We start from the raw sequence: 115,565 nt of genomic DNA, 5'->3' as shown, positions 1-115,565 counted from the left end.
ATGCACAAGATCAAAGGGTTTGTTAACTCAATACAGTCTTTGCTGTTGTCAGAGAAAAATGTGTGGACGTGTAATAATTCTGACTAACATCCTTATTGGAACTGTAAAAGAAACGAAGGGCAAAGCTCACCTTTAAGCAGTTTGGCAATGTCACGCCTTCAAATCCCTCTGAAAACACCAGTCCCGTATAAATTTATCTTTGCCAATTTTTACTGATTTATTTAATACTTAAATCTTAAAACATGCAATGCTAGGCACTAAAACGATGACATCATTTCCCCTTTGACAAATGAACAAAGATATTCTCTACTCTTGCTCTCCGAAAATATCTAATAAGGCAAACGCAAATGAGTATTGTATAATACTAGAAAGGATATGAAGAATCATTTTAAAGAATGCACAACACTGCTTATTGATAAATGCTTATTACACCTTGGTATATAATAGCATCAATAAAAGGCTTAATATGTTCCTGGGTCTTTCAAGTACATTTTCTTGGTACATTAATTATTAAGTATTTAAACTGGCTAACCTATTTATATATTTATTATTAAAGATTTAATAAATTATCCTCGAGGTTTCCTTTGTGTCAGTGCGTCAAGGCAGTCTGAGTGGCCCCATGCTGGCACCCTGTGTCTTTAAGGACCCATGTAAAGAGGGCGTGTTCAAGCGCACTACCGCAGCAGGCGTTGTAGTGAGTTCATGCGCTTCAGAGTAGCAGCAGCGTTTGTAAGGATGTTGTGACAGCAGCTGTAATATTTCTCTAAAAAAAACCGCCACACTCACGGGTCCATGATCCGCGTTGTTTGGAGCAGAAAGAACTAATCTGAGCGCCTCACAGCTTGTTTCGTTTGATGAATGCACCCCCATTGTTGGTCTGCTGGGGGCCTAAAAGTGGAGCAGCACCCGGCTTTTATGAATGGGGATGCTCGGTAAGCGTGTGTACTTTAATATTTGTACTTGCACTTAACATAAAACTGATCTTCTGGGTTGTGTGTGCACTTCAAGGACGCGTTTTAAACCGACATTTTATCGGCCCGTTCACCTGTGCGCACGGGGCTGCTCATGCTTCTAGTCCGCTGGCCTATTATTGTTCTCCTGCTATTGACCCACCCAGAATCAGCGCTTTATTGTATATGATCGAATCTCGCTGATCGGCAGTGAGCGCAAGAGTGAATCAAATGCTGCTGAATTAGCGCTTATTTCTTTGTGTGTCTGTTGTCGAAAGAAACGAGCCATTTTGTCCTCTCAGAAACAAATTGAGTTTGTGTTTTTTGTTTGTTAGTTTATTTGGGGATGTTTTCAGGTTTAAGCGGATACACCATGTTTCCTTTTGTTTTAACCCCTGACTTTACTACAAACGACAACTCCCATAGGCCTGACTTTTAGAACACATGATAAACTTCAAAAATTCTCATAATTAGGCCAGTAACGTGTTTGATGGCTGTGCGTATTGGGGGTCCTTCATATTTTCTTAAAACACTTTGACTTGCTTCTGGGAACTAATTCTAGAGTGAGTGGAAGGTGATAGAAGGGCGTGATTTGGCACATTTCCTCGAAGTTGGAGGTGGCTTTGACTTGATCAGATAAGGCTGGGAAAGAAAGATACGTTATACAGTTTCTGCCTCCTTGGAGTGCACATTCACTTTGTCCAGGTCTTTGTACAGTTTTCCTGGTAAGGCTGGCACTTGATGAGGTCACTGACTGGTAGTGTGAGGTAATGGGCCTCAGGTCAGCGGGCTATCTCTCCATCACCCTGCACTGATAAGAACTTACAGCAATTGTCTGAAGAGGTGATGTTATCAGAGGTCTGTGCTTGTGAGGACGTTACGGTGGCTTTTAGGAAATTTGACCTGCCTTTTTCAAAATGTGCAAGGGCCTTTTATGAGATGTGAGGTTGTCTTGAAGTGGTGTGATGGATTCAGGTTGATGACACTACAAGCATGCAAGCATAGTTGACCAGATTTACATGTTTTAGGCTTTCTTTAGCCTATTTACTTTGTATTTTATACAAAGTGACAGGATTTTAAACCAGCCCGCACAAGCACCACAAGCACAAGTTTCTTCTTCTTCTTCTTTTAAATTACAAAGTTGGTGTCTAATTGCCTGCAGGAGGTGGTTAGTGCCCGAAGGTGAAAGTTATCCTTCCCTCTTGTGTTGTTGGACACTGTGCCAAGCACCCTGTTATTATGCAAGGCACAGTGTAGACAGGATTTGTTGGCTCGTATCCTGGGAAGAGCAACCTGCTAATAAGTTTGTTTACAAGAGCAAGCAAAGTTGCTCACTTTTAATGTGGATATTCCAAAATACATCTGCGGTAATGCTGAAGGGAAACTCAGTTATTTGTGGCTACTGGCTAAATAGTCCTGCACCCATGTTTGCAGTTTGTGTGCTCATTTGAGGCTGTGTGTGTCCTGTCCAGCCCCTTCACATTCCAGGAAATACCAGTATAAACTGTTTTTTTTTGTGTTTTCTTTTCTTTTCCCAGAATTCCTCTGAGGATGGTAGTAGGGAATATCTGGGTTACTTTGGAGAAGAGCCTTGGATTTGAACTTGTCTTTCAACACTTACACAGTAAAGATGTATTTTAGCCAGTTTGGCTTCTGACATATGGCAACTGTCATTAGTTTTCTGCCACTTACCTTTTTATTACCTTGTCCAAATATCAAATACTGAGAGTTTATCATATGACAGTGTGTGAATGCTGTGTCTGTTTGGGGTTTTTTGCCTTTTGTTTGGCTGCATTGTGTTCTTGGCCTATCCTGCATGCTGCTTTGTTGCACTGTATGCTGGGGCCTGTTAGCAAGAGGTAAATGTTTGTTCTGTTTCCTTGTTACTGGATGCACGTATTGCATGGAGTTGATGTCATTGTACCAAAAGACAATGACAGGGACTTCTGTTTAAACTCCAAATGCTTTCAGAGATGTCCTCTTTCACTCTATTTGATTTGTTGTTTAGCATTTGTGTGACATTCATTGTCCATTACAATTGTGCCATAGATACACAAGCATATTTATTTTATTTAAAATAAGAAATAAAAAAAAATAAACCGAGTTCGTCCATGTCCCACCAGCCTGTGCTTTCCTTTGCTTGTCTGACCTCATAGTTATGGCACTGCAGCACTTTCAAACAGGAGTCTCCAAATCCTATTGCTTTTCTGATTTCTAAAATGTTTTCTGGTTTTCTTTCCATCAAGGAGAACAGATTTCTTCCCAAATGGTTCAAAATAGAACCTCATTCATCTTCTGCAGCTCTTAAAACACCAACCACACAGACAGCTGGGCCTGAGGCCAGAGCTGTCAACAGCTGTTGTGACTCAGCTACCTGGTGTTGTAAAGATCCGGTTGTGATCGTTTTCGAAAACGATTAAAGTCACCTGGACCTGACGCTCTCCATGTACTGATACATATTGCATTTGGAGTCTGCTTTTACACACACAATGTCCTACAGGCTTATTAAAACAGGGTGTCGATGGAGATATGAGCTGTTTGTTTGACTAGCTTGTCTGTAACACAGTATTATGGAGAAAAGCCTTGTTTACGTTATGAGTGATCAGGAAGGGCAGGCTGAGAAGATTTCCGGAGGGATGGGAGGGTTTACTGCCTAATTTTCTCCCTGCCCTTCCTGTGGATGTACCCTCCAACACGTGTCTTCATTAAACGGCTCCATCATGTGCAGCTATGTATGTCCAGCCTGTCCTTTTGGGAAGTTCTTGGCTAATTGCTTGTTTTGAAGAGACTGGTTTTCAGTGATGTGTCTCAGTGGTAATTAAGTTATGCTTTTGCAACTGTGTGCATCCACATTTTAAGAATGCTCAAATGTCTTCGTGCATACAGAAGGGGACAGTTGTTAATGACTTCAGACTGGTCGTTGATCTTGCAGATCCAGCTGGAACAGGATGGAAAAAGTTGGAAAGGTATTAGCTTAATGTTAAGTGTCTGTGAAGGTTCTCAGCCTGTCCTTTTGGGATGTTCTTGGCTTAATGTTAAGTGGTTACCTCTGGCATGCTCACTCGTTGATATTGCCAGCGTGAACCTGCTTTCCGTCAATTCCCTGTAATTATTCCGAGACACTCTAAATGCATGTTGTGCCTCCCACCCTCTGTTTGTATTTAGATAGCATGCCCAGTACACAAATGACGTTGGTGTCCAGCCATATTGGCTCCATTTTCAGTAGCGTAATAACTTTTTATTCTGATCAGAGATGATAGCAGAGCTGGGATGGATAACATTGTTTGTCTATAAAAAGGCATTGTAGATCCATGAAAATAATGTTTATCAGCCTTGTTTAACCCAAAGAATACTTTTCATTCTTGAAGCGCAATGCAGCATTATTGTTTGCCATCCACTGATTGTGCCTGTAATAGAAGCTGTCAGTTTGATCACAGCAGAGGACGGAGAGAAAGAGATGGTGTGTCATGTCTGGAGGCTGTGTTGGCTGTAAATGTAAAAGAGACAAGTCATCCCCTCTTGGGTATCTGAGTTCAGCTGGTGCACGTCGAGCACGCCTGTTTTCTGCCACAAACCCTTTCAGTGACTGCCGAGGTGTCACCTTCTGTCCTGGTCTTCATCACTTTTCTTCCTTCCAGCTGGATGATTTGCTTTACTTGTAAATAGCTCAAACTTGAATAGTCTGCATGGTGAATACAGTGGCATTTTCAATTTTAAAGTGTTGCTTCGTGAATGTTGGTAGAGTTCCACGCTAGCCGCTTTCACCTCTTATGTTGAGAAAACGCCTACTAGCTTTGTCGTAAAATGAACAAATGTGTGTAAATAAGCAAAAACAAAACAGTTGTGCAGGAAACCGGCACACACTGGTGTCTGTCATGCAAACAGACCTAAGCCACAAGTCTGCAACCTAGCTAGCACATTCCCCACATGTCAAATATGAATATTTGTGGTAGAGCGTAACCCACTTCAGGCTAGTTTTAGTGATCATGGATTGTATATTGATCTGTCACCTCACTATATATCCTGATATTTCAAGAAAATTTGTGAGGATATTTATGATGATAAAGAAAAAAAGTATACATATAAATAAAAGATGTTTTCCATCCAATATTTTTCAATGGCACTACTGTCACACTTCCTAATTTTCAATCGAAACAAGGTGCCAGCAATGACAGCATCATTAGCATGCAACAGTCATGACACAGCATAAATTAAATATAAGCTAAACTTCTAAGTAAAAGTATAAAATAGCTGCTTAAAACTTTAGTATAACAAAACCTAAAGTCCATTGACCCAGAGCCTGCATAATATTGTCACATGAAAAAAAAAAAAAAAAATGAATAGATATTTTCTACCTCTTGCTAAAAGCCCTGCTTTTCCATCATGTTACCGCATAATTTAATCCATCCAAGTAATTTCCATTCATCATTTGCTCTTCCTGTCATACGGCGCGCAACCAGCGAGTGCTAGCGATGCTTGATTGATTAGTTTGTTTATTTTTGCACATCGCCAGCTACTAGTATCTCCTCCTCCTGTGCCGTCCTAGTCTGTAACTCGTTTGTTGTTTCCACCTTTAGCAGGAAGAGTTTTCTCACATATTTTGCAAAGTGCTGCACTTTGCTGGAGGTTTTTGAGGTCGTTCTCTTTTTAGGTAACAAAATGTCATCGATTTGTAGCTCTTGTTCCCAAACGTGCTTCTCCTTGTTGTGCACATTAGGAAACGTAAACATATGATATTGCACTATATGACACTTTTATTTTATTTTTTACATGTCATGACGAAGGTCTTTATCAATACAAAACAAAAGCTGTAAAACTTGTGAAAATACAATTAAGTCCAAAATCTATGCATTTATTCAGTTTGCAAAGCCTTCCAGTGGGCGGATTGTTGGGCGGATTCTGGCCCGTGAGCTTTGTTCGGTTTACACGATGGTTTATCAATGCAATGTTATATTTTTAACACTCTTAAAAGTTCTTGTCAGTTTGTTCTTGCTGCTTCTCTCAAATATTCCCCTCACTGTCTATCTAAGGATAGAAACGGATTTGGTACTCAGCAACATGAATACCAATTCCAAAACCTACAGGCACTTTTATTAGCAGGAAGGCTCTAAAAACCTCTTGTTCTTTGATCCCTACAGAACGGTGTGCCCCACTGGGTGAGGTGTGACACTAACACAGCATATCTCCTAACAGCAGCTTGTGAGGTATTTGTGGTCACAGAAAAAAGAACAAAAAACCCCCCAGAAACAATTTTTTCTTCTGGTCCCTGTGTTATTTTTCAGACGAATTGAATGGTTGAGATGTTTTGTTAAACTCTCTGTGATTATTTATGTCTCTACATTCATCATTTTCTGGAAAATGGGTTGTCTTGGGGTGTGCGATTTCCTGATTTGACTGCATGTCCATTTGGGGCTGTCGTGCACTGAAGTTTCCCGGCGTGCTTGGTGATGTGCCCAATTGTCCTGTTTTGTTCAGCCATTGGTGTTTTTCTTTAAATATATAAACAAACAAACAAAACATATCAGGGCTTATTTAGTGTGATCGTGTCTGTTCTGAAATGTTTTAGCTTCCGTGCTATATAGGATCTGCATGGTGAAATGGGTGGCAGGGTGTAAACGTACCAAAGATACCCTCTCGGTCAACACGTCTGAAGCTGCAACACCACAAGCGAATGGCACGTCTAGTTGATTGCCCCAAATGGGCGATTTAAGCAACGGCTAAATTTGGCTTTAGCGTAAGAAAAAGGGCTTTATTTGTAATTTCTCATTAGAGCAGTGTGTTTTCTCATTGCTGTATTTATCTCAGAGGGCATCATCAGCTTGATGTCTGTTGTCCCCCGTTTGTTTGATTGAGAGATAATGTGATTTCCACTGTTTGTCCTTTGGCTGCTCCTTCCTAAATGAGATATTCAGGCCCACTAACTGAGCTGCATGGCAGATACCTATCTACTGGAGGCCATTTGTCTGCGTAATTAGTAGAGTATGTGTGTGAGAGTCTGTGCTAGCCTGTTACTGAGCAACTGTGTACCTCTTGGTGGTGTCGCACTTAAACATTTGGGAATAAATTAGGGTTTTCACAAGCAATCAGAATGTTTACAGATTGCTTGATAATTGGAGTATTTTTCAAGCAGAGCAGTTTTCACCCCTTTTTTTTTTTTTTTTTTTTAAATTTCCACACAGATTTAGGGTGCATCATGTGGCTTTTCCTCCCCCTAATGTCAGTTCACCCTCTGGTCATTCGATTGTCCGTCCAGGTCAGTGACTTCAAATGATGTGCACAGCGAGTCTGAACCCCTCCCGTCTTCCAGACAGCAGAATGCACAGAGCACAAAGAAGGCGCATCAATACTTAGTTCCGGAAATGGCCCATAAGTCATGGTTGAGACTCGGTTTATGTGTCTGCAAGTGATCTCTTGTGTTTCGGTATTGATTGGCTTGGTGCGAGAATATTGACAAGAAGTGAGAAGTTATGCTCGTCTAAGGTTTGCTGTAAAAAAACTTACTGAATGCGGGTTAATTATCTCAGTGAATTTTGACTCGTAGGTTAAACTCGTAGCTATTTTTCTTTCCCCACTTCCTCCAGTGTGGCATTTGTTTATAGCTGTAAGAAATGACTGCAGGTTTAGTGAGGTTACTGTTTCATTTAGCGCGCTCCTTTTTGACCTCTTTAGTAGAAGTAAAACAGCAGATTTTTTTCTTTTCTTTTGCTCTTTTTTTCCTGACTGAGAGATTTCCTTTTTTTTTTTTTTTTTCCCCTCCAGGTTTAGAACTACTCCATAGCCTAAATACATCTGGCAAAATGGGTTATAATACCGCTTATAAAAAAGAACAACATGAGATGACTGAAGAAGTGGAGTAGCACTCACAACTGTTTGGAAACATTCCAATGTACTCGTGGTTACTGCAGTATGTGTGCGTGCATGTACTGCTGCTTTTACCGAGCAGCTCACAAACACCACATCAAGGCAGGTCAGTCAACCTCATAATCTATACACATCAGTTTAGACAGCTCTAGCTTTCAAGAAGCTGTACTGTCAAACTGAAAAAATGCAGATGTGCTTCATTTGCTGTTCATCCCCGTTCCTGTCCCGCATTTTAGTGGGCTCTGTTGCAGTTAGATCATGAGTGTTGTGAAAGTTTGTTTATAAAGTCAATCCTCCCCCCTTCACCCCTGGTGCTGCGATCCAGCGGTTCCCACGCTAACTGCTGCCTTCTCAGGCCCTTTTCCACTCTCCATCTATATCTGCCACTCCCCCACCCCCTACTCGTGCGTGCATGCACTTCCGCAAATATGACAAAGCCATAAATGTAGAAGGTCTTGGGTTGGATGTAAATGTGGAACTGCAGCGGTTTTTGTTTTTTGTTTTTTCTGGTACGATGTGGTTTGGAGCTGACAATGAGAAGTCTGTCTGGTGGTCTATAGCAAGTTTCTGTATCCATATCCCTGCGATGGGCACCATAGAGCTTTTCAGCTTGATCCTGGCCTAGAGGGTGATATAGAGGAGTGGGAGGGAGGTTTTCACCATCTCCGCTTTTTTGATCCAGTAGTTGTTTTGTTTTGTTTTTTTTCTTTCCTGTGTTTGTGCCACCCAGGAGCAACTATTCAGGAAAGAAAAGGCTGTTATTTTGGCTGGGTGTGAATATTTGGCCTTCCCTGAAACAAATCAGAACAGGCAGCTACAAAAATAAACACATTTCAGCAAAAAGTGACTTTGTTTATATATCTTGTTGAAATCATTTGGAGTTCATGGAACGTTTTGTCATCACAACTCGGCCTCTGGTTTATCGAGCTTGCTTGCTTTATTTATTTATTTATTTATTTATTTATTTTTTTGTTGTTGTTTTTTTTTCTACAGCACCGGAATATTTCTGAGTTTTAATCGATTTCCATTTTGGCCAATAGAAGGTAATAACACAAGGTGAGTGAGCACAGGCTATGGCTGACAGAAGGCCATACGTTGCATTTGAAGCCTGGAGCCACCCGTAGCCTCTGACAGGAAACGCTGTCGCTTGCACGAGGGAGGGTGTTTCTATGGAAACCGAAGCAGGTGAAGGCATTAACAGGAAGCGGAGAAGAGACTCAGCTGGCAAAGACAGGGGGTGGAGACCGAAGAATGAGGTCAATGCATGCAAAAGCCTGCCACTTTAAACAGCTAAAATCTCTTCCAGCATAAACAGAAGTGACTTAAATATGTTTTAAAGGGCTTTCTTACAAGAAAGCTAAAGTCAAGGTTAAGTGTTCCTCTTCCTGTCTTAGGTTAAGTAAACAAAGAAAACGGCACTATGAGCAAGCTAGAGAGACGCACGCTCAAGCCGGCGAGGTAAACCTTTTCTTCAGGCATGCTTATGCACAACCACAGAGATTTTCCATCCACAAGTCAGCTGTGCATGTGTTTTTGATGTCTTTGTGTGGAAACCGCTTGCACTTCACTTTGTGGGCCACCATGAGAGTGCTCTTTTCATGTGTATTTTATATAATTGGACTGATGGTTAATGAGACACCCTGCTCCTGCCCTCCAGTGCATCACCTGAGGAAACAGCGGTGTCTGGCTGGCTGCCTGTGGCGGGGTTTCCTCTGTCTGAGCTCTCAGTAACGTAGAAACACAATTTTGTCAGCTGTCATAAACCTCCGGGGGCTTAAACACCACTGCCTAAGATGGGGAATACATTGTGATTTCTTTGTTGCAATAATCCAGCTCTATAGTTAGATGACTGGGGTATCATTGTTTTTGATGCATGTATAATTGTCCTTTTGTCAGTAGAAGATAGTTTTCGGTCTTGCAGTGAAGTATACTTTGCAAAAAAAAAAAGAAATCTGTGGCAGCTCTCAGTTATCTTGCCTTGATTCATGTTGGTCTGTGGTTGGTGTTTTCCTCTAAGTTATAGCGCTGTTTAAGTAAAATCCTGTGGTGGTCTACTTTTTTTGGGGGGTTTTTTCTGCAGCGTATTTTAGAGTTCATCTCACAGAGTTTGCTCGTCATTATAGACTCAATAATTGATAGCTTCAGCTCTTGCAATTAGTGGCAACATTTGGAATTCCTTCATGTTTTTTTTTTTTTTTTTTTTTCTTAGAATTAAAGGGCTGAATGTTGACTTTCTTGGCAACATAATTTAAAATCTATACTTTAGCTGGACCATATAGATTCTTTCTTTTTGCTTTCTGCTGGTTTTGAGTCAAGTTACAATTTATTGTTTGAAATCAATTTGTGTGAGTGGACACACTTTGAAGTTTTTTTTTGTTTTGTTTTTTTGACTAAACAAACAATTTTGATTCGATTATGTCTGTTTCTAACTTATTGTGTGTTTTTCCAGGTTCCCTGGCTGATTGGATTTAAGGACCATCAATATTCATTCCAAGATTTCAAAGAAGGACTTTCCCAAAGATTCAGGTGATCTTTTTGCCACCCAGCTACCTCTTAGTGCACAACAATACCCCTGATCAGCCACCATGCCGATCTTAAAACAGCTAGTGTCGTCCTCCTCCCAGACAAAGCGTCGCTCCCGTTTGGACCTGACCAGGGAGATGATCAGTGCTCCCCTGGGTGACTTTCGCCACACCATGCATGTAGGCCGCAGCGGTGATGCTTTTGGTGACACCTCCTTTCTCAGCACACGCTCAGGGGAACCCCCTCCCGAGTCCACATCCTTTCCTCGCTCTCCTCGGCCTGGACTCCTGTCACGCACCTTTAGGAGCAGCAAGCGCTCTCAGTCGGTGAACCGAGTGGACCAACAGAAAGATAGCGCCCTGGTGGTCCCCGGAGGATCACCCACCTATGTAAAAAATGCCATGTCCCTTCCCTTTCTCAATGATGAAGACGGAGGCGACAGCATGGTGGCAAAGAGTTTGTCTTCAAGTCCGCTGAAGCTCCACAGCGACTTGGATGGGAGAGGTGCAGTTGCAGCTACTCGCGCTTTAGAGCTGGAAGAGCAAAGTTTTGGTGAGCTGACTGAGCTCCCAGAGAGCTCAATTCAGTACGGAGGTGGAATGAAGCATGCAGTGTCGGTTATGTCTTTCCACGTTGACCTGGGTCCGTCCATGCTGGGTGAAATCCTGGGTGTGATGGAGAAGGAGGATGATGATCTTGGCTACGAGGAGGGCAAGAGCAGCGAGGGCTGCACCTCGCCACTGCTTGGCGCCCATGGTGAGGAAGAGGTTTATGTAGAGGGTGAAAAAGATGAGGAGCATGTGGAGGCAAATGAAGAAGCAGAAGAGCTGCAGCACCAGGCATCTATGCATCTAGCCAGCTCTGTTGATCTGAGGCAGGAGGACGGAGGGCCTTACACTCCAGAGTACACTCCTGAGATACGCCCCAAACACTTGCAGCACCTAGACAGCTGCTCCATGTCCAGTTCTGGGTCTGCTGCTCTGGATGAGAAACCCAGCAGCCTGATCTTTGCAGGAGATACAGATAGCGCCACCTTCAGTGCCCCACCAGAGGAGGAGAGCAACTTTTCCTCTTTCTTGGAGGATGAAGATGATGAGATTCATGTATGAGAGTCTGGTGGAAGAAAAAAAAATAAGAATAAGCTGTGGAAGTGGTTTATGCGCAACTGGCAAGTCCTTTGACAGTGTGGATTTGCAGTTAAATGGGAAGACGATACTGTAGTCAGGAACTGTGCGAATGGCCCTTTGAAGAAGATGGAGGGTTCCTCCTTTAAAGGGCTACAAAGAAAGAGTGACTGCTCCTTTAGGATGTGCCCAAACTCTGTCTGTCAGAGAGCCTTACCCTCCACTCCCTTTCTGTCAATCTGTGACTCCCTTTTGAACACCGAGGGAACTGACATGGAAGGGAACACACTTTCTGAATATGGAACATTCCAGAAGTAAGCAGGGAGTAGTGGTTAGAAAGGAACTTTTGTAGGAAAAACACTTTCCACAAGTAAAACTCAGTTCAGCCTTTCTCTTTCCCTCTCTCTCCCCTCTCGCTTGATGTGTCACATGTGCTTTTTTCATTCGGTTCGCCTCTTTTCTTCACTCTGGCTGTGGGACGTCATGAGGCCTGAGCTAAACAGAAGGCCTCTGTCACAACAGGATCACTGGTGGGTGTCTTGTCACAATAAAGGGAGCTGTGGTTGTCACTGGTGTGTGAGGCCCTGCACTGAGCCTCTTTCATCTGAAGATATTATAGCAGTACCATAGATCTATCAGATTTCTTTCTCCCTTAGTATAACTTATGTATCTCAGGGTCTTTGTGACACTGTTTAAAGGGTACAATTTCCTGCTGTAAAGCTGGACCTCAAAGCCAACACCAAATTGTCTCCTTCACATAGACTCTGTGAATTGTAGAAAAGGAAGTAGAGCTAACGGAGATGCATTGGGCTGAACTAAATAGAAAGCAAGGTGTTACTACAGCAAACTGGAGGTGTGAGGAGTAGTGTAGCCCACTCTTAGTTGTCTTTTATATCTTTTCTGATGCAGTTTTCCTGATAATCTCCATTAATTAACACAAAGTGACTTTCCTTTAGTCGTGTCAAGTTCGAGTTGAAACCGAATAACCACTTCCTTCCTTTTTTTCGTTACATCCGAGCAACTGCAGCGGTGCAAGTGATCTGTGTAGAAGATTTTCATTACTCAAGGGGACTACCTATATGTGTAAACTATTTTCACCACTACGTACGAGTAGGGCTTTAGTGTATATGTGACGGATGAATTACGTGTACCAGGAGGCACAAGTAAATCAGACACTACTAGTATTTGGTGTTAAATACCTGCTGTTTTCTCTACGTTTGTTAGAAAGAAATCTTTACTGTGTTTGTTATGTCTGGAGAGTGGATTTAAAAAAAAATTAAAAATAAAAATAAACGTGGGGGGGAAGAAAAGAGACAGCCAGCAATGGATGCAAGAGCATTAAGAAAAGATTGCTATTTTTGTGCAAGTTGCATAGTCGTTGCAGCTCGACTGCCTTTCTTGCATCATTAAAAGCCATGGCCAGAAAGTATTGAGGCTTAGTTGGGCTGATTGACTTCACTGCCTTAACTGAAACTGACAGATGTGCCAAATTATGATTTTTTTTTTTTCTTCTTCTTTTCTCTCTCTTTGCTTTTGGGAGAGTCTGCCACTTACATTTCACTTCCTTCTCTCTACCAGTATTCACTGTGTAAGTTTCAGCATGCAAATTAAGATAAGTGCTATAAGGTGTGATGTCCTGAAACTGAAGAGGTTGCATAACTGGATGTATATCACTCATGCACTACAAAATACACGCAAGTAAATCCAACTGTTAATTGGGTGCGAATGAGAAGTTGTTTGTGTTTTCTGTGTGATATTACACCATATTTTTGTCCCCACTGTATATTTACAGCCTCTTTTCTGTACTGCTCAAAATAACCTATATTTTTCAATAAAAGCTTGAATACTTTCACTGTTTCATATTTGATTGTTTGTTTTTATGTGAGTACATCAAAAAGCAGCGTGTGTTAAGTGCTATCCACTCAGCAGCATTAACAAAGGAATTCCTTGAGTGCCTCATGTTTCCTGCCATTCACCATCTCTCCAAGCAGAGGAAGGAAGGAAGCAATTCAGACCTTATTGGCCTTAGTTGTACACTTTTCTTATATATACAATAAAAAAAGAGTTTTGAGTAAAGCAGTGCATGTGGAGGAGAAAAGCATCTTAACTTAAAGGCTTAGTTTAAAAAATGTTTTGGTTAGTTTTTTTTAAAGATCGTGCAGGTGTGAGAGGGGTGAAAGATGGATTCAGGGGGGAAAGTTTATCACCGAGGAGTGCTGCATTGACAAATAGCGAAGACGGGCAATTTCTCTTACCTTGGTGATTGGAGGATGGATGAGCTTTTTACTCACCTGAGACCGGGATCCTGCTCATCATCGCTGACTCAAAGCTGCTCTGTCACTTTTGATTTTAAAGGCAGTGCTTTGGCTTTTCCTGCCCTGGTGAGCCCCCTCGCAGCACGGGCAAAGTCCGGCGCGCTGTTTTGTTAACGCTCGCTGCAGACTGTTCAAGGTCTTATCCTGCATCCCTCTGCATTAAAACTGCATTCAGAAAGCAGCGCTCTGCTTCTCTTTGGTGTCTCATTTCGATTCTACTCTTTCATCTCCACTTCAGGGAATGTTTAATCTCTTTCCACTTTGAGTTTTTCATAGTCACATTATGCCAGTGTCCAATCTGCCAGAGGGCTAGAAAAAGTCATTATTCTTACACTTGTGGTAAAGCAGCCCATTTATATTGATTGTTGTGGTCAATACAAACCAGTAGTGGTATTGATCCTTCTTTTCTCTGCCTTTATAAAGTCATTATTCTTCTCTCAGATTGTTAGGATTTTTCTTTGAGAGAGACTAAATCTTCCCTGTGCACCACTTTGGCATTTGATTCTGAAAATCTCAATTTGAATTACTTCATATAACTGGGTTATATAAATGGGTGACAGTAAAGGGAAAATCGCATTGGAATGAAGTTTAGGGGTCACCAAGAACTACCTGAGTGTACCTTGCCACTGATTCCCCAAGACCCTGGAACTCTACTGGATGTTGACGGATAATCGCTCATTTGACGTTTTCATGATGATGATAGTGACTCTATCTAGAGTCATTTCCAAAAAAGGAGTTGCAGCACACACCATCACATATGTTTAGCATAATTTTGATACTCATTGAGCCAGTAAGTAACTCTTTTATGGCTCGTGGATCAGAGCCTTTTTTTTTTAAAGCTTAAAATAGACAAATCACATTGGGATATAAATGTTCCATCATAGGTTAAAGGTGGATCTTTTTGAAGAGACCATTCTCTCACAGTGGACAGATGCACCTAAATGATGACAGGTTTAGGTCCGCACAGTATAATGGAGCCCCAGTTTCCCTTACTGTATGGGTCAAGGGCTCAGGTTTTTTTCCTTTAATTTGTTTCCCATCTGTTTTATTATTACGATACAGCTGCCTGCTGTAAGCCGAAAAGCTGTTATTTACTGCCATCTAATGGTTGTTCGAAACTCATGCAAAAATGGGTGTGTCAGGACAAGGGCTGGTTTGACTTTGAGGGTTGTAAATACCTGTGTGGCACTGTAAACCCAAGAACGTATTAGCTGATGTTGCTCTTGTTTTTAAAAATGCATTCAGAAACCAAAGTCCAAAAGGAAAACATTCAAATGAGTTTTCTTGTGGGTAATCTTTTGGACGTGAGCACAATTGTTTGTCCCACACTGGAGACTGCTGATTTGTTCAGGGGGCTCAAGCCACCTCCCTCCCCCATAGAAAATCATTGTAATTTGAGTCTTGCCTTGCAGCTGTTACCCTCTCTCAAGCGCCCATTATGCAGCTTTTCATCTGCTTCGGAGGCTGTCAAATGTCATTTCCCCTTCGCTTTCAACTTTCTTTGAAAGCTGTATTTTCTTACTTGGGCCACCAATGGGAGGCGCTCATTGCCTTTAGGTTTATTAGGTTAGGAGCCTCGGCCTGGACCCACAGCCCTTTTCCGCCAAATTCCATCAGCAGACTTGCAACTCTTCCAGGAGGCTGAAGGCATGCTGAAATCTGGAAAGTATTAAACAACCTGCTGGTGAAGGGGATTGAGGAAGGGAAGGTGGGGGGTGGCTAAAGGAGTAAGAGAGAGGGGAATCAAAAAAAAAATGGGGAGGTGGGGGAAAATAGGAACAGAATAAAAAATTGCTCATATACCGTCCTTTGCCTGTCTCTGCTACATTCCCCTCCCCCCAAAAAATCCAGACCACTCCCCAAGAAGCTACATATGCAACATTTTTTTTCATATCTGCAGCAGTATTTCGCAATTCCTTTTTTTTTTTTTTTAAATGGGTCATAAACAAACAGCCGTTTCTCCAGTATAGCTGTACTGTGGTGTGTGTGTGTGTGTGTGTGTGTGTGAGAGAGTGTGTGTGGAGATGTTTGCTGGAACACAAGTGGAAGGCTAGTGCCAGGGCTGAAAAGCCCCAACTGTGTGTTTGTGGTTGGTAGCGAGAATGAAAAAAAAAAAAACTGGATGCTATCCAGACATCCTTTCCCATGCTTTGATACGAACATCTGTGAGCAAATATATACACAATGTACAGAAGGGTGTGCTAAACTCTGCTGAGAAGATCTGCTTTTAAAAAAATGTATAGAATCGCAATCTTATTTATTATCATAAATACTTTTTTTTTTTTTTTAAGCTGAGTTGTCCCTTCAGGAGAGCGAGATGGAGCACTAGGGATATTGGCATTAACAGGAGCTGCTAACATAAACACTCCAGTACCCAGTACTGACCTCTTGACCTCTAAAACCTGGCTCTCCACGACCAGCAGCAGGAGACCACACACACGTGCTGGGGGGAGGAGTACAGAGGATGCAAAAAGTCTCTGGTGTTCTTGCTGTAAAGAGCTTCACATGCCTTAACTGAGGACTGTGAAAAATTAAACCATACTCCAGACATCTGTGTGGCTTTCCCACTCATGGATTTTTGCAGGTTTTTCAGAATGTAGGTATGGCTTCCCCATATGGAAAGGTTATTTGAAAGGAAGCTGCTTCTGTCTCTTTCGTTCTCCTCCTGTTGTTGTGCAATGAGCAGTTTCCGTTATAAATGTGGAGACTTTGTCACAGCCTCCTTGGACTGGGCTCAAATCTTCATGGTAAAAATGTGGTTTTTCCCCTTTAGTCGAACCACGTTTGCTGAAATCACTGTAGACGTAGCTCACTTGTTCACTATGTTTTATAACTGTTATAGCAATCAGTTGACAATCAAATAACTGGAACAATTTAACACAAGGATACGTGGTTAAATTTTTATTCTGCATCCAACATGTAGTACTTAAACTTCAACATGGAGGACTAATTTTTGCCATCAGGATGAAAAAAAAATATGATTCAACCCTTCATTTTCCATGCTTTGCTTCTGTCTGTGTGGTACTGCCTTCACCCCATCTCATTCTGCTGCAGAGCACAGGTCCTGCAGCCGAGTGTGTCCCCAGGAGGTCTGGCCTAGTCTGCACTCATGCACCCATGACCACAATAGATAGAGCTGGAGGCTCTGCTGATCTCTACACTTATTTCTGCCAGAGGCCGCTTTCCTTCCAATGCCAGTCATCTACAGCTGGTTGAAACTGGAGGAAGGCGAGCACTCTGTATACCTCGGCTCCTGCACTCCTCCGGACACCCACACATTCGGTCTCTGTCAAATGTAAAGCTTTTGCACATAAAGTTTTGGACAGTTATTGGCAAAACAACACACATTTGCAATTCATCAGCTTCTTTAAATGTAAAGTTAATAGATTTAAATATATACATGTATATATACTGGGAACCTACGACTGATAAAACAAGCCTTCAGGTGTTGATCACACAGTGAGACTTGGCGCCATTTCTACTGAGGCACTGTGTCTACACAATGCACCCCTTGTTTGGTAGCGACAGAATGTCCACAGTGGGGCAAAAACTGACCTGGAAATTGAACACAAAGGGTCACTTCCTGTTGTCCAACTTTAAACTTTGACCTTCCGGCCCTTCTTTTTTCTCCTGACAATATGAGTAATAATTGTCCAGCTTTCACAGCGAGGGCAGAGAGAGCTGAAGGGCCGACAGAGATTGATGCCTGACGCTAATCTGGAAATAAATGGATCCTTTCATGCACCACATTTCATTCATTAAACATCTCTTCTATTCAACAATCTAAAGTTATTTTGAATATTTATTAGCCTGCATAAAGCACATTTATAAGCATCTAAGTAATTCCAGTCCGTCACATCAATCTCTGTACTTCAAAATTAAAGTCTGCATGAGCAGATTTTGATGTTTAATGTTTTTTTTTCTCCCTTTTCGGCCAATGAAGTGGAAAAAAAATATGCAGCTCAATAGCTGTGGTATTGCTTCAAAAAATGTTTGATTTCCCAGCTAAGATGAAAGATATTTAAACTAATTCTCATTCACATCACTCGGTCGGATGGATGGGGATGTGTTCAGGCTTCTGTAGTTAGAAAACACAGAGCCCACTGTTCATTTCATACTGCTCTTACTAATATCAGCACTGGCAGGGGCAACCAGACAGACTTTCCATTACAGTCACAGCAATCACCTTCCTGTTTTCATGCGACTTTATACGCAAGCTCTACTTTTGCTTGTGGAAATACTGCCGCAACCTAAAGCCTCATTCGCTTTCCTCAAATCTCAGCAGCATTATAAATCAAGGCGTGCCTGGAGATAGAAAACAACACTAGGGTGAAGAATCCCAGAGCTCCATGTGTAGAGATGATTTTTAAAACACACTGTACTGGGTGTTGGTCCTCCATTTAACAACTTCGTCATCCAGTTTATGCACTACTCCCTTTGGCCATGGTCCCCTCAGGATTGAGCTGGAGAGGAGAGGGGGAAAACTTCAACAGATGCTGGATCTTTTTATCGTCTTACTGGCCAGGATTTAACTCTCCTCCTCCAAGTTCACATGGCCAATCAGAGCTGACAGCCCATAAACAGATGTATTGTGTGTACTAGTGTGTTCTCTGTTGGGTTGGGTTGACTTGAGTTTTTTTTTTTATTTTTTATGATTTGATCATTGAATTAGGCTTGGGTTACTTTTTACTTTGGTAAAGCAATTAAAGATGTGACTTTGAATTCAAAACAGGCATCATACTGACTCAGGAAGAGGATGTTATCTGAGTTCAGCATCCCGGAATAATGTGCATCATCTCTTGCACGCATTCAATTCACACATATACAATTTCTGCCTTATGCTGAATTACAGAAGTCACACAAAAACCTTAAGCAGCAGTGGCAAACATCCGCTACGATCCTACGGGCATTCATGCTATAAATGTAAATGCTGGATAAAAACCACTGTGCAATTATTTGATCTTTTAAACAACCTTAACATTCTCACATCTGTCATGAGACTTTTTTTCTTTATTTTTCTGGGAAGATTTAGCCTTGAAATTTAAATCGGCAGTGTTTATTTTAAACATAAACACTCAGCGTGACGCTTTGCATGTGATGTAGAGGCGTGTCTGGCTCTCAGCTCAAAAGATCCAGCTGAGCATGAGGCCATCTCCTAAAATTCCTGTATCAAACAACTGCCTTCTGGCAGAGTAGCTAGCATGGTAAAGCCTGGTTTAAGCTCCCTCCGCCCTCTCCATCTGTAGCTGTTTACTTTGATTGGCACCGCTCTGCAGTGCTCAAAGGAAGTTGTTCAGGATTCATCTCAAGCGAAACACTGGCTTTCGCACACCGCCATCCCAGGAAAAATCTCGTGTTGACAGCAAACGCATCAATCTTTATGTGAGTGGGACTTGTATATCTCTGTGTATTTAGGAATGGAAGAATGCTTATGTGGGTGTTTGACCGACTTGGTGAGCTATATGGATGAGAGTCATAAAGCGAATCAGAGCAGGGTGGATCAGATAGGGAGGGAATGGATCATTAATCTCTCCCCCACTCCTTTAAAAAAAAAAAATATATATATATATATAAATATATATTTATGTATTCTCTTGGTGCATGATCCAGCTGTGTTGCAGCTTTAGGCCAGCAAGGAAGTGTTGGAGCAGGATACAGGGTGGAGGCAGGGTGAGGTCACACTGTTGTTGGACCTAGGCTGGACGGATGTCTGTGGGGAAAGAGGAGACACTTGGCTCAGTGTTGCAACTGTTTTCGATCGCACTGTTAATTGAACCGTTCATCAGAAATACTCAGACTCTTTCACACAGTACTCCACACAGAGCTGCCATTTTGAACACTATCAAACACTGACCCTCTCTTTCACATGTGGAGCCATGTACACACACATGTGCGTAGTGAAAGTGAGTCACCCACAGAGGCCCAGGCGTATTTAGAGACCGCTATGTGAGCGCCTGGCCCTGCATGCTTGGAATGCCTTGGGTGTGACCAGAGTGGCCATGTGTGTTTGCGTGTATGTGTTTGTGTATGTGTAGTAACGTTGCTCCAGCTGCCTGTCGTCTCCAGCTTGTCCCATCGGTTCTCACTTAAGGAGCAGAGCCAGCCAGACAGTGACTCAAGCAGACACACACACGCACACAGAGGATGAATTAGTCAATGGAAAGAGCTGTACACATTGTTTGGAATTTCCTGGTCACCAGAAATTTTGCTTGAAAACGATCCATGGGTCATTTTTAAACTTTCACTGATCTTCTCACATTGAACTTCACTGAAGTTGTATTCATTAATGAAAATGAAGGATATTTAACTGTAATTACTGGAAGTGATCGTGCGAGCGGAACAGTTTTCCAGTTTTCCATGAAGTTTCAAGTTATGCATTGCACAACGGTGATCCTCAGAGGTTGGCTAGCACTGCCTACTCCCTCCTCCCACAACCATGTGTGTAGTTTTTACAGACTTGAGATCTACAAACCTAACCATGACCTCAGAGAATTAAATATTCTCAGTGGAAAACCCCCGTATCCCCAAAGTGGCATTTCGGGCTTGTCAGCTGCATTGTATGTGTAGTTTTTCCATGTGTGAGTGTAAGAAAGAGCAAAAAGAGCGAGAGAAAAAAGAGATTTTGTTTGCAACTTCAAATACAGAACTATTTTCCACGAGCCTGCATCTCTCTGCTGTTGTTTATATAGTGAACATATGTTTGTACTTGTGGTATTTGTACAGCACACAAGTTATTAAAAAGACTGTCTTGCAGGAGCAGAGCTTATTTAACAAGGCTGAAGCTGCATTGTGGGCTCAGTGTAATGGGAGCCCAGGTAATTGTTTTGAAAGGGTAACTTTATAATGGAAAAATATAAAAACAAGCCCTGGCTTCAATTAAGCCTTTTCACCCCATCCCCCACAACCCCGAAAAAGTGAGGAGTTCCGTCCAAGCTGCCATGTATATTTTCTTCTCTGCCGTTCACCATTTGCCTGCTCCGTATAACCAAGTATGGGATTTAATGTAATTTTTCCGGCTGCACATTCGGAACCACAGTTTTGGGGTCATGGAAACTGCCCGAGTTTGCATTTTCAGTCATTCATTTCCATTTTTTATTGATTAAAATAAATGTTTTTTTAAAAATGGAAAGCTGAATCACTTTTCTTCACAGCTCTGCATCATTTTTCTTGACCACACCCTACTTTTAGTCTTTAAAGGGTAAAATTCATTTCTTAGAGGAACTCGAAAGAACAGATGTTTTGAAACTCTCAAATGGGTGTGGGGGGGGGATAAGCTATGGTCTCATCTGGAATGCGTAAAGCACAACAATACATCCCACAGAGTGGGCGGGAACTGTTATGACTTAAATCCTCCCAGAGCAGTATAGGATGATGGTGTAGGCTGTATAGATCAAGATGTTCTTTCTGACTTTCTTCACATATTTGCAAGGCATACAGAGTTCAGGGAGAGGACATTATTTTTCTTTAAAGTAATCTTGTGGTTTCATTAAAACCTCATTAAAGGTTTGGCATATTGTGAATCTGTGTGTTGGCCATCAAAATAGTCCTGGAGAACAACACAGGGGCTATCCCGTGGATAGCCTGTAAGCTTTTCATGTCACATATTAATTCAATATTATGTTATGGTCTAAACTACTCACCACTAGTAAAACTATACTTTCAATTTCCAGCATAGATTGAATTGGTTGTGGAAAAACAGCACTGAAAATATCGATCCTACAGGGAGCCTATGTGGCAGCATAGGCTCAGGGCTGCTTTGAGATTATTGTAAGTTCCCAATACTCACCAAAGTCAAATTCAATATCTTGTACCCTGTTAAGATTTGGTCACAATTTCATTTCTTCCAACTTGTGGCCCCAAAGTAATAATTTTCCCACGCATAAACCAATATAGCAGTTTTATTTGATGTTAGAAAGATACAATAATCAGTAAACGACATAAACGCCTTCTTGATGTACTATTATAAAACAATTTATTATTATTGGCACAATTCACTCAAAGCTACAAATGTGAGCCTTCTGGTTAAAATGATAGGATTTGTCCATCCGGGACTTTAATTCAGAGAAAAATGACTAAAATACGTTTACATAAAATGACAGATGAACTGACCAGCAGACTGAGCGTTATCCTGGTAGCAAGTTCAAAGTGAGGCATATTGGGGTCAGGGAAGAAGTGAAAAAAATGCTAGACTGGCTGTGAGTTTGTTGATGTTTTTAAGTATGTGGATTGTATGTTTGTAGAACATGCTGATGCACTGAGGTGTCTGCCAGAGTTTATCAGGCCATCCTCACCTCCTCATTCACTCAACCACTGAGAGGAGCTGTCAGTGGGTTTGGCGCAGATATTCTATGAGTGGCTGCTCTGGGCTGCCGCCCAGACTGATGCAGACAGATGAACACACACATACACCATCTCCGCTTCAAGCCAGGCTTTACAGCAAGGCCACAGTTTCCTTTGGCCAGGCCACAGTCTCTAGGCTACCCAACACATATGTATGGGTATCACCGCATTCGCTAACATTCGATCAGACAGACTACTCTCTAAACCGAGACTGAACTGAGCACCATGTGCATTGTGGATTCCACTATCAAGTTTGGTTTCATGTTTCAGCAGGCATGACTCATAGCTTAGGCAGTGAATCTGATCTGGAGAGATACCTGTTTAACAGCATGCTGAGGATTGTATTCTTGAATTTTTTTCTTTTTCCTCATTTCTTCCACACAAGTTGATAGCTTGGCCTTTGTTAACTGTCCTATAAAGAGCTCTGCTGTTTTGTGTAAAGAATTCATTAAAAGTCACGGCCAAGAGTAAGGGTGTGTGAAACCTGTCTGATGAACTATGTAAACACATCTTCCTTCAGAAGTAAATGAACTCTAGTTTCTACACTGGTATATCACGGCATTTGACCTCAGAAGCAGTTCTGTGGATAATTCCTACAAAGCTGCAACAAATAGTGAGATAATAGCCAGTTAGATGCAACTTCTTCCAGGAAAACCCGATTTACAAAAGCTTCAAAAGTGCTGGCAGCATTTCAGGAAAGAAAATATTTCCTTCTAAGCACCTTTATTCTCATAAAATCTCAGTTGGCAGCTTGTGAAAGAAATGCTGCAATGTTAGCTGTCAAAGAAGGACAGCTACAGTTTCGAAAAGATAACACAGCAACTGGAATGAGTAAACTTCTGATAGCAAGTACACAGGAATTAGTTTCTTCTCTGAGAGTTGTAGTGGATTCTAGCTACAGATCTGCAGATCTCAGAGCAGTTGGATCATATGATCACGACTGCTTATTGCAACATATTTGATTGTAATTAAAAAAAATAGCAATAGAGCATGTCTGACGCAACTTAAATTCTTATCCACAGATATCAGAGCTGTGAGAACCGAGTAGAAAGGAGAGCAAAGCAATTCAAATTGAATTCTTTCATAGTTTTTATTGCTTCATTCTAAACCCCCGGAGGCCAGTCGCACTCTGATTCCAAGCAACAGTCTGTGTTACAGTCTTGCCTGTTGGGATGTGTGTCCTGATGACATCGACTCCAACAGGAAGCCAGGGGCTAATGATTACCACATGTTTAGGATCACTAGGGTGCCACAATATGGATTTTGTCATGCCGTATGTCTCTCATTTATTTGGTTGTTGATTCTTGATAGGGAAGGACAGAGCCTTTTCTAAAGGGAAGGAAACAACAGCCCTAATCACTTTTAAACATGGCCTGTTTTATCTGATTTAACACCCGGCCAATGGATCTCTTCAGCTCAGTTATGGGTCTTCCTGGAGTTTTGAAATTTAAAACAAAAGAGACGACAAGGGGTGTGTATTATAGAGCCTGGCCATATTTTCAACGTGCGTATTTAGGATCATTGTCAACATGCATTCTGCTGTTGGTGTCACTGGGTGTCAACACATTACCATGCAAACCTTTAACACAGGTCAACTTGTCGTTCCGTTTCAGCTCTTTCTGTCTATGGGATGTCATTTGATAGTCACTCAGCGGTGTAAAACATAAACAGCGAACACAGGGTAAGACCAGTTCAGCCCTGAGGGTTAAGAAACACAAGAAAGTGTCATGAACATCCTGGAAAACATAAACAGCATCTGTAAGAGGAATGTCACTGTCAGCGGATTCACATAGTATCATATGTTTGGAAATGAATCTCGATTAAAGCAGGCAACAGAACGAGCAGTGAAAATGAACAAAACGTTCTGTGAATAGTGCAGAAAAGCATCCAATGATTTCCAGCTGTGATGAGCCAAAGATGTGATTTTTTTTTTCCTTTTTCTTTTCCTCAACGTCCCATAGGTGGAGAGGCTTCCTTCATTCCTTCATATTCCCACATGTAAAATTATTAGCTGTCCCACTAATGTGTCCTCAAGGCAGCCAATTCATGGTCACATCCAAAACCAAACCCTAATCCCCAGTTGTGTCACTGTTCCTTCACTCATATGTTTCCTGTTGGAGATGAAGCAGCCCCAAAAGCCCCCTGGCCACTCCTGCAGGTGGAGACCAGTGCTGTAAAACTGGGTTGGGCTTGAGCTGAGGCTGAGTCATTTTTATCACAAAATAGCAAACTGTTCCAGTTAATCCAGCTCATCACAAGTCTAAACTTGAGTCTCAATATGTCTGCTTTGAGAATATAAGAACGAAAATGAAAGTAACATCATGAAAGAAAACGCAGAATGTGCTCACCTAGCTCTGAGATTAACACTGGATCCAGAAAATGGTAGGTAGGTAGGTAGGTAGGTAGTAGGTAGGTAGGTAGGGGAAATTGTTAAATACATGCAGATAAAGATGTCAGCAGCAATGCAAATAAAGTCATTCATACTGGGGATGCTGCATGTTGTGGTGAGGTTACTTTAATCTTGTATTAAAACTAAATACAAACCAAACAGTAGAGTCATTGTGACGCCTTTGTGGTTTGGTTTCAGGTCAGCTGTTTTGCCTGAAGTGAGTAGGTCTCACAAATAAGTGAGGTTTATTTAAGAGAATAAATCTGAGCATGCGCAGTAAATGGCCAAAAACCTTGCAATTTTGACATTTTAAACAGCCATCTAACATATCTCACTTTTAGTGAAAGTCTTAATTAAAAGGGTGTGCCAGTTTTAAACTCAGCTACGGCCGAGCCGCAATAACCTCGCACTGTTGTCGCTGGTTTTGAGCTGCTTCTGCCTGTTTGCTTTGTAATCACTCTCTACAAAAGGACGAGCCTTGTGTTTTGTTTTGGTTCTTTTTTGGGGTGGTGGGGGGTGGGGGGGGGGGGGGGGTGATGGCTTTGGGTTTGCTATCAGCCATGTAACAGAGATCACAACTCAACAGGGTTACAGTTGAGTCATCACTGAGCGAACCAAGTAATCAGTCAAAGCGAGCAGCAGTAGCTTTTACAGCATTCCAGAGTATGTGAGGATTTTTTCTTCTTCTGTTGTAGTCCAAGTGTGTGTTTCACACTAAAATATTCATCACTAAAACATCAAACAGCCACATAAAAATTTCATTAGAAAACCAATTTTTGTCCGTTTTTATAAATATGATTAAAAATCCGACAGCTTCATTAATGAAATGTTTATTGCATTCTTATTAGAGGTTATTAAATCAAAAGTAAAGGGTGGGGCACATTAAGGCTCACTGCAATAATGCTTCATTTGCTAAGGAATGCATCACCTATACTGCATTAGGAGATTTCACAACAGCAGCAGCAACAATCTAACTTTATAATTCATGTCCTATTATTGTTTGAAGTTTTCTCTATTTTTAGTCAGATCCAGCGTTATCCTTCCTGCTCTGTATCCTCTTTATAAGTAACAAAACTGCATTGCCTGTGAATTCTCCCTGACCACAGACTAGTGTTACACCAGTGAGATTTGTAAGCTTCTCTCACACCTGCTCCAGCTGCACTGCCAGGTTCATCTTTTCCTCCTGCTTCTCCTGCTGCTGGCAAAGCCTGCCCCCACTGACCACTGCACCAATTACATCTTCATAAACAGTGGCACGTCCATCCAGTGGTCTGGGCGGTTGTCAAAGAGCTGTCTCTTTTTTTTTTCTTTTCTTTTTTGCCTCTCCAGCTCTGCCAGGACACACAGTGCTGCCTCACTGGGCATCCCACAGGGAGGCTGTACAGCAGCCCACAGTTCATCCCTTTGCGTGTTTACAAACACAGACCACAGGAATCCACCTGATGGGCCAAGAACAGCAAGGGAGAGGAAAGAGGGCAGGCACGCGCTGTGTTCTCTGACTGCAGCAGGTGATGACTATCACGTTTGGACTGTGATGGTTTCAAAGCAGCAGTGTGCGCTTGTTCTTTTATCGCTGTTTTCACTGCCATTCTTAATTTGGGTTTACAGCTCTGTCACTGTGAGGAAATGGCACGAGACCGCAGTGTAATGAGCGATACAGAACTCTGACGGGCTTTGATCTGCAATCTTAGTAACCCATCGATGGACCTCGAGTCAAGCCGTTCCATCAGTGTAGCATGACCAAAACACTGCACTGTTTTAATTCCCTTTGGCACTGGACAAACCCCCCTGTTTCTTCATAGACTTGGAGAGACAACACATGAGGCTCAGTTCACACAAACACACACACACAGGCATTCTGGGCCCCCAGAGCACCTCGCTGGTTCACGTGCAAACACACACATACACACACGTGTACACGTGTGTTTTATGACGATCAATGAGTTTTGTTTGCAATCAAATGCAACAAAGTCAAGAATCATGACTGTCATTGTACAAATAAGAAAATGAATGAGCACTGTGGATGTAATGAATGACTCATTAGATCATAAACCAACTCTACATAGTTTTATATCAGCAGGTTATGTTAATGTTTTGGAAAGTGTGGAATTCTGTTTGTGTGTCTGTGGAAGTCTTTAGGTTTGCTCAGCAGTGCCACAGGTTATACTACAGTCCTGTAGATTTCACTTTCGTTGATGGGCCTCCACGGGAGGAAAGAGAAAGAGAGAGACAGAGGGGGAAAAGAAAGGAGTAGGCCTCTGGTGACGTGCAGGGCCTGCAGGGCGGTGTTCAGGCGGAGAAAGACAGACTGGGGTGTGTGAGCTACATCTGGAATAGTATCTAGAGAGAGTCGCGAAGCAGAAGCAAGGTGATACTTTCCCAGCTCTTCTCTTCAGCTCGATCCGTTAAACGGAGAAAAAACTCCAACAACTTTTGATTGGCCTTTTTTTTGTAAGTGGGATTAATATATTTGTTTTTTCCATGCTCTTGTTATAGTCAGTGATCTCATTTTTCCCCCATTGAGTTTTACCCTCATACAGCAGGACTCGACCATGGATTTTACTTTTATGACGCAAAACCCGTTAAACCGTTTGAAGCTGTGACTTTGCCTGAGAGTCTCGCTCGTCTCTCCCAGTTTTAAAGTTAGGTGCTTTGTACTTGACATTACCAAACAGGGAAAGTTGTGGCTCGCGCATGGCGGTACTTTTCTGGAATGTTTTTCATAGAGATGGGTTGAGTTTGTTTTCCAGCAGCCTGCTCCCGATTAGTCGAGAAACCGTCTCCCTTACTCACACAGACAGCTGATTCATGGTCAGGTTTTTAGCCAACGACTTTTTTTATGCAAACCCGTATTGCTTTCATCAGTTAGTTACGTCGTTTGGATATTTAAATAGATCGAAAGTTCAATACTTTGATTCACTTTGACAAAAATAGATTAATTTGTGCAGCTCGACGTTAAACTCGACATTAATTATTAACTTCGGGAAATAGTCAATGGTCCTCCCTTCTTCGCCCTGTGTTTGAATGTAAGGGAATACTTTCACATTGAGGTAAACATTGCGGTCGATGCATAAGTGAGGTAATGCCGCCCTCTGGCGTGGAGATAGGCTAGTGAACACACCTAGAAGAGAGTTGGTGTAATGGCAAATTCACGTGAAATGTCTTCTCTTTTCTGCAGACCTACTTGAAAAAAAATGCTGCTCATCCTGCTTGGAGTGCTTATCTTGCACGTAATCATTCTCATTCTCCTCATCGTGTCGACAGCTGCCAGTGTAAGTTCTGTGAGACCTTTTGTCAACTTTTAAATTGCGAAAAATACAGAATGGAGCATGAGGATGTGTTCTGAATAGACAAGGAGTTGTTTCAGTGATTGATTACTTTGTAATATTGCTACTGGACGTACAGCAGTAACAGGTTAAATGGTTCCGTGTTGTTGTGTTTATCAGGCCTGGTCTGTAGCTGACAACAGTGGCAAAGATCTATGGTACAAATGCTCAACAAACAATGGAGGTTACCATTGCCAACCATCCAGCAATGAAGGTTTGTTCATGTTTATAGAAAAACAAACAAAATGCAGCGTGCTTTGTTACTGAAAAGTGATGCACAAGTTAAATTTCATGCTATTCATCTCTTCTGTCTGCCTCCTAGACTGGATCCAAGCAGTGCAAGCTCTCATGATCCTGTCAGTGCTCTTCTGCTTCTTCTCCCTCATTGCGTTTTTATATCAGCTGTTCAGACTAGTTAAGGGCGGACGCTTCTTCTTCACTGCCATCTTCCAGATCTTAGCAAGTGAGTATGACTTCATCACATGCTGACAGTCACACCCTGAGAAGAAATGGGTGGAGTGGTGAGATCATCTACATTCATGCCAATTTCCTTCAGATTCCCCTCAACTCTCTTCTCATCTTTCCTAGGTGTGTTTGTGATGTGCGGGGCAATCATCTACACTGTGATGTGTCCAGATGATGGCACCCATACAAACTTCGGGTATGCGTATGTGCTGGCTTGGGTGGCTTTCCCTATGTGTCTCATGAGTGGCCTAATTTATATTGTCCTGAGGAAGAAAGAATGAAAGAATCAGGGGAGGAGAAATAAGGAAGGGTAGTTAGGAGGCCCTTTACTACAACAGCGCACTGTGCTTACTACCCACAGACCATAGACTGACATCCCAACAAAAGTGCATGTGTCACCAACACAAATTAATTTGTTTTTGTTGCTGTATTCAGTATCCATTATTTCTCTGAAAACATCACATCAGTTTTTTTTTCTTTCAACACCACAGCTGTGTTATCAGTGTGTGTTTGGAAATGCATTGGTGACATATTGATTTTTGATGCATGCTGGCACTTGATTTCAACAAATCCATCATCGGTGATGAGATGAATAACATTGCATTGCTTCAGTACAAAGATGTACATAGTGTCTGTGGTTTTTAGACATATTTATAACATTTTTTCATACATTGTGTACATAATGTTGTCAAGTTAACATTGTCATGCTCAATTATGTGATAGAGTTTGTGTCTTTCACAAGTCATGCAGCTGTGCCAAAGAGATGTCGCTTCAAAAGCCAGAATATCAAGCTTCTTATTTTTTTTAACATTGTTTTTATGTCTTAACTGTCAGATGCTTTGATCCATGTGCCTTACTTAATCTGTTTAATTCTTGAAGGAAGTAAGAAAACCCTCAAAATTGAAAATAAGTGTTAATACTCATGAAGTTTTGTTTCCTGACTTATCATTGTACTTGATATACCAAATAAAAATGTTTTGCATTTTGTAACCTAGTTTTAAAAATGGTGCTTTTTTTCTTTTCTTTTTTTTATTATTATGCTTGAACTGTATAGCCTACTTTGTGTTGCAAGTGTGTCATGTCCTGTGATTAATTTGCTTTTGTACAAACTCGAGTTTGCCTTTTTTTTTGTCAATATTCTAAATAAACCTTTTGAAAATAAATCTGCTTGTCGCTGAAAGGTTTAATCATGTGCACGCTTCACAGAAGTCCGTAGGATGGGCTATCTGCACTCTTTTAGTAGTATAGGGAATAGGAAATGGCACTATTGTGTCTTTACACCATATTTTTGTACCTCTTGGTGGCGCTATGACACACAAAACACGTAAATGCCTGCGAATAAGAGTTTTCACCATAGCCACAAACTACCGTGATAAATACTTTCACTATGTAAGCATGGTGCTACATTATATTTACATGGTGTGTGGCAAGAATGGTGCAGATTAAACGATCATGTAAATCAAAGGTTTTGAAAAGTTAGGAGTCTCTCTCTTGTTCATTCATAGAGTTGGAAGTAAACTCTATGGAGGTAAACTGCTGATCTGCAGTTTTTCATGTAGCTTTCATTTAATTTCCATTGATTGTCAAGTATGGGTGAAATGAGAACAAGCAATTTTATGAATGCAAATAGCTCCACCTGGCTACATTTCGAGGACGTGCTTATCAAATTCTGGAAACTTGGCACCATATGCAGACATTATTTCAGCAAAACAGCATAAATCAAAGATCCCACTAAAACGCGGTTAAGGAAAGAATGTCTCAACAGCATCTCTGAGGATAAACCAAAATAAAAAAAGGGGGAAAATACAAGAAAAATGTAATAGTGCAAAGTGCCTCAGAAAAAGACATTGATCTGTTTAGAATTTGCTTAGACAGTTTCTCCCCAGCATCATTTCTATTTAATGTGACATATTGAAAGCATACTAGTAGATTTACATATGCTATATCTTTTTTTAAAAATTCAATTTGGCTAAGAATAAGTTTAAGATTCTTTTTACTTATTAACATGATTTGACCATGTCAAATGATCAGTTATGATTTTATTTACTTTTGTTTGTTTGGGCAACACATTGCTTTATGATTAGTATTTTATTGTAGTCCTTATGAGCTGATAAGATAACATTACACTCTGATGATACTGAGGCACATAAAACAATTAAACAGCAATATATTTTTTGCTAATGATAAACAATTGTAATAAAGATTTTATTACTGATCAGTGATTCTGTTGTAGATTATTAAATACATACAGAGTTAATCTCATGAATGGATGTATTTTACCCCCAAGCCCACATTTTTTCCCTAAACCTTTTTTTTTTTTTTTAAATGACATCAGAAACAGCAGTATGCGACATTACGTGATGGCAGAGCTTCAGTTCATCCTTTGTCATTTTTTTTTTTTTTTTCCCCTAAACCTAACCAAATAGCATTGCTTACTACATTAATTTAACGGTCTGAGTGCCATTTATTGATAAGCCAAAATATTAACAAATTATGTGATTGATCATCATTTTTATTGCTTTTTTCGTCTTCTTTCACCTGGTTGCTTCAAGGGGTCGCCACACTAACTGCCTGCCTCTGTCTCACCTTGTCTTTACTATCCACTGCATGTCTCCCCTCACTTTTTTATAAATCTTTTCTGTGGTCTTCCTCTGTTCCTGGTGTCTGACAGCTCCATCTTTAGCATCCTTTGTCCGATATAGCCACCATCTCAGCCTTGCCTCTCTAATTTTGTCTCAACATTTGTTTTTAAATTGTATGCTAACACAAAACTAAAGAGTACCAAAGCTTAATGAATCATTTTACCATAAAAACAAGTCTGAAGGAGCAAAAATAAAGGACCCAACAAACAAAGTGTGTTGCAGTCACCACCTAGTGGAATCATAAGCAGTGGTCAGAACATTTTTCTTTTTCCATGATCATTAATTGTCTGGGTGCTTAACTGCTTTGTGTAAAATAACACAAAAAAGTTGACTGTCTCAAGGGTGGTCAGAATTTTCCCAGGTTTTGTAAGATTGATCAGATTAAAAAAATACCACTACTTCTAAATAAATCTTGACATATTTAATGATTTTTGCTGGTGGAACTCAGTTATTTCATATCAGCGTATAATGCAAAAGTGCACTTAGACATGCATTGTCCATAGTTAGCAATAGAGCTGTGTATGACAGAACCTGTCACAAATGTAACATGGTCAAAAAAAGAGAAAGCTGTCAGCAGACAATGATGCCATGCCACTAGGTGGTGACTGCAACACACTTTTGTTGTCCATTAGGTCATGGGTGTTAAATGTGCAGAGGGTAAAAAGTGTCTCAGTGAACTCATAAATAGCTTCTTCTTCATCATCATCTAATAAGATTCACAGCCATTTCTGCTGTGAGGACACAGTAAGTGTAAATATGTGGAAATTCAAATCTTTTTTTTCTATTCAAAGTTGTAACATATGGAGCTTTTGTGCTTTTGTAGCTTCACTGTGACATACTGTTGAAATTGCAAGTGTTGAGAGAACTCAGGGTGTTAATTGTCTGCTTTGCAAATGAGCGGTTCAATACACACATTTGGAACATTTTCAGTACATATATTTTCCAACAAATGGCAGACGATGAATTTGGAGGTGTTGGACTACAAAGAGTTTAATGTCCCTGGTGTAGGATAATCCAGATTTATTTTTACGGCTTTCAGAAAATAACAAAGCTGTAGCTGGAAGTTCGTACATTGTTTTATACATACGGCGTAGGTTATATTACTGGCTTTTCGAATCATGAAGAAGACACTCTGTTTCCTGTTTAAAGCATATGTACTGGGGTAATATGACGCTAATCTTCTCTCGTGCTTGCTCTCAGAAGTTGCCACCGCAGTGTATTGAGACAGGCTCCTGTCTTTGATCTAGAAGAGTCTGTAGATATCTTGCACTTCACATCAGTTTATGGGTGAAAGCTCTAAATTGCATAAAACTACAGTGTGCAGATGGTGTTTATACAAAATGATTGCTGAACTTCCTGACAGCCACTTTCCCCCCGACTAATGTGGTTGATCGTCGCTGTCTATTTGTCTTTTTTTTTTTCCATCAGCATTTACAGGAGAAGTGACACTTTATGTCATGTTACTTCTGACATGAATCACAACATCTCCAGTCTCCAGACGTTTTCAAAGATAACTTCGGTAACCGAGAAAGATAAATGCAAAGCTGCTTTCAAGACATCAATTTGCAGTTATCATGAATTCATTACCCAGCACTATCTCTGCAGACACTTGTATGCACGTGTGCTCCTTCAGTAATAAATGCAGGTCAATTCACAACACACAAAACGTGTCACGTTCAACACACAATGCATGCGTTTTATACCAAGACTTATTATGCTTACAGAATGTGTAAAAACATCTAGACGGAAGATTGAAAACTTCTTCTCAGGTTTTTGGGTTAAAAGAGCTCTTCCAACTTCATCGGGACACAAAAGAGAGCTCAGTTAATGTTACTCTGGTAAAGGTCCCTGGGCATACAGATAACATATTGAGGATGTCAAGAAAACTCTGGAGGCCTATAATGGCCTCACTGCTCCATTTGAAACGTAGTTAACCTTAAGGGTTATTTATCACTGTTAGGGTCACTGGGGGCACTTAGTATTTACTGCAGGACATGGAGGATAGAGGAGAGGGGATTGAGAGGAAGCAACCCTTATCACTATACACTGGGTAATGTGGTTGAGGTATACATACATCAAAATTGTTTAACTGGTTGATAAAGACCAGGATGCTTCACTCTTCACTCTTTTTAGCGTTAAACTGTTTAACAGCAGCCAAGGACCTTTACATGTTGGCAGCCAAATGTTTTCTTGGTATCCCAGGAACACATCAGAATAATTTCCCTAAGTCTTTAGTTGGGAATTTCTCTGGAAAGGCAGTAATAGTCGTGAAGCAGAACATACAATGGGCCTCAGCCAGCTGATGGGTCCCCGAATGGGACATGTGTGGACTTCAGAAGAAGCTGCAGCCCGCCTTTCTTCTTTCTCTTTAGATTTTCTGCCATTTTATCCAAAGTATTTGTCCCCCGTAACAAACCCTGGAGCCTTCAGATGTAGTTAAACGATAGAGAAAATGGCCAAACCCTGTTTATTCAAAGCTGATTTCATCACGCCTATAAATCTCTGAGAAATCAAAGCCCATCTTAAACCCGCCCCTCAACTCCCCCATTGTCTTGCTAATTCACATTAGAGCGCGGCTGGCTGCCCACTTTGACAGCGGCCCTGACAGTCTGGGCAAAGTTGTAGATGTGGAACCTGAAATTCCCCTTTGGCCCATGACCTCTGACGCTACATCCTGCAACAAGACCCTCAAAATGCACAGCAATCTCCCAGCCATGTCTGTCCTTGGATGCATGAAGATACAATGAATAAAGATGAAAATAATAGTTTTCTGATTTCTTTACACTGTGCATCCAGAAAATATTCACAGGGCTTTAACTGTTCCACATTGTGCCATGTGCCATGTTACAGCCATATTCCAAAATAGATTTCCCCCCTCAAAGTTCTATCAAAGTTCTATATACAATCCCTTTAATTAAAAAGTGAAAGAAGTTTGCTTGAAATTCTGTCAAATTTATTAAAAATAAAAAACAAAAATATAATATGTACACAAGTATTCACTGAGTATTGCTCAATATTTTGCTGGCACAACTTGAGCAGCAATTACCGCCTCAAGTTTTTGTTTTGTTTTGTTTTGTTTGCTTTATGAATATAATGCAACAAGCTAGGCATACCTATTTTGGGATGTTTCTTTCATTCTTCTTTACAAAACCTCTCACGCTCCATCAGGTTGGGTGGAGAGTGTCAGTGTAGAGCCCTTGCTCCAGTCTGAGGTCGAGAGTGTTCTGAAACAAGTTATCATCAAGGATGTCTCTGCAGATTGCTGAATTGACTTCAGTTTCACAGTTCCTGCTGCCAAAAATATTCACAATGCATGATGCTGCCCCGACCTTGCTTGACTGTAGGGATGACATTGGCCAGGTATGGTTAGCATTCAGGCCAAAGAGTTCAATCTTTGTTTCATCAGAACAGAGAATTTTGTTTTCTGTGATATTTTCATAGTTTTCATGGACAAGCGGGCTGTCATGTGTCTTTTGCTGAGGACTGGTTTCTGTCTGGCCACTCTACCGTACATGATTGGTGGGGCGTTACAGAAATGGTTGGACAGTCTTCTTCTTTCCAAAGAGCAATGCTAGAGCTCTGTCAAAGGGAGTGCTGGGTTCTTGGTTACCTCCCTGGCTGAGGCCCTTCTAACCTGATAGCTCAAGGAAGAGTCCTGATACTTCCAAACGTCTTCCATCTACAGATGATGGAGCCCACTGTGTGCATTCAGGCCTTCAGTACTGCAGAGATTTTCTGCACTCTTCCCTCGACCTGTGCCTCAATACCTCCTATCTCAAATTCCTTGGATTTCATGACTTGGTTTATGCTCTGACCTGCATAGTCAGGTATGGGACCTTTATAGGTGTGACCCTTTCCAAATCATATCCTATTAACTTAATTTACTACAAGTGGACTCCAATGCTCTCCATCCAACCTGATGGAACACCAATTTAAGGTGTGCTATACACTGTACGCTGTAATTGCTGCCAAAGGCACTTCAAGTATTAAACAAAGGCTGTGAATACGTACGTATATTATATTTTTGCTTTTTATTTGTATAAATAAATAAATCTAAAAGACACAATTTTTTTTCACTTGATCTGCATGGTGTATTGTGTGTATAATTTTGTAATAAGCCTGTAACATGACAAAATGTAGAAAAAGTGAAGTGCTGTGAATATTTTCCAGATGCACTGTAAAAAGCTCATTGCCACAAATGCTCATGGCTACAAATACTATGTGGATGCACACGCCCACACAAACACTTACAGTGAAGCATACAAACACATCCGTAAAGTACATTAAACATTAACATATTCTATCTAAACTGTGAGCTTGAACACAAAATTGCCCATCATTCGAGCTCTTTATAGGTTTGTTTCCAATAGCAGTCAGCTGTGTGGAAGCAAAAGGGTCGGAGGTACTAAATGCAACACTATAACATCATGAATTTAATAAAAAAATCCATTTTAAGTGCTGTTTTGTATTTAAGCCTCAAAAAATTGTCACAGTGTGCGTTCACCAATCTCAAGTGACATAGAATAGTATTTGATTCAAAACATTGCTTCTGCAACTCGAGACTTAATTAAACCAGCATCTTGTTAATAACTTAGTCCCAGAAGCAAGATTCATAATCATTGAGTAAGAAGAGATGTGATTACATGTGGTGGGGGAAAAAAAATCAATTATCGAATGCTATTTTTATGCACATTGGAATTGTCTCCATAAATAGAATTTGGGGGGGTGATGTTACATTTGGTTCCTATACGTCAAATTTCCCTTCATATTTCTGCGTGTGTGTCCTTCTCTCACAGATACAACTCATACACTTAATTCAGTTTCAAATGTTATATGGCCAGCTACAAAGACCTTGTAATTCAGTGCTGGTGGCTAACAAGGGTTTCTATACTGGTGTGACAAGACTAGTGAGGCAAACATGTCTTCTTTAATTATACGGCAGCAAGTTGGAGAGTGTTTGCTGCTTTCTGGTGTTTCAGGCCTGAGCAGAGATCCTCCAAATTAAAGAGCGGTGTGACAGTGCCGAGATGCATCGCTGTTGGGAAACATGGTACAGCGGTTAGACGGCTGCTGATCCATTTATGTGCTTCAAATGCGCTTCCCACATTTGAGTCGTAGATGAAAATATGTGGATAATTTGAGAGCGCTTGTGAGTGCTTGCACATGTGAAGATAATTACGCACAAAGTGGCACAAAAATTGATTTGAAACCATGATACAGTTGAGACCAAAGAGATTCAAATCTCTTCATACAGAAACAAATGGGTGATCTTCATCATGAAGACAGAATTTGTCACATTTGATCATTTCACCCATGAAATGTTTGGCTGTGACAGTCAGAGGGTGGTTATACACAAAGAAACAAAACCCATAATTGATGCCTACATGTATTTCACTGCTGGTGACCTGTTGTACACCAGTCATTCATTATCAAGCCTTACTGAAGCAAACAATGAATTACACATAACAGTCTTCCGTAGTATTGCCACTTAGGTTATAGTTATTTTCACAACTGACCTTGCACCTTTTGAAAATACCCAAAAGCCACTAATAGACAGACAGACACAGATAGTAAGCATACATAGGTAGATCCAGTTACAACCATTAATCGGTCAGTGGACTAAATAAGCCCATAGATGTGATATCTGCTGGCAGATCAAATGAAGGATGGCGGTCATGGCCTGATCTGGTGGGTCAAACTGAAGTAGCTGTGTTATTTCAACCTCAGTGACCCTGGCCAGTGGCTTAAGCCTTCCCAGCGGATTTGAGAGTGGATGAGGAGTTGAGACCAGAGCAGCTAGAGGTGTTTGGAGTGGGCGTCTTTGTTTGTCTCCCCAATCTGAACGCTTTTCTCTATAGTGACTGATCACCTGAGCCTCGATGTCTGCTGAGGTCTCGAGCAAGGAAAGCTTGAATTACACCTTTAGCAAACACTTCACCTCTCAGAGTTCATAGAAGGGTGGATAGCACGGTCGCTTACACCAGATAAAAGCGCCACATACTCAGACCTATTCACTCAGGTGAGTTCAGAGGTTGCTGGTTCCGAAATGATGATGCTCATACAGATAGTAGTAAAATCCCAGTCATAGTCGGCATGCTCTGAATAGAAGTAAGATAATCTCCCTCTTGTTCTTCAACTTCAAGTTACGTTATGTTTGTGTGAATTCACCTACATTTGTTACAACTGTATTTTTACAAGCTTGGGTCAAGTCTGTTGTTGCTATGCTACAGCTGCAAGTATGTTAATGATCAGGCCTATAAGCTACCAGCTTTGTACACTCTGTTTCAATAGCCTCTGTCTGATGACTGATTATGATTGGCTGATTGACTGATTTAACATTTTTAACATCCACAGTCGTAGAAGGAATTTATCCTTATTTATAAATCCAAGACAAGGATGTATGAGTAAGAAAGCCCAATTAGGGTTGTAAAGAGTGTTGATATGATGGAGACCAGACGATGTAAGCAGCAGAGAGACCAGAAAACCTTTTTAAAGATGTCTGTAAACACGAAGGAACCCCAGTCGTAAGAGATTAGTCTAAATATTGTCATCCCACAGTTAACCCTGCCAGTGAGAATCTTCACATACCTAAACAGTGAGAGAGAGAACCCGAACTGAACCTCTGGTTCAGATGGGGTTAATAGGTTCCCCTAAATGTCTGTGTAGTGCAAATATTGACAGTGACTCCATGTTCTCATGTAATGACCTGCTTCGTGGAAGATCTCTCCTCTTTTCTTGTTGCTTGCAGCCGCAGAGCACAAACAGCTGTTCTGTGATTGCTTACTTGGACAATGAGAAAATCCAGGTCTCAGTGTACAAAGAGCCATATCACTAATGATTACCCAGGCTGCCCACAGCTGAAACATAAGCCTAAGCAGTATTCCAGACTCATGCCAGTAGTTCACTCCCAATAGCAAAAGTAAAGATATAATCATTTATCATGCATCATTTGATATGTGTAGTAATATGCCCTCCTATTAAATCCCTTTGAAAGGTAATGAAATTACATCCAGGGAGGGATATTATAAATAATTTCAATAATGCAATCTCAGTTTGACCACCGCCTAATTGGGTAGCAGGTATAAACATGTGAGCAAATGAACAATAAATATAAGATGTGAAATGCTGTTATGTCTCTCAATCAGGCTCACATTTCAGGTAGCAATTAAACCTGTTTATATTTAAGCTTCACTTGTAAATAATTTGGTAAGGGAGTGATGTATTGGCTCACTATCCCTTTCAGATTCCACCACAGGCAGGTAGAGAGAAGTTTATATGTAATATAGCTATATAGATACACACAGCTATTCAATGGTGCATTCACATTAATCCAGAGGAGATGAACCCAAGACACCAGCATCAAACAATCAGGCCTCTCAGTGTTTATTCAGTCTGTTCAGTCAAGTATACTGCAGTGTAGCTAACTGAAAGGCAGGTCTTCCAAAGAAAGGTGGTTCTTTGTTGTTAGCAGCTCATACTGAGCTGTAACAGTATTTGTATATCTGTTGCTTTGTTAATTTTGACAATTTTGAATCCAAAGTCCATCCCAACATGCTGACTACAAGTGACCTGGAGACTGGACCTTGAATACACAGGAGGATAAATATATACAGTGTCTCATGTAATGTTATCTGACGATAATGTAAATCAATTCTATTGAATAAACTGATGTTTTGGTCTTACAGAACATGTTAGAGGCCAGTCTTATGCAGACTGCTAGTCTATGATATTTTCCCTCTTTATCTCGGATAAATGTTGTATGTTTGAAAATTGAGAATGAATATGTTATTAAAATAATCAAAAGTTATTTAGGCTTATAATCCACCCTGGTTCAAGGCTTCCAATAAATGAATAAAAAATGTTCTTTGCCCTGGAGAAGTGTCTTTCTGTTGTCTTTCTTGTATGAAAGCACCAGTTATCTATGATAAGCCTGGTTGAGTGAAATGTCTATGAAAGTGCCCCTGATTTAATTCCTCATTTATGGTGTCAGGCAAACAAAAGTGCCCCAGGCACACACAAGGCTGTGAACCCTTTAAATGTGTTTTGGAAAAGTCTGAACTGATGAGTGAGTTGTGCTTAAGCAAGGAAAAAATTTCCAGCAACACGTTGCTTTCACAAACACAGGGGCACACTTTGCACAGCTGTGATTCACCACTGGCTTAAAGTTAAATCTGCATCGTTGTTTATAAATCCATCAAAGAAAAGGCATAAAAAATTAAATTCTATAAATGAAATCCATAAAGTCAAAAACATGCTAAGCTTGAATGTTCATTCCCTGGATCTCTCACAAAGCCTCGAGTGGTAAAGGCAAACAATGGTGATCATTAGCTGTATCATAAAGAGCATCAGCTAATGATCCCGGTAACCTTTCAGCCTGTATACAGAGGTCCTCTGCTTAGCGGGGGAAGTCAAGCGTGAAAATTTGAGGTGCCTCCATCAAACCAGATTTCCAAAGCTGTGTGGAGAGATGTGTGATTTGTTTTGATGCTGTTACTAAGTATTCATTTAGGAAGCACAAATACAATATGTGTATACTTTCAGTGTGTGCATGGCATTACACAATATCGTAGAAACCTGCGTTATTTCTTCAATAGCAGTGCTATTGAAGCACTATTCAGGTATTGTTTTGGATTTTCTGATGGCTGGACCACAGACAAACCTCTAGCTTTTGAAATTCTTCCCTCTCAGCCTTTACTACACTACGCATCTTGAGCTCTCTGTGGTTGTATGGAAAACTGTCCAGTGGTAAACTTGGTAATTGTTTCTTTCTGAGCTAGTAGCAGAAAATAATTGCTGTCAGAGCCTTGACCTTTTTCGCTAGCTGCATTTGAAGGAAGAATAGTCTGCATACCTTCTATTGATTTATCCAAGAAAAATGCTACCTTTCTGTGCTCTTTGTGCAGTGCAGATGCAGTATGACTCAGCGCCACGTTATATGGCATTAATGTCTTCAATTAACCATCAGTATACAACACCTCCATGCATTTATCCATGCTCTAAATAAAAAAGATTATATAGAAAAGCTCAAAGGGAAAAGAAAAACAAATATGCTAAACTTGCTGTCAGAAAAGGCTCTATTCTAGTAGATATCATATTGTCTTCGACAGAAGTAACAAGTGTTTTTTACAGCTACATTGACACCTCAAGTGTGTTTATGCACTCTAACAAGACTTTTCCGTCTGGGCCTGTCAGCGTGTCAAGAAGCCTTTTGACAGTGCTGAAGTTCACACCATGTTCATTTTGTCAAGTTTATCCCCCACCCTCGACATATGACCAGCAGCAGAGCAAACGTCAACACTAAACCTCTGGATCATAAAACGCAGGATTCATGAGGAGAAGTTCTGGGTTAGCCAGGGGTAAGATGAGGATTTGTTCAATGCAAAGCTGGAGGTGGAGCACAGCACTGCCTTGACATGGAACCCAAAGCTGTACATCATCACAGTGAGCTATTACAAGCACTAGGAGCTTGGCGCATATCAAAGTTCTGATTTTGTTCAAAAGGTGCACGTTGCCATTATTCATGTCACTGTAGCGTGACATGAATAATCGCCACAGTAATGCTACCATTATGTATAAGCGTATAAACACTGAACAATTGAGTTTTTTTTTAAAAAAAGGACAAAAAGTAGAACAACATGTTGATGTTATTGATTAGCAGTCATTTCTCTTTCAATATCGATCAGAAAGGTCTCTTAATCCTCAGTGTGTGATACAGTCCTGTGCAAGGAAGGGACTGTATGTCACATGCTCATACCTCTGATCCTATTTCCCACAGGACAGAGGCGTCATATATCTAATCTGGCTGTAAAACGTCACCTCAACTGAGAAAGGAGTTTTGAGCCCTTTGCACTAGTTTGCCTTTTCAATTTTATCTGTATTTGTTTGTACGGTTCCACCGTGACATGCTGAGATGACTATAAATTAAACGACTACAACTGCTTATAAATGTTCGTCATAACTTTCTAATTAAAAACAAGCGTGGAGCTGTACAATAACTTGTGAAGTGAACAGAAATACTCCCAAGTCAGCTGCTTCGCTCACGTCTAGTGCTTGCGGCTATTTCCTAGCCAGGCAACCAGATCATAGCAGCCTCATCTTAAGCTTGCGAGAGTTCACAGGTCCCATTCAGACACTGTTAAACTTGAGTCGTGAGTGGAGCTGACTAACCCTGACAACTGTGGCTCACCAAACTCTGTTTGATCAGGGATCAGCCTGCTGAAAACACTGCAAGGCATGATGTCGCAGCATGTCTCTTGTGGGTGATGTGAAATAAGTGTTGACAATTTAAAACATGGTAAATTAGCAAATCGGAAATGTTCTCATCAAGTTTGCACGCCTGGAAGGTGCCAGTTGAGTCCCTTTAGTTCATCCCAATGGCAAGGAATGAGTTCATCAGCCAAAATGATGTGCACATATCTAAAGTTTTTTATTGTCTTGCAAAGAGTTTGACTTACTTTTATGAGGAACATTTCTCTGTGGCCACCTTAAATCTGTTTTTAGCGTTTATAAAGCTTAAAACTGTCCTTATCCATTCTGGAAACAAGTAGCATTTAATGTGGAAACTCCAGTGCGTGTACCCGGGGAAGGACCTCACAATGAAGTAGGAGTGATTTCGTGTCAGGCTTTTAAATATCTGGAATGAATCGTGTCTTATAGTTAAGGTTTTAGGATTGAGATTAAGTAGAGGGTAGAGAGAATTTTAGTGTTGGAAAGTTAGTAAGAAACATGACATTCAATGTTTTTTAGAGCTATTATATCAAAGTATTATAAAGAATTCACAAATAAAATAATTGTAGATAAAAATGTGTCATTAGAAAACAAAGTGCTTTTCATTCTTTTCATTCTTTTCATTCTTTCTGTCCAAAGAAGCTTCTTTAAAAAAAAAAAAAAAAAAGATGAATTGCTTCACACCAGGCTCTTATAATGTAGGTCAGATATCAGGCTTTATTTTAGTTTGTTCGTTATTTGTATGAGGATAAAAGACATGGAGCAGGAGAGAGGAGAAGAGGAGATAGGGTGAAAAGAGAGAAAGCTCTTTGAAAGGAGTAAAGTACTGAACGGTCTGAGCCATAGGCATGCTGTTTCTGGGTGGAAGCGGAGTTCCTGATGAGCTAAAAGCAATTTTTCAAAGTTTGTAGGGCATGAAGCCATCTTTAAAGCTGACAGGTCTTTGATCCTGTGGTTTGCCATGATTCGTTTCTGATTAATGTGGAATTTGGTCCTTCATTCATGCGGATACGTCCCACGCACACACAAACACACAGATGCGCACACGCATACATGTGCACTGATCCTGAATTCGTATTCTGCCTCTACACAGTCACACAGCGCTGACAGACCAAATGTGAGAGACGTCAACATGCAGCCGATTCCAAAAGAAAAAAAAAAGCATCCCAGTGCAGTAGGGAACACGACTTGTTTTCCTCTAGTTTCATGTGTTTGAAGACCAAGTAAAGAAAAATTACCACCGAAGGCAAAATTTTAGAGATTAAAAAAAAATAAAATAAAGAAATAGGGAAAGAATTTGTTAAATAAGTGATTTGTGACTATCATACTCCTGGGAAGTGTTTTCCATAAGAATTTACTGCAGTGTACAAAATACCTTGCAGTTCAAACCAGGCCACAGTAAACAGAGGAAGTTCCAGGTGAAATGGGGAAACATTATCTTTAATTTTATTTGCTTTTAGAAATAAAATCCATGCCTGCAGGGCAAAGAAAATAAAACTGTCAACACTTTTGTGAGCTCCCTCTGTATCTTTAACTGCAGCAGACAGCTGAACTTTATACCCTCTTTGTCTCAGTTTGAAGGAAGTCGACAAATGTTGTAAGACAGCACTTCTAATCCTGACCTGAAAGTGGCATCCGTCCATTATCCAACTGTTGGTGCTAGCCAGGCTGATGATGGCAAAAACAGAAAACAATACACTCTAAACATCGTAAAGTCAATTTATAGCTATAGCACAATTCATATACAGGTTTGAAAGGCACTAAAGCACCCACACAGAAACACACACACACACATAAACATATAGTTTAAAAATATCATGTCCTTATCCTGACTACTACACTATCATACTGAGGCAAATTCTGCACTGGCAGCTCTCAAAGCGCTCAGTAGAGTTATAATATGCTTTATTATACTCGACCCATCCAGCTGAAGATGAATTGGACCCTAAATATAATCTTCAAGGGGAGCAAAAAGTGCATTACAGTAATCTAATTGTGAGGTGAATACATGGATCACTTTTTGTGAGTCAGGAAACTCTTATGTTTAGATTCTTTTTTTTTTTTTAAAGATTACTGAGCCCTGCCATAATAGCAGTGGTGGAGTGCTGTGAGTACAGTTGGACATCAATAAAAACACTCAGGTTTCTGCCTTTGTACTTTTTCGGCATGAGTTTTTTTATTTATTTATTTATTTCTTGGAGTTGGAGAAAGTTTTGAAATATTGAGTGCTTGAGATCATCAGTGCATCTTTCAAGCTTTTCAGGTTGTCTAAGCAAAGTAACACATGCAGCTGTATGTCAGATTGATAGTGGGATTTATTGTGTTTCAGTATGATGGTTCCAAGAAAGCGAAAAGACTGAATAACAGTGGACAAAGGGATGACTCCCATGAAACACCTCAGAAAATGTGGAATTCTTCAGACTTGAAGTTGTTGAGAGATGCAGTTGAAGTCCATCCATCTATCCAGCCTGTTTCAGCTGTCATGGAGTAACAGGCATAGTATAGCCTGGATAAACTTGTTTTTTCCAATTAACCTAATCCATGCGCACATATGTCTTTGGACTTTCGGAGAAAGCTGGAGTGTCTGTAGAGAACCCACACAAGCATAGGGAAAACATGCAAAATCAAAATGTCTCAGCTGACCACTGGATTTGAATCCAGGACTTTCTTGCGCCACGGTAACAGCACTAATCAGTGCACCACATCTACCTTAGTGCTACACTACTGTGATACCTGCAGTTAAAGGTCGTCCTTTTAAACCCTTTGGAAACATGATCAGTATAACACCTGGAACGTCACATATGCACTGTCACTGACTGAGTGGAAGCTTTCTAAATATATTAAGAACGAGCGAGGAAATTGTCTAAATAATAAAATGCAGCACCAGTTTAGCATCTGTTTAGTGTAATCATTGTTCAAAAGTTGTGAGTCCTTTAACAAGAGCCATTTCAGTGCTTTTTCAGTGTTTCCAGCAGTGACTGAAATAATAATAGGAAGGTGAGCTTCCTCAATCCTGGGTCTGGTGTTACTGATAAGTCAACATGAGCAGATTGTTTGAAATAAAACTGAGAAAAAAAAGTCTAGAAATGTAAATATGGTCTGTGATCTGAAAGGAGAATTATACCACGTTCAGATTTTCCATCTTCAAATCAATCCAGGCAAGCGCTGAATGTACTCAAAGGAAAGATGTTTGCCTATGATGGTGAAGGAAATTAGGTCCTGGCTAAACACGTCAAGGTGTTTTCCTTAAATTTTTCAGCTCCATTCGCCATCATGTAGAGTGAGGGCAATCATGCTGAGGAAAACCTTCTTCTCTTCCCTCTTTTCTTTATGTTTCCGGAGTCTGGCTGTATCACACCACATCGAAAAGCCTCAGCAATTATTCGGTTATTCATCCAAACCTTACTCTCCTCTGTGTTTCTCTTTGATGACTTTCATTAAATCACTATGTGAGACAACGGGCTGAACCCCAAAGGCCAGTTGTTCCATTCTGTGGGTGTGCACCAGCTGGTCCAAGTTATGTTGGGAAACTATTGTAGAAGCTCTTCAAATCTGCTTTCTTTTTCCTCCAATGCAGCACAGAGAAGAAATTCTGCTACAGTTTTACAGCCATTGGACTACAACACATCTCTCTTTCAGCCAATGCCTTACAAATGGGGCAAAAGACCTGTCACAGTGTGGATTTAAATGTGTTAATTTCAGCTTTTAGTTGCAGGACAAATCTTTATCTAGGTCATCCATCTTACGTAAAGGATAGAGACGATCTATTTTTCCTGTGTTGTGTTCCTTCACGTGTCACTTCCTATTTAGATTTCGGGTTAGTGAGTGTCTTTGGAGCACATTTACACCAGGATGCTGTGCAAGTCTTAGAAGGTGAGCCTGCAGACCCATCAAGATTTGTTTAAGTCAAATACCCCCAGCCTGGTATTTCTTTTATTCAGAGATATTACAATCCCATAAGTGATTCATAAACATCTTAGTGCTCAGTCGGAATGTTGCAGCTGACAATCAGATGTGTGCGTGGGTTCACACATGTATGGATCGCAAGTGGTCAGTATCCATTATAGACAGAGTATATTTCAGTGTCTGAAGCACTGACTGTTAATATAAGAAGACTACGAATCAGAAGTGCCCAATTTTGGATGAAAGGGTGGCAAACCACCCAAGCGAGGATGCAGCTATAACCTGCATACATGGATTGCCTGACTAATTATAACATATAAATAAATAAAAAATATGTTATTTACTCAAATTAAAATGCACGTTTCTTGGATAGTTTGTGGCACACAGCAAGCTATATTAATTGTCAGAAATGAGTGTATTAATTAATTCTATATAGTCAACACTACACACACAATTAACAGATTTAGGTTCAGTGACTCAGATTGGTGCAGATCAAGTTTAGCAGGCAACTGGGGAAACCTACCCGTCATTAAAAGCAGCCGGGTAAGATGAAGAGGTGATTTCTTTAAAGAAAGAAAAAGAAAAAAAGCTTCACCACTACCATTTTGTTATAAATGCAAATATTAGACGTAGAGACCGAATTTCTTTTTTCATATCAAGCTGTTGGTCTGCTTATTTCACATGAGAGTTGTGGAGTCTTCCTAGCTTTGTTTTTTATTCACTGAATTTGCCGCTTGATCTGAATATGCGACTTTATTTGTACCCTGTTTCTGCTTGACATGCATTTCTATTTAACCTGGAGTTTGGTATTGTGAAATAATTCATTTGAAAGGACGTGGAAAAAAAAAGTTGAATAAACAAAACAAAGGGCCGCTAATGCTGCTGGTTTATGAGAAGAACTAAAGCGTGCTGCATGGTTAAAGTGGGCATATTAAAAGCATCATAAAACAACAATCAGGATTTAAAACAAACAAACAGAGTAGTCAGATATGTTTGAGAAATATTACATTTAATGGAAACCTTCAACAGAAGGCCAAAAAACATTTCCTAACCTCAAGTACAGAGAGTTTTATGTGAGCTTGCAGGCGACCACCCACTCAATGCTTCTCTCTGTTCGGCTCTTTCTCTCCTGACTTAGCCACCGCTTCAACCTTCTATAGCACACGGAAGAAAGAAAAAAAAATCTAGGTGATGATGATGTGGGTGGGTGAATGGCTCATCTTCGTGACTGCTTAAATACTGACACGCAAGACTGTCTAGCTAATGTCACGTAAAATTTACAGTACAGAGATATTAACCCTGCAACATGAAATTATTAAGTTCACGCCATTAAACACTTTGCATTCCTTTTCAGTAAAGCCTTTCCACCAGCCAGTGACCCATAGCTCAGAGGACTAGGACACGCTCTGTATTAGGAGAGACAAGGCAGACTAATTTAATTATTTCTGCTGTGATACAATTGTTATGATTGTAATGACAATTATGTTCAGAAAAATGCCTGTTTTCTGTGAGTTGGTGCTTTCCATTCCCACATTAGTCTTTGCTGTCTGTTTAAGGTTTCCTGGGACTTGCTGAAATTATTTCAATATTATATATGTGACAAAAGTTCATTTGTAGGTCAGACATTTAGCTTCATCCGTCTACCATTGTAGACTATTTCACAGGCTACATCTCAAGTGGGAGGGGCAGTAAAACCATGGCTGAATACAAAATCTTTAAAGGTGCAAACCCTGACATCAGGAATAATTTGGTCCTAAAAATAAATAACAGGGTTGTTTGTTTTTTTTTTAGACCATCTACACCACACTAGGAATAGTTTGGTGTTGGAAAACTGGAGTTATGAATGACTCCTCCGCAATTTACATATTTTTTCTCAGTCATGCAGTTGGCTACATTGGACCTGTGTTGAGTAATAAGTAAGGAGAGTATTTGGTATCAATGTGGCAAATACATGATGCACAGGTCTTGCATCTCCATGAAGGCAATAAGCGACGCACAATCCAAGGCGAGCAGCTGTCTCAGGGGACAGATTCAGCATTAAGGTGTTTGACACCTAGAATGTGCTAATTGCTGCAAAGATGCTGATGTTGTGTAATTCTCCTACGCTTACAATCACAACCATATGAAAAGAAAGAATGGGATCCAGAGGGTACGGGGAAGTTTGGTAGATCTGTTTACAAACAAGTTTGATAGCCACATTTGGCTAATTAATGATTACCATTTGATTGGTAGCAGAAATCTGTGCTCCTCTCATGTTATAGTTTGCATTTTTGCTTGAAGTTGAAGCACCAATGTCTCAAAAGGGCAAATGTGGCAACAGGAAAAAGAAATGAGAGCTTGTCATCTTATTGACAATGACCGACAGCGCTCCCCTGATACCATGGCAACATAAGCAGTTCTGCTCAATAGAACCCATGACGAATCAGGACCTTGATGTTCACTGCTTACCAAGTGAGGACAACAGGGGGAGGGAGATCAAGGGCAGAACTCATTCAGATCAGGAATAGGTCACCAGCTTTATAGAGGCAATGAAATATGATCGCCGGAGTGGATTTCCTCCTCACTGGGAATCAATTAAATGCTCAGTATCATGAATTATGAACATCTAAAAAAGTACATCAAGAAAAGTTATTATACACATGGCGTGGGTGTTGTATATTATTTCTGTAAATACAGAAAATGACCATTTAGTTTGTATTGCCTCATAATGACTATGTTGAGTTTGTGATGTGTTACCCTCTGTTCAAACTGTTGATACTTCTCTCTCACGTTCTTGGATCCACCAGAGGTATAAATGATCAAAAAATATGATCCAACGACTAAAGTATTGTTTTCATTTAATTAGGCATTCAATGTGATCAGAATATGAGAAATAAAAAAACAATCGAGATTTCAGATTCGCAGTGCTTAGCCTGCTTCAGGGACTTACCAAGAAGAAACACATGGCCTGCTGAAAATAAGCACCAAAAACACTTATTGACTGATTGCAATTGTGTGGATGGAAGATTACCAGAGTGCGTTGGAGAGACCGTCTTGGGAAATTCCCTGTTCTATTCCCGAATTACTTTAATTTCTGTTTAATCCCAGGAGCAGGAGTTTAACAAACCAGTTAATTGCAAAATCAGATTAAATCCCTAAAAGCCTTAAAATTATCTCTGTGTGAAGTGCTTCTCAGATGCTCAAGGCAGACATATTATTGTCCCTAGGCAATTTTTATTGTGGCTTCTCTGGTAGAAGCCAACAAGTCTTTAAATCATGAATTCCCACTGCTTATCCTTGTCCAGGACGATACTGAAATATGTTTTGCAATATAACTTTATTGAATATAGTGCCTCATGGACTTGTCTCTGCTGCTGCCAGAAGGAACATTTCTATATTTAAGAGCTCTGTTTTAAAAATTATTCCTATCCATTACACACTTATGTACAGATAAATACATCCAGCCAATTCTCAGACAATGCCTCTCACTCCAGATTAGCAATAAGATAAATACCCTCCTGCTCTTTCTTCAAATTTCAGACAGACAACAGACCATGCAACAGACAGTCCAGTTTGTAATCCCACTGAGGGTCCTATATATCCCTCTGGGTCCAAATCTTGGATTATGAAGGTGACATTGGTGCATGGAGAGTAGAGCTATACACACCTCATTACAGAGAAAGCAGGATAAGACTGAAAAAACATAGACATGTCTGAGCTGGGCGAGGTCACAGGTGGTGAAGTCTGAACAAGCGAGGGGGGAAAAAGCTCTTTCTTTAAAGACGTGGGGTTGAATTAGATTAGCCAAGCATGCTAAGGGTTGTTCTAGTACATTGCTGTACATTGTATAGTACATTGCCTTTCAGAAAATTTAGGGTACAATTCCAATATCAAAATGGTATTCCAGTCAGGACTGGTTTTGCTGAGATACACTCTCAGAAAAAAGGGTACGGTAAAAGTCCAGAGCCATCCATGAAGACACAAATGTACCCCCAGGTTTAAATGCTGAACATAAAGGTAACTATGTGTAGATTTTTGAGACTTTTACAAGGTAAACACATTCCCATGCACTAAAAACTGTATCTGCATTATTTCCGTTATATTTAATTAATATAATAATATAATTAATAAACGGTATTGGGAGGATAAAAAAAAAGAGAAATGAGGTTCAATATAGATTTTTAATCTTAGATTTTAAGGTTTTACTCTGTACTGCACCATGGTCAGCACAACAAAGAGGTCCTGGGTTTAAACCTACTTTTGTTTTCACAGGTGCAGATGTCATCGAGAAAAAGGTTTTGCGAATTTTAAATAAATTCATAGTTTCCCTGTACCTAATTATAACGTTCTGTTACATTAAGACATAATCTGTTGTGACACTCTGTTGTACCTCCAAAGGTTTAATGAGGTATTTTATTTTCTGAGAGTGTAGAGTGATAAAGTCATTACAGTGGCATACAACTGGGATTTGGTAGGTCTGGCCTAATGGAGAGTCCAAAGTGGTACCAGGCAGGCGGGCGACTGCAACAAATAGTGCTGGGAGACCACAGAATGAGCATTAACGCTAGAAGTGCCTGCACTGGTTAGAGGGCACTTCTCCCTTCATACCTTTCCTCGAGGGAATCTCTGGTTACAACAAGTGGATTTCACTGACGGTGACGCAACTCCCTGTATTCAGAACATCAGAGTATCTGTTATTGTCCTCTGAGAAGTCTTTTACAATAACGCCACAAAATCTGATCAACGTTAAGCTCATAAGAAAATATCTATTTATAATGATTAGGATGATGATAAAACCTTGGGTATCTTTTAAATAAAACCTAATGGGCTTGCACATTGTGAATTTAGTAATAGCACTGGACACACCCTGCAGCTTGAGCTTTTCACGAGTACCGATAATGACACAAACGACTGACAGTGTTTAAGGGAAAGAGTAAAATATTTTCGGAACAACTGAAAAAATTGTTTTCAGTTGTTCAGTTGTTTGCAGAAGAATTACGTGCAAACAAAAATTTTATGGGGATTAGATGAGAATATTTTCAAGTGCTACAGTTTGAAACAAGCACCTGAAGTACAGCTATGCTAGTGCATGAGGGCTAATTAAAGTCAAATCAATTGCTAAGCTAAAAATGTGATTAAAACGAGGCCCGAGGACTCTTTGCACATCTGTTTCAGCTACTGATGAAGCTAAATATAAGTCAAAGATCGAGAACACTGTCAACATGAACAGCACTGAAAAAGTGTTAGTGAGCTGATTACAGCCACAGCTGTAAGGTTAAAGGACAGGGTTTTAAGTTGTTTGATGTAACTGTTTACTGTTTGAAAATAAATTTCTTAAGAAAAATATCATTTTTACTAACACTAACTATGCTGTTCACTTTCACAGATGTTAAACAAATGAGTTTAAGCTAAAGCAGCTAATAATGGGCTTTTTTTATGTTGCAGTAAACTAATTTGGATGTGAATAGCTCTGCTGCATTTGAACAAATAAGTAATCTGCATTATTATTTTCAGAATAACATGCTGAGAGATGTTTAGCTTTTCCGGATGTTATGAAAAACTGTGTTCACAAGTCTAGATCCTGCCACCGAGGAGATCGCGAGCAGTAGCAACACATCAGAATCTGACAGCAGTGAATGCAGTAATTAGACTTGACCCGACAACTCCGAGGTGTGAGTGTGAGGCACAAATCAGTACTTTAGAGGAGCATCTGCTTCATCGTCAAATATAAACGATCCGTTGAATTTATGTAAATCAAGTTGGTCCAACTCAAAGCTAAAAAAGCCCTTTTGGAAAAGGGATTAGAGCTGGATTAGCTATGTCAGCACATACATGCCAACTCCAAGTCCACTGTCTGAGATTAATGCTTGCCCTTCCTATCGGATTAGGATTAGGGTTTGGACAATGTATAATAAATGATTAAGGGCAAGAGAGGAAGGCAACTGTTTTATTAAGCTCTAAAACAAAGTTCAGATTGTTGCTCTAGAAATTGTTGTGATTTGGGAGCTTGTTTTTTTGTCTTTCACTTTCTCCCAGTTATAAATCATGTCTTAAGATAAAAAAACAACTACAAACAAAATTATGTGATCACATGCTAAACTTTGTGAAAATAATATTCAGAACAAAAATTAAAACATAAAGGGGCAGAGTAAGTTTTTTATAATGACCTTATATCCTGTTTGTAAATGCTGCTTGATGGTGCAAGGATATTTCATCAGATAGTGAAGATGTCAGCAATCCAAATAGTAACTATTCAGTACAACGTGAAACTAAAATGATTACTGCAACATTTACTGATTTATGAATACTTTTCAGTTTCCACTCACCCTGTTTGAACCTTTTGTTAGCAAAAAAAAAGAAAAAAAGAGCGAAATAGAGAGAACACGTCCTGTTAAAATAGAAGATATGATATTAGACTTTAATACTTGGCTAACTTGGTGCAGCGGTGCTGTAGTTATTACTGTCACTTCTCTTTAAACCACCCGGGACTTTTCTGTGCTCAGCTTGCATGTTTTATCATGATCCCTGTATGGATTGTCTCCAGGTGCTCCAGCTGTCTACAAGAGAAGTGAATATGAGCGTAAATAGTTGTCTGACTTGTGGACCTACCAGGGTGTGCCGTGTTGTTTTACCTCATGTCAACTGGAATACACCCCAGTCTCCTCAAGGACCTCTAAAAGAGTAAACAGGTAGCTTACTCCAGTCTATAGAGGCAGCTGTCTCTGTAGATTGAGGCATCCACCAAGTACCTGAATTATTTTTAGTTCAAAGTCAGCCTGGTTTCTCTGTACATGCCTTTTTCTCTCAGTTCCTTCTGTCAGATGTTGTTTCTAAGGCCACTTAAATGCACAATTTAGAATCTCGCAGGTGCAGAACTGAAAGACTCAGCCAACAAGTCAGATGTTGACTGAATTAATCATCTGCAATGATTTCTGCATGTGTATGTTAAACATGTTAATCGACTCCTGCATGATTAACATCTTGGCACAATACGAAGACGTCTCATTGACATCCTAATGAGAGTACAGTTCATCCTACCGCCTCCACCCAAATTACAAATGTCTGTTCATATGTCCTCTAAACCAAACCTTCTGGTGTTGTGTAACACTTTTATTTCCATTCGCTTTTGTTCAGCTTCTCTGATTCTATTCCCCAGTGGAAGCTGCCAAGTTGATATTTGAAGTCACTTAATTCTCATGGATGCCAGGTGTCTATTTTCCTTCATCCTAACCTTCAAACAACATCAGCCTTCCTTACAACAGCCTGTAGGGATGTATGCTAACAGCAATTCCCCAGCTGGGAGCCTAGCAATTACAGAACCCCTCATCTATTCCTTTAATTGCAAAGGGAGCTGCTTCCTGGGTGATCAGACTCCTAGCCTGCCACCAGGGAGACTGGCTTCATCACTGCTGGCAGCCTCAGGTAAATGAGGGTGTTTTGCTGGAGAGTTAAATAAAGGTTGTTTGTTAATAGAGGGAGGTGATTCATACCTCTCTTGAACCATAACCTTAGCTCAGCGATTAGTTGTTCTGCTTGATGGATGGGTCACATTGTTTGAGACTAGTTCAAGGACAACACACAATGCCTCAACAGGATATCTAAGTACGATAAAGCATATTAACAGAAGGCTCTAAATATTTTCTGGAATAAAAAGAAATGTGAAAAACAGACTGAATGCTATGCAATCGACAGCAGTATCATCTTTATGAACACTACAACGTGCATGAGGGGGATCGCTCATATATATAAATGGACTCCTGAAGGCTCATCCAGGAACAAAAAAAAACAATCCGGTGCATTTCCTAATAAGTCACTTCTGGCCTGATGAGAAACCTGACACTTAATGTGTTTGTGGGGGTCATGGCAACGAAATCCTCTTAGTGGTGGCAGTGGGAAGCCAAGACAGCTAACGTGCTAATTAGCCTGTTAGCGCAACAATGTGTAAAATGGTGATTAGACACAAGATTACACTTTTGCCTGCATAAACCTGAAGCATTGATAACCCATGCTGCTACCCAACAAATAAAACACATTTATAGCACTATCCTATTTTTTTTCTAACCATACCGAAAATCCAAGGATGCCAGAGACTGCATTGTTTGACTTTGATAAAACACACTTTCTTTATTTCTTCATTAAAGATGACAAGACTGCACCTTTTAATCAACATCTCATTTAAACCCAACTAATTTCAATGTTTTTAAAGCAAAGCATACAGTGAAATAGTGCCTCTACAACAACAACGTTGTAGCAAATCATTTTAGAATGACCCTGGATGATGTCGGAACTGCTGAATTGTAGAGGCTGAATAAAACTCAACCACAAATGAAACTTAGATGAGGAATTCTAAAAGGCTATATTGGTTTAGTTTCTTCTGAAAGTAAAGAAAATAAGTCCTCCTTTTCACTCCAGCAGCTGATGTACTGTGGGAAAGGGCATAATTAACACATCCACTGTCAGATGCAGTAAGAAGCTGCACAGAGTGATCAATGAGAGCAATTTCAGTACAGATCAATAAATGTGAATGGCTCATATGACTTTTCATATAAATCATTTTCTATAGGCGTTATGAAATCTGGGAGGCAGCTCTTTGGAAAATGGATAAAAACATACAAAACAGATTTGACACGACTCTATTGGAACCCGATCAACATTCTTCTGTAGAGACAAAATAAATAGTGGTTAAGTCAGAATATTGCAGTGGAAATTTATATTCTCATATTAACTTGAATTTGGCTCAAAGGTTGACCATAAACTTGCTACCATTAATGGATCAATGTTTTATTGAGACGCTTGAGAGATCAAGACAATGCCATCACTCAGGTCTAATTGACATGATGAGGAGCTATTACTTTATTGATCTACCTGGCAAGTTGCGCTGGATCAGCTGAGGCCTGTATCGACCTGACTAAGTGGGTCCACAGACCTCTGAGGGTCAGGCAAATGTTAAGGGGATATTACCAGTTTTGTTGTCAGCTGGGTCTGAATTGGGTAAAAAGAAAGAAAAAGAAAGAAAAAGAAAACATAGTGACCCTGATTGTAATACCTGTAAAACTGTGTGCTTTTAGGTTAAAAAAAAGAGAGATTTTGTAGCTCGCGACAAATAAAAACATGAATAAACCTAGTTAGGCAGCTTAGTGAGTTAATATCATAACAATAAATTATCATAAAATAGACTTCTGATCTTTTTACACACCACCAAATACTGTACATAGACTGTAAAACAATAACTCCAGAGTGATATAATTATAACAAAAAGAAATTCCAGATAACCAGCGTGAGCCTGTCATCATTTTTTTTTCTTAGTCCCAACCAAAGTCATGACCAGTCATCTGGTAAAACTTGAAATTAAAGGGTTTATAAAAGTCTCTTAGCCTCTGAACCACCTCTGGGTCAATATTAGGATGGGTCCTGCCTTTGGTTTTACCCAAGCAATGTGGCCTACTGTTCCCCTCAGGTCTCTTAAGGCAGGGGAAGCCTTTTGCTGGGTTAAAGTGGAAATGCTTCTCTGTGACCACCCTCCTCAGCCCAAGAAAGTCCTGGACACGAGCCATCTCACCTGCAGGGTCGGTAATGAGACGCTCTCCGCTAACGAACAGCAGCTGCTCCACGGGAAAGTACTGGAGCCAGCGCTCAAGGTGCTTGGCGTACATGCCAATTTGTACAGCGCTCCATGTGGTGTCAATCAGACCTGCCGAGGTGTTCTTCAGGGTCAGGCTCTCAAAAGAAGGGATGTCTGGCTTCTTGGAGCGGGTCTGAGTGTAGTCTGAGATGGCTCGCGTGACAGGATCCCGGACAACTACAATTAGCTTTGTGTCTTTAGACATGGCGTAGATTCGAGCAGGGACCTCCTTAGTAACGTAGTAGCTGGGGGTCTTTTCCATGGTCAGCTGGCCTTCTGATGACTTAGGCATTAATTCCCTGTAAAGAACAAACACAAAGAATTACATTTGCACTGCAGATGACATATTTTGCAAAAACCTACTCTACCATTTCCGCTGTATACTCTGTTTTCCTTTGTAGAGTTAACAGCTTACAAAAGTGCCAATCAAGGACGATGAGATTAGCGATGACATAATATCACTTCATGGCAGCTTTATAAACACTGTCAAAGAGAAGCTAGTCAGTCATCACCAAGAAGACAGTAGTAGAAATCTTGAGCTGCATTAACAAAGCCTGTGACAGTGCATGACGTGACAAGGGCTGGCAGGTAAAGCAGAAGTCCTATCAATCTTCAGTAACTGTGTGGGGGAAAAAAATACACAGTTCCACATTCCGAGTACAAGCTGTAAAGGAAGACATCCACCCTCGTGTCCCTCTTGTACCTGCATTAAACATCTAATGACCTAAATCATCTCACAATCATCACACTGAAATATTCCTCAGACTCATTACGTTATACTTAAAAATGCTGGTTTAGCTATGAATAGGCAGCTTTATGCACTTTAATGTCATGCACCTTTCTCCTAATATCAGTATTTTTGTGAGAAATGTGACAATTTGATGAAGCTTTGCATTCCTTTGGAAATATGCTTGGAACCTGTCTGTTCCCATTACTGCATATTCTTCTTAACCCTGGATGGCTCGGGTTGATCATAATATAGCCTGTTAACTGCAGCCCTCACTGGATAATGGCTCAAGTGAGCCAAGGGGGATTAGGACTAAGCCAAACACGCAGCAGCATTAGAGGCTGGTTGGCTGCCTGTTGGCGAACTGGGTGGTTGGCTTGTCTCTAGAGAGAGGGGGAGAGAGATATGTGGCTATTATGATGAGAATCACTGGTGAGCATTTTAAATCCATGAAAAAACAAACAGTTACACAAAGTTTGGATACAACACCACATATTCCTATACAGCTGAGTGCAAGTAGGGAATGCAATTTTCATGCTGGGATCGAGTCATGGAGTTGCTGATTCGACTCTTTTCCTCATCTGGTCCTCATCCATCATCAAAAACATGTAAATAAAAACAGAATGCAATGATTTAGAAATTATAGCATTCCAGTTTTACTTTACACAGCATCTCATTTTTTTTTCTTTTTTTAGAAATTGCATTGCATGTTGAACTAACGTTTTGGTGCCCCGCAGCTCTTAATCAGAGTCTGAGATCTCACGCTGATGTGACAAATGACTTGAATCAAGAGCAGTGTGCACATATCTCTTCTTCTGACAAAGAAATGTTAAGCCATGGTATATTGCCTTGCGTTAACAAGCATCCCTTTCAATCAAACCTCATGTGGGTTTGCATTAGTCACAATGTAAATCTTCAGTTGCTACACTGCATGGTAATATTCTTAGGTTTTGATAGTGAACGGCTGATCTAAATCAAACAACAGGAAAGCAGGGAGTCATGTCATGTCATTAAAACAATTACCACAATTTCCAACCATCTGTTGGTTTAACAACAGCTTTCTTCGTGCAATTCTGCATCAGCAAACCAACAGAATATGGCAAGATTTTGCTCTTCACAGCACTGCGAGAAGAGAAGACTTTAGCTACAAACATCACCCAAACGCTACAGTGGGGCAAAAAAGTATTTAGTCAGCCACCGATTGTGCAAGTTCCCCCACTTAAAATGATGACAGAGGTCAGTAATTTGCACCAGAGGTACACTTCAACTGTGAGAGACAGAATGTGAAAAAAAATCCATGAATTCACATGGTAGGATTTGTAAAGAATTTATTCGTAAATTAGGGTGGAAAATAAGTATTTGGTCACCTCAAACAAGGAAAATCTCTGGCTCTCACAGACCTGTAATGTCTTCTGTAAGAAGCTTTTCTGTCCCCCACTCGTTACCTGTATGAATGGCACCTGTTTGAACTCATCATCTGTATAAAAGACACCTGTCCACAGCCTCAAACAGTCAGACTCCAAACTCCGCCATGGCCAAGACCAAAGAGCTTTCGAAGGACACCAGGAAAAGTATTGTAGACCTGCACCAGACTGGGAAGAGTGAATCTACAATAGGCAAGCAGCTTGGTGTGAAAAAATCAACTGTGGGAGCAATCATCAGAAAATGGAAGACATACAAGACCACTGATAATCTCCCTCGATCTGGGGCTCCACGCAAGATCTCATCCCGTGGGGTCAAAATGATCATGAGAACGGTGAGCAAAGATCCCAGAACCACACGGGGGGACCTGGTGAATGACCTGCAGAGAGCTGGGACCAAAGTAACAAAGGTCACCATCAGTAACACACTACAACGGCAGGGAATCAAATCCCGCAGTGCCAGACGTGTTCCGCTGCTGAAGCCAGTGCATGTCCAGGCCCGTCTGAAGTTTGCCAGAGAGCACATGGATGATACAGCAGAGGATTGGGAGAATGTCATGTGGTCAGATGAAACCAAAGTAGAACTTTTTGGTATAAACTTAACTCGTCGTGTTTGGAGGAAGAAGAATACTGAGTTGCATCCCAAGAACACCATACCTACTGTGAAGCATGGGGGTGGAAACATCATGCTATGGGGCTGTTTTTCTGCCAAGGGGACAGGACGACTGATCCGTGTTAAGGACAGAATGAATGGGGCCATGTATCGTGAGATTTTGAGCCAAAACCTCCTTCCATCAGTGAGAACTTTGAAGATGAAACGAGGCTGGGTCTTCCAACATGACAATGATCCAAAACACACCGCCCGGGCAACAAAGGAGTGGCTCCGTAAGAAGCATTTGAAAGTCCTGGAGTGGCCTAGCCAGTCTCCAGACCTCAACCCCATAGAAAATCTGTGGCGGGAGTTGAAAGTCCGTGTTGCTCTGCGACAGCCCCAAAACATCACTGCTCTCGAGAAGATCTGCATGGAGGAATGGGCCAAAATACCAGCTACTGTGTGTGCAAACCTGGTAAAGACCTATAGTAAACGTTTGACCTCTGTTATTGCCAACAAAGGTTATGTTACAAAGTATTGAGTTGTATTTTTGTTATTGACCAAATACTTATTTTCCACCCTGATTTACGAATAAATTCTTTACAAATCCTACCATGTGGATTCATGGATTTTTTTTTTCACATTCTGTCTCTCACAGTTGAAGTGTACCTCTGGTGCAAATTACTGACCTCTGTCATCATTTTAAGTGGGGGAACTTGCACAATCGGTGGCTGACTAAATACTTTTTTGCCCCACTGTATTAGTGCAATTTATACAGAAGAGGGGTTCTCTTCCTTATACAGTTTCTTCGCCTAATGTCACCTGCTCTTTCTTTTGTCTATAGAAGCTGTGGGTCTTACATATTTATAGTGTTTTTCCTCTCCCTGAGAACCTTAGCTACAGTTGAAGGTGATGGAAAACAACAGAGGAGAGAGATACAAAAAAACTATACTGGAGCCCACTGCAATTATCTTCTCCATCTCTTGAATAAACACAAGTGCAGTGCCGTAGGCCCTTTGTCGAGGCCCGAATAGGCACAAAACCTCACTACCTATCAAACTTTCCACTTAGTCAATGAGAAAAACAACCTGCGTGATGAGGGCATGCATTATTCATCTTAGCACCGATAGAGAACAGGAGAACATCTCCAACTGAACGAGGTCTGAGAGCGAGTTGCCTTAGGGGGGGGGCAGATGTAGCAAGCTTTCGCAATTTGTTCTGCTTAATAAACAATGTTGCCTGGAACCAATAGGTTTCAGTGCATCTATCAGTCAGCTATGCAAATGCATTGTCGTTTAGCATTGAGGCACACTGAGCCATAAGGTGCTGACTTTGACCCCTTCATGAATTTTTCATGGTTTTATTTGGCTATACAAAGCTAATAGCCAAATATATAACCATGGTGGCACGGTGTTTAGTTAGAATCCTGGGTTTGGTTCCACCAACTGGCTAAGTTTGCACCTGTGGCTGTGTGGGTTTTCTCCAGGTATTCTAGCTTCCTCCCACAGTCCAAAGACAGGAAGTTAGTGGGATTAACTGGTTATTCTAAATTGAATGTGTCTCTACTCTGAGTTGGCTTTTCCAAAGTGTGCCTTGCTTCCTGGCCTATGCAACAGGCATAGTTTCCAGCTTACCTATGACCCTGGTTGTATGTGTGAAACAAAATGGATTGTGTTTTCTGAGTCATGAAGCAAAAAATAAAAAACGCTTATAATTGTCATGTTACAAACTAAATTGCATTTCAGACAAACCTCACTCAGAGCAATAGCAATGGGGAGATAAGGAGAGAGGAAGAGAGTAAATACAAGGATTAGATGGAATCAGGTGCATTGTCGGAGGATGGAGACTGCATGCCCCCACCCCTCTGTTCTGACGCCAAAGTTGTCGGCGGGCATTTTTAGATGCAGCGTCTGCATTTTCTTGCCTCAATAGCACAACCTACAGACAGACATTAATCTGGGAGTGGTGGGTTGTGTAATGGGCCTCTGTTTTGTCTGCCGGGCAGTCAGGTGTGTCCATTTAACTGGCTGCCGGGGAGACAGGGCTTGTTTCTGGTGCCTTGTTTACATTCATTGCTATCAGGAAGCAGGTTCAAAGGTAGGAATTTACAACATTACTGCATGTAGCTTGGTGCTCAGCTGCTGGGTGATGTCCTCAGTAATGAGTTCAGTAAGGAGCAAGTAAGGTGCAAAAAAACTCCAGGAGGAGGCTTTTTTTTGTATTCTGCAGTATTCTGCTTGACTGACTCTAATTGGCATCTATATTTCAGCTTTCTTAGATCCTAGTGACAAGGGACAGTGCTTGAAAAAAAAACCCTCAACGTTATCTAATGGCATGATGAGTTCTAATCTTACCCTGCAGTTCCAAGAGCAGTTGAGCTTCTGTGGGAAACATCCCTCTCCTCGAAGACAGGATGAGAGGTGTGGTATGCAGCCACTCGGAATAATCAGACTAGTGTACTAACACGCAAGGATTTCTCTAGCCATTGTGCGCCTTCCTTTTAAGTATCAAAAACATCGTCATTACACTTTAAATTTCCTTCTTATGGAGCCACAAATAACAGCTTTTGCATGTCCTTCATTATTACTGTCAGTATATGCAGAACTCAAGGCCACCTGGTTGCCTGGTGGAACCAGGCCTGTTTTAAAGAGAGGAGGAGGAGAAACAGGAGGAACAGCCATTCTGGTTTCTCTCACACAACTGCCAGCCTTCCTTTAACATCTAAGAATTCAGGCAATCCATTCTTTACAGAGCTTTTAATCTAAGTCTTGGTGCTCAAAAATGCAATCCAATAACATTCAGCTAATCGCTTAGCGTGCACTGTTTTTTTGTAATTATGACAACAGCTATAAAAACCTTTGTTGCTATCAGTGCATAGTAAGCCTGTATGAGTTACTCGCTACTTTCTTTACACACAGTAGATGAAAAGAGACAACAGTGTGAGCCATCAAATTTAAGGGGGGTTCACAGGAATGTGTTTGTGTCTGAATCTATGGATCAAAGTTCAGGGGTGAACAGTCCTGCAACAGCAGCCAAGCTGAAGTGAACTAGTAGTCACTCAAATGCAAAAAGCACTGACAAACACTTGCATAGTTGTGGATGTAAAAACTGTGACACAGATATAACAGGGCCAGGAAAAACGAACTAATATGATCAAGCTTTAGTGTGCTGACTGAATAAGCACAAAGTTGTCGAGAGCTTAATAGCATTAATATATCGGAGCCTCGTCAGCTTAGCTTTGTATTGTTTTGAGCAGTAATGGAATAGAAATAGTGTACATTAAAAAGCTTAAATTGTGTTTTAGAGTTATTATAAAATAGAAAAGAAATCCAACATCTATGTTTCTGGCATATGTGATGTTTGGAACAATTAGACTATTCCTCACAGATGCAAGGTGGTTTGAGAGGATCAGAAAACGAAAACAAGACTTCAAAGAAGAAAAACAAAGATGGCTGAGGCAGACTGGTTGTTTCTAAAGTTGCCCTGACTTTCTGTCAGGGAGTCTCTGCAGCAGAGTGAAAGACAGCTTCAGGAAACAACACATTTTCCCTGAAGAAACTACAAAAGAGAGAGATGAGGAAGTCAACAACTCATGGGGATATAATGGAGTGAACTTGTTTTGTTTCAGTGTTTCCAAAGTGCTGTAATAAGTGCTGTGGTTTGACAAATTGCCTCAAGCAAAAGCCCAGGGGGTTGTTGCAGCAAATTAAGCCTCCAATCTCTGGAATAGGGAGAGGATGCGCACATTACTAGTATCGACGATTTATAGGATTTATTCTAGGAATTGCTAGCAAACAAAAAGGTCTTTGTAGGAAATGAAGTTCTTAAAGTGCAAGGTTTCATGGTTTGCTGGGAAAAAAAACCCCCAAAACTTCTTTTCTTGTGAGTGTGCTGACACATTAGTTTAAGCCGGGTGATACCTTCATCGAGAGCTGTCTCACTTACACCAGTTCTCATGTGTCCTTGCAGCTAAAAGTGTTGAGTGCGCAAAAAGATACCAGTGGATTTAAATAAACCCGCTCCTGGGAAATGCAACTTTTCGCACAGAAAATCTGAAAGTCAACTTTCGGGCTAAAAAAGCTTAAGCGTAGTGTTTGAGTCTTTTCTTGGGCGGGTTCCAGTGAATGCTCTTCCTGATGAACTCCTGCTGGGCTTCGTCAAAGGGCACTTTCACCCTTTTGAGCACATTTGCATACAAAGTGAAGGCAGAGAAAACATGTTTCACACTAATTGTCTGCTCTTTTATTGTCAGGGTTAATGCAATCCTCAGGGGTTCTCCAACATCCCTTTTCATGGAGCTCCATCACGCAAAAGTAAGAAAGGACTCACTTTAAATTTACTGCCCTCTATCTGCCGCTGGGCTGCAGTAAGCTCCCCCGGGGCTCCAAGGAGGATTAGGCCCTGTTCTCCGACACCCTCCATGAGTTAGTAAGAAAGCTCTTCATTGTTCTATATTTGGAACCTCAAGAGGAAAAACATGATTACAGCAATTAAGTCACATCTACTGCACAGAGCCCAAAAGACCTTGATCAGAGCGTTGAACAGAAGATAACCTGTCCAAAAAGATATAGAGGAGGAAGTTAGAATTGTGCTAAAAAAGCCATTCCCACGGCTTTTGGAAGTTGCCTCCTGCGCTTTGTTCGAGTAAGCATGTGGTATTGTATGTCTGCTTCGCTTTTTTTGCCTTAGAGTGAAAACATGCTATATTGTGGTTGGCCTCCTGCTGGGCGAGGGCCCCTCCTCTATGTGGGGCTCCAGAGGGATGGACACAACAGACCTCCAACAGAATGGAACACACCAATCACAGCAGATAAATGGTGCGGGCACAACTCAATGCCACCCCAGGAGCTGATAAGCCCACCCAGCAGAACGCACCTCTCCCCAAGCCACTGCTCACCATTAGTCGGGGGGCAATGAAGTGAAAGATATGGGCCAACAAGTCAGTGGATGCCTCTTTCTGGCTTGGTTAGTGTGGACACAGGATTGTCTGATGACTTTTTTTTTCAGCAAAAGCTCAAATGTATTACAGAGTATACTTTTAAAGATCATCCAGCAACAATGCACTCTTCCTTAAAGGCAGCCGGAGGTTTTCTGAGCACCACTAAATGATCATTAAGGGCTGACTAGATGTCATAGGGCTGTGCTGCAAGGGGGTCAATTTGTGGCACAGCGATCTCACTGTGACAACTCAAGCCGAGTTGTTTTAATTAGCTGGATCACCTCTCTGAAAAAAGAAGAAGTCTTCATTACGCATTAAACATTCTCAAGATCAAACTGCTTCTCACAGCCACTAACTGTGTGTTTAGTGTGCATGTGTCACTGTGAACAAGAAGTAAGTATGCCTCACTTATCTGTAAAAGGTTTTTTTCTTGGACTTTTACTTAATGAACATTAAATTCTATCCATCTTTAATGATGGTATTTCCTTTTCTTTAAGCCATCATTCATTCCAGACATGTGTTACTTGTAGATTAAAACAGCATGAAGACTAATAAGTGTTCAAGCGCAGGACGGTTTCATGTTATTTTTGAGTCTACAGTGATGGACAAAAGAATTTCTCCGTAGACTGATCATCCAAAAATGCCCTAAACCTGTCCGGAAATTCTCAAAGGAGCTTAGGCAAGAAGTCCTTTGAACAATGCTTCGCTTCCCCTATTGTAGCTCTATGAAGCCAGCTTTGAAACAGTGTCTACATCCTTTGACATTGCCTGTTAATCCCTGGGCTCAGTCAAATGGACACCTGAAGCAGCAGTATCTCCTATTATCTCTTGTTAACAATGTGGCTGCTCTGATGTAAAGCACTCAGTTCCAATCTACAGTATTTTCTTTTTCCACTAAGAGTAGTGCATTGTTATTGTGCAGCTGAGGTGATAGTAAAGAGCTTGCATACAAGGACAACAGTTGCCATGACAGAGAATACAGTAAAAATGTTGCCTTATTCAGTGTTTAAGCAACCAAAGATCTGTGATGAGAGCCTCTGATCGACTGAGCTTCTGAAACAAATTACTCCAAATGAATCAACAGAAAGTTGAATCTCACTTCAGGAAGTTAGATGACAGTTTTATGTAACTTGCTGACTCCTAGCTATAAACCAAAGGCTATTACTCTGAACCGCATCCAGAATTCAGGTCAAGTCTAAATGGAAGCTCTGCATTATCATTTTCTCCCTGGTGCCTGCTCTCCTTTTTGGAAAGCCAGCGAAAGTCAAGATCCAAGGATAGATGTAGAAAAATTCCGGGAACTGTCAGTCAGGGTCAAGCAAACACGCACAAAATAACTGTCCTTTGTGTAAATCGACACAACTTGGAAAAGCGGCCAAACAAAACTGCGCAAATGATAACAATTTCCCTTTATTAAAATGTGAATTCGTACTGTGTCACTTATTCAAGTGCTTAGAGTGCATTAAAGGTTTGACTTCACTGACAGTTGTTAAAACTGTAAAAGTTTGTCATTTATATGCTAAAAGCCTGAACCTGCTCTTCATGCTGGTAGATATAGAGATTATACAGTGCTGCAGATATCTCTATGACAGGAGGAAACAAATAACATCTCACCAGCAGTATTTATTTTGTGGATAAACCCCATGGTTGAGCTTCAGTTAGAGGCAATGAACCTGCATGGTGTTTCCTCCTTTCCACAATGGATATTTTACATTATATATTCCTCCTTCATGATTGGTAATCAGCATGACAAACTGTGAATCTGTTTAACTAGAGCCCATAATACATGACACACTCTACACTACATAATCTCAGTATGAGTGTTTGTATTTATTTATTTATTTAATTCATTATTGTTAATATTCATAAAATAGAAATCGAGTGTTACATGGTTTTCGCTGTGACAAATACACCGCGTAAAATTATTTTTCTTTTTTTTAATGTAATCTCTTGGTTTCTTCTTCTTATCAACTTTCACACATAGCTCGATCATCAGAGCTGATGTTATGAGGCTACCTGTCAAAATGATTTACAGGCGTAACTTTTGGTTAAGTGAGGCTAGACTTTCAGGACATGAAAGGCTTTAGTAGAAATGTAAATATAACTGTGTCTTTAATAAGCCAGGGGAGAAGGTGGTTGTTGGGTTTTATGAAGATTGAAAATATGACGATCAATCACAGCAATGTAAACCTCAATTATTGCGATACATTTGCAGACAACTGGAGATTTATGTCCACATAAGTAGCCCACGTTTCAATGAGCAAACAGCTTTTTGGAAAATGAGGCATGGCGTGTTTTTGTAGCGCTCGTGTGCGTGACTCGTGGGTTTTTAATACTGCACTGTGAGGATGAGTGAGCTAGTCTACCTGTACCACTCCAGTCCTTTATCGTAGTTGCGGTCGAAGAAGTGCGGCTCCGCTCCCACCGCTCGGATGTCCGGATGCAGGCGCAGAAACTCCAGCAGCGCCCGGGTGCCTCCTTTCTTCACTCCGATGATGATTGCCTGGGGCAACTTTTTACTTTCCGACTCATTGAGGGAACCTGACATGGCATTATCATCCAACGCTTTCGCCTCGCCTCTAATTTCATCCCACTCGTCTCCTCTGCTGTCCAACTCGTTCTCGTTATTTAGTAAGTCCCTGGACGCTCCTAAAGAGGACCCCTGGTTGTCAACTTCTGCGTGGTTTTCGCGTCTGTTCACCGATCCGTACGTCAGGTTTGGAACAGTGGAGCAGTAGCCAACACAGCAATATATCATATACACCCAAAGGGACAGCATTATGCAAAATACAAAGAGTTTGTTTTTCACGTGGGATGATGGCACAACATGTAGACTGTGTATAATCGGACTATATTCCATAGGACCGCCGTGACAAAGTTGTATTCCAGTTACTTTGCATTTTGACAAAGCTGCCTCACTCCTCTGCCATAGTTCTGCTCCTGGACAACCGCTGCGCAATTTCCCAAAACATAAATTAGCGTTTAACCAACATGGGAAGTAAAACTGAACTGCATATGCTCATCTAGTTCCACTTTAATACCTGTAAAAATACTTTAATTTAAAATAAAAACAAAAAAACTGAGCGGCAAAAAGCAATTCGAACAGATCACCAGTTGAGCGATATGCGCGTCAGGAACCAGCTTGCCTCCCATCACTGCCTCTGAGCGTCTGAGCGATCACTCTGAGGCACCAAGTTATTTTCAGGCGAGAGCGTCAAGCAGAGAAATTATCACTTCCGATAAGCTTTTCAAAGTAAGCGTTGTCAAGTGGTAAAAGAAATCTATACATACGGTCTACACTCGCATATTCACATTTTATCCATGATTTGTCTTTATTTAATACATTTTTCCTTATATAGATTTTTTGCATACGCTACTTTAATACAACTGCAATCTATAGACAGTGGATCAGATTATAACTTTAAATCTATGGCAGGATATTATCCATAGACAAATAATAATAATGATGATGATAATAAGTAGAAGAAGAAGAAGAAAAACCTATGTACTCACATTACAGCACACACTGATCATAATTTAGGCTGAAATTTACATTCATATGATAATATGTGCCACCCTTTGGTACTTACTGTGATTTGTTCATTTTTATTACTAGAACAACATCGATTCAGGTTGTGCTTAAAAAATATTACACACAATAATATTATTTTTTTAAAAACACACATTTCAAATTTTGGAAGATTTTTGACATTTTCTTTTTCTTTTCCTGTTTTTTCCCCTCCGTGCACATTAGAAGTCGGCCAGAAACCTCTTTTCTCTACCATATCACTTGACTTTTATTTTGAAAGTTCAGGGATTTTTCTTTCAGCCTTGGTCTACTTTGATGCAGGTGAAGCGCTGAATGTAGACTAAGCAAAAAAACAAAAACAAAAACAAAAAAAACTCACCAAAACACACACGAACTTCAGCCTGGAGCGGAACTTTAATAAAATCAAAATATGCCTTTTTAAAAATAAATAAATACATAAATAAAAATAATTAGTTATGAAAGAATGAAGTTGAAGTATTTATGATTATAATAACAGAGGAGGTCTCTCTTTGGTGTAAGGCACAATTTAATTTACAGGTGGCTTACTATAGCACAGGGAACCACCAAGGAAAGCAGTAGGTAATTTTTATTTTAACTAAATAGAAATAGATCAAAAATGTGTTTATTTATTTATTTAAAAACAAAGGAATACTAATTACGCTATTATCTCATTTGCACATTTGACCCGTGTGATTTTTAAATACCTACTGATCAAATGGAAGCACGTTACTACATACGTGTTTCTGTCAAGGGAGATCAAGCCATCACAGATTTTATAACTTTATAACTTACTGACACAAACATACATCCAACTAACACATGTGTCAAAGATCAGCTGTTTGTTGACAGCCTCCCACATTTCTGTGCTATAACCGGTTCACGTGAGTCACCTTTAATTGCCTCATAATGATTCCGAACGGCCTTGCTAACGCCACAAAAATGTGAACGTGTAGTTCCACACAAACAAACGGTATCACGAACCATAAAAGTTAATCATTTACCCCTTAAGGCTGTGGGGGTGGGGCCACGGCAATCACGACAACGATGAAGATGCGTGATTGTGAATTTGGAAGCACAAAAGTTTGTTTCAGTGTGTTTGTGTTAGCACCTCCTTCTGGTGCAGGGTCAAAGGCCTCCAGTCCCACTGCACCCCTGAGCTAGCAGAGGATTAGCAAGATTACCCCAGAGCTGCCATGTCAGTCAGAGTTTTGCCAGAGACCACCCTGCCCCCTTCATCTAAGCCCCTTATCTCATCTCTCAGACACTGCTATATATGATATGCGTGTGGTGTGCGGCTAAGTGTGTGTGTGTTTTCTAATCCTAATAGTTGCACTTCCACAGGACACAGGCACAAGATAACCTGTTTGGGAAACGGTGTGCACCAAGGGGTTTGGTTGGAGCTATGCACTTGTGGTTTGCCCTTTCCACTTTGTGTACAGATCATGTTTATCTTTGCTCTGTGTACTTGTACCTCTGAGTGGAAGTTGAACTGTTGAGTTCAAGTATCGAAGCATCAGCAGTAAAGTTAAAGTCCAAAAAGCTTGTTCATTTGACGTGCAAATGAGTAATGCCGTTTTCATGTGGATGTGTCACTGAGACATTTTCCACATTCAGAGCTCACAAAATGGGAAAACTATCTAAGTAAGTATCACAATGAACAAACTACTACACTGCTGTTTTGAAAGAGATACAATGTGTTTATCTAACTTGGCTGAAGCCAAGGTTCTACTGACAAATTCAGTCTGTTTTTGCCAAGTGTAAACACACTGGAACACTCATATGGAGGAGCGTCAGATAAACAGAATAAAAAGGGGAAATATTAGTTTTCTTATGTAATGTTCCCTGTCACAAATTGGCTCAAGGAGAGTGAGAAGCAGGAGTTCACAGATGAAATGTACTTATAAAAAAGTGGAATTTATTAAAACTTTACCAAAACTTCAAAACATCAAATGTCAGTGGATGTGTGTCGTATGTGCTGTTGGAGGTACAAACACACAAGAAGGCCGATGCCAGGTGGATGGCAGAGAGAGGCCAGGGGCACGTTCAAACCTGAACACGATGCACAGTGTTTTGTTTTGTTCCATTTTTTGGGGATGAATGAAATGCTTCCTTGAAAGGATGTGTGGAGTCACCGGTGGGCTTGGAAGCATGTGCGCTCTCATTTGGTGGGTGTGCAAGAAGAGTTGTCCTATCACACAGCAATGCCTACATAAATCACACCACTCTGGTTAAACAAAATAATAATAATGTTTTGAATGCAAACCAGGTGAATCAAAGGGTTGACTTTAATAGGCTGGGAGACCCAGGTGTGCTACTTTAGTTCATGAACCTTTTATATTAGCCTCCAATCTATAAGCTAGGATCATAGGGGCACTGCAGTCCATACCAGATCGAGTATTGTTATTTATGCAGGTGACAAAAGTTTGAATTAGTCCAAAAATTAACAGAAATTTCAGAAGTCATAGAATTTCGCCTTGTGTAATGCAGCCGCTTAAAGTTCACACACAGTAGAAGAATCAGACTTGAGCCACATTTCAAGCCACTGGGAAAAATACTTAGCAACTAATAATGAAAACGCCCACAGATTTAGTATATATCCTGTTTAGTATTTTATTTGATATTAATGTGATCTTAAGAGAGGATCTCTTATGTCCTCTTTTACAAACTCTAGCCACTTTGTTTTATGATGTTTATGTATAAATGAATGTAGGCTGTACGTGTATTTATAAGTGTGAAGGACCCGTGGGAGAAAAGCCAAGACTGAAGCTTGTGCCAGAGAGCCAAAGAAAAAAGGAAAGAAAGATCAGCATTAATATATAATGTATCAAGGCACTAGCTGCTCAAGAACACTCATATGTTTTAATATGATCAATACTACAGCATCTGTATAGATGTGTAGTCAGCTCGCTGGTAATTTGACTGAAAGAGCTATAAAGATAAACTATTATCACATTGATCATTTATTTGCTTGTGATTGAGAAACACTGTAGAGCAGTTATCAAAGAGGGCAGAAGCCCTATTGTTAGCTTTTTCTAAGGCCTCCTTTTTGTCTCCGTGCTGGGGGATTGACAAACTTCAAAGTGGTGCACAGTTTTGGGAGGATGAAACCTAGAGTTAGAACAAAAGACACCTGAGGGAGGATACACACAGATGCACACAAATACACACACGCACACGAGCACAGAAGGTGCCCAAGCACGTTTTTTTGTTGTTGTTTTTTTCAGATTTCTATAAAAGTGTGTGTTAATTTGTTCCATCTGTCATCCTTTACAATAAACAATATCCAGCAGACACACACACACGCACTCTGCACTCTGTGTCACTTCACAAGGGCCGATGAAAAGCAAAGTGGACACACTAAAGGGAGCGCTTGACTTGTTCTACACATCCTGGACTGTGTTAACAGACTTCTATTCTGCAGCCTAAACAGATGACATAAACAGCACCCAGCTCATACATGAAAACCAGACAGTCAAATAAAGACCTGTGTCTCAGCACACACTCCTACTCCAATCATGGGATTCAGTGTGTGTGTTAACCACTAAAATGTGTACTCTTGTTATAAACAAATACAACCTTATCTTCCTTTTGTGTATTTGGGTTGCCAGTCTGCAATTATAATGCAATTAAGAAATGCAGAAAGTTCAAATATAGAACCGTTTAACATCGTGACTGTTCGCATTAGTGAAGAGTGCTGTTACTTTACTGCCAGGTAAAAAAAGAACCCTAAAGCTGAGTCTTATTAAACATCTGCCTGCACAATAGAACTTCAATGGCACTGCTTTATCCTGTGCTCGCTTATCACCTTGTCCTGTCAACGTCTTTTCAGAAACCTCTTTTCACCATCCTCGCAGTTGTGTGAAGAAAGAGGGAAGCAGGTGGAAATGTAAACCATCTGTGCTCTTGCGTGCGTGTTCACTTGTGCATCCTGTGTGCCGTCTATGGTCATATCTAATGTGTACATATAGACAAATACAAACATAAACATAAACACATGGCATAGCACAAGAGTCTCAGCAACCTGCAGATGTCAGAGATCTGAGACAATTCGAGGGTAAAGTCGACTGATGGATGATCTCATCCGGCACTCTGTCCTAGAAAAAGCAAATAACAGCGGGGATGACCGAGATCCTACACACGCAAAGCCTTCAATCTAATGACAGGGTTATTAGGTAAGCTGAGAGGCCGATCAAGACACTTCTCTGACTCCATTAGTCTTCCTTCAAGGTCTTTGACTCTAGCTAAGGCCATTTAAAATGTCTATAAATTCTCTGGAGCCGTGCTAAAGACCATCTTATCTTCTCTTAAGGAAAAGCCACCGTAGCCTGAGCGGATTTCCTCACTTGATCCTGTAGAAAAAGTCTTATCCCATACTGATGTCCTCCTGGACATGGAAACAAAACCTTGTGACAGGTTGGAAAGCTCAGGCAGGCTTAGATGTTCTGGCCTTGCCAAGTCCTGCACAAGCTAAAATTCCCATTATAATTTTAGCTTTTTTAATATTGGTCAGTGTGGCTATAATAACAGCAAAAAGATGCAGATGCATTTATGCTTTTTGCAATTTTTGGAGAGTATATACAGAGTTAGCGGTGTATCTGGATGCAGTCGCTGTCTAATTTCTCCTCTTAGACAAATAAAAAACTAAAACATACATGGTGTATTTGTTCTGACCTCCCTTTCACTCTATAAGGATGCTTCTTGTATTTTGCTGCACATAGACCACAGCCTTTTGTTTCACTGCTTTCTCCCAGTGGCACAAAAGGTAGATTATTCAGTGTAAGAAACAAGTCATCAACAATGAACTCACAAAGAAAAGGGTACTGAGAATATTTGAGTTCCTCTGGCAGCTGTTTCGCATGTATCAAAAAAGGCTGTGAATTCCTGGCATCATCTGTGTTGTTCGATTTTTTTTTTTCTTTAATTTTTATTTTTCGGCAATATCCAGATGGTTACAAGTTCATTATCAAGTTTGCAGTATCTGTTATGATACAGTTTTAGCACCTCACTTTCAGATTTATTTTAAATAATATCAGATACATTAGCCTTCGCCTACCAGCTCGACATATCTTTGCTTCATGTTCATAAAAGTTAGAAATCTAAGCTGAGCTCGGGTTTTAACAGCCACTGAGAAAATGACTGTCATAGCCTGGAAAAGCCCACACAAACTATCCATCAGATAGTGTGTTCCAAAGTCTCTTAATGGTATATAAAGTGTGTTATTGACAGGCCTTTTAAGTGGAACTAAAGAGGTAAATTTCAAAATAGGGCTCACAGCACCTGAGTAAGTGAAAGGCTTGCTGTAGGTTATGATCTCTTACTGTCAGTTTTCTACTTGAGCCACATTAGCTGTGATCACCCATGATTCATCCATCAGACTGAATTCTACCAGTCTTGGTTGGCATTTTCTTTTTAGTTCTTTTTTTAAAACCTTTATTTTCTTGTTTTAATTTTTGTTTTTATTAACACATTTTAAACAAAACCCCAGACAGTTCCAGACAGTAAGGTTCTCATTTGATTATTTTAAACAAGGTGTAGGGACAGCACAGCGGTACAGTGTTTGTCACGTTTACCTTTATGTACGTAAGCATAATATGCTCAATCATTTAATGTCCAAAGTGACTGGAACTGAGGTTAACATTTGCAGCTTCATAGTGTCAAGGCTTAGGACAGCAGCGAAAACAACTTTTCAGCTGTTATGTTATAGTCTGCTCAGTTGCCTGTATTATTTTTCCATCTTCGTGAGCAAAACAGGTTTGATTAAAAACAAAAACACAAATTTTTTGACAGTAATTGATGTTCCAGTGAGGACTGAATCAGGTGACCCTGAGCCATCTCTTAGGTATGCTGGGGGACTTCCCATGAAGCACTTCTTCCCCACTCCCATCTTTTAACTCCCCATGAGTTTATGCAACACTCCAGTATGTCATTACATTTTTGTCATTTTTGCCTCTCTTTCACAGTTTGCAATTTATCCTCTTTTCCTATGTTCTCTCTTTTGTTTGTGTGTGTTGTCTCCGACCTCACAACCGTAACAGCAGATGGCTGCCCCTCCCTCTTCCTGTTTAAAAGGAGTTCTTCATTTGCACTGTTGCCAGGTGATTGCTAAAGGAGAAAAGTCTGAACTTGGGGGATTTTTTTTAATCTACTATTGTAGGCTTTTACCATATGACCCCCATATAAATACAGGTGAATTGAATTGAAATGTTATATATCAAATGTTTAGATATTTAGAAAAATATATCCATGTCTTCATTTCGTAGTTAATGTCATGGTACAATATTTTGGGTAAGAAGTGTGAGCTTTAATGTCGAACATTAGAAGAAGATTTCTAAACTAGACTTCTAAACAAAAGCTCTTATTTGCAGGAGACTGATACGGCGTATGATAAACTGAATGTTTACTAGTTAACAAGCTGGCTTATCGGCTGACTACCTTTGATATCTGAGTTTAAATAAAATGTAATTTATCTTGTTTAGGAATGCTTTCATTCAGAAATCTTATCATATTTTCACCTGCTGCTTCAGAGTGACTGTACTTGCATAACTTTAAAGAAAACAAAAAGTGACACATGGCAAGGAGAGACTGTGGAATGTACATGGCTCTGAAGTAAATCCCTGAGACATTCATGCTGAGTATATTTGACCCTGATGACTGCTTTATCATAATGTACACAGATAAAAAAAAACTTCAAAAGATAACACGACCTTGCTATTTGACCACTTCCATAAACAGATCCTACCAGCCAGAGAGCACAACTGACTGGTAGCGTTCAAAAGGTTGCAGTGAACGCTCATTGGCAATCGTGGCAACTAGATACCCTCAAGTCTAAGGTTTGCAGTGTCCCTTAGGGAGTATATCCTGGATGGAAATGTAGCCCATTATCTGAGCAGAGAACAGGTGCTTTCAACAAAGAAGCCTGCATCATTACAGTCCTGTGGGAAATTAGGGAAAATATCAAGGTCTAGGAATTTACGATGTGGCCTTTTGAAAGCAAAGCAGATCAGATGCCAGGGTTGTGAGTCAAAGTGGTGAAGCCAGTTATAAATAAAGGAGGAAAAACAAGGGAGGCTTTCTGTAAATTAAACTGGAAGTTCAGAGAGTTTTCTTAACCTGCACATCTCAGGTTTATGCATGCAGACATTATGAGTTATACTCAAAAACTTATGTTGATTCTGCCATTTATGCTCTGCGAAGAATTGTGTTTATTACTGTACTGAATAAACTTTATATGATAATGGAAAATGTGCAATTTTATTCTTTTTTAACTCAACATCCAAATTTTATTGATAAATAATATGTTATACTTGAGTTTTCATTAATCTCTCTAAATCATATGCACTTTTTAAAATTTTACTTCAAAGCACAGATTCCATAAAACTGAACATACTGTCACGCAGCTTCATAAGTCATTTATTTTATTCCTGTGACTTCATTTTTTTATCTTTATTCTCAGCCAGTGTTTATTTTCCAATAAGGAAACATGGCATGTCAGCAGCGCTCTGAGGTCACAAGAAATTCAGGCTGGGGCCAAGACAAATTTCTCACTGAAGCTCCGTCTGGGTGGAGGTTCTCTAAAGACGCATTATGCTCAGCACCACATGTCCTTCTCTGTGCTTTTGTTTCAACATTCCAGTCATACTTCATCTTTAGATCTTCTTTTATCTCCCTCATCATTTTCCGATTAGGACTTCATATGGATCTCACTTCACATTTGTGGAGCATCTCTAAGAACTACTGTATCCAAAATTTCCTCTTGCAGCCTCATGCCACCCGTGGTGCTGACTAAGTTCTGGTTTCCAACTGCAAGCTCATCAGAGCCTTCATCGAGGGCCTTGGCTCCTGTCAGACCGGACAGGTTCGCTTTGATCTGGGCTAAGATGACAAAGCTGTGTGGCTCCAGGGCTAAGCATTTGCAGTACTAAGCTATACATTTTGGGGGTATTCAAAAACATCTTCCCCTCATAAAATTGATCGGATTTCAAATAATAGCTGTGCAAGAAAATTATACAAGTATGTCGGATTTAACCACTGAAGCAATGTGCATAAGTAAAATAATATCCCACAATCAATGAAAATCAATCACTGTCAAAAATGTTGCTTAAAATATTTTTTTTTTAAAATACCCTCTTGGATCCGTCTAGTTTCATAAAGTAAAGTTTAGCGTGCGTGCAATCACTCCATTGAAAACGTAACTCAGACATTCCCAGGGAAAGAATTAAATGCTACTTTTCTCTGAAATGCTGTGATTAGAGATGTACAAAGTAAATATCGAATCTTCCAGTTGAACTTTTTATCCAGTCACGGATGTCTCTGTGGAGAGCCAGCTGAAATGAAGTAAAGCTTGTCTGTGGGCAAGCAGTCAACCCCCTGAGGAAGAGACAAGACAAACATGATAAGAGGCTGTCGGTAAAATTACAGACTTGAGGCAGCCCTTAATGGAGTTCAGCTCAGGGTTGAGAGAAATAAGGTCGGTCTGTCACCTAAGCTCTTCACCAAGGATGATGCTTTCTACATTCCTGAAATCTCAGCAGGACAAAGAGGTTGGTTTTTACATTAGGTTCAGTCTTTTGAAAACAAACCCGGGGAAAAAAGACAAACACGCAACCTTGATTCTGTTCAGCCATATGTCTGCAAAAACATTAATTTTAATAATATACTGATCCCGTCTTAACAGAGCATGAAGGAGTAGTGTGAGGCCAATACAAATACGGCATTAACAATCATGAACTCTCTCAGCGAGGCTAACCGCGCTCATTAGCATTAAATAAACACACCAGTGCCCTACAAATCTGTGCAGTGTATGTATATTTCATTGGGATTTGACAGCCCGTTGAAAATTCAACCTCTTCCAGATTTACTGTACATACTACAGTACGAAGTGTGGACAAACACCAAAAACATCTTTATTATAATATCTTTGTTAGATCGAGGTTTTTGAGCTGTTTTGTCAAACATATACTCCAAACGTCCAACACTTCAGCTCAGCTTCAGGCTCTGCAAAAGAACACGAAATTTGTTTGCTCGCTGTACATTTTACTTTTCCCATGCTTTATGAGCAATCAGCTGTAATATCCCGACTGTAAATCTCTCTATCACTAGTGGCTGCCAGCACAGGGAGGAGTTGGCTTGTCCCTCAGGTTGCTCGCCTTGCATCATAAATCCTGAACCATCTGAGCTCAATCTGTCTTTCAGATCCATAAAATGCCAAGGCTGCCTCAAGGCCTTGGTTTCCGTGTGTTGGTCTCATATCAAAAGTCTTCTGTGTCTGTGTGGGTGAGCGTATGTGAGTGATCTGCTGGGATAAATCTTTGTGTAAACGATGAACCAGCCCCACCTGCAACAATATCCAAGTGTGGCGTTACAGCTGCAGTCTCTCTCATAATAATGAGTAGGAAAATGCTCAAATTCTCTAAAACAGATCACTCTGTTAATGTTAAAATTTTGATTTATGACCTGTTCATATCTAAGCTGATAACAAGCTGCACACATAAACTTCACATGCCCCTCTGAAACTTTTCCTAACCTGCATTTTAAACATCTACTGCACATTTGAACCTGGACTGCTCCTTCACACACAAGTAATAAGAAAATATAATGAGGGAGGGTAACAGTGGCCTCATGTTTCAGTTTACAGGCCTATAATGTGACATCTGCTCCTAAAACACCAGCATCACACAGGTACAGTTGTACAGCAGTACCACCTCACCCATGATTTCCAGTTCAGCTTTATCCATTTCTAGAGGTATACAATCCTGTTTACAACCCTTCATTTCTTTATATTTTGCATAGTTTGCGAAAGCAATATTTGAAACCTTTATTCTTCAACACAGCCTGAGCTGTCTTAGGCAGCTTTCTTGTAATTTCTTTAAGTCGTCTTTAGGATTTGAAGTCCAGGCTTCTTGAAAGACATTCAAAGCTCTTCTCTGGATGTTTGCTGCTTTTTGGTTTGCTCTCTGGAGGAACCAATCCATGACTAACAATGCTCCATTTTGTGTTTTTCTGTCCTGCACCCAGTCACCCTTTCACTGAGACCATTTTTGATAAGGCTTCATTGAACAGTAGACTGATCAAATGAAAGGCCAGATTCATCTCTCAGGTCCTGTGTCAGGCTTTTGCTGGGTTTTTTCTCTCACTTTCCAATGCTGTTCATCTGCTGTGGATAGATTTTTAGGCCTGACACTTCTTCTTTCATCCTCCACTTGTTCAGTATCCTCAATTTTTTAGAGGACACACTGCACAGCATGTGTCCTTAGCTGTTTGCGAATCACCTTGTTGGTACAAAAATACTATTTTCCGCTTGTCAAATTGTTTTATCTTTAGCACTTTTCAAAGATTCAGCTAAAGAATTGGAACAAATTGTGTGTGTGTGTGTGTGTGTGTGTGTGTGTGTGTGTGTGTGTGTGTGTGTGTGTGTGTGTGTGTGTGTGTGTGTGTGTGTGTGTTTTAACAGGCTGCAGATAACAAAGTGCCAAAAGGTGCAGTTTAAAATTGGTTCTTTGTGAATTTGTCTGTTTTGAGTAGACGCAACACTGGTTCATCCCTTCAGCTGAATTATGCTAAAATGACTGATGGGAGCCTAAATGCATTTTTTCATATTTAATAGTGTGTTTGTGTTAATTTCATTTTCTGTATTTCACAAGAACACCATAATGAGTTAAACTGATTTCCTAATTCATTATTCTGAGCAGTATTTAGTGTTCATGTACAACTTAGTTATTTTTCAACAAGGTGGGATAATTATTATAATAAAATGTCATTTATTTGAGAGAGCCTCACAGTTTCCTTTTACCCGTCTGTCTCTCATCACCTCGCATCATTAATCGTTTTGTAAGCATTCAGGGTGAAACATAGCACTGCCACGATGTTCGTAAATAGCTTGGTGTCAAAGTAAAGAGCCTCTGTGAAGTTTAACAAATAGTCTGGTGAGGCTGTTTGTTCGGAAGTGCGGATTTATTTCAGGAGGAGCCGTCAAGAACGTCAAGCTAAGGCTTAATTCATTAGGATTTACAAGTGGCTTGCAGAACTATTACTCAAGACCAGTTTTTAAAAATTGACCAGAACGTTGGACTCTTTGGAAACATAGAAAAATGTTAAAATGAGGGATGACTCAAGACTTTTGCACAGTATTGTATTTAAAAAGTTCCACATATTAACCTCTAAACAGAAAAGACAGACCAACATTTAGTGCATATTCAGGCTCTCTTTCAAGCAAAACCCAGCTTGCATTTCGTGTGCTTGCATGTGTATACATGCAGACTCCAATCACAAATACATTCACAATACACCGCAGCTGCAACTCACCACACCCGAGCACAGTTATTGAGTTGGTATTAAAAAAAGATTGACCAAGTGTACCATGCCAAAAACTTCCTGTAAAACACATCACTGAGCTTGCCACAGGCAAAGACCTGTCACTCTGGTGAACTACTACCTGTTTAAATGATAAAAGATGGTTTAAGTCCTTTTATATAATATTAGGTTGTTATAACTGGCAATTGGTTATGAAACTTACGTAATGATCAGTTTAGTAAAACAAAACGATAAGAGGGTAATGACTCAACAATTTTACAACTGCCAGGTGGCTTTAAATATTTTCTTTAAGAACAAACTTTCTGTTGTAGCCAAGATTTATTTTTATGTTAACTCACTCCGACAGCGTCCTTTACATCTTTAATTATTGTCGGTCTTCTATGTTTAACTTCTCATTTCTCATTATTTTTGTATCAAAGTGGAAATGCAATTCTCTGGAGAGGTTTTCTGCACAGATGAAAACCTCGAGTGCAACAGTTTTCATTAGCGCGCATGTGACTGTTTATTTCCAACCGAGATGATGAAAATTTGTATGCTTTTAGCTCATTTGCTGCTCTCGGGTTTAATTTTCCTCGATACGGCGCGGGTTCCATGCTAGAAGATCTAGGTGATGTGCTGTGAAAGATAACACCTTCGTAGCTGATATGATAGCGCCATCTTCTTAGTCCGCACCTTACTGTATAAATAGAACCATGTGTTTTTCTGCTAAAGTGTTATCTTCTGCTTTGTCCAGAGCAAAATAAACGAAAAAGTATTTTTATGTTTTCTCATATGTTGCATGTCCAACACACCATCAGTGTTTAACGCTCTGCTTGTTTCTCTCGACTCGAGGCCCACTGGCTAGCAGACCTGCATTTAGTGTGTCTGAAAGGTGTTTGTGATAACCATCATTTTCTGTCATTTGCATGTTAAAACAACCCCTGTAGTTTAGACCCGTAATGCCTTTTCGCCCTCAGATGTCACAGTGTTTTCATTAGGCCTGGCGCTTGGCTTGCTGAGACTCATTATGGCCCAAGGTAACCCTTTAAAGACACACCACAAAGTCAGGCCTCAGCTCTCGGGCTTACCTGAAATGCTGACGTTAATGCCTGTGCAGAACTTTTTGTTTCCACACCCGAGAGGCAAGAACTAAAGTATATTAACTCCAAAGAATGGCCTTTAAAAGTAATTTGACACAGATCTGTATATTGGTTATCAACAGGGTCAGAATGATTACCAAATAGGTAAATTCTTCTTGTTTAAAAGGGGGGCCACTGTGTCTATCTGTTGCCTTGCCCACACTTCCTTGATGAATATATTAGTTCTCTTTAATGAAAGACCAAAGGCTTGTAGCACCCCACTCCTCACGCCTGGACTAATTGATGTGGGTAATATGATCCTAACTGTCTGAAGATAAAAACACAAGCGTGACGATCCCACCAATCGTGCCTTTGTTGACTGGGCAGCTTTTAACCTGATCTCGTAACATGCCATTAAAGCTTTCCTAAGGCCCTACCTTTGTTTGTTTTGAACAAAGCAAACACATGCCACCAGTTCATTTCCAGCAAGACCTAACACCTCCACTGGCTGCATGCGAAGGTCCTGTTGCTTTGCAGTAGTGACTATGATACCACGCCTTAGTGAACGAACCACAAGGCACCCGTCTTACCGGGTCACTGTCGAAGTGCAGAGGACACATCAGTAGCAGCAGTGGGTCATCAGGTGGACAGGTCATGACCTGAGAGACGGCTTCATTAGACAAACTGGGAGCCAATTACTCCCCAACTGCCAAGCTAAAGGAGCATTAGAGTGAGAGGAAGAACACTCAGTCATCTCGTTCAGTGGCACGAACAGCAGGAGACCAGATGAAGGGTTCATTTTTTTCTTCCCGTTGTGCCATAATGTGAAATATGCTGCAAAAATACTGTAAACCCAGGAGATCTTTAATAGTTTTCTTTAACATTGAAATGCACCACACAGTTCCCGTGTGGTTTAAGTTTATGTTCACCCTTCCTGTTTCTCTGAAAAAGGGCATACTGTTCATTGTGCAGGGATTACCGGTGAAAGCGTTTCTGAAACAGGCTAAGCGGATGTGAGAAATCATCCACGCTGATTTAGAAGTGTCCAGAGACTCTAGAGCAGTATGTTTTGGGGGTTGGGGGCTCTAGAGTTAAGAAGACCCCTGGAGATACTTTTAGGAATCCTCCCTTCTTTAAGGGGGCAGGGTAGGTGTCTGAACTGGAACTGGCCAGTTCATCTGAGTGCGGACTAATGAAAACAAATGATCTGACAAGGTCAAAAGGTTGAGATCAAGGCTGAAGGTTCCCCCGCCCTTCTCAATTTCCAACATGTGAGATTAATGAGGGCAGAAAACAGCTATTTCTCTGTATCATTTACTCCCCGAGGCCTCTGAACCTTATGGCAGCAGCGTGTACCCCACCTGTTGGCCCATTAAGGCATATGACACTAAGCCAGAGGGCGTCACTCCTAGTCAGAGGTTTTAACTGCTTTGTGCTGTGAACTGACATGCAGGGATATATTTTGTTATGATAGCTCTATCCATAGGCTTCCTATAGCTTAATTTATAAGTATTCGCTTAGCATTAAGAAGAAAAGAAAAACGCAAAATGATGTGTCGTAGGTTGTAGTCACAATTGTTAGCAGTGTTTCCCTTGAATAAAGGTTTGCACAGTGCTTTCAGGCAATAAATAAAAAAGCAGCAATGACACTGTGACTAATAAATATGCATTTTACATTTGCAAGTTTTGGATTTATGTGATAAACTCAGCAGACGAGCATGCACAAAAGACAAGTACAGCTAGTCCAAACATTTGAGCTCACACATCATTTTTGTTTGAATGTGGGAACATACCAGACGTTATGATGCTAACACTGTTATTTCACACTGCAGCTGTGAAAATTTTAAGTGGTTTATAAAGCAAGACTGCTCCCTTCTGGACAGTTACCCTAAAAGCAGCAAAGAGCCCATAACACAGATGCAACAAAGCCTATGCCCTTACTTTTAACTTTCACAAAGGAGACAAATAGAAAGACCCCTTCATAGTTGATATTTTCAGTTCTGCACTCCAACCAGTTATAGGACAGAAAATATATTTCAGAAATATGTGTGTTATTCTTAGTGTCATTAAAAATTACATTATGAGCACAAGAACTTCAGTCAAAGTTTCGTATTTTTCACGTAATAATTAACTTTTCCCCCTTAATATTATAACTTAATACTACATGTGCCATGTAGTTACATTGCACTGGCAAACAAATGACACTAGATGGGGATGTTGTGCAAATGCAACAAAAGGGTGAATTGGCAATGTATTGGCACATAATGGACATTAGATGGGGTTGTGGCCAAGGCTGACTTACAGTAATTGAGCTATTAGTGGAGGTTTGAGTGCACGTTTCCTTATTGAAACTCCTGTAGCAGCTTAATTTGCCATAAGGGTAAAAATAAAAATACAAATGAATAGTAAAATTTTCTCAATCAATCAACCAATCAATCAGTAATTAACTGGGCTTCCCTTCACGCTTTCAGTGGACCAGTATAGGCAACCACTGATATCTACAGAAACACACACACACACACACACACACACACACACACACACACACACACACACACACACACACACATAAGAAATAAATACAAAAATGCAAAAATGAATACACATTTGATCCGTTTAAGCCTAATAGCTCACAGGAACCGGCAAGAATAGAGTCTTTATTCAAGAGTCAGCCATAGATACACTACATTTCCCACACTGCATTGCTGCGCAGCCGCTACTTGTCACTGCTGTCGCTCCCTGCCTGTGTGTACGCGCGGTGGACTGGTCCAGCATCCCTGCGCAGGCAATGGAGCAAATATAGATGTGCAAAAAATATACATATATCTATCAATTGAAAATATGTAATCGTGGAATACTTCTTCGGCGCTGGCAGCTTGCGATGAGGGAAAGGGGGGGAATGGGAGATTGGAATTTGTGCTGCACCTCTGTGGAGGATGGAGATATGTATTGTGAGAAGTAATGCGGAATATTTCCCCTCGTAGGTGCTAACAGAGAAAATACAAGATGAAGAAGCAATTCAATCGGATGCGACAGCTCGCCAACCAAACGGTGGGAAGGTAAGGAAACCGTTTCCGTGCGCTATTGTCGCGACTGGCCAAGTCAAAGAGAGGAGAACCCCCCTGCATGGCCCCAGAAGGATGCGAATCGGATGAATGCAAACAGACTTTCATTCTTTAATTTGCCCCTTTTTTCCCCTTTTTGCGCTTTTTGCTTATTTACTGAAGTATATTGTATACCTCATGTTCAAAACGCCCTAAGTGTTCTATGCGTAATACCAACTGGAATAGGCTACCGCATAGGCAGCGTGTAGGCGCATTGCCACAGTAGCTCCAACCTGCCCACGGAAATATGTTAAATATAGAAAATCACAGCGACATGGACCATCAAATAGTGACGACCCAATTTTTATGACAGAGTATCATCGGTGGAGTTTGACAAATATGGCATTGCCAAGTTATGTCGTGATTAAAATAGACTCCTGTCACCGAACCTGTCGATAGGTAAACGTGATGCAGACGGATGCAGTGTGGGCTGCGACGTGAGGGGAAAATGAGAAAAAGGCGCAATGTTTTTATTACGCAGTGATATCAGCTGTGAGGAGGGAAGCACCTCTTAGGCGTGAGTTATCCACTCCGTGAATTCCTGAAGGTCGTGATCACGCCTCCCTGATGCGCTTCTGGAATGATATGTGTCAGTTTAAATGGACGGTTTTCCATTCCACTGAACGTGCTAAAACTAAATTAGGGGTTTCTGAAGACAGATTTCCACCTCTGTCCTCACCGTCCAATCTTTTCATGTTCTTGCTCTGCTTCTGAATGGTTCTGAAATCCGGTGACATTTTACACCGATCCAGTGGGCTTATCAGTCTTCCCCCACCCTCTGTGTTCAGGGAAAGCAGCTTGTCAAGCAGCGCTGGGCCAGAAGGTGTTCTCTGCCCAGCAGGGGGGTGGGAGGGGAGGGATTAGGACCAGGAGGTGTGGGTCATTATTATTATTATTATTATTATGCGGAGGGGCACACATTGCAGGCTGTGTTGGTGCTATCATTTTTGTTTTCCCCATAGGTCATACTGCTTTTTCTAGCCTCAGTCTTTTTTATCATCATTTCTTCTAGTGACTCATTAGAGTGTTTGTGTGTGTGGGTGTGATTCTGGATATGTGTGTGGGCAAGCAGGTTGGAGGACTTCAGATGGCCACAGAAGATATGGCACTTTTCCTTTTATGCATGTGTACGTGCACATATACAGCTTATTTAATGCAGATGGTCCAAGTGGTGCTAGTGTAAGTAGAAAATTAGCTCATTTCTGGGGCTGTCTAAGTTGGTCTGTTTGTACCACAGTGATAATGAGGAACATAACTCTCCCCGGACAGCCCTGCTGGGCTCTTAATAATAACAGTGGTCCATAACAAGAACTGCCACTCTCAAACCATAGTCAGAGATTTGATCTTTGGATCAAGAAGTAATGGATCTGACCCTGTGGTGACCTTGAACAGTGTCAAACACTGGCTATGCCAATGGAGATAGATCACTATCTATCTGGAAAAACCAAATCTAGCAACTAATGACCCGATCATGCTGGTTTGACGATCATGTTTTGTTTGTTTTGAGGTTTCTTTCGCTAGAAAAGAGCAGGTGTCTCCATTCAGTAACTATGTCTGTATTTCTCCACCACTTATAATTTGAAGGATTTTAAGAGGTGTATAGAGGTGCTGAAGCATGGTTCATTTGGAGAGCTAAATTTAAACAGCTCTTATTTAGATTAAACTGCGTAACATAAATGTTTCTTGATATTACCACCAATAAAGTAAACACGTATGCTGTATGCATACACTATGTGTGGATCCAGGTGTTCTGCACCTACATGCCTTAGAGTGTTAGTGTCGGACAGTGGGAAAAATGTGTACATATCACAAATGTGCAGATTTATTGGACTTTTACAAGCATTTATACAAGAAACAGTCTTATCATGCCAATGTCATTTTGCTGCTCTTCCTTGCACACTGCTCTTGCAGAAGATATACTATTATATAGTGCATTAAGTAAAATGGACTTGATTTAGCTTTACCCCTGAGCTGTCTTTTAATTCCGCTGGTTTTGTCCTGTGAGTAATGCAGGGCTCCTATAGGAAAGAATAAAGTGCCAAAACAGTGAAAACAGGCTTCATATTAACTGTTCTGCTGACTCAAGCTTTAACCATCCTCAGACTGGAGCAGGGTTTCTCTGTGGGTATGGCCTTTGGTCCCCCTGAAACTCAGTGCTCTCTTTAGATTTGATAATACCAGTGACAGGTCCTGTTACTAAGAATATGTAGAGTTACATTTTATCATTTAGAAACAAGATTTAATAATAAAATTATGCTTTAGTTTATTTATTGTAGGTTTCTTTATTAAGAATAGACTCATAACTCATATCTTTTTAATAACTGTTTTTTACTATATCTGCTCGTCTTTTTGTCTTGTATTGGCATTTGTAATGGCAAGTCTATAATGAAGGTCTTCTTTTAGCTGGGGGTTGGTGTTCAGGTGTGCTGTGTCAGCATCCCTCTGGCTCTCCAAGGCGGCTGCTGCTGCTGCTTCTGCTTCTGCTGCAGCTTGCCTGGGTGAGACCCATGTCATGTGATCACCAGCTTGACCAATTACCTCTGTGGAGCAAAAGGGTGTGCAGCCATGCATACTTTAGTGCTAACAGAAATGTGTTTTGGTACAGCAGGAGAGACCTGTATTATAAATATTATTTTTGGACATTAACCTTTAATTGAGATTTTAGTCTCCGTGAAAACTCTCCTGTACTTTAGTGTTTGCATTTGTCTAAAAAAAGACATTCTAATTTTTTGGTGTCCTTACAGGAAGCAAGCAAAAGATTATATTGGTTCATCCAGCTCCCACCCTTCATTTCTCTTGACCTATTTCTCTATTCCCAACTCACTGTCCTATGTAGGTCTAGGACAGACTGTTAAAAAGATTCTATGATTCAAGACTGTAAGAATATGATTTCCTGCACAGTAACATTTACATATAGATACAAAAAAAAACCCCAGGACTATCTCATTCCCTAACACACCCACATTCCATCTTTGCACTCTGCTTCTGCCACCTTTGTGGTGTTCGCAAATACCTCTATGATAGATGCATTCTTCTTACTTGTGCCTTCTAGCTCACCAATCCACAATGCAATTATCTGAAAATGGCAGTCATTTGTGGGCTGTTTTCTCTTTCATGCATTGTCTCTTACTCGGTTTCTATCTCTTTTCTGACGCAGTAAGCGAATGAATTATTGTTAAGCACGCAGGTGGCCGATTTACAGATTGTGGATGTGGAAAATGTCCACATTTTTTGAAGGTTTCAGTCCCGTTATATCTGGTGTAACACTAACACAGAATTTCATAAAAAATAACATCATATCAACAGTCAAACATGGTGGTGGTCAAACAGTGTGATGCTCTGGGGCTGCTTTGCTGCTTTAGGAAATGGTCGACTTGATGTAATTGATGGAACCATGAATTCTGCTGTCGACCAGAATATCCTGAAGTTAAATGTCTGGTCATTAGTTCATACCCTGAAGCTCAAGCACACTCGGCTTATGTAGCAGGACAATCTAAAACACACCAGGAAGTCCACATTTGAAAGGTTTTTGAGTGACCTAATCGAAGTTTAGTACTAATATTAGGTTGAGATATAAGCTTAAACAAGCTGTCCACGCTTAAAATCCCTCCAATGTGGCTGAGTTAAAACAATTCTGCAAAGAAGAGTGGGCCATCATTCCTCCACAGTGATGTGAAAGACTCATTGCCAGTTATTAGAAACGCGTGATTGCAGTTCTTGCTGCCAAGAGTGGTGCAACAAGTTATTATGATTAGGGCTCATATTATTGTTTTACACAGGATCAGGTAGGTATGGATAAGTTGTTGTCGTTTTTTCCTTAATAAATGAAATCATCATATAAAACAATGCATTTTGTATTTACTTGAGTTATGTTGGGTTTTTCTACTATTGAAATTTGTTTGATTATCTAAAACATCTAAGTGTGACAAATATGCACAAAATAAATAAGCAATGAAGCAAATACTTTCTCACTGCACTGTATAAAGTAGAGAGAGGAAGGGGCAGAAACAGCATTGAGCACTAATATGTAGCTGACCATATTAACACTGAAAACAAATTACTGTTAGAATAAGAAGTAGGTGTCTGTGCTTGTTTTTAAATTCAGTGCAAGATTAACACATTCACACCTCTTGGTGAGAATGTGTGCCAGGCTCTAAAAGGGCATATGGTCGCTGACAGGTAACTTGTTGCATGAAAATGCAGCGTCCCCCACCTCTCAGCTCTCTGTTCCTCCTCTTAGCCTTGATTCTCTGGGTTGGAACCATAGAAATCTTGGAGCAAGTTGCATTCACAATCTGATTCACTGCTGTTATTGTCTTTTTTGTAATCATTTCTAGCTGAACATGGAACGACATTGTGGTGTTATGAATTATTATGAAGCCATCAACAGTCAGAAGTGAATCATTATGTGTGCGCTAGATCATGCGAGAGCCGTTGCTAAATAAGTGTAACCCTCCCATATCCCCATCAGTGCCTTTCAGAGACAGCATACTACAGGGTATGGTAGAGATAAAGAGCCTTTGTCAAGGGGCCATTTTGGCCATCAAAAGAGAGATGATGTAATATCAGAGAGAAGCGCTGTTTCTCCCTCTCCATGTCACTCGTGTTGATTCATTCAAAAGACTAACCTCTTAAAGAGCCCCTGTACTAAAGATCAACTAAAAAACTCGGTACTGATTTTTTATTTTTTTTTGTTTTTTTTTTAAAGAACAAACAACAAAACTTGCAACATTTTGAAGGAGATTGATTAATCCCATCAGATCCAGATTCTCCTGTGGAGTTTTATTTTCGTTTTGTCCCTATTGACCTGGCTCCTGTACAAGTGATCATGTACACAGCAGGGTGGCAAATAGAAGAACTCACATGATAATAATGGTGTCACAGAAATTCTGCAATATATCACAAGACAATCTTCTCTGATACATAATGAGATCTGTGTAACTGAAGTAATTTGCCCTAAATTGGTAAAAATAAATAAATAAATAAATAAAAGAAAAAAAAAGAAATAGGGATTGTGTATTTATTCACTGCGCTTTAATGTCAGTGTGAGCGTGTGTGTGTGTGTGTGTGTAATGTCATTATTGTTCATTCCAGTAATGTGTCAGTTGAGCTAATTAGAGATCTGATTCGCTTTCCACCACCATCCACCATTTTCCTCTTGTGAATATCTTCTTCTTCATTTAAGTTTCCATTCGCATTACCCTCATTTATCTGAGAGGCCTCCCCCCACAAAAACCCGTAAAATAGCAAGTCAAAATGTCAGGGAAGCTGTTTAACTGTTTAACAGCGACTCAATAACTGGATTGCAAGAGAAAGCAGTAGAATAGCATTGCTGCATCAATATTTTGACGTGACATGTCAAAGTATTAGGGTTGACCCAGGCTGTTGCTCATGATATCATCTCCAACAGGGATGCAGAGAATGAATCACTAAAGGCTAAATTTATGATGATACCACTGTACATAAAGTTCTCTGGTATATAATTCTTAGTACTAAACTGCTATAAATGAACTGGACAAGCTTGGCATTGTTAAAAAGAAAAACGAGACGGGTGACTCCCTTTAAGCATGCTCACTTCCGTCCATTCAAGAATGTCAATAGGCTCAGAACAGGAAGCACTGATCTACTAATAACAACTTCCTGTTTTATTTACCTCTTTTTCCCCTTTGCTTTTTCCCCTTTGCTGTTTAATCATTCTCCAGCTCCTTTTTTTTTGTGCACAGCAAATATAGTCGTTCCTTTGCTTTGGTTGCCTAGAAACGCTCATTTAGTATTAGCTGTTTCATCACATTCGTTTGACTCTGCCAGCGCACATGTTACATTTCCCAAAATGGTGAAGAAATTTATAGCTTTAACAAAAAAGGTGGCAAAAAAAAGGTTTCATTTCTAAGTAAAGGATTGTTTTGACCTTTGCTGCTTTGTCGTAGTTTATTGTTTGCTTGCATTTGAAGTCATTTAGGTGCTGTGTGTGTGTGTGTGTGTGTGTGTGTGTGTGTGTGTGTGTGTGTGTGTGTGTGTGTGTGTCTGTGTGTGTCTTTCGGAAGATGACAAGTGTAAAAACACAGTTAAGCCACATTGTTGCGCGCCTTTTTGTCGAAATTATTCAGCGCACCATGAATAAAGTTATTAGAGATAACTCAGTGCTTGTGTTTCCAGTGAAACATTAGGCTACTGAACACTGCAGGCTCTCACTCTCTCTTTCATTCACTCCTTCTCTGGACGCATGTGTGTGTGTATATGTGCATGCCTGTGTGCATGTATGTGCTCACAGTTGCATACCTGACAGAACTGTGACCTAGTTTAGTGGACAACTACAGTAAGTGGGTTTTTCTGTTTTAGTAACCCCGTATCCCATCGCCTGCCCCGCCTCATCGTTTGGGTAGAAACCAACTGGGCCTTTAGATGCACGATGCAGGTCTAGAGAAAACAAAAAGCAATCAGTGGAGAAATATTCACGGAGCATCTCAAGCATAAACACCATTGTGGGTTTTTGTGTGTGTCATTGCTTGTGTGTATGTATATAACTGACTGTGGATCTCATGCCAGCGCTCCAGGGTGTGCAATGCCCCGCTGAGGCCCAGGGCCACCATTCTGCTCCACTACCCTCCCCTAGCAGTACAAGACCTAGCATCCAGTGTAGCTCTTCCAGGCCTCAGAGTAGGGGCCTTTGTTAGCCATGCTAGCAGTGTGAGCAAACCAGATAATGACCTTTTTTTTTCCTTTTTGTCCTGCTGAATCTCAGACAAACTGAAAGTCAGCAACAGCCAGCAATTGGCTCGCTACCAATGCAATATGTTCTAGACAGCGGCTGCTTCTTTATTCGCATTTTGATTATGTCAGCATGGATTATTTATGCTTTCATAAACCATGCTCAGTGCTGGGGGGCTAACGATGCAGCTGTCCAACATTGACACAGCTTGAGATAAAAATATATAGATGCAAGCTAACATTTTAACTGCAACTTAACAGAAATACAACGAATTATAATCTCTGAAACCTTACAAATATGTCCTAAACAGACCTTACCTAGACTTTTTTTCATCTCAGCTCTTTGCTAATGTTCCTCCCAGATGTAGAAAAAGTTTGTCATTCTGGCAGCTGATCATCTTGCGCAAATATTGTGTCAACTCATTTATCTTCCTCCGCTCTCTGGGATCGTTCATGTTTGCATTGCTCCGATTTGAAGTCCTTTTCACCAGTGTTACATTTTGCATGCAAGACTGTAATAAATGTCTGCAATTTGAACATTACTTCATTAACCTGCATATTTTTAGATGACTGTGCACGTGTTTGTATTGAGTCATCACCAGTTCCAGGTAAAGGAATGCCTGCATAGTGGCAGATGGTTGGCATAAACCTGGCAACGTCTCCCTTTCCCTCCATGAGCATACCACCTGCGAGGTTGCCAACTCTCCCACGTCTTTATTTTCCTCCCAGGTCTCACTTTGCACGATATTTGCTGAGAAGAACATCTCTCCTCACCTCTAAGCTGTCCCTGAAGCTAGACTTACATCAGGTTCGGTAGGGCCAAGAAACTTCAGTACCCCCCAGTTTTCATGCCTCGACAATGCTGCTTTTTCTCTGCATCTTCGCAGCAAGATTATGTGCGATGCTGCTTTCCTAAGAGGAAATGCCACTCTCTGAAAACAAACAAACTCATAGAACAAGACAGCGCTGCCTTTGAAGATAGACTCCAATCTGTTTGATGTCTAGGTCATAATAGCCACACCGCTTGCGGTCCTTGAGGATGCTAGATGTCTATGATTTAAATTGTTATTGCCTCCTTTTAAACAACAAATCCAGTCAGCTGATCAGCCTGCAATAGACAGTGGCAGTGACAATGCAGAGCAACTACCTACTTTCAGTACATAATACAGTCTTGCATGGGAGGTTGTTTCATAAACCATGGCATTTCAGAGTTTTTTTGTCTGGTGGAGTGTTCAGCAGAACGGTGCCAAACTTTAGTGTGCTGCTTGGGTTATTTTTGTCCTCCCTTTGTCATGTAATCTGCAATCTGCGATCGCAGTTATCCTTATAAATCACGCCAGAAATCTCTTGCTTTGCTATCTTTCTGTCGCTCTCTCTTAGACATGCACACACACATTTCCTGTATTTTGCCTCCTAGCTCATTGAGTAGAGCAGTTTTCCGAGAGGCTGGCTGTGATTAGATCCACTGGTACATGATTTGACCCAGTTCCCATGGCTCCATGCTCACTTTTTTTTTTCTCTGAGGCTGGAGATGCTAATGTCTCAATAGTTCAGCTTTCTGTTATTGGTAATGTGTAAACAACTGTGTGTCAACATTAGACACTTTTTAGTCATTTCATACTTTGCCTCTTTTTAGCAACAGTTTTAGAGAGCTGTTATGTTGCCTGTTTGATAACATACATGAAAACAGCATTTTGGTAATATGCTTCTGAATTATTTCCCCTGGCTCGTGACAATTATTGCACAAACCAAGGTCCTTTATATAATTTGCTTTGCCAAGATAAATTCAGATTCATTATTTGCGGTTGGCATGGGCATAGTCTGGGCACAATCACAGGAAGAGGCTGTGTGTACAGGAAGGGAAGTCCCAAGTAACTGTGTTCTGCTGGGGATCTCAAAATGCCTCATTTTAGGAGGTCAGATGGTCTGCCCGATCCCTGTTTCTTGGCAGAAAGCATATGTTAACCTCCACATTAGGTATTCCTTATATATTGTTTATATATTGCATGCATTAAAGTTTGGTTGGTGTCAGATTCTGTAATAGTTTACCACAAAAAAGAAAATGTACAATAAAATTGTTCTTAGGAGACAAGTGGCTATTCTGTCTTTTCTTATAGGATCATAAACGGCATGTTAAGCTATATGGAAAATGTCCTTGCTGACTAAAGTCATAAAATGAAAGCTGATTGAACTGAGCTGACACCATGTATTTGTAAAATCCAGTGGTTTGCTCTTTTCTGAACTAATGGCTCTTTCACTTCTCCGGATGAGTAGCTTTATCTGCTTCATCTGCTCTGCAGCCCTTTCCTTCAGTCTTTGGCTCAATCCCCATCTGCTGGATTTTTAGTAGGATGTGATGCAGTGGGAATTAACACATTTGAATCGGCGGCTTTAATGTGCTGTTGTTATGCATTGTTGAAGATGATAACTTAAAGAGACACTTGCATTCTTACACAAACTCACCCACTTACACCAAAGAGGCAGGTGTGCATGCGGCCCATAAATTTTGGAGCATTGCCACATTGGTAAATGAGCCTTCTATACCCACAGCATTTTGAGAAAGACACGCAAGAATTGTAAAATGTGTTAAATTATTCAAAACCAAACTGGCATGTCATCAAGAACTTAAAAAGGTAGCATGTCTGATGTTATTTCTCCTGTGTGAATCAGAAACTGTGTGATTGTGGCAGCTGTTCTGTGTGTATATGGAAGCACCAAGATGCCGCCTACCCAATGAAGAGCATACCAAAGCTTCGTAATTCTTTGTGCGCATTGGGCAATAATTCCTTTCATTTGTTTTCATCAGAAAACAAAAAATAACATAAAATAATACAAGGAAGAGAGAAGCCGAATACTTTAAACCATGGGTTAGTTTCCCAGTGAGAAAGTTTGCTTCTCTTTCTTGAATGCAGTGTTTAATATATGAAATTTAATAAGCTCTGCATAGGAAAGATGATGAATGAACATTTTCCAAGAATTTCTGCTATCTTGCAGTAATGTTTTATTGGTCTAGAATTGATTCCCATATCTTTCCCTACATACTGATAAAATTGCCACATGCAATCATGTTTTTGTGGATTTAAGAATACGAAAGAAAACGTATTAATATATATGTTTGTTTGTTTTTTTATCTTTACAGAGCAGAAAAAACAGAGGTGTTGAGCGAAGACCTTCTACAGGTGAGCTGTAGATGTGTATGGGAGCTGTGATGTCAGATGTGTATATATGTGCACCTGTGAACAGCAGTGAATTATTAGTAGTCTGTAATAAATTGATAATGATTATTAAACATCAAAAATAATGTCCGTCAAAATCACCACATGGTACATTGGGAACAATGTACTTTAATTGCTATATATTCTGTACTTTTTTTAAAGTGCACTTGAGTCACAGTTCTGCCAGCTTTCCAAAGTGTTTTTTATTTGTATTTTTTCTTTGGACATTGGCTGCTTTTTCAATTATTTTCAGTCAAATCCTCAAACATGACCATTTTCAGAGGATTTCTTTTTTTGCTTCTTTGTTTTCCTCCCATCATGCCCAATCGGTCAGGGCTGAGGGCTGCCCTTTTATTATTTTGACACAGAACAGAACCAGCCAAAATTCAAAGAAGAGCTCTAAATGTCCTTCAAGAAGCCCAGAGAACTATTCCTGAAGACTAATTGAAGAAATGGCAAGAAAGCTTGCCTTTTTTCAATCCTTTTTTAAAATATCACAGGTTTACTGTCAGTATGTACCGTGAAGAGAGAGCAGGTGCTGATTCATGATGCTGCGTTAGAGCTGACAGTTATGTTGCATCTGTGAGGACACATGTGTGCATGTAAGCACATTCACCTGCTCTGTGTGTGCTTTCCCAGGTGGAGAAACGCCTAGATCTGGTCAAGCAGGTGTCACACAGCACTCACAAAAAACTGAATGCCTGCCTGCAGGGTCAGCAGGGGACTGATATGGAGAAGAGATCTGTAAAGTCACCTTCTGTGAGTACGGGCGTCAGTCCTGCTGGCAACTGTTGAAGTTTACAGAAGTGCGTGTAACATTTTTTCTATGTACCGTCAGAAAAAATTACCGCTTACCATCCTGGCACAATGCATGGAAGAAGGGGCTGCAGTGTTGGGGGAAGACTCTCTCCTGGGGTTAGTGACTACTAATACGCCTGTGCTTAACTCACACACACACAGAGTCATCTTTAATTACAGATTTGGCAGCTGAATTCTTCTCTGTCCTTATTATCCTTGTGTTTAATTGTATTTGATTGCTTATGACTTTGTGCTTGGCTTTTACCAACAGAAAAATGCTGAAGCTCTGTGGGGAGACAGAGGAGAAGCTCGCCCAGGAACTCATTCAGTTTGAGTACCAGATAGAGAGAGATGTGGTGGAGCCTCTTTATGTCCTTGCGGAGGTGAGCAGATAGTGTTATTTTAATGTACCAGTTAAAAGTTGCATTTTGGTGTTTTTATTTCCATTGCTATTAGCAGAAACAAAGTATAATGAGTTGACTGTTTTCATATTAACTCCTTGGATTTTTTTTTCAGGTGGACATTCCTAATATCCAGAAACAGAGGAAGCACTTAGCTAAACTTGTCCTGGACATGGACTCAGCACGAACAAGGTGAACAGTGTTCAAACAGTGAGGCTAAAACCTGCTGTGGTTAGTGTATTGCTAAAATAAAAACTTGGAATGTCTAAAGCAGGGGCGACTGCCTCATTTACCCACAGATATCAACAGTCATCCAAGTCATCCAGTCACCCCAGCACTCTGCAGCCCGGTGCCAAGTCTGAGTCCCTAAGAGAGGAGATGGAGGAGACAGCCAATCGGATGGAAATTTGCAGAGTGAGTCAACGATCAGAGCTACGTGTATATCATGCCTTCATCCAGCTACTTTTGCCCTCCTCTTTGATTTATAACACTTGCACATGAATCAGACACAAATGGGCCACAGTCATGGAATGATATTAAAGTTCTATCTATGATGTTAGTGAGATTATTTCCTTAAGACGATTTTTCTTTTTCAGGATCAGTTGTCAGCAGATATGTACAATTTCATGGCCAAAGAAATAGACTATGCAAACTACTTCCAGACGGTAAGTCAAATATGTCATCAAATTGGCAAATTGTTTTGTTTTTTGTCTTTTGGTGTAAGAGTTCATTTACACCAACAACATTAAATATGGGAGCTACACAACTGCTTCATATCATGTAGGTCCCACTCATGTTGTCACTTCTAACCTGTTGGGGTATGGACAGGACATGTGGCATTAAAACTTGATATTTTGGCTCCTTTGTGATCAGGCCTTCTCTGGCATATCCAGATTAGGATTCTAAGAGGCTCGGTTAGGTCAACGCCTTGGTGTCTTTGTTGTGTTGATTAAAACCATGTCCGAGCGGGTTTGTTATTTGGCGGTGAGCATTGCCCTACTGGTTGAAGCCACTGCCTTCAGGGCATGTCATTGCCTGAATTGGTGGGTGTGGTTGGTGCGCAGCGATGAGTACTACGTGTCAGTGAATGAATGAATAAGACGATGAGTGTTGCTGTCTTAACCTGCCGGACATTTTAACGTTGCGGCTGATAAGAATCAGATTTTTTTTGCGTTTAAGCACAAGCTGTAGTAAACACTGAAGATGACTTTAAAATCATAATTGTTTGGTGCATTATCTTATATTTTATTTCCCCCTGCTCTCCTCTGTAGCTGATAGAAACGCAGGCAGAATATCACAGGAAGTCATTAGAGATTCTTCATAGTGTCCTACCCCAGATTAAAGCTCACCAAGGTGAGTCATGCATTGTGTCAAGAGCTATGTGTGTGTGTTTGTGTTGAGATCTGCTCCATTTCTGTACCCGAAGGAATACCAAGATGATCAGTAAAGAATACACTAATAGGCCTGGCATGTTACATAACAACATAATTAAGGAACAGTTATGCACCTTGATATTTAATTAATGGTTAATTTACAATTGCTAGACAAAAGACATGATGCATAGGGTTGTTTTTATCCACGTGTGATTCTGGGCACTGTTTGGTATTGCAGAGGCGTGGGTGGAGAAGCCGTCGTATGGCAAGTCCCTGGAGGAACACCTGACTATAAGTGGGAGAGAGATTGCCTTCCCCATCGAAGCCTGTGTCACCATGTTGCTAGAGTGCGGCATGCAAGAGGAGGTAGAAGAAACGCACATATACATGAATCACTTGTCCATAATTAACATTTAATGGAAATATTCAAAATCTGCGTTGTGTTCCTGCTCAGATGTGTTAGATATGATAATTACACATCACGTGTTTCCTGTGTGGGGGCTGTAGGGCCTCTTTAGAGTGGCTCCATCAGCCTCCAAGCTGAAGAAGCTGAAAGCGTCCCTGGACTGTGGAGTTCTTGATGTGCAGGAGTACTCCTCCGATCCACACGCCATCGCAGGTGATCTACGCCCACATAAATGCATTGTTCAAAGCACATTTCCATAACAACAATCCCAACTCTCTGTAATTGTTAGAGGCTAAATTGTAAACAGCCAATTATTTTCACTCCATGATCAAAAGTTCATTTGTAAAAAGCTGAAGTGTTTGCAGTCTTTTTTTGGACATAATGCACTTTGCAAATGTGGTTCTTTGGAAAATGTCTTCTTCCCAAGAGCTTTCTCTTCAGATATTGCTGTTCATTTCACAGATTAGCATGAAATCTGTGTTGAGCTGTCTGACTTTGGCAGATGCACTAGCTATGAGGGCCTGCTAGAGGGGAGTAGAGATATGGAGCATGGGCCAGTAGAGAGAAAACAACCCTCCACTTCTTTCAAAGAGCTGACCAGTTTTTACGCTGTCCTTGTTTTTTTAATCCCACAGGGGCCCTGAAATCATACCTTCGTGAGCTCCCAGATCCACTGATGACCACTGAACTTTATGATGAATGGATTCAAGCCTCCAAGTGAGTTGCTGTACTCTTAAGAGTATTTTCTCAAATTGTGCCATTGGCAGTGATTAAAAATAGAAACCAGTTCAGCGTGTTAGTACAGGGCCCCTAACTGTCAAAAAGAAAAATGATGACATTTATAAAGAAGTAGAGCAACAGTAAACCGTAATAACTTTATATTTCCTCAGCATTCAAGACATTGACAAGAGACTACAGGCGTTGATGGCAACATGTGAAAAACTCCCCACAGACAACTTAAACAATTTCAGGTCAGTTTCTTTCCCTGATTTTCTGCCCATTGATTTGCAGGATTGCACATGTTTCAGTGTAGCCTTACTATCATAAACAAGACATTAGGAGATCAAAAACCGGGAAAGTATGTAGAAACAAAACTGGACCACATCCAAGTGAAAATCCGGGTGAAATCCTTTCAAATATCTACTCAACTTGTGCCACCTACAGGAAATAATATTAACAGCAGGATCAGCAACTTTAGAAGTACAAGAATCACTGACAAGAAAATTACTGTAATGTCTTTGCAGTACTCGTAGTTGTACCTCCTGCAGGCAATAACTCATGCTGTTTTACAGTCTTATTTACTGCCTGCAGGTGGCACGTCTAATATTGCTGCTATTATTTTTTTTTTTACTTTATAATCAGTAAATGGTACAAGCAGACATGTCACATCTAACCAAAAACAGTGGGTTATACTTTTAAAATGCACAGTTAATTTTATCCAATCCTACAGATATTTGATCAAATTCTTAGCCAAGCTGAGTGAGTATCAGGATGCTAACAAGATGACTCCTGGTAACATGGCTATTGTCCTTGGACCAAACTTGCTCTGGACACACAATGAACCGTATGTATTCTTAAAGCAACTAATAATTTTATTCTTTGGATTTAAACCAACGATTGAGTGACTCTGCTATAGCTCACTTGTCTGCTCTATCCAGGAACATGACAGAGATGATGACGACCGTGTCCCTACAGATTGTTGGCATCATCGAGCCAATCATTCAGCATGCTGACTGGTTCTTCCCTGGAGGTGGGGATTACACACTATGTATGTAAAATTGTAACTGCGCTGGGCATCTTATCTGTTTTCTTGTTTAAATTATATCATTGTAAGTAACAATTAGGGGATTTGAGATGATAAAAACATTGCCCAGAACAAAAAAGTGTTTAGCTTTATTCAAATGGACATAGTTTTGCATGTCATAATCATGCAAACATCTCAAAAATCATATGGTTGCATGGCTATTCTCCCCAGCCTGATAATACAAGACAATAATGATACAAACAAACACCATACAGCAATACAGCAAACTGACTAACCCAATAAAAAACATACATAAACATACTTAACAATGGACAAGACACTATGGACCCTTAACAAAGGTAATGCCTGTTTTTTGTCACGCTTCAGAAATAAAAGAACCACTGATGTTTCATATTTCTGTATGTTGAAGGGACTGCAAGAAACTCACTCTGGTGATATTTAAATGTATACATCTTTTTTTTTTTCATTTTTGTGGATTTGAACAGCAGCACCTGGTTGGTGTATCAACTACTATTATACATTGATTCACAGCACAGTGCAATGCTGATGTTGCAGCATGTGACTTAAATTGAAGATTAACTGTTATTGATTGGATGTTCTCTGTAGACTTTCATATGCTAAAAAAGCATTAAAATGTCATTTTAGTACTGTATTTGTTGCATAGCTTAATCTTAATTTTATTATAGTTATTTCAGTTCTTCATACTAACTGTGGGTTTTTTTGGAGTAATTGTGTGCACTCAAAACGCACACAATTCTAAACATTACTGTAAGTATAATAGACTACATGCTGATGGTGTGTCTGCTTCTGCCTCAGAGATTGAGTTCAACTTGACAGGCAGCTATGGAAGCCCGATCCACACCAACCACAACTCCAACTACAGCTCTATGCCCTCACCAGACATGGACCAATCCGATCGCAAGCAGCAGCACGATCAGAGCCGACGCCCACTGAGTGTCGCCACTGACAACATGATGCTGGAGTTTTACAAGAAAGATGGGTATGATGCCAAGTGCTCACTTCTGCTACCCACCTCTCACTCTCCTTCAGTCTCTCTCTTTCCACCCACGCCTCTTCTCAGGCAACAGATACTGAATTCTTATATTTGAGGAGAGCAGCGTTTGCACATTAAGATCCTCCGATCTAAAGTTTTCATTCGGATGAGTCAGAAGCCTTCATAAGCAGCACAGAAATCAGTTTCTTGTTAAATATCTTATCTCACCGTAATATATACAGGTGTATCTTTAATTATCAGGATTCATCAAGAGAAGCCTGAAAACTGCCCTCATTTAAATACGTAGGGCTGAATAAGTTTGAATGGCATGGTCTCTATGGCAACAGGTTTCTGATGGAGAGCTGCTAGGTTTTTTTCTTCAAGAGGAAATATTTCTCCAATCCCATCCTCCCACACCCAACTCCTCGTTCACAGTCTGGATTGCACGTCACCTGGCATGACTCATTCACTGAGACGGTGGAATATCACTGGAGAAATTAGAACCAACACCTTGAACAAAACACCCCAATCAAGTGAACACAAAGGATGTAACACTAAAGGCATCAATCTAAATTTGTTTAAGCAACTATTCAATGTGGGGGAGAAGCCTGAGCTTTTCTTAGACTATAAAGGTTTAATTGGAAGAAATAACCCTCTAAATGGCATTCAGCAGATTAGCACATACTGGTTTTATGACCTGACTTTCTCTCTGAATCCCTTTACTGTTCCCTCTACTCATCTCCCTGCCATAATCATTGCTTCATATCAAATATTAAACATTTTGTGACCCTTGTCTGCATTACTTATGACCTCATGTCACTTTTGCCTCTCTTCTCCCTTACTAACGCAGCATTAGGAAGATACAAAGGTATTGTATCATTCCTTCTTCCCACGACTTCTTTCCTTACTATCCCCACTTGCCTCACATGAGTTTTGCTGATGTCACACATGAGTCTGTACATGTTTTTGTCTCCAGTATGGGCGTCAGGGTTATGGATACCTCCTGGGTGTCTCGTAAGGGTTCATCCACCCTGGCGCGTAAGGCTTCCTCCACTCCTCCAGGCATGCAAGGCCCCGGCTCCCCTGCAGACACACTCATCCCCGAGCAGCCCGGAGAGCTTGCCATCTCTCCGTCTGCCACACCTCCACTTGGAGAAAGGGTTTGGTAAGTCACCGTGGAGACCCTGGCCCTCGCTTCTCCATGCATCCACCCGTGTTCGTTTTTATTGTCATCACCATCATTACCATCATCTTGCACTGGTTCTTGGCCGTGTTAACCATGCTTCCATTCATATGCAATGCTTCCATCTTTTTTTTGGAGTATCTCCCTCAACATGTTCATGTCGCATTCTGTTCTGAATTTGTTTTCAGACATCACACATTCTTAGAGTTGTCCTTGTGTCCATTTGTCAGGTCACTGTGGGTAAAATTTGCCAAAAAAAAGGCCCATTTCTTTTCAAATCTGAAGGATTTTAGTCCTAATACTGTATAAACAAGTTTTGTTTATCTACGTGACGCAAAGCTTCAACCTGCTAGTTGTTGCGTGCATGCTAATCTATCCAATATCCCATTGTTGTGGCTTGGCTTTCTCAGCTTTGGTCGTGAATTAGTTATTTTTCTGTTGACACGCAGACTGATTTCACAATTTCTTTGGTATCATTATCACAATTAAACACATGAGTAATCACCTCATGGTCACTGGCTCTGCCTATGTGGCAGACAAGAAATATTATGGCTTCTGGCTTGGCTGTCTTTCTCCCCCCCACCCCCATTTCCTGTGGCTCTTTCAGCCTTTGAAAGGGTTTTGTGTCTGTTTCACACTGCCCTGGGCTGACTGCAGGACCTGCGATACAAACAAGTCATATAGGATTAAGGCGGGTAGGGCTTCCATATCCAGCAGTGAGGAGAGTTTCAGTCATCAACTCAACTTGGTATTACTGAAAGCTGCAGACCAGCACTTTGGTTCCAGAGAAGGATCCTCACAGCTCTATGCAGTGTGCAGACACAAGGTGATCACAGAGGGAGTCCTACACACTGTATCATTTTTTCTTTCACAATGAAACTTAATTTTCTTTGCTATTTCTTTGTGCTTGTCTTTGTATTTGCAATAAGCTGACTGTGTACCCACTGCCCACCGCAAGATGCAGCACTTTTTTTTGCCAACTGGTTTCGGCTTCGAACTGACTAACACACTAACACACCTTAATCATCCAAACAGCTTATCCTATATCGCTCCAGTGCGTTTCCCTGTTCAGTCAATAGAGCTGTTTCTTTTGTGCTGTCTATTCTCTTAATATCTACAGCTCAGACAACGTGTCGCTCAATCGGCCGGACACCTCTCATGCCCACCCGCCCCCAGGGGAGGACCGTCCACCCCCCCCTTACCCCACTTCTATGTGCCACACTGCCCCCCACCACTTCTATCCCAAACCCCCGCCCTGCGCTCGCCCTGTGGCACCAGGTCCAGAGTCCCAGCCGCCTGGCTCACCCCCACCCCCAATGCGCTGGTCTGGCTTCACTCCCCCTGTTCCTCCCCCTTCCTCCTCTTCTTCCTCCTCCTCCTCGTCACTTGACATCAATTCGAACCCCAAACCTAGCTGTCTTCACTTCCCCAAACACAGCCCGCCTGGTGACATGTCGCATGCCCCCCCACAAGACACTAATGCTTTGCCCCTCTACGTCAAAACCCCCTTGGTACTAACCCGTCATGACCAGAGCCTTGGCAACCCCCCTAGCCTCCCTTCATCCGTGCCCCCGCCCCCGCCGTGGGCTGCCTGCCCCTGTGCCAGAGAGAGAGGACCCCCCAGGCTGACTAGGTAAATACAACACACGCCTGGCCACTATGGATGCATCACAGAGTGGCAGCTGTATTTCTCCTTTAGCTCGCTGGCTCATATTTTTTCTTTTTTTCTTTTTTTATTACCTCTCCCATCAAATTGCATAGCTGAGATTCTGTAACACACAGGTTGTCTCAGGATGCCTGTCAGCTGGGTTGCCTAGCAACCAAGGATGTTACTGGCTTATATAGCGCTCAGTTTGTTGCTGTTATTGAGTAGATGATAAATACACAAGGAATGGCTTCGAACTAGAATAGAAATGTATTTATTGTCAAGTCTGCTGCAGTTTTTCTACTAACCAGCACACAGTACATGAAAAACCTCTTCGTTTTTTTTGAAGAATTTTAAGGATTTATGAGATTAGCAAAATAGGAACCCTAACAGTGCAGTACCTCCAGCTGGACCCAAAGTGCTGAGTTTTACAGTTTTGCCTCTGATAGTTTCTTGAGTCAGAAGTCTTTGGTGCTACTACCAAACAGGACGGTGTGAATCATTACACCAAATCTCTGTCTGTGGTCAGAACTTGTTTTTTTAACACTTTTCCTGTGATTTGGAAAGCTGATGACCTGTGGTTCGGAAGTCTGCTGAAGATGTACAACTAAAACGAATACCATTTAATTAGATGGCAACTTTAAATGGCACTTCTATAAGTGTGTTATTTTTTGTTTGTTTGTCTGTTTTTTTCTTACTTGTGGTGGTGATGGTGGAGGGGGTGGGGGGGTATTCAAATGGGTCATGTAAAACAAAGTTTCTAAACCGTTTTTAAGCAATTATTTGTTATTGTTGTTCATGCAGTTTATTTAGAGTCACTCGACTTCGGTTCATTTATGTACTCAGTTAATACTTTGTCAGTCATATCTAGTTGCATGAAGTGTCTCTCATCTATTTTGAGTGTATTGTCACTGTCCAAAGACACATTCAATCCGTATTCACACCCTGTTGTTTACTAAATCTGGCAAACGTTCTGCAAGCCCAGGTGGAATTTTTCTGTTTGTTAATCACTCGTGAAAATGAATGTCACATCCCAGTAATTGAGTTTCTTAGCACATATATAGTCAATATACTGGTATTGCTCAATTATTTTTTGAAGTGTTTGTCTTATTCTTTTCTATAGTGTAGTGGTTTACACATTTGCCAAGCAACAGAGCCATGATTCCTTTTAAGAGGGAGACAGAAATCCTCCAGGGATGCATCAGGAAGGGCATCTGCTGTAAAAATCTGCCCAATCAAATATGTAGAGCTACCTGCTGTGGCAACCCCTTGTGAATAAGGAAACACCCAGAAGTAGCTTTTGTTGCAGGGGGATTGAAAGCATCTGCATCCATACAGAATATTGTGCACCAACTTTTTGTAAATCTATTAAAAAAATAACAAACAGGTGTTGAGATTTTGAACTGCTTTCCTTGAGATTAGAAAAATGTTATTAACAGTGGAAGCAGCCATGTATATGATGGTGATGATGGTGTAGTGACTGTAAATGTAGACTGCGATGAGTCCAAAACACTGTTTATATGTTTATATGTTCACATAATAATATATATCCATCCTTTTCAGTTCATTGAAGAGTAAAGAGCTTTCCCCTGTAATTGGACACAAAGCCATCCAGGTCGCAGGTCCAACAGTACCCCCCAGCAGTAGCCCTCAAAGCAGCAGCCAGTCTCCCCACTCCACAGAGCACAGTCCACACACCCTGCGCAAAGGTCAGGGCCTCAGTAATATGTGCTTTCATTGACATTGACATTGAAGTTTTAAACATGTCTTATTCGTATTTCCACAGGTAACTTTAATATGACTATGGTGTGTTAACAGGTTCCAAGAAGTTGGCTCCCGTGCCTCCTAAGGTCCCATACGGCCAGTCTGGAGGGATGTCTGACCAGTCCACAGGTCAGCCGTCACCAGTCAGCCTGTCCCCTACACCTCCTAGCACCCCTTCCCCTTATGGACTGGCATGTCCTCCAGGTCAAGTACCACCGTCCTCCCCTGGGCAGACCCCACTGGGTACACCCCACTCTCTTTCGTCCCCGCCTTCCCTGACGGGGACACTCACCAAGTCGCGGCCTGCCCCTAAGCCCAGGCAGAGACCCAGCCTGCCCCCTCCTCAGCCACCCATAGCCCCTCCGGGGCTAACTGGCCCACCTGTGGCCCCAGTCCCTCAGCCCATGGAGCAGGGCCTCCTGGATGGACTGTCTCCTGGGGAGAGCATGTCTACAGGTAAACATCAACCCTTGGCAACAACACCCCCACCGCCACCCCCACAGGTGGGGCTGCAGCGGCCCTCTCTCAGACTCGCTGTGGCTCTGTCCAATGGAGACGGTGGACGAGTGTAGGACTCTGTAGAACCTGTCACTGTAGACAAACCTGTCCCCTTTACTGACTGCTCCCAAACAAATGTCCGAATGAATACAAGTTGCCTTTTAGACACAGATGCCTGAGAATGATAAGAAAATGTAAATATTAGCATTTCTTGTGCTACTGTAGTAAGGAAATCTCTTGAACAATGTATTCATTGCTTGTGTTATGTGATGATGTTTCTGGGTAATGTGTGGAAACATCAGAGAAGCATAGCTCGTCCTGCTTGTATGAAAGTTGCCATTAGATTCATCATGTGCTCTCTGTTTATCTGTGTTACCCAGACCCCCACTTGGCAGAGGTAGGTCAGAGGCTTACACAGTTCACACCAGTCTAGCATCTCTTACTGGGTAGCAGGAGTGGAAACCTAGCCAGACAAACCCAACGATAAAGCTACAATATGATGTTCTCAAACTGAGGTGCTCTGTCAATATATATACACCAGTGATTTTGTCACTTTGTTATATTTATCATTCTCTTGTTCCCCCTGCTACTATTGTGTACTTTGCAGCTGTGTGAGGCCAGGGATTCAGTGTGGGCTAAGTGTGAGGGGGACTTTTAGGGTAAGCCAGACCGCCCCCGCCCCATATACTCCATCTCACTGCCTGGCCTCGTACCGTGGATGCCTCTGGGGTCTCCTGCAGCCTGCCTCAAACATACCTACCCTGTAATGCCCAATCATAATCCCCGTCCTTTTTTAGCAGGTTGGCTGTACTTTCCTTGCACTGTCTTCAACCAATAATGCACGGCTTAAGGACTTCCCAGAGTGCATCACACTGCGCTCACATTGCAGATGCCATTGCTTACAACGGTTTCATCTTAAAGCCCCTTTCCTTTTGTTCCCCATTCCCAGCCCTATGCTGGCAGACATCTCCAACGCCCCTGCCACTCGTATCAGGGGGGTCACAGGTAACCCCCACTCCTCCTTTGGCAGGTTCATCGCTTTTTATAACCTCTGCTTCCTCTTACTACACTGCCACACTCCATCTCATTCCGACACAGGAGTACCCATCCGTCTCTGTTTGGATCTGCCGCTTCCATTAAATGGAGCAGCACGTAAGAGTATCTATATTCACAGCAAATACTAATTTCAGTCCTCTAGAGATCTCCATTCTTACTTTAAGCCCACTTGGTGTCTTGGTGCCATTTTCTTTCCAGAGAGTTCCACACACATCCTGTTGCCTCCTTGATGTTTATCTGTCCACTGTTGTAAACATGTAATTTGTCACTGTGCAGTCATTTTGACTTGTTATTGTATTTTATCTGACAGAATATCTGTTCTTCCTGTCTCAAAAGACACAAAAGGCAGCGACTCGCTACACTAGCCTCTACCAAGTTTATTGACATAATCAGCACCACACTGTAAAATGTGAAGCACACGTAATCTACTGATTCCTTCGATCATATGCCACTTACCATGAGTTCAGACTCAAAACAATTAATATTATTTCTGCTCTCTTTCATTTTTACACTCCATTTTCATTGTCATATTGCCCTCTCCTCCTCCTCTTCCTTTTCCCGGTGCTCATTATCACCATCCACACTATTCTGCTCACCATACTCACCTTTCCCATCCTCACCATTAGATATCTTCAATTATGAAATCCCTTCCATCAATGTCAATCTGGACAGCCTCATCGATGAGTTCAGCGGTGCCCCCTGCAGGAGGTCCATGGCAGTGACAGATCCAGAGGGGGATGGTGTGCCTGAGGAGGAGCCCCAGAGCACCACTCTATGACCTATCACCCATAGGCATCATTTCCAGAACCCCTATGGCTGTACATACTCTTTAACTGTCTCCGCCAAGGCCCGATGGAAAAACACTGGCCGCACCATTGCCAACCAGAAAATGAACCCTCCCTCACATCTGCTACAGGCTGCAAACAAACTGAACTTTTCCAACTGCTTGCTAGTAAATTAGTGTGACTACAACTACCAAAAGAAAAAAGAAAAAAAAAACACACCAAAATGCCATAGTGGAGGAACAGTTGCCTTTAGGAGGAAAGACTGGAATTTAGATGAGTATTGCATTAAAAAGATTTTTTTTTCTAATTTCTTTTTATAGCTTTGCTTTGTCGTTTAATGCAGTGGTCTGTATTTCTGTGTTTTCAAGTTTCTTTTTGCCTTATTAGAACATGCAATCAAATTGCAATATGATATTTGCAAGTTGTACAATATTTGGTTAGGGAAACTCAGAGCCTGACATGGTTTGGAGCAAAGCCCATCCTCAGGGTGAAACGGAAACACGGAGCGAGAGCGTAGTCTGATTTTATTGCTCACAGGGTATTCAAGCTTTGTGCACATTAGGAATATGCGGAGCCCCAGAGACAGGCTTTGCATGCCAGAGTAACATTTAACGTTGTTTTTCTTAGTGCCACTCCCCATTTTAAATTCCCCTCTTCTGTCGCAAGTACAGCTACAGTGCTCTGTCTGAAATTTACCTTTAGGTGAACTCACTTTAACTCACTTTATACCAGCACAGTAAGAGAAGAATGTTATTATGATTCAAGTTTTTGTACTTCTTGCATCCATTATTTATTTAGAAAGCACCACGACGTGTTTGCATGACAAGCCAATATCGATCGACCTGCTTCTTACCAAGAGCCGGAGAATGGCAGTGCTTTATTTTGTGCGAGTGTTACTGTTGTTGTTCACACCGAAAAGTAACTTTAGTTCCCACCCCAGTGCTGTAACAGTGAGTGATAACGGATGGATGACTACACTGCCTTTAGGTTCGTATGTCTTTCTCTTTTAACTTTGTTTCAAGTGCTTCAGGTTCAGTGACCTTTGACCCCTTGTGTAAATACAAAGACTGTACATAAACTGATGTATATAAGCTGAGAGGAAAACTATATGTAAAATGCATATCTTGAATATATAATAATGATATATGTGCTGATATTTATTGTGTAGAAAATGTAATGATTAAAAATTTGATGTTATTTTTGTCCCGACACACAATGAACAGGTTTACTGTAGAGTCATAATTTTTTCACTTTAACACCAGGTAACTATGATGCTGCAGCAGAAATGCAGAATGTTTTTTTCTGCTTAAAGAAAAAAAAATCAAATGTGGTCTTTCTAATTCTTCCTCTTAAGCTTTGACTTCAGGCATGCTAAAGGCCGAAGGAGTTGCACACAGATGCCATCTTCTCTTCTTTTTTGTTCGACTCAGTGATTTGTTTGCATGGGCCATCTAATGAATTCATAATGAGGACACATTTATCCCCTAAACTGCTGTTGTTAGTAGTAAAATTGGCGCACGTTTAAATTTGAAATAATTGCCCTTTGCTGTTATTTTCAGACAATTAATGATACAAATTTATCATGTAACAGATGCTGCAGTGGTAGTATAATTTCCTTCAAATATTCCGAGTACAATAACGTTGTCAGTTAAAGTGCAATTACAGTGTTTACTCATCCACGAGAGTCCAAAAAGTGGTCAAAGTCACCTTTCCCGAACCTGCAGAAATAAGCCATTAATTTCATTTGAAAGCCTTTTTGATTATAATTATTATTATTTTATGTGTGAATTAATCTCTGCCAAAATTAATTATAGATTATTCTCACTCCAGAAGTAATCAACTGTATGCCTCAGTGTGTGTTCTCAATGGACTTTGTTTATGAAGATTTTAGTGATGTTGATTATATTGATAGTTGTGGTAATTGTATGACAATTGCAAGTGCCCTCACACCGGTTGTTATTTTGGAACTATAGACATAATTAATGTGTGCTAGAGGATTTAATTTTCTGTGCTGGATCCATACATTTATACAAGGAGGCAGGTTTGTTTCTGAATGTGACTGACTCAGATCTCATATAGCAGGCTACCTGATTTTGTAATACCTAACAGGACAAGTAAGAGTTAGCATTGGACAGAAGGTTGATTAGGGCCTTATGGCATGTATTGTTACCAGTACCGAGCAGCATAAATGTAACGTTTTTGTGAATCATTACTGGAACTTGGAGCCACTTAAAAGCATGCATATATAGGTGTAATTATTATGTCGCCAAACAAGGGAAAAAATCTGTACCCTTCCCCATAACACAAATCATAATTGTTTAAAAGAATTACGACAGTAAAGTAACAGCAGATTTCAAGTGCATATCCATCGGTTGCAACAAAGTTGCATAGGTTTATCATTTAACTTAAGTTGGCCTATATTTCCTAACTCACCTCATCATCAAGTATGTTGAAAAAGTAAAGCCCAGTTTGTTTGCATTATTTTGTGTGTGTGCGTGTGTGTGCGTGCGTGCATGGGTGAGAGGGTGGCGTGAAAGAAAAGCAAAAAAAAAAAAAGTAAAATGTGAAAATGTGTTTCATGCATGCGCTTAGATAGTGTTTTGATAATCCATGTTTTCTGTCGATCACAATTTTCTTTATGGATTGTAAGAAGGACCATGAATAAACTCTAAGCCTGTAGATGGACTCTAGAGAATGTGGATCGTTAAGACAAATGGTCCTTTGTGGGTTTCAGAGCAATACGGTGGAGGAGTAGACGTTGTCTGTGGATGTACTGCCTCCTTCTGCTTTCACTACTAATGTACAAAAAAAACCTGCTGCTTGTCAAGCCCACCCGTCCCACCCCTTCCTCTGCTTAGCATATCAAGTGGAACACAGTATGTACTGTGAAGCCTACCTGCAATCCTTATCAGAATGTCAGAAAGAAATATATATATTAAACTCTACATTTTTAATAATCTCACCTGGTTAACGTGGGTTTTATTTGATATACGTCTTGTTATTTATAAAGTGAATATTTATAAAAGTTCCTTACCTAGTTACAATTTTAAGGTTCCTATTCAAGTTGTAATTGCAATTTGAGACACGTCCATGTTAGTTTTTCTACTTTTCAAGAGCATATTTCTCTACTACATTATTCTATTAGACCCCATGCAAAATTTTACATATGACAGAAACCATCTTTATTTCAGTAACAGCACATAAGAAAAAGCTGATGGTTAGCTTTTGCATTCTTTTAGCATGCTAGCTATGCTAACATGTCGACTGCCACTCTCCAAGCTTCAATGTTATGGTCACTGATGTGCTAGCTAAGTTAACTAGTGCTAAATTTCAAACAAAGTAAACAATGTGATGCTAGTGGAAGTTATATTTTGGTTAAGTTCACTTTGTAATATTTTTTGTTGTTGTTCACATGATTGGGGTGATACTGATGGCTAATATTAGGCACCTGTTTGCCCGATGTTGGAGAGAGGAATAATGGGTTCTTATGTGTTTTTGTTCACATCAATGTCCCTTTTTCTGGTAAATGGACTGGTACTTGCATAGCACTTCTCTACTCAAACTGATCAGTCAAAGTGTTTTTTACTACAAGTTACATTTACCCAATTACACACATATACAAGCAATGTTCCCTCTAAGCTGCGCACGAGTGCAATTGCGCACAGAAAATCTGCGTTGCGCACACAAAAAAAAAAAATCTAACCTGAATTTAAAGTAAAATTAATACTTTAACAATTCTGTTTTGCAGTGTTAGTCAGTAAGTGACTAGCTGCTCCTGTATGGGATTAGAACAATGCCACCTTATCCCATAGTCCAGCTAATAATGAGATTCACATTCGTATATATGCAGCTAATCAACGTCGTTGACAGGCTATGACAGCGTCCTTGTGTGCAGACACCGGGGTTTTAGCTAGCAAAGCGGCGTGGCTGATGTGGAGTGAAGCCACGTTAATCACAACGTGTACAACCATTGGAGATGTGAGCAGGACAGACGGAACAATTGACGGGAAAAGTGTGGACTTTATACCAGATTTTATATTGCGTTGATAGGCCACGTAAAACCGGAGTTATGATAAAAATATATGCAACGTTTGGTTTTCTTCCTGAATACTATCGTTGTTTATATTTACTGTGGGAAGAAACGGTAAAAACGGTGTTTTATAAGGAAAACCTCGAAAGCGCTCTCCGCCTTTGAGCAAAAACAAAACCAAAAAAACCCCAACCTTTCCTATTGGTCGAAAAATATACCATGTCGACCAATCAAAAAACGATATGGCAACATGGCATTTAGTTGTTTAGGAAGGGGGAAGTTTTAGGAGCGACGGCAGTGTCTTGAGATTGAGTGAGAGATTTTCGATGTTTAACGCAAATCTCGTGCAGTTAGTGTGTAGTGTAGTCAATAGTTTTGTTGTGTGTGTCAGAACAATGAGGCCACTACTGAATGTTACAGGTGTTACAGGAGTGATACATCTCCTGTTGTCAGGCCTGCAGGTATCAGGCTGTTGTTCTTCTTTATCTCATAGTGGACAGAAATTATTTTTTGGAGTGGCACAAATAATTTGTGTGGCATCAAATTTGATGCAGAACACCTGATTGTTCTATAAATAGTTTGAAATGTTAAAAAAAAACGCCTTGGCTGCATTTTTAGGTAAACAGCTGCAAAAAACTTTGTTGTTTACATAACTCAGTTACTTTTTTAAAGAAGTAACTATATAATTAATTGCCAAACATTGGTCATTATATTCTGTATTTTGCAGACAGAGAGTTACAGGACTCTCTCCCAGACCACAGACTCATACCTATAACACAAGTCACAGCTTTTTTTTTTCTTTTTCTTTTTTAAAAAAAAAAGAAAGTTGTGTTTTCAAATTTGGAGTTCAAGTTTTTACTTCCAATAGTGTTAACATACTACACAGGTCATGAACAAGATTTTTTTAATTTTCATTGTAAATGGGCTAAAGCAGTTAATTAAAAGTAGTCTAACATAAATGTAAATGCTGTAATTTGATTATTTTAATAAACCATGTAACTTGGATGGATTCGATGCTGGCGTGACCACAGTGCACATGTCTACTGTTGCTCACAGTGGTCCAAGTTTGTGTGTTCAGTCAGACACATGAAAAATTAGAGGGAACATTGTATACAAGCACTTTTTTCTATACCTCACATTCACGTGCACATTCATGGATGCATCAGGGGGATCTCAGGCTTCAGTATCCCAAGGATACTTCAACGATGTATAACGACCTCCTGACCGATAGACAACCCACTCTGCCCTGTTTTGTTTTTAACTCAAATTCATGCTCACATTTGAGTGAAGCCAGATTGAAGCCCTTGGGGAGGTCATCTCTCTCCTTTTCAGTGCACACCAAATCCAGCATGTCCAAATTAACACTGTCAGATTTGATTTCAACACTATTAAAGTGTCTATATGGGTCCACACCAGAGAGTGTTAATTTAACTCTTTTTGGAAAGTTGGTATGTTAACTCTGATTTAGTGTTAAACACCAAATCTATCTGGAGTTGATAATTTAACACTTGCTAATGCTAACTAGGTGTTAAGAGTTTATATATTAACTCTCAAGGAGTATTTTAGTTTAACTACATAAGAGTTATCTTCTAATTAATTCTAAAAAGTGGAAATTTTACTGTTCTGAACTTCTAGAAATTCCTTTGGAAATAAACATATATTAAAAAGATGCAATGGTTTTTGAAAAACATTTATTCTGAACTGTGCACCACAATTTCAAAACATTTTCTGAAAGATGTAACAATGTACATGTTCTCACTTTCATTAGAATTTTGTTTATCAAAAGGTCTGACATGGCAAATGCAAATAACAGCATTCTCATCACTTATTTCTTCAATACAATATGCATGTCCTTCATTCATCACTTTGTGGAACTTCAACGCACTTCTGCTGTCCCCCATATTCCACCTTCATATTCACAGCATATTCTGTGTGGAGATTGATTAAAAATTTATTAAAAATTAGTTGACACTAATTAATTGCACAAATAATCTGGTAATCAATTGCAGCACAGTAAAAAAAAGGAATCATTTTTGAGCCATTACTTGTGTAAAGTATTTTCCCAAAAGACAAGGACACAGGCAACAGGTAATACTGAACTAAATTTAAAACTTCAACCTTTTTCATTTTTACCTAAACCATGTGCACAAAACTCTGGAGGGATCTAAATGCTAACGTAGAACCCAGTCAAGACATCTGCTACTGCTGTTTGCTCGTTTTTTTATGGGAGATCGTTTTCAGGCTTCAAGTAGCACCATTATACCAACATTTCACATTCTAGACATTGTTTTAGGTGCATTTAAGTTAACCAAAAATTTGACTGAAAATTCACATGTAAGCTTTTTTTCAAGGCTGTAGTATTTGGCTAGCTAAAACAGATTATTATGCTATCAGCGAGCAACATGGCTAATGCCTTTCACACAGCTTTGTCTCAACTCCAAAGAGCCACAGAAGTAAAAGCTAATAATAATAATTGAAACAATCTTTGAAAAAATGACTTACCAAGCATGGCAGACAACTCAAATATGTAGAGCAAAATGTTCTGAAACTGCTTCACTTCAGCTTCGATTGGAGCCTATGGTGCTGGGGGCGGAGTCTGTGAATTTACTCTATTAGTGTCATAAATATCAGCACAAGCAGGATTCCCTGCACTGTTAATGTTAGCTATGTTATATTGCTGCCTCTGTTAGGTGGTGTCGAGCTGAACGGACTTTAACGTGTGTTTGAACGAGCTGACGGTTCACTCGTTAAGCTGAAAGAAAGATGCTTTAATCACAGGAGTCACACATGTGTCCACTGTACCATCTGGGAACTCTTCTTGTTTAGCACTCGTAATAACACAAACACTAAATCCTCCTTCTCTGGTGCTGATTTGTAGCAGTGTATACACTTGAGACTGTCACCTGTCTGTCTGTCCTGCACTCTCTCGTTTTCTTTCTCTCTGATTGTTTAATAAAAGTATGAACATGTATTTATAAGTAGAGGTGGGCGATATAAACGATATACGATAGAAACGATATAAATTTGGCCAACGATAGAGATTTTGACTTATATTATATCGCTCTATCGCGATAGCGCATGTTGATGATGTCATCAAGCTGTGCCTGTTTTGGTCGAAAGCATCGCAGCGGCTCCAACCATTATCATCATGTATGATTAGAAAGAGAGAAATGTTGTAATGACATGAACAAAGTGCAGTATTCCAAGATGGCATCAGAGTTTTAGCACCTTTTATACTCGTGTTTTTATAATTATGTTAAGTGTAAAAGGTCAAAGATGATGACATAGATGCATCTGTTTCTGTTATTATCACAATAATCACAACATAAATGAATGTTGTGACATTTTTTCTGTGCTGTATTAAGGTTACCAGAGTCAGCTGGGGATTCATGAACATCATCGGTGATGTTTCTCCACAGCGGGCTCATCAGTACCTGGTGACAGAAGGCCAATCCAGCTCTGACTTGAGGCTGTTCAAGAATCAGCTCCACTTGATCTGGTTCCACCTCTACCACAGGCAGAGAAACACAGGGTGAGATCTCCTCCTGCCAGTCATCACGCTATAACTGTGTCCAGGTGTTAAATTCATCCATGTGATTCAGCAACACTGTAAAATAATATTCATTTCTTTGGTAAGAAGTGTGTGTTTCTGTTCTTAAATATATCATCACCAGCCTGGACTCTTTGTTGGCGAGACAAAATCAGGAACGGAAATCATTGGTTTTCATAACTGGGTCCAGTTCCACCTGCAAAGGATACAAGGCCAGGGAGCATGATTTGGTAAGTATAACATTTCACCAGACAGAAGAGTTTGATTTCAGTATTCTCAGCCGGTCGGCCTCACGTGTAAAATGGTAAATGGCCTGTATTTATATAGCGCTTTACTAGTCCCTAAGGACCCCAAAGCGCTTTACATATCCAGTCATCCACCCATTCACACACTGGTGATGGCAGCTACATTGTAGCCACAGCCACCCTGGGGCGCACTGACAGAGGCGAGGCTGCCGGACACTGGCGCCACCGGGCCCTCTGACCAGTAGGCAACAGGTGAAGTGTCTTGCCCAAGGACACAACGACCGAGACTGTCCAAGCCGGGGCTCGAACTGGCAACCTTCCGATTACAAGGTGAACTCCCAACGCTTGAGCCACGATCGCCCTCACGTGTGCCTGATCACAAGTCGGTCCACTTCATACATGCACAGTAGCGCAGGCGCAGTTGTTTATACAGGATTAACCTGAGTGACCTGTTCCTGGACTGTTTTTTTAACAACTGTAATAGATTACAGGGAGTCTCTGGCTGTGTTGCTGAATCTGCCGATGCAAGATCAGACATGGATGGATGAGGTGCTGCAACTGAGACCCGCCGTTTGTCTTTTCTGGTCGGCGAGTGGAGAATCACACAAGCTGGTCTGCAAAGAGAGCTTTAGGATGCTTCCTCCCACTGTCCACTGTATCGTTCATCCACAGGGTTTGCAGGGCTGGCTCAACCCATGGCTGCCACACCACTAAGACGTTTTCAGAAATATGCAAGAATGCAACAGTCATGTTTTACAGTCCTGTGGTCTCAGCCTCAGATACTTAATAAATCACACAAAGCTCATGTAGAAACAAACAAACAAACAAAATATGTTCTCCTTAATTTCTGTCAACCACACGTTTCCAGCTATCATGGTTGCTAGGCAACCTGGGCAGCGCAACGGAGGCTAGACCGTCCCATTTCACAAGCCTCGCACTTCCGGCCTTAGCGGTCTTTGAGTACGTGGCCCTTGAGGACCATCGAGGCTGCGTACTTTAAGGCTGCAGACCCTGAATTGGGATACAGCCATAAAAACCATGAAAAAATATTGCCGTAATATGAAGCGATAGACTTTTTCATATTGTCATCCATATGTGTCGTTATATCGAACAGCCCTATTTTGAACTCTCCTCGTCCTTTGAATGCACAGTCGCCTTTGTTATATAGCAAGGTATTTAAAATGAATAAATAAATATCCCGTTCATTTCAATACGCATGATCTGAGCATGCGCGGAATGACACGGAGCTATTCTTTGATCCTTTGATCTTCTCAAAGGGGAGACTGTGACGTGACGGTCGACCGCACGTCACAGTCTCCCGTGACGGTCGACGTCACCATCTCTGCCACATGAGTCCTTAAATAGAGGTGCTTTAACACAGTTTACCTTGGTGCGTCTTCAGTAACAGCGAGTTGTTTTTGCAAAGCAGGAGCCTTTGACAAAGGTAATACCTTTACATTTAAATAATTCAGGGAACATTTTTTTTTCTTTTGACACTTGTCCCTGCAGCAGTTCCAAAGTGAGTCAATGGAGAGAATAGCTCAGCGTTTAGAGTTTTTCATAGAGCAAAATAGAATGATTGATACTAGGATGGAAAACATTGAATGGGAGTTGAGTGTACTAAAGGAAGAGACTGAGAATGTGAGGCGTGAAAGGAGGCGTGAGAAAGTACCACAGAGTGCTGTTGCCAACTTCGCAAGTAACGTAGGTCTAGGTCTAGGTCTAGGTCTTGCCATAACGGGCGCTATTTTTGGTGCAGTTTACCTGTCCACCTTGATTGGTTAATTATAACATAATAACTATACTGTGCTCTCATTTATGTTCAGTTTTATTTTGCCCTCACCTCCCAACCAGTCATGACAGAAGACTGCCCCACACTGAGCCTGGTTCTGTCACAGGTTTCTTCCTGTTAAAAGGGAGTTTTTCCTGTCCACCGTTGCTCATAGGGAATCACTTGATTGTTGGGGTTGAATTTTTGGATTGAATTTAATTGCCTTAAACTGAAAATCAAAAATTCAAGTGAGGGGTTGACCAGGGCTCGTTAGGTGGGTTGTTTTTTTTATTTGTAATTTGATAAGTGTGTGTTTCTGTTCTTAAATATATCATCACCAGCCTGGACTCTTTGTTGGCGAGACAAAATCAGGAACGGAAATCATTGGTTTTCACAACTGGGTCCAGTTCCACCTGCAAAGGATATAAGGCCAGGGAGCATGATTTGGTAAGTATAACATTTCACCAGACAGAAGAGTTTGATTTCCTTTGAATCCTTCAGTATTCTCAGCCGGTCGGCCTCATGTGTGCCTGATCACAAGTCGGTCCACTTCATACATGCACAGTAGCGCAGGCGCAGTTGTTTATACAGGATTAACCTGAGTGACCTGTTCCTGGACTGTTTTTTTAACAACTGTAATAGATTACAGGGAGTCTCTGGCTGTGTTGCTGAATCTGCCGATGCAAGATCAGACATGGATGGATGAGGTGCTGCAACTGAGACCCGCCGTTTGTCTTTTCTGGTCGGCGAGTGGAGAATCACACAAGCTGGTCTGCAAAGAGAGCTTTAGGATGCTTCCTCCCACTGTCCACTGTATCGTCCATCCACAGGGTTTGCAGGGCTGGCTCAACCCATGGCTGCCACACCACTAAGATGTTTTCAGAAATATGCAAGCAGGAGATGGTGGATGCTATATTACTACTAGTACAATACTTTTAACTCTGTAGCAGACAACAGTTTGATAAAAGGCTATGAAAAAAAAAGAAACCAAAAGATTAGATTTTCTATAAGTTTCAAAGAGATTTAATTTATATATTTTATATAATAAAGTAAATGTACGAATGACCGGCAATAATTCAGTCACTGAAATTACGATTCTCTGGATACGATTGTCTCTGATGAGCCTGAGGTACAAAGCATGCTGGCGATGACGATAAAGTTTTCAAACACTGTTTGAATAATCAAAGAGACATTTATAAAGCACAGTCTACAACAGACATACTTACTGTGTGAAAGGGAGCAGAGAAACACGCTGTATTGTTGCAATTCTCTTTTGCATAAGCCACACCAGAAACGCTCTGTGCAGATAGCAAAGTCACTGCAAAACTTGTAAGCCCTAGTTCGGCTCCCTAAAAAGATGCTCGAGTTTTTCTTGCGTCCAACAAAATTCTAATATGTTTTATTTTTAATGTTACTAGGGGCTGTGTTGAACAAAGTGATTTAGCACAATTTCAATTCAAAAAAAGTATTAGTCTCTTAAATGACTGGCATCTGACATAGCTAGACCGTCACCGGGGACTCTGTGAGTGGTAAGAGGTTTAAAAACAAACCATCTATACTGTCAACAAACAACTCTTCATCTGCATTTTTTCAGAATAAATTGTTTTCAATCTTGTGCACCTAAGTACACCAATTTAGCAATGAAACTCGAAAAGTGGGATAAATACACACAAATATACACACACAAAAATTATTCTGACTCCTTCTTGACCCGTGGTGTGCGTAAAACAAGGCCGTTTCTCTTAATCTCACTGTAATTTTCTTTTGGGGTTTCTGTTCTTCTGTCTATTGAGCATTTCTGCTAATGAGAAAACCCGCCTCCTTGTTGTAAAAGCATTTCTGCTAATGAGAAAACCTGCTTCCCTGTTGTAAAAGTAGCACCTAAGTACACCAATTTAGCGATGAAACTCGAAAAGTGGGATAAAGAATGTGGATGTTTAGGTTTTATGACTGTGGAAGGGGGGCTGAAGGTATAAGAATGTGGGAAACGCTGAGACACGTCGAGATCAGGC

The 115,565-nt window shown here is 40.6% G+C and overlaps 4 protein-coding genes across 10 annotated transcripts; 3 read left to right on the top strand and 1 right to left on the bottom strand.

The window, feature by feature from the left end:
* Nucleotides 1–671: 671 nt before the first annotated feature.
* Nucleotides 672–13,307, top strand: cdc42ep4a (CDC42 effector protein (Rho GTPase binding) 4a). The gene is made up of 2 exons (XM_026164793.2): nucleotides 672–932; nucleotides 10,261–13,307. The coding sequence occupies exon 2, from the start codon at nucleotides 10,397–10,399 to the stop codon at nucleotides 11,441–11,443; it is 1,047 nt and encodes a 348-aa protein (XP_026020578.2). The 5' UTR covers nucleotides 672–932; nucleotides 10,261–10,396; the 3' UTR covers nucleotides 11,444–13,307.
* A 5,652-nt stretch (nucleotides 13,308–18,959) lies between these two features.
* Nucleotides 18,960–29,456, top strand: LOC113020015 (peripheral myelin protein 22-like). 2 transcript variants are annotated; one of them, XM_080300830.1, is made up of 5 exons: nucleotides 18,960–19,155; nucleotides 27,681–27,774; nucleotides 27,949–28,042; nucleotides 28,151–28,291; nucleotides 28,417–29,456. In XM_080300830.1, exons 2-5 carry the CDS (start codon nucleotides 27,697–27,699, stop codon nucleotides 28,572–28,574), a joined length of 471 nt encoding a protein of 156 aa, XP_080156956.1. In that variant the 5' UTR covers nucleotides 18,960–19,155; nucleotides 27,681–27,696; the 3' UTR covers nucleotides 28,575–29,456. The 2 variants fall into 2 exon arrangements, with proteins under 2 accessions (XP_080156956.1, XP_080156955.1); XM_080300829.1 differs by lacking the exon at nucleotides 18,960–19,155 and adding an exon at nucleotides 26,825–26,952.
* Nucleotides 29,457–53,142: 23,686 nt separating this feature from the next.
* Nucleotides 53,143–65,520, bottom strand: hs3st3b1a (heparan sulfate (glucosamine) 3-O-sulfotransferase 3B1a). 2 transcript variants are annotated; one of them, XM_026164792.2, is made up of 3 exons: nucleotides 64,712–65,347; nucleotides 54,604–54,965; nucleotides 53,143–54,026 (listed from the first exon to the last, which is right to left on the bottom strand). In XM_026164792.2, exons 1-3 carry the CDS (start codon nucleotides 65,203–65,205, stop codon nucleotides 53,980–53,982), a joined length of 903 nt encoding a protein of 300 aa, XP_026020577.2. In that variant the 5' UTR covers nucleotides 65,206–65,347; the 3' UTR covers nucleotides 53,143–53,979. The 2 variants fall into 2 exon arrangements, with proteins under 2 accessions (XP_026020577.2, XP_026020576.2); XM_026164791.2 differs by having other exon boundaries at nucleotides 53,143–54,965; nucleotides 64,712–65,520.
* Nucleotides 65,521–80,993: 15,473 nt separating this feature from the next.
* arhgap44a (Rho GTPase activating protein 44a) lies at nucleotides 80,994–106,916 on the top strand. 5 transcript variants are annotated; one of them, XM_026164787.2, is made up of 23 exons: nucleotides 80,994–81,321; nucleotides 91,214–91,253; nucleotides 91,929–92,048; nucleotides 92,128–92,204; nucleotides 92,359–92,470; nucleotides 92,604–92,680; nucleotides 92,788–92,902; nucleotides 93,085–93,153; nucleotides 93,760–93,841; nucleotides 94,100–94,227; nucleotides 94,369–94,480; nucleotides 94,903–94,984; nucleotides 95,158–95,238; nucleotides 95,718–95,831; nucleotides 95,926–96,017; nucleotides 96,849–97,032; nucleotides 97,877–97,894; nucleotides 98,003–98,191; nucleotides 99,330–99,842; nucleotides 101,418–101,563; nucleotides 101,673–102,074; nucleotides 102,724–102,775; nucleotides 103,799–103,938. In XM_026164787.2, exons 1-22 carry the CDS (start codon nucleotides 81,269–81,271, stop codon nucleotides 102,729–102,731), a joined length of 2,814 nt encoding a protein of 937 aa, XP_026020572.1. In that variant the 5' UTR covers nucleotides 80,994–81,268; the 3' UTR covers nucleotides 102,732–102,775; nucleotides 103,799–103,938. The 5 variants fall into 5 exon arrangements, with proteins under 5 accessions (XP_026020572.1, XP_026020573.1, XP_026020569.1 ...); XM_026164788.2 differs by lacking the exon at nucleotides 102,724–102,775 and having other exon boundaries at nucleotides 101,673–101,747; nucleotides 103,799–106,916; XM_026164784.2 differs by lacking the exon at nucleotides 102,724–102,775 and having other exon boundaries at nucleotides 80,996–81,321; nucleotides 103,799–106,916.
* The last annotated feature ends 8,649 nt before the right edge of the window (nucleotides 106,917–115,565 follow it).

Source organism: Astatotilapia calliptera, chromosome 4 (genome assembly GCF_964374335.1).
Source record: "Astatotilapia calliptera chromosome 4, fAstCal68.1, whole genome shotgun sequence".
NCBI lineage: Eukaryota > Metazoa > Chordata > Actinopteri > Cichliformes > Cichlidae > Astatotilapia > Astatotilapia calliptera.
This window is presented reverse-complemented; position numbering and strand designations above follow the sequence as displayed.

Excerpts from the sequence above, each read along its gene's own strand:
- cdc42ep4a (XM_026164793.2), top strand. The coding sequence starts at position 10,397 with ATGCCGATCTTAAAACAGCTAGTGTCGTCCTCCTCCCAGACAAAGCGT.
- LOC113020015 (XM_080300830.1), top strand. The coding sequence starts at position 27,697 with ATGCTGCTCATCCTGCTTGGAGTGCTTATCTTGCACGTAATCATTCTC. Across the intron at positions 28,043-28,150 it reads CCAACCATCCAGCAATGAAG|ACTGGATCCAAGCAGTGCAA; the intron begins GTTTGTTCATGT and ends TCTGCCTCCTAG. Across the intron at positions 28,292-28,416 it reads CATCTTCCAGATCTTAGCAA|GTGTGTTTGTGATGTGCGGG; the intron begins GTGAGTATGACT and ends CATCTTTCCTAG.
- hs3st3b1a (XM_026164791.2), bottom strand. The coding sequence starts at position 65,205 with ATGGAATATAGTCCGATTATACACAGTCTACATGTTGTGCCATCATCC. Across the intron at positions 54,966-64,711 it reads AAAGGACTGGAGTGGTACAG|GGAATTAATGCCTAAGTCAT; the intron begins GTAGACTAGCTC and ends TGTTCTTTACAG.
- arhgap44a (XM_026164784.2), top strand. The coding sequence starts at position 81,269 with ATGAAGAAGCAATTCAATCGGATGCGACAGCTCGCCAACCAAACGGTG. Across the intron at positions 91,254-91,928 it reads TGAGCGAAGACCTTCTACAG|GTGGAGAAACGCCTAGATCT; the intron begins GTGAGCTGTAGA and ends GTGCTTTCCCAG. Across the intron at positions 92,471-92,603 it reads CTCTTTATGTCCTTGCGGAG|GTGGACATTCCTAATATCCA; the intron begins GTGAGCAGATAG and ends TTTTTTTTTCAG.